We start from the raw sequence: 144179 nt of genomic DNA on the forward strand, positions 1-144179 counted from the left end.
AGTGGGTGGCAATGTTTAACTAATGAGCTACAGCTACCCAATTTCTTTTAATAGGTTGCTGATAAAGTGCAGTAAGTTGCTAAAAGATGGCCTCTGAACTCTGTTCCTTCGCCTGGGCACCATCTCCTGCCTCAATGGTCCTGTGGCCATCATGTATTACTTTGTACTAGTTTTGTATTCTTTATGGTGAATTATTGTTACCTGGAATAATCACAGTGGTGATTTCATCTTGTTCTCAAAACACACCTAAACTTCCCAACTCTCTCAATATTTTGACTCATCATTTAAACTACCCCACTTGGAATGTCATTCACAAAGTTGCCCCGGTATATCTAATGGTCTTTCACTTTAGTCCCACAATGAAGGCCCAGAGTCCAGCTTCTATCTTCTTTCCCTCATATAGAGTCATCCAGCATAGAAACAGGCCCTTTGGCCCAACTCGTCCATGCCGACTGTGCTGTCCAGTGAGCTAGTCTCATCTGCCCATGTTTGGCCCATAGCCCTCTAAATCTCTCCTATCCATGTACTTAGCTAAGATGGCTTTTAAATGTTGCTAATGTGCCCTTTTCAACCACTATTTCTGGCAGCTCATTCCAAATACGCACCAGCCTTTGCCTGAAGAAGCTGGCCCTGATGTCCATTTTAAATCTCTTGCCTCTGATCTTAAACCTATGCCCTCTTGTTTATAGCACCCCCTCCCTGGGAAAAAGACTATGTGGTTTCACCCTGTCTATGCCCCTCATGGTCTCAATCAGGTCACCCCTCAATCTCCTACGTTCCAGGGAATAAAGTCCTTGCTTCCTCGTCAAAGGAACATGAGCTGAGGTGTTTCTGGCCCTCACTTGTCCATCCTCATATTATGATGATATGATAATATCATCTCAATTGTCCACTCAACTGTCCCAGGCTTTACCAACACTCCTAATCCCTTCAGCCTTCCTTTCAGTCTAAGATGCGAAGGGCTGATAGATCTCATTTGATATTAAAAACCTACTACAGACTGTTGGTCTTATCTCTTGGCCGTTCTTTCATTTATGAGATTGCAGCTTTTAACCAAGCGGGCTGCCCCCAGAACACTCTACGCAAAAGATGCATTTCACTGTGTGTTTTGATGTACATGTGACTAATTAAGAAATCTTATTTATCTTAATCTGCACCACACAAAATTTCTTTCCAGGCTGCCATGAGGGTGAAGAAAATTCAGGCTTCTTGTTAACTTATTTTATATTCTTCTCCCATCCTCACGATACGCCATCAAAATATTTACTCAGAAAAAACACCACACCCCAAACCGATGAATATTAGACCAGCTCAATTTTTTCTCTTCATCTTATGTTTGCTAGGTTTATGCCCATCTAATCCTTGCGCTATTTGAATTCTGTTCAACCTTCATGAACAGATGAATAACTTTTGAATTGTGCTTTACAATCTGTATTCAATCCATCACTAAGCAACCTTTTTCCTCTCTTGCAACTGCTGACCTTTGTCACCTACACCCTTAAATAGACTTCTGTCACCTTGAGTCTAAATTACACCAATACTATCTTATTTTCTCCCCTCCATCCAAGAAATGCAGCTGCCTCGCACTAAGTTTCACTCTTCCCTAATCCCTTCTCTCAGCCACACTGCTTGAGAGTTGAAAAGGAGCATGGGAAAAGAGCTTGTGAGTTTGAGAGAGGATGGGAAAGAAAGGCCCCATGAGCTTAAAAGGAGTGCAGTAAACAGAGGACTTGTGAGTTTACAAAGAGTGTGGACAACATAGAACATAGAACAATTACAGCACAATTCAGGCCCTTCGGCCCACGAAGCTGTGCCAAACATGTCCCTACCCTAGAAATTACTAGGCTTACCCATAGCCCTCTATTTTACTCAGCTCCATATACCTATCGAACAGTCTCTTGAAAGACCCTATCGTATCAGCCTCCACCACCGTTTCTGGCAGCTCATTCCACGTATTCACCACTCTCTGAATAAAAAACTTACCCCAACATCTCCTCTATATCTACTCCGCAGCACCTTAAGGCCACCTCTTGAGGCCTGCTCCGCATTCCAGGCAGCATCCTTGTAAATCTCCTCTGCACCCTGTCTATGGCTTCCACATCTTTCCTGTAGTGAGACGACCAGAACTGAGCACAATACTCCAAGTGGGGTCTGACCAGGGACCTATATAGCTGCAACAATACCTCTCGGCTCCGAAATTCAGTTCTCCGATTGATGAAGGACAATACACCATATGCCTTCTTAACCACAGAGTCAACCTGCGCAGCTGCTTTGAGCGTCCTATGGACTCAGACCCCAAGATCCCTCTGATCCTCCACACTGCCAGGAGTCCTACCATTAATACTATATTCTGCCAACATACTTGACCTACCAAAATGAACCACTTCACACTTATCTGGGTTGAACTGCATCTGCCACTTCTCAGCCCAATTCTGCATCCTATCTATGTCCCTCTGTGACCTCTGACAGCTCTCCAAACTATCCACAGCACCCCCAACCTTCGTGTCATCCGCAAACTTACTAACCCACCCTCCACTTCCTCATCCAGGTCATTTATAAAAATCACAAAGAGCAAGGGTCCCAGTACAGATCCCTGAGGTCACCGACCTCTACTCAGAATACGACCCTTCAACAACCACTCTTTGCCTTCTGTGGGCCAGCCAGTTCTGGATCCACACTGCAATGTCCCCTTGGATCCCATGTCTCCTCACCTTCTCCATAAGCCTCGCATGGGGTACCTTATCAAACGCCTTGCTGAAATCCATATACACTACATCTACTGCTCTCCCTTCATTGATGTGCTTAGTCACATCCTCAAAAAATTCAGTCAAGCTCGTAAGGCAGGACCTGCCCTTAACAAAGCCATGCTGACTATTCCTAATCATATTATACCTCTCCAAATGTTCATAAATCCTGCCTCTCAGGGTCTTCTCCATCAGCTTACCAACCACTGAGGTAAGTCTCACCGGTCTATAATTTCCTGGGCTATCCCTACTCCCCTTCTTGAATAAGGGAACAACATCCACAACCCTCCAATCTTCCAGAACCTCTCCTGTCTCCATGGACGACACGAAGATCATCGTCAGAGGCTCCGCAATCTCCTCCCTTGCCTCCCACAGCAGCCTGGGGTACATCTCATCCGGTCCAGGTGACTTATCCAACTTGATGCTTTCCAAAAGTTTCAGCACCACCTCTTTTCTACTATCTACATGCTCAAGCTTTTCAGGCCGCTGCAAATCTCCACTACGATCCCCCAGATCTTTTTCCGTGGTGAATACTAACGTAAAGTATTCATTATGTACCTCTGCTATTTCTTCTGGATCCATACACACCTTCCCACTGCTGCACTTGATAGGCCCTATCCTTTCGCATTTCATCCTCTTACTCTTCACATACTTGTAGAACGCCTTGGGATTTTCCTTAATCCTGCCCGCCAAGGCCTTCTCATGTCCCCTTCTGGCTCTCCTAATCTCTTTCTTAAGTTCCTTCCTTTTAGCCTTGTACTCTTCCAGATCTCTAACATTACCTAGCTCTCTGTACCTTTTGTATGCTTTTCTTTTCCTTTTGACTAGATTTATGCCTTCATACACCACGGTTCCTGTCTCATCGGAACATGCCTATGCAGAACTCCACACAAATATCCCCTAAATATTTGCCACATATCTTCCGTACTTTTCCCAGAGAACATCTGTTCCCAATTTAATCTTCCAATTTCCTGCCTGAGAGCCTCATAATTCCCTTTACTCCAAGTAAACACCTTCCTAGTCTGTCTGTTCCTATCTCTCTCCAGTGCTAACGTAAAGGAGATAGAATTATGATCACTATCACCAAAATGTTCACCCACTGAGAGATCTGACACCTGACCAGGTTCATTTCCCAATATCAAATCAAGCACAGCCTCTCCTCTTGTAGGTCTGTCTACATACTGTGTCAAGAACCCTTCCTGAACACACTGAACAAACTCCACCCCATCTAAACCCCTCACTGTCTGGAGATGCCAATCGATGTTTTGGAAATTAAAATCCCTCATCACAACAACTCTGTTATTCTCACACCTTTCTAGGATCTGCTTCCCTATCTGCTCCTCAATAACCCTGTCACTATTGGGCAGCCTATAAAAAACACCCAGCAAAGTTATCGACCCCTTCCTGTTCCTAACCTCCACCCACAGAGACTCCGTAGACAATCCCTCCACGACATCTACCTTTTCCGCAGCCGTGACACTGACCAACAGTGCCACTCCCCCACCTCTCTTGCCTCCACCCCCTGTCCTTCCTGAAATATCTAAAACCCGGCACTTGAATGAACCATTCCAGCCCTGGAGCCATCCAAGTCTCCGTAATGGCCACCACATCATATCTCCAAGTATCGATCCAAGCTCTCTCATCCGCCTTGTTCACAATACTCCTTGCGTTAAAATAGATGCATCTCAAGCCTGTCTGAACACTCCCCTTCTCTATCACCTGCCTATGGTACTTACTCCTAGCCTCCTCTGTTTGAGAGCCAAACACCTCTTCCCCAGTCTCTCCAGTACAGATCCCACCCCCCAACAATTCTAGTTTAAACTTTCCCCAGTAGCCTTAGCAAACCTCCCCGCCAGTTTGTTGGTCCCCCTGGGATTCAAGTGCAACCCGTCCTCTTTGAACAAGTCATACCTGCCCCAAAAGTGTCCCCAGTGATCCAGAAAACTGAATCCCTGCTCCTTACTCCAATCCCTCAACCACGCATTTAACCTCCTCCTCATTCTGTTCCTATACCCACTGTCACTTAGCACAGGCAGTAATCCGGAAATTACTACCTTTGAGGTCCTGCTTCTCAACTTCCTTCCTAATTCTCTATAGTCTCTTTTCAGGACCTCAGTCCTTTCCCTACCTATGTCGTTGGTACCAATATGTACCACGACTTCTGGCTGTTCTCCCTCCCCCTTCAGGATATCTTGGACGCGATCCAAAACATCCCGGACCCTGGCACCTGGGTGGCAAACTACCTTCCGAGTTTCTTTCCTGCGTCCACAGAATCGCTTGTCTGCCCACCTAACTATAGAGTCCCCAATCACTAGTGCCTCCTCTCTCCCTCCCTACCCATCTGAGCCACAGGACCAGACTCTGCCACACTGCCACTGTTGCTTCCCCCAGATAGGCTGTCTCCCCCAACAGTACTCAAGCAGGAGTACTTATTGTCAAGGGGTATAGTCACAGGGGTACTCTCTAGTACCTGACTCTTCCTCTTCCCCTTCCCCCTCCTGACTGTGACCCAAGTGCCTGATTCCGATTGTCCCGGTGTGACCACCTGCCTATAACTCCTCTCTATCACCTCCTCATTCTCCCTGACCAGATGTAGGTCATCAAGCTGCATCTCCAGTTCCCTAACACGGTCCCTCAGGAGCTGCAGCTCGACACACCGGGCGCAGACGTAGCCTTCCCGGAGGCAGGGAGACTCCGGGAACTTCCACATCTGACACAGAGTACAGGAAACCGCACTCATACTCCTTCCTTAACTCAAGTCACCTACCTTTCCTCGCCCCTTTATGCTGAAGCCCCTTGAGCCAAAGCCCAAAACACTCTGCTCCCTCTCACTCTGCTGCCCACTCCGAAGCTGCCTGCCGGATATGGCGGTTGGCTTTTTAAACTGCCTGCGCTGCGCCTGCGCAGTCCAGCCCCCACTCTACCACTTAAAACTTTTACACCCTTATAAAAACACTAACCCTAATAAATTACAACCCTATTAAAAACTAAGCCTTATACTTAAAACCCTAATAAAAAGATAAAGAAAAACTTATCTGCTCCAAAGTCCTCTGAAGCGAAGCCCACGAAGCCTCTGAAGTTATAATAGGGTTATATTGACCCCAGTAGGGTCAGGGAATTTAAACAATTATTTGACTTAAACAGGAAATTCAGGAAATTCAAAATGTTTGATCTGGAAGCTAAGCAGCAAGTAATTTTAAGGAGTTATACAGCAAGTTCTTCGGCCCAACTTGTCCTTGCCGACCAAGTTGTCTACCTGAATTGTGCCGTGTGGGAGCCCAAGGATAGTTCCTGTGTCCTGGAGAGTAGGTGCAGGAAATGTCACCAGCTGGAGGAACTTGAACTCTGGGTTTGGAGCATTTGATCCATCCAGTGGGCTGAGTGTCTTAGGACAGAATGACCCATGAACACTACCTCGTTATTCCTCTTTTGCACTATTTGTTTATTTTTGTAACTTATAGTAATTTTTATGTCTTCATGTCTTACACTGTACTGCTGCTGTAAAACAACAAATTTCACGACATATGTCAGTGATAAACCTGATTCTGATTCTGGTAAGTAAACACGGGAAGAACTCAGTGGGTCAAGCAGCATCCACAGAGCCAAAAGACTTGTCCACATTTTAGGTCGAGACCCTGTATCAGGATTGAGAGGGAAGAGGAAAGGTCGCTGTTTTATAGCAGGATGAAGGGGGTGGGATAGAGGTTGGCAGGTGATGGGTGGAACCAGATGGGGAGGTTGGCAGATGGAACCATATGGGAAAAGAGAAAAGTGAACTAGGTCGACAGCTGATTGTGTGTGGGGACAGAGCAGTGGGGTAGTGGGTTACCTAAACTGGAAAATTCAGTGTTCATACCACTGGGTTTTAAGCTTCTCAAGAGAAGTATGAGAGGGATTTGGTGACTGACAGACAGACAAAATAAAAAGAACAGGCAGGTATTTCAGAAGAGCCCTGAGAGCATCTTGTTCTGTAACTAGAAACCCAAGTGGCTGCATTATATTCTGGAGGAAGGGGAGGTGAACAGCCAGAGACTGTATTGGTAACCATAACATCGATAGGGAAAGAGATGGGGTCCTGCAGGCAGATTTTAAAGAGTTAGGGAAAAGATTTTAAGAAGCAAGAACTCAAAAAATATTGATCTCTGGATTAATCCCAGTGCCAGGTGCCAGTGAGTCCACATATAGGATTGTACAGTCCTATATGTGGACCCACTGGCACCTGGCACTGCATGCAGGAGGGAGGGCTTCAGATCTCATCAGCAGGCTGGATGTATTGCATCTCAGCAGAGCCAAAAACAATGTCCTCACAGGCAGGTTTGTAAGTCCTGTTGGGGGTGGTTTAAATCAGTTTTATCAGGCTGAGTGAAGATTCAGAAGGAAGAAAAACATATCTGAAAATATAAGACAGAAGAGTAGAGAATGGAAGGCAGAGCAAAGTTGGAAAATAGATGAAAAAGGAGCCTGGCTGTATTTACCGCATTAGGTACCTAGATGCAAGGTGTATAAGGCAGATGAGCTGAAGGCACTGAGAGACGTATTATTGTAGCCATAACGGAGACCTGGCTTAAAGAGGAACAAAATGGCAGATTGATATTCCTGGTTATAGGGTTTACAGGTGAGATAAAGAGGGGAGATAAAACATGAAGGGAGTGGCAGTATTAGTTCAAGAAACAAGCACAGCTTTGGGAAGGGATGATATATTAGAAAGATCATAAAATGACACTGTATAGATTGAGCCAAAAAAAGAAAAAGGGGATATTTATTCCATTAGCTGTGTGGCATACATACTAAATGGAATGAATCAAAACAGTATGAGTAAAATTGAAGAGCAAATTTCTGATGAGTGCAAAAATAAAGTCATAGAGATACAGCAGGAAACTAGGCCCTTCTGCCTCAGAGTCCACGTTTACCATTAATACCCATTTGCACTACTTCTACATTAATTATTCTTTTATTCTCTCCATGTTCTCAACTGCCCCTGGATTCTACACTCACCTACACACTAGTACCAATTTGCATTGGCCAATTAACCTACCAACCCACACCTTTTTGGGATGTGGACGAAACTGGAGTCCCCTGATTCTCAGGGAAGACATGCAAACTCCACAAAGTAAGCACCCGAGGTCAGGATTGAAACCAGGTCTTTGCCGCTCTGAGGCAATGGCTTTACTAGCTGTGTCAATGTGCTGCCCAAAATTAAGGGTATAATAGCCAAATATTAATTTGGATGCAGTCAATATTAAAAAATATGGAGGTGATAGAACTCCTAGCAAGCTATAAGTGGTGGGGTAGTTCTGGATTTAGTTTTTATGACTGAAAGACTGTCACCACAGGGTTCTTCAAGGTTCAGTACTCGGTCCTATTCTTTCCGATGCACCTACTACTGACTTAAATTTAAATGTATGCATGATAAAGTAGTTTGCAGATGATACAAAATTTTGCCTTGTGTTTAATATTTGTGAGGAAAGTTTTTGATTTCAGGTCTGGTCAGTTGGGCAGAAACATGGAAATAGAATTTAATCCAGAGGAGTGTGAGGTGATGCATTTAGGGAAATGCGATAAGCAGGAGGACGCACAATAAATGGCAGGATATTGAGTGATGTGGGCAAAAGACCTGAAAATAGAGTTTGATGTGGGGAAATGTGAGGTAAGCACTTTGGTAAGAGAAATCAATAGACAGATTATTATCTATAAGGAGAAAGACTGCAATGGAGTGAAGTACAGGGGAACTTAGATGTTCTAGTGCATGAATCATAAAATGCCAGCAGGCAGGTCCAACAAATAGTTAAAAAGGCAAGCAGCACTTTGGCCTTTGTTCCAAAGGGGTTGTAGTTTAAAAAGAACGTCATAGAGTCAAACAGCACAAAATCAGGCCCTTTGGCACAACTCATGTGTACCAACCAAAGTGCCTTCCTAAGCAAGTCCCATTTGCCCATGTTTAGACTATATCCCTTAAAACCTTTCCAGTCCATGTTCCTGTCCAAATGTCTTTTAAGCATTGTAATTGTACCGGCCTCTACCGCCTGCTCTGGTAGCTGGTTCCATATACCCACCACCCTATGAGAGTCTGGAAGGTCAGATCACATGGGATCTAGGGTGAGCTGGCCAATTGGATACACAATCGGCTTTGTAAAAGGTCAGGGTGGTAGTGGAGGGTTTTTATTCATATTGGACGCCTGTGACCGGTGGTGTGCCACAGGGATTGGTGTTGTTTGTCATCCATATTAATGATTTGGATGACAGTGTTGTTAACATGGTTAATAAGTTTGCCGATGCCAACAAAATTGATGGTGTAGTGGACAGAGAAGAAGGATATCTAAGATTACAACAGGATCCAGATGTACTGGAGAAGTGGGCCAAAGAATAACACGGACAAGTGCAAGGTGTGCATTTTGGTTAGTTAACCAGGGCAGGACTTGCACAGTAAATGGTAGGATCCTGGAGAGAAACCCAGGGGTACAGGTACAATGTTTCCTAAAAGTGGCCACAGAGGTGGACAGGGTGGTGAAGAAAGCATATGGCAGGCGTGCCTTCATCGGCCAGGGCACTGAGTACAGGAGTTGGGAACATAATGTTACAACTGTACAAGCTGTTGGTGAGATCACACTTGGAGTATTGTGTGCAGTCCTGGTCGTCAAGTTATAGAAAGAACGTCACTAAGCTAGTTTGGGTGCAGAAAAGATTCACAAGGATATTATTGAGACTGGAGGGCTAGAGTTATAAGAAGAGGCTGGATAGGCTGGGACTTTTTTTGCCTGGACCATAGGAGGTTGAGGGTGACCTTATGGAGGTACATAAAATCAAGAGGGGTGTAGATGAGATGGATGGTCACAGTAATTTTCCCAGGATAGGGGAGACTAAAACTAGAGGGCATAGTCTTGAAGTGAGATGGGAAAGATTTAGAAAGAACCTGAGGGGCATCTTCTTCAAACAGAAGGTGGATGGTATATGGATCGAGCTGCCAGAGGAAACTGTAGAGGCAGGTACAATTACAACATTTAAAAGACACTTGTAGAGGTACATGGATAGAAAAGGCCAAGAGGGATATGGGCCAAACGCAACCAAATTGGATTAGCTCAGGTAAACATCTTGGTCAGCATGAATGAGTTGGGCCGAAGGGCCTGCTTCCATGCTGTGCCACTCTATGACTTTATGTGTAGAAAAACTTGCCCCTCTCACCTCAAACTTATGCCCTCTAGCTCTGGACTTCCCTCCCCTAGGAAAATGTTTCTGACTACCTATCTATGCCCCTCATGGTTTTATCAACCTCTATAAGGTCATCCCTAAGCCTTCTTCACTCCAGGGAACCTATCCAGTCTCTCCTGATAACTCAAGGCCTTCAGTCCCAGCAACATCCCTGTGAATATTTCCTGCACTCTCTACCACATAATCCAACGTTGAAGGCCAGCATGCCATGTGCCTTCTTCACCACCCTGTCTACCTGGGCTACCACTTTGAGGGAACTATGCTCTTGTATCCCGAGTGCTCTCTGTTCTACAACACTCCTCAGGGCCCTGAACAAGCATAAGGGTTTGCACAGATTGTAGGTGTTTATCACACCAAATGTCAAATGAACCATTTTCCTGAATTCAAAAGAACTCCACTCCCTCAATGTGCAGCTGGTATCCCTAATGTTTGTGCTTTTCCAGATATAAGTAGATCCTATCCCTAAGAATCTTTGCCAATAATTTCTCTACCACTGATATAGGCTCACCAGCATATAATTTGCTGGATTATCCCGATTGCCCTTCTTAAACAAAAGGACAGCGCTGGCTATTCTCCAGTCCCCTGGGACCATGCTTATGGCTAAAGATGATACAAAGATCTTTGGCAAGGCCCCAGCAACCTCCTCTCCTATCTCCCTCAATAAGCTAGGATGCATCAGGTCCTGCGCACACATCCACTTAGCGTTCTTCAAAAGACATGGCACCACCTCCTTCTTAATATCAACATGCGCTAGAATATCAGTATACCCATCCCTGATCTCACTATCCTTAATGTCCTTCTCCTTGGTGAATACTGATGTGCTCATTTAGTATGTTGTCCTCTGGCTCCAGGCATGAATGTCCTTAAGTGGTCCTATCCTCTTCCTAGTTACCCTTGGGATTTTCCTCAATCCTACTTGCCAAATTTCACAGTCCCTTTTAGCTCTCCTGATTCCCTGCTTCCTTATATTCCTCAAGGGTTCTGTCCGATTTCAGCTCCCTAAACCTTACATTTTTTTTCTTTTACTTTTTGACTAAATTTGCAAGATCTCTTGTCATCCAAGGTTCCCAAACCTCACCATCCTTGTCTGTCTTCCTCATGTCGGTCCTGAATTCTGACCAGCTGGCTTTTAAATGACTCACACATCAATTCTGAACTTACCCAATAACAACTGCTCCCAACTTCTCCCTAGCTCCTGCCTAATACTGTCGTAATTAGCCTTTCCCCGATTTAGTATCTTCCCCTGAAGTCCAATCTGATCCTTATTCAAAACTATCAGAAAACTTATGGAGTTATGATCACTGTTCCCAAAATGCTCTCCCAATGAAACTCTGATCACTTTGCCAGGCTCATTTCCCAATACAAGGTCTAGTATGACCCCTTCCCTGGTTGGAATATCAACATACTCTGTCAGAAAACCCTACTGGAAATAAGACTACCTTAATCTTGTTCTCCATGTTCCTCGGAATAAAGGTCAACATGTCTTTTACTTACCTAATTACACCTGTACTTTGGATGCTTCTGAATGTCAACCTTTATTTTCTATCAACTTAGAAAATATTATGTTATATATTCCAGCTATCAATGTGAATACGCTCACACTTACCTGAAATATTCCATCTACTGCCTTTTTGTCCCATTCAATTAATCAGTTTACATCCTTGTGCATCCTTTTTCCCCATCCTAGACTTTAAACTTGTAGGTCCAGATTTTGCTGCTTTGCAATGTTGAGCCAAGTGAACTGAACCATCTTGGAATAACACTGGCTGTTGTTTGCCGATGGGCATCACTAAATGTGTCCAGGTACAAAAATTATCTGCTGGTCGTATGGTATTCATTGCAGTCTTCAGGGCTTCATTCCAAATGCTATGTTTCAAGTGCCAAATGCTATGTTTCAAGTGAGCGGGCAGCTATTTCTCAGCTTAAGGTACAAAAAAATCAAGGAGTTTGGACTATTTCAGGACAAATATATCCTGGCACCATCAGAGAAACTTGAGCAGACTTATAGAATTATTGAATGGTTGTAAATCAGCTGGATGGAGTGAAGCCTTTGCAATGGATCAATACTCCTGTGTGATGTGGGAACACCTTAGATGCTACTTATCCATCTTTGTTACTTGACACCAGTTTGAAGTTGACCAGCATTGTAAACCCACTTACCCAGGTGGCAACGTTGTGTGTTTTTACAATTGGCAAAGACTCCATTATTACCTATCTTACGTGTGTTCCACAAGCTGCAAAATCCTGCAGCTTACAATGAAAGATCCATTGAACTATTCAGAGACAAACATTGAGAGCTTTGGACTTTCACAGCCTCTGAACAAATATGGCCAGCAGCTCCAGTGATCAGCAGGAGTTGTTCCTGAAGGCTGCAAGTGCTTGTCAGCACATGACATAACATAGTGACTCCTGTCAGCTTATCTTCTGCCTGAATATCCTGTGTTCTGGCTGTGGCTTTCTGCAAGCTGCTAATCCATGCAGACGATCAGCTCTGTGAGTAGTGGAAGTGCTGCAGCTGCTGGCTCTACTGCTGTTGGTATCACCAGCAGTGTTACTGCTGGTGGTGGCGATGTCTCCACTGGTGGTAGTGGTGGTAAAAGTCCTGTCACTGAGGGCGATGCTGCCACGTGTGGGCATTCTGGTGGGAGTGCAGCTGGTGAAGGAGCCACCACCAGTGCCGCTGGCAGTGCTGGTGACTGTGGTGCCGATCCAGGTGGTGATGGTGATGCTGTTCCTGCTGCCTTTATCCGGCAGGAGTGCTGCTCGTCATATTGGTTCTTGTTTGAGTTACAGTCTAGACTGGTGGATACCAACCTGCTAAAGTCAGAGCTCCAAGACGAAGCTGCTGATGAAAATATCACTCCAGAGGGGGCAGAATTTTAAGGTGATTGGTGGAAGGTATAAGGAGGAAGTCAGAGGTAAGATTTTTACACAGAGAGTGGTGGGTGCGTGGAACGCACTGCCGACAGAGGTTGTGGGGCAGATACATTAGGGATATTTAAGAGACTCTTAGATAGACACACAAATGATAGAGAAATGGAAGCTTATGTAGGAGGGGAGGGTTAGATAGATCTTAGAGCGGGATAAACTGTCAGCACAACATAGTGGGCTGAAAGGCCTGTACTGTGCTGTAATGTTCTATGTTCTATTAGTAACTAACCTTCAATTTGACAAAGGGGACAGAAGGCTGTTTCAGATGCTGCTCCTGTTACCTCTGTGTTTTCAGCTTATTCTACCGAGTGTCGGGATGCCAAGGAGCTTCCAGGGATAAATTGCAAGATGTCTGTCATTATAATTCCAGTCAAATGATGACATGTTTAAACAGTGGCTTACTGTGCCCGTATCAAGAAGTCAAAATTTTCGGAGGTAGCTTGAGAGTGGAGGGGCTGCAGAATGGAGACAATGAAGGAAAGAATCTGAATCGATAACGAGGGACTGAGGCAGGAAGGAGGGACAAGCAATAGCAGTATGTAAGGCTATATTTTAATAGGGTCTTGGAGAGATACAACACGGAAGTAGGCCCATTGGCCCAATGAGACCCTGCTGATTTACACTAATCCTACGTTAATCCCATTTATTTTATTCTTCCCACATTCTTTAAGAGGCTGTTTAGGAAGCATTTAGACAGACACATGAACAGGGGGGGATTAGAGGGATAGGGACCATGTGCAGGCAGATGGGGTTAGTTTAACGGCATCACGGGCAGTGCAGACATGGTGGGCTGAAGGGCCTGTTCCTGTGCTGTTCTACGTTCTATTCTGATCAACTCCCGCCAGATTCTACCACTCTCTTACACACTAGAGGGGCAATTGACATTGTCCAGGTCACCTCCCAACCTATACTGGAGCACCTGGAGGAAACCCACACAGTCACAGGGAGAACATGCACACAGACAGGTTCCAAGGTCAGGACTGAACCCAGGTCTCTGGTGCTATGAGACAATGGCTCCACTCAAGAATAACATTTTCTTACACTGATTGAGGGGCTTCAAGGAGATCTAAATGTAGGTCCAGCCTTACATGAGAGGAGCAGAGATTGTGAGCAGTAACTGAGCACACGAGAAAGAAGAGGTTGGAGCTATAGGGATAGTGGACAATGGGGAATGAAGAATGTGTTGGAGAGGAACAGATTAGCATCGACTTGAAAATGAACCAGCTGTTTGGAACCCTTGTCATATTTGAGTCAAAGATGAACTTTGGATCACATACCTGCTTTATCATGGAGGCCACGTATTTCCATAACATTGCTCAAATCCACCCCGGTCCCAACTCATCAGCTGATGAAGTGGTTATCTCTGGTTTTGTAACCTTTCAACATGACTTCAGATTCTGGACCAGCTTTCCCTCATTCCAACCTCTTCCCAAAACTTAAAACACTGCTCCTAATGTCTGATTTGCTCAAAGTCTCAACCACCTGTCACCCATTTAGTTAGTTCAACAATGGTTGGTTCAACAATGCCTCAACTTATTTTCTGATCCCTCCATCCCCTCAACACTGCCTTCCTCTGTGATCTCCTGCAATCCATCACTAGCTGAGATGTCTCAGCTCATCCAATTCTGACGATAGTTTCCAGTTGTAATTGCCCTACAGTTGTGGCCATGCTTCCAGATGTCTGCTGCTCTGACTGGCATCCTAACCATTATCAAGAAGTGTATTAGGCTTGGCAAGCAATCAATTTCTTCTGTGGGTCAGATTTAGGAGAGGAGGTACCCACCCTCAGGAGATGGGTCTGTCTCAGAAAGTTATAAAGACGCTGTACACCTCCGTTTTAACTGCATTTTGTTTTGAATCAATAGAAGCTGGACTTCATGTGGATTTGGGAGTTAAAATGAGGCAACATGCTGGATCCATCAGTTCAGCTAAGATGATTAAAGGCACTGTTTAAGGACATGTATTTTCCTAATCAACAAACTAGCCATTATTGGTCTTGGTATTGGTATGAGTTTATTATTGTTATGTGTACTGAGATACAGTGAAAAACTTAGTTTTGCACGCCATCCATTCAGATCACTTCAAGACATATGTAGTTTGACATAGTACAAGGGAAAAGCAATAACAGAATGCAGAATATTATGTTATAGTTACAGTTACAGAGAAAGTGCAGTGCAGGTAGACAATGAGGTGCAAGGGGCATGACGATGTAGATTGTGAAGACAAGAATTCATCTTTAACGTACAAAAGGTCCGTTCAAGGGTCTTATAACAGCGAGATAGAAGCTACCCTTGCGCCTGATGGTGTGGGTTTTCAAGCTTTTGTATCTTCTGCCCGAAGGGAGGGGGGAAAAGAGAGAATGGCCCAGGTGTGTGGGGTCTTTGATTACGCTGGCTGCTTTACTGAGGCAGTCTAGACAGAGTCCCTGGAGGGGAGGCTGGTTTCCATGATGGACTAGGCTGTGTCCACAACTCTCTGCAATTTCTTGCAGTCTTGGGTAGAGCAGTTGCTGTACCAAGCTGAGGTAGGATGCTTTCTATGGTGCATCTGTAAAAATTGTTGAGGGTCAATGGGGACATGCTGGATTTCCTTAGCTTTCTGATGAAGTAGAGGTGCTGGTGAGCTTTCTTGGCCATAGTGTCTATGTGCTTGGACCAGGACAAGCTATTTGTGATGTTTGCACTGAGAAACTTAAAGCTTTTAATCATCTCCACCTCAGCATCATTGGTACATACAGGGGCAAGTACTCCACCAAACTTCCTGAAGTCAATGACCAGCTCTTTAGTTTTGCTGACATTGAGGGAAAGGTTGCTGTCATGACACCATCCCACTAGGATCTCCATCTCCTTCCTGTACTCTGACTCATCATTATTTGAGATACAGCCCACTACGGTGGTATCATCTGCAAACTGGTAGACAGAGCAGGAGTAGAATCTGGCCACACAGTCATGAGTGTATAGGAAGAAGAATAGAGGGCTGAGGACGCAGTCTTGTGGGACACCAGTGTTGAGAATAATTGTGCCAGAGGTGTTGCTGCCTACCCTCACTGATTGCGGTCTGTTGGTCAGAAAGTCAAGGAACCAGTTGCAGAGGGAGGTGTTGAGTCCCAGGCCTAGCAGTTTGGAGATGAGTTTGTTTGGAATTAGAGTATTGAAGGTAGAGCTGTAGTCATTTAGGTTGTCTGCTGAGTCCTTTAATATGGACCAGTCTACCAACTCAAAGCAATCGCATAGAAGCTCGTCTATTTCCTCAGACCAGCTCTGTATGGCTTTACGTATTGGATCCTCCTGTTTCAGTTTCTGTTTTTACGCAGAGAGAAGGAGCACAGCCCGGTGGTCTGATTTCCCAAAGTGCGGGCGGGGGGTGCACAAATATCTGATGAAGCACCCACCCTCCCTCGCTCCCCAGTTGTCAGCTTGACCACTGTTCTCTACTGCCACCTCTTTCCTATGACCCTTCACTCCCCCACCTCACCTCACTTCTACCCTCACAGCCTGTTCCTGGTAGAATATAGTGCTTTATGTGCCCAAACAATCCTTCGATCATTTGACACTTTCTCCCACTCTCATCTCCCCAGCAACTGCTGCCATCCCCAATTCCATTGGTTTGGCTATCCCCCATCTCTGCCATGCTCTGGCCCCATCCCTATTTCTCCTTACCTTGCCCTGTCCTCCTGTGCCCTCCCCATCCCTTCCTTGCCCTGCCTTCCCTGTCTCTTCCCCACCTTGTCTTGTTCTCCATCACCCCCCTACTCTGCTCTCCACACCCCTCCTCCACCCTGCCCTCCCTGTGTGTCCCCTGCCCTGCCTCACCCTTCCATTTCTTCCCTGCTTTGCTCTCTACCACTTCCATCCTGACCTCCCCAGTACCTCAATTCTCTCAGGCACATGAATAACCTTACACGGCATATGAAAGGTCTTCCAAGCACCTCTTTCATCCAAATGCACAAGTGCCAAAACTTGTTCAACTGAGAATGAATGAAGAGAGGAGGAGAAACTTGGATTAAATTTGAATCCAGCAAGTTTGTGGGGCTGTGAATCTCATTTCAAACTTCCATAAAATTGACTGGATAAAAATTGATATTCTCAAAAACTTTTTCTTTTGCTTTCTCAGAAGTTAACACTCTGAAACTCCAAAAACAGAATGTTTGCAGTACATCTCTTGGCCTTTTATCTTAAAAAACTTCAGGAAGATCAAGTTCGAAAGGTAAGTGAGCCAGGTGAATGGCTCTGTGATGTTCTATTTGTTCTGAGGATAAGGGTGAAAGTGGGGTTGTGTGTTTATAACAGAATTTGCCACCAGAATAGTGTGGGGCACACTGGAGAGCATTACAATATAGAACCGGACTCCTATTATGTAGCACCCTGCCTGAAAGACACTTAGTAGAATCATAGAGTCATACAGCACAACACAGGCGCTCGGCCCACCTCACCATGCCTTCCGTGATCCCTATCTACACTAATCCCACTTGCCTGCACTAGGCCTGTTTCCTGCCATGCCCTTCCTGTCCAACTGCCCTTTAGATGTTTTAATTGCATCTTTCTCTACCACCTCTTTTGGCAGCTTGTTCCAGAAAAGAGGAGACACAAGAGACTGTGGACGCTGGAATCTGGAGCAACACACAAAATGCTGGAGGAACTCAGTGGGTCCGGCAGCATCAACGGAGGGAACTGGACAGTCGACATTTTGGGTTGAACCCATACATCGACTGACCATTTCCCTCCATAGATGCTGCCTGACCCATTCTGTTCCTCCAGCTTTTTGTGTGTCATTCCAGATAAGCACCACCCTCTGTGTGGAAAAACTTACCCCTAAGATCTCCATTAAATTTGTCCCCTCTCACCTGAAACCTGTGCTCTCTAGTGTTAGACTCTCTGCCCTGGGAAAAAAGACTCTATGTACCCTATCTATGCTCTTCAAAATTTAATAAACCTCTAAGGTCACTCCTCAGCCTCCCACATTCCATGAGAATAAACCCAGCCTGTCCAATCTCTCCTTATAACTACAGCCCTCTACCCCATGCAATATTCCGATGAATCTCTTCTGCGCTCTCTCTGTTGTTACCACATCCTTCCTGTAGTGTGGCGAACAGAACTGTACACAATACTCCAAGTGCGATCTAACTAATGTTTTGTACAACTGCAACATGATGCCCCAACTCTTATACTCAATGCCTTGGCCTCTTGAGGCAATCACACCTGATGTCTTCTTCACCACCTTATCCACCTGTATTGCCATTTTCAGGGAGCTACGGACTTGCACCCCATGGTTTCTCTGTACATCAATGCTCCTAAGGTCCCTGCCATTTATTCTCTATGTCCGACCAGAAATTGACACTTGTTTGGATTAAATTCCATCTGCCACTGCTTCACCCAACTGATCTATAGGTCCCACTGTATCCTTAGGCAATTCCCTATCCATGACTCCACCAATTTTTGTGTTGTCTGCAAACTTACTAATCAGACCTCCTACATTCAATTTATGTTACAAACAGTGTGAGTTGTTTCGTTTTAAACATTGAAATGGTCATTTTCTTGTGTTATCCATAAGTTACCAATTTTATTTAATTCAGTTTAGGAAAAATATGAAAGCTTTGAAGAGGGTATTTAAATATTTAACTTGATAAGCAAAATAACTATTTATCTAAAGGTAGATAAATCCCCAGGACTTAATCAAGTGTATCCTGGTACATTGTGGGAAGCTCAGGAAGAAATTACTGGGGCCCTAGCAGAGATACTTGTATCATTGATAGTCATGAGTGAGGTGCTGGAAGACTGGAGGGTGGCTAACGTTGTGCCTTTATTTAAGAGAGGCTGCTAGGAAAAGCCCAGGAGCTACAGGCCACTGAGCCTGACATTAGTGGTGCATAAGTTGTTGGAGAGACAGGATCTACATGCATTGGGAAAGACAAGGACTGATTAGGGATAGTCAGCATGGCTTTGTGTGTGGCAAATCATGTCTGACGAATTTGATTGAGCTTTTTTGAAGGGGCAACCAAGAAAGAAATGAGGTCAGCGCGGTGGTTGTTGTCTACATGGAATTTAGCAAGGCCTTTGACAAGGTTGGCTGGTCCAGAAGGTCAGATCACATGGGATCCAAGGCGACCTGGCAAACTGGATACAAAATTGGCTTCATGGTAGGAGACAGAGGGTAGAGGCAGACTGTTGCTTTTCGGACTGGAGGCCTATGACTAGCTGTGCCGCAGGGATCGGTGCTGGGTCCACTGTGGTTCTTCATTTATATTAACAATTTGGATGAGGATGTAGATGGCATGGTTAATTTGTTTGTGGATGACATTAATGTTGGTGGTATACTGGACACTGAGGAAGGTTATCTAAGATTACAACTTGATCTTTTTCAACTGGGTCAGTGGGCCAAAGAATGGCAAGTAGAGTTTAATTGACATAAATGCGATATGTTGCATTTTGGTAAGACAAACCAGGGCAGGACTTGCACAGTAAATGGTCAAGTCCTGGGGAATGTTAGAACAGAGAGACCTAGCGTTGCAAGTACAAAGTTCCTTGATAGTCGTGACATCGGTAGACAGGGTGGTGAAGAAGGCATTCGGCATGCTGGCCTTCATCGGTCAGAATATTGAGTACAGGAGCTGAGAGGTGGTGTTGCTGCTGTACAGGACATTGTTAAGGCCACATTTGGAGGACTGCATATAGTTCTGTTGCCTTGCTATAGAGAGGATGTCATTAAACAGGAAAGGATGCAAGAAAGATTTACGAGAATGTTACCAGGAATGGAGCATTTGAGTTATAAGGAGAGGCTGGATATGCTAGGACATTTTTGCCTGGGGCGTAGGAGGCTGAGGAGAATTATAGAGGTTTATAAAATCATAAGGGGCATAGGCAGGGTGAATGCACACAGTTTTTTCCCCAGGGTAGGGAAGCCCAAAACTAGAGGGTCTAGGTTTAAGGTGAGAGGGGGAAGATTTAAAAGGGACTTAAGGGGCAACTTTTTCACACAGAGAGTGGTGCATATATGGAACGAGCTTCCAGAAGGAGTGGTCAAGGCGGGTACAACTTTAAAAGACATTTGGACAGGTACATGGATACAAATGGTTTAGAGGGAAATGGACCAAAAGCAGGCATATGGGACTAGCTCAGTTAGGCAACTTGGTCGGCATGGACGAAGGAGCTGTTTTCCGTGCTGTGTAGCTCTAAGACTAGAGCAACCATGGGAACAGACTTTTATATGCCGTGAGTGATTAGGATTTGAAATTCACTGTCTATAGGGTGGAGAAGCCTTCAAAAAGAAATTTAAATAAATACATGAAGGAGAAAAAGATATAGGGATATGGGGAATGTGAGTGTCTAACCAGATTGTTCTCCAAAAGAGTTGGCACAGAATTGCTGGGCCAAATGGCTTCCTTTGCTGAGATTCCTTTTATTCTATTAATTCATCATGGTGGAAGTATAATTCCACAGAACACAGGCATATTTCTCAATCAAATTCATGAGGTACGATTTCCCCCGAGCATATTTCCTTAGTGAGAAATTTGGAAACATTGGGTTTGTGAAGTTCCTGTCAAATTTGATGACAGACCTTAAAGGAATTTTTTTACTTCATTTTTCTGCCTGGCAAGCAGACGGTTTGGAAAAAAAACACAGGAGAAAACACCAGCTGGGGATCAGGGGAATCACTGGAGTGGGGCAGGAGAGACGTTATTGTGGGGGAGGTTCTGAGGGAAGATTGTGGAAGAGGGATCAGAAGTACTGAGGGGTTAAACTCACAGGGAGGTTAGAATGGAGGGATAACTAGAGAAAGAGAATGGGGTAGATTGCTTTCCTTTGAAAGGAAACGCTGTGCCTTTCTCCACTCCTTTCCCATCATGTGCTTTTAGTATGCTTGCTGTGTTTTCCCTCTCTGTGGTTTTTCTCTGCCATTTGTATCCTGCTGATACTGATGTTACTGGTGCTGAATTGTTGATTTCCACACTTCCGAATGTATTGAAGCTTGGTTCACACATTTAGATTCCACTTAGACAAATGCTGCTTTCTCTCTTCGATCAGAGCAATATAAAATAATCTCCTGAGGATTCAAAGTTAGTTTTGCATTAAAAGTCAATGTAGTCAATAAGTATGAATGCATCAGATCATTCAGAACATACCGCAGAGAACACATCATTCAGCCTCATCAGGCTGTGCTGGTATGCGCTGTGCCAGCACTGTGTGGAAATCTGTTGCAGGAGGTAAAGAGTTTTCACCCTGGCACATTTGTGAGTTGCTGCTTTTCACTGTGGTGAAATGTTTCACTGATCTGATCACTTTTTGACTCAGTGGTATGGTTTCCCATTTAAAGGTGGGCAAACCTTTCAACCATGTCTCTGCACTCTTTCTATATGTGCACCTGCTTTCCCTAGATGCAGACTGTGCCAACTTGGGCACAGAAGGAATGCCTGAACATGGGCAGAGAATGGGGAGTTAGGGTTGGGAAGGGGCTTTTGGTGGTGCCCAAGCAGTGGGATGAGAGTGAGGAATAAATGGAGTAATGGTTTTGTTGGATTTACACTCTCCTGGTCTTTTAGGTAGATCGCTTCCTCTACAACATGCATCTCAATTCTGAGCAGCTACAAGACATCATGGCTCAATTTGACAATGAGATGAGGAAGGGACTATCCACCATTGAGACTTCGACTGTTAAAATGCTGCCTACCTTTGTACGGTCAACTCCTGATGGGACAGGTATTGCAGAATGAAATTACTGTCCAAGTCACATGGGTTTGAAGCAGAAAATTGCACCATGTTACCTATCCTGGATGTGGCAGAATCCCTCGCGGTCTGATGTGGACCAGAAGGTTTGCATTTTCCTTCACCGTCTCTGATCTCTGCTGAGTTAGGGCAGGCCTGAGGTGGATACCATAATCTCATTTGACCAGTTGGACCATTAGTGTATGTGACAGAGACCACTTAGAATCATATACACCCCCAATTAGCTGTCTGTTTTCAAAGTCAAAGAACAAATGAAAATTGTTAATACTGAAGCTTCTCAATAATTTCTAATCAAAGTCATGTGACTTGGCTGGAACTTATTAATTCAGGATTTGTCAGGCAATCCTTATGCACCAATGACTGTCATTGTTGTAGCATGTCAGCAGAATATGGATAGTCTTAAGGATATGATTATTTTTGCACAATTAGAAATGTTTGCACGCTTCTAGATAATCCAGATGTGACTCCCAACCAGTTGTAATTTCCATGTCTGTTGCTTCTGCTGTTGCCTAAATCTGTTACTGAAGCTGCTGAGGAAAGTGAATACAGCATTAATGTTTCAGGTTACTGACCTTGCATCGGAATTGACGCTGAGTCATCTGTTAAGGTGCTACCTACATTTCTATGGTCAGGTATTAATAGTTCTGATTGTCAAAGACCTGAAATGTTAATTTTTTCCACTCTCCACAAATACTACCTGACCTTCTCAGTATCTCCAGCACCTTCTGCTTTTATTTCAGATTTCTGGTATTTTTCCCCTCTGCTCCTCTACATCCACAGGCCATCCTCCATTATTTCTCACTCAATCCTATGAGCTTTTTACCAAATCTACAAGTGCACGACCAGGATTTTCTTTGCTCAGCCAAAACTGTTAGTTGATGACGCCGTACAATATCCTGCAGTGGAGGTGTTTCTATGACTATATCAACATTGTAAATGAAGTCAGTACAGAGAGGAGCTGCACTCATTCACCACGGCCCACCCTGCTTGCACAAGGCAGGAGATTAAAAAGGCCAAAAGGTCTGGTTGTGGCCATACGTTGCTGCTGGGTATTCCTGCAGCTTGAAGTACGATTACCCGTCGGCCTCTACTCCTGCTCTCTATTCTAGGAGCTGGTTTGGAATGGTCCTGTTCTGCTCTATGTTGATATTTACCTACTTAGTTGTATTTCTCCCTGAATGTCTGCAAACTTTACATTTTGTCTCAGAAAAGGGAGATTTTTTGGCATTGGATCTAGGAGGCTCCAGATTTGAGGTGCTACGGGTCAAGGTATCAGAAGATGGGCGGCAGGTGATACACACAGAGAGACAGACGTACCCCATGTCAGACGAAATGAAGCAAGGCAACGCCCCAGAGGTAATCCTACTCACTTACAGCTTGTGTCTGAAGGAGAACGCCCCACTAACTACACACTGCTGAACTTCATGCACATGTCCTCTCTCTGCTCTGCAGTTTTTTAATTATGTTGCCGAATGCTTGGGAGATTTCATGGAGAAGCAGGAAATAAAAGGCAAAAAGCTTCCGCTTGGTTTCACCTTTTCCTTTCCCTGCAGACAGACCAGGCTGGATGAGGTGAGTGTCAGCTACAATGAGAAGTTTAGCTTCTTGAGAGTTCCACAAGTAAATATGCCATTTGGTCTTCACCAAGCTACTTGGCCACTGGCAGTGCAATTTGATTTCTGATGTTTGTCCAGTCCTGCTCCATCTTAGACTGATGGTGGTTGGGTGCTCAGGACCCTGGGCTAAAACAGAGGAATACTAGCCTGGGCTCCTAATCCTGATAAATAGCAAATCAATTACATTTCAAAGCGTGTTGGGTAGACAAGATTAAAACTGGCCAGTGTGTCTGCTTTGAATGTTCTCACAATACCCGCTTTGCAATGCCGTTCCCAATGTTGTGTCCTCGGTACTACCCCACAATTCCCACTCACCTGTATTGAACACTACCCTGCAATTTTCATGCTAGCCCACAATTCCTGCGTCCGTGTGCACTAAGTATATGTGTAGGACATCACATCCTGAACACATCCCACACTGCCCACACTGCTGTCTTTGCACACTATCCTACAATTCTTTTTCTCTGGATTTGACAGCTATACATTCTTCTCTTTTTGCCAGCTGTTCCATAACTCTCTTTGTTTTGCTGTTTCCATTCTCTCTCTCGGTATCCGTCCTCACTATTTTGTCCTCTGCACTAATGCACAATTTGTTCTCTTCTTTCTTGCATAAAAGTCCCACCGATTAATCTACCTGTCATTATTCTGCCATTCACCCATAACATACAAACTGCAATAACTTTCCCATTGCTAAAGGTGCTGCTCAGGATCTAATGAGTGATTTGGCACTGTGCAATAGTTCAATGTGTTCCTTGTTCCAGCTGCAGCCACTGTATTCTGATCGATGTATCCCCAAATCAGGTGGGCAAGTTTGAAGAAGGGCTTGTGAAATTGACCTTTGATTCTGATGTTTGGATTTCAGCTGCTGAGGCTTAAAACTTTGTTTATCCTCATTAATCGTTGTGTTGCAGAATATCAGTGACTTCGGATCATAGATTCTGTGAAGAAATTCATAGAACATAGAACATAGAACATTAAACATTACAGCACAGTACAGGCCCTTCAGCCCAGGATGTTGTGCTGATATTTTATGCCACCAGCATGCTGACGCTTCCAGCGCCAACATAGCATGCCCACAACTTCCTAACCCATACGTCTTTGGAATGTGAGAGGGAACTGGAGCACCCGGAGGAAACCCATGCAGACATGGGGAGAACCTACAAACCCCTCACAGAGAGTGGCCAGAATTTAACCCGGGTCACCGGCGCTGTAAAGTGTTACGCTAACCACTACACTACCATGCCTATGAGGGTCATAGATAAGGTACAGCTGGAAACTTCTCCCCATGGATGACGTGTCTAAAACTAGGGGGGTTCAGGGTAGAGGTTAAGAGGTTTGGAGGGGACATAAGAAAGAATTTTTTTACCCAGAGGGTAGACACATTGCCTGAGTGGGTGATGGAGGCAGCCACAACATTTAACAAGTGTCTGGACAAACACCTGAATTGCAAAGGGTAGGACCAGGTGATGGGAAGTAGGATGAGGACAGATGGGTACATGATGCTCAGTACGGGTGTGGTGAGCTGGAGGGTGTGTTTGTGTGCCGTATGACTCCATGGAATAAAGTCACCCAAACTACTTGTTCAACCAGCAGAGGGAAAATGTTAGTTGTGAATGGAATAATTCTCAATGTCATTCTCCTGTGAAAGGCAAACGAGTCTTAATTTGCTGGTGACGGAACTGGGCATTCATACCATTGTGATGGGGAACCGGATATCACGATCCCAGTGACATAATGGAGAGACTGTACCTGAAGCATTGGGCACAGATTTCAAGGATGTTAGTGCATTGGAAGTTCAGGGAAGGATGACAACACTGATACCTGGGAGGAAATGGAAACAGATCAGAATTGAGGAGATTTCCTGAGATTTGACTGTGGAAGGTGGGAATAGTGATGGTCTAGCTATGGAGGACATCTCACCCCTTGCATTTGCGCAAGTTTATTAATGTGGTAAAATGTTCCCAAGGTGCTCCATAGGAGCAATAACAATCCAAGGCCCCTGTCTAACCTGGGAGCATCAGTCACTGACTGTTTCAGTATAGTCGTGCCAATGAGTAAAAGAAACTTGGGGAAACAAATTGTAAACTCTTGAATGTATTTGGAAGATTTTTATTTGCCAAGGATCTCCCAAGGCATATTTGCTGCATGATCTATTTCCTCCTCCGAGAGTTGAGGAGAGCAGGATTATTGATTTTCAGAGCATTCAGAGGTGTCCTGGCTGTAAAGAAAGTGGGTGAAGAATGAAGAAGCTGATTAATCTCCATTCTTAAATGCAGACTGAATGAGAGACTAAGGAGAGGCTTTACATTCTGTGTCAAGTAATTCATAATGTGCTAACTTTTTGTTGCAGGCTTTTCTCATTTCGTGGGGTAAGGGATTCAAGATCAAAGGAACCAAAGGAGCAAATGTGATCTCTCTGTTACGCAAAGGAATTGAACAGCAGGGGGTGAATTTAATTTAACATTGTCCGTTTTACCTTGAATTCTATGACAATCAGTACCATTGGGATTTGGAGAGTGGGTGCACCAGATTATGAGACTTTTAATTAAGGTTCAGACCAGGTTCTCGAGAGCAGGCTTTTGACTTTCTTGAGGGGTCTGTTCATCTGTGTTAAATGGGTGTGGTTAAAATCAGTCCATGTCACAGCAAAATATTATAAAAGGCTTTCACTGAGAAGTTTTAGCCAATGAAAACAGTACCAGGTAAAGATTTCAGTCAGTGGGCATGAGGTAGCCTCTTCAATCACAGTAGAACATACCCACTGTAGAACATTAAAACTGTGGAACTTGTCCACTGATTTCAAATATTCCACTGAGTTCGGACAGTTGAAATGAAAATCAACTGGATGCTTAAGCAGAATTCATTCTGTCTGAAGGGTTACTTGGTGTCCCACCATTAACAGTGACACATACCAGCTCCAATAGGGTCCCTTGTGTGTGCCCTTGTGGAATGAGCACCATGCGAGGTCCTTGATGTTGGACACATCAGTGGGCTGAATCTCAGCACAACATAGTCTTGATGTATTTAAGGAAAATCCCACATTCCAACACTTCCTGTAAAATTCCAGACTTATAAGTTCCTGCTGTAAAGTCCTCACATTTAGCCACCGTTATTCTGAAACTGGCTATAATCAGATGTGACCACATCTGAAAATCTTACTTCCCCTTCAATATCCCCATTGCAGAGTAGACTTGACTTGTTTCAAACTTAACAGGCAGCCCTACACTTAACTAACCAATTGCGCCTTGAGCTGTTTATTACAGAAAGTCGGCAATTCATTCCTTTTCTCTAGTTTCTTGCTAATTTCAATCTCACACCTATCTCCAGGGAGAATCCTGTCCTCTGATCACTCGCTCTGAAAGGGAACTGCAGTAGAAGATTAATCTGTGTTTTAAATTCTGTATTTATTTTTCTAGTTCGGTAGCCTATATACCCATGTGTCATTCCTGGGATCATGGTACCACAGAATTGGCCCAGAATTAAAACAGAAATACTCAGCAGGTCAGGCAGCATCTGTAGAGAGAGAGAGAGAGAGAAACAGAGTTGATGTTTCTGGTTGCTGAAAGTCTTAACTGTCTGATGGCCATAATTAAGCACTGGCAGCGTAACATTTAGGAAGAGTAGGGGGCAAGGAAACGGTGGAGGAATGCCTCTGTCAATTAATGATAGTCTTACTCCAATAGAGAGAGATGTCCTAAGTTCAGGATGTTGACGAGGTCTGGGTGGAGATGTGTAATATTTAGGACAAGGCATCATTTTTGAGGGAGGTAACAATACGCGTGTGGCAGGACGGGGTATAAAGGGAGAAATAATGGGAGCTTGTGAGAACGATATGTTGATAATCACAGAGGATTTTGATCTACTTCTGCACTGGAAAGAACAAATGGGCAAAGACAGATGAGAGGTTCACAGAACATACTTGGGATAGGTCCCCAGAAAGCCATGTTTTGGAGTCAACCAGCAAATAGGTGACATGAAACCTGGTATTATGCAATGAGACAGGATTAATTAATGATCTCATGCTGGAGGCCGCCCTAGGCAGCAGCAATCATGATATGGGTTAATTTTACATTCAGTCTGAGGTAGAGAGTAATGTGTCCAAGACTAACATTAAAACTTAAGTAAGGTTAATGTGAAGGCATGAACGCAGAGCGGGCTGAAGTGAACTGTCAGATTTGGTTACAAGATTGGTCAACGGTAATGCCATGGCAGACGTTTAAGGGAAATGTTCAGAAAACACAGAACAAACCAACGAGAAAGAAAGTTTCCGAGGACCCACTATCAGTCGTTAGCAAAAAACCAGTTGCACAAAGACTGGTGGCAGGCCAGATGCTTAGATAGAGCATAAAAAGCAGCAATGAACACAGAACAGTACAGCACAGGAACAGGCCCTTCGGCCCACAATGTTGTACCAATCTAATTAAATTAGTAATCAAATGCCAAACTAAACGAATCCCTTCTGCCTGCACATGGTCCATATCCCTCCATTCTCTGCATGTGTCATTCCTGGGATCATGGTACCACAGAAGGGTACAACAGAAGTGCCTATCTAAGAGCCTCTTAAACATCTCTATCATATCTGCCTCCACCACCACCCCTGGCAGTGCATTCCAGGCACCCACCACTCTCTGTGTAAAAAAACTTGCCCCATTCATCTCCTTTGAACTTACCCCCCCCCCACCTTAAATTCATGCCCTCTTGTATTAGACATTGCAACCCTGGGAAAAAGATACCAGCTGTTTACTCTATCTATACCCCTCATAATCTTAAAAACCTATCATCTCCCCTCAGCCTCTGCCACTCCAGAGGAAACAACCTCTCCTCATAGCACATGCCCTCTAATCCAGGCAGCATCCTGGAAAACCTCTTTTGCACCCTCTCCAAAGCCTCCACATCCTTCCTATAATGGAGTGACCAGAATTGAATGCAATACTCCAGATGAGGCCGAACCAGAGTTTTATAAAGCTGCAACATAACTCCCTGACTCTTGAACTCGATGCCTCAATGAATAAAGACAAACACGCCATACCCCTTCTTTACCATCCTATCAACCTGTGCAGCCACTTTCAGGGAGCTGTGGACTTGGACCCCAAGGTGCCTCTGTACATCAATGCTGTTAAGGGCCCTGCCATTAACTATGTACTGTCACTTTACATTTGATCTCACACTTTGCCAGATTAAACCCCATCTGTCATTTCTCTGCCCATATCTGCAACTATCTCACTGTATCCTTCTACACTATCCACAACACCAGCAATTTTTGTATCATCTGCAAACTTACTAACCCACCCATCCATGTTTTCATCCAAGTCATTTATACATCACAAACAGCAGAGGTCCCAGTGGGGACTCCAGTGGAACACCTCTAGTCACGGATCTCAAGCCAGAATAAGTCCCATAAGTCCCAATTCTGAATCCAAACGGCCAAGTCACCATGGATCCCATGTATATCAATCTTCTGGATGAGCCTCCCATAAGAGACCTTCTCAAACATCTTACTAAAATCCATGTGGACAATATCCACAGCTCTACCTTCATCAATCACCTGTGTCACCTCCTCGAAAAACTCAATCATTAGATAGACACAACTTGCCCCGCACAAAGCCATGCTGACTATCCCTAATTAGGCCATGATTTTCCAAATGCTCATAAATCCTGTCACTAGGAATCCTCTCCAATAGCTTCCCTAGCACCGACTTGAGACTCACTGGTCTATAGTTTCCAGGATTATCCCTATTTCCCTTCTTGAACTACAGAACAACATTAGCTACTAACCAGTCCTCTGGGACCTCATCTGTGGCTAGAGAAGACACAAAGACCCCAGCAATCTCATCTCTTGCCCCTCTCATTAACCTGGGGTATATCCCATCTGGCCCTGGGAACTTAGCCACTCTTCTGGTCATATCTGGAACTAGTGGTTACTGCTGAAAAATATGATGTTGCCTGTTTAAGACAGAGACATGGTGATAATTTTTCTTCCAGAGGATGAGTCTTTGGAACTCTCTTCCTCAAAGGATGGTGAAAGCACGGTCTTTGAATATTTTTAAGGTTGAGGTAGACAGATTCTTGACGTAGTGAGGGAGTGAAATGTTACCGGGGGTAAGGAGGAATATAGTTTACACCAAATAAACCATGACTTATTGAATGATGGAGCAGACTTGAGAAGCTGAGTGGTACAATCCAATGTGAGTCAGCATAGGACTTCTGGCCTGAAGTGTGGACAAAGCATTCCAGTTGTCTACTGGGGGTATTCTTCACTCAAGAGTATTGTAGAGATAACTTTATTCTATATTAAACCTGCTCTGCAGCCATTTTGAGAGAGTTTGATAGGACAATGGACAGGCAAGGTACAATTGTAACATTTTTAGCACCAACATGTCTGATGACCACCATCCGGGACATGCCCTCTTCATGTTTCTACCGTCAGGGAGGAGGTACAGGAGCCTGAAGACCCGCACTTAATGATTTAGGAACAGCTTCTTTCCCTCCACCATTAGATTTCTGAATGGTCCATGAACCCATGAACACTACCTCATTATTTTTTTTTGCACTATTTATTTATTCTGTAATTTATAGCAATTTTTTTTTTAATTTTTAAAAAAAATTTATTTACAGCATGGTAACAGGTCCTTCCGGCCCAACGAGTCTGCGCCGCCCATTTTAAACCCCAAATTAACCTACCCGTACATCTTTGGAATGTGGGAGGAAACCGGAGCACCTAGAGGAAGCCCATGCAGACACGGGAGAACGTACAAACTCCTTACAGACAGCGACGGGAATCAAACCCCGATCGCTGGCGCTGTAATAGTGTCGCGCTAACCGCTATGCTACCGTGCCGCTCAGACATTTTATGTCTTTGCACTGTACTGCTGCTGCAAAACAACACATTTCACGATATATAAGTCAGTGATAATAAACCCGATTCTGATTCTGAGCATAAAATTGGAAATGGGTAATTTCATAAAAAGGGGAATTAATTGCAGTTCTGTTGATTTATTGCATTTTTATTGCTTTGACTTATTAGGACTTTGATGTGGATGTTCTGGCTTTGGTGAACGACACAGTGGGAACCATGATGTCTGGTGGATTTGATGACCCATACTGTGAAGTTGGTGTTATTGTTGGTAATGAGCAGGCTGCAATCACTTTAGGTTTCTGAATATTCCATTCATTTGCAAACTAGACGTGCTGAACTGCCAATCTGTCATGTCCAGGTACTGGAACTAATGCCTGTTACATGGAGGAACTGAGCCACATAGAATCTGTAGAAGGTGACATAGGACGGATGTGCATTAACACGGAGTGGGGAGCATTTGGCGATGACGGCTCGTTGGAAGACATCAGGACAGAATTTGATCGGGAATTGGACTCTGGCTCCCTCAATCCAGGGAAACAATTGTAAGTTTTCTTTGTGCTTTGTTCTGATAACTCTCTCATTAGAAATATTGTTTTCCACAACTTCAAAATTGGCCTGGTGGAACTGATTTGCAGTCTTCACCTGAAAGCTGCGGGTGACCCCCTGACCTGGGCTAAGCAAGTTCATCTTGTGGGCAATATGGCCATGAAATTGGGCCATGGAGCACTTGTGTTCTTGGCATAACAGTTGACAATTTGCCCACGTATGAATCATAAGTGCAAATTTTCATCGTGACTTGTGCTACTTGCTTTTGCATGATGGTCTTTGCATTATGCCCTCACACCAGAAATACATGGAAAAGGCAGTTGGTAATGTCAATCCTTGTACAATATTGAGGCCAGGGCTCCCAAACTGGGTTCTGATGGTATAGCTGACAAGGTGTTGATTCTTCATGGGGATCTGGAGATCAGCACATGAAGACCCACCCTCTGTGCTAGTTAATGGGATTCTTCAGGTTAATTTTGGATTTATTGGAAGGAGTGTTGGTTGTGCACTTCTGATTGTTGGAGATGATTGGAATTTCAGAAGGTGTGAGGAAGCACTCTGGCAGAGGTTAGAGTGCACACCCGTTCTTTCCTGATCTGGGACTTTACTAGTCATAGCGGTTGGCTGCATGGTGGAGGAGGAGAGGCAGGTGGCCCGGAGAGCTACACAACATGCTGGAGGTCTGCTGGTGGGTGAGCCATAGGTGGTGGGTAGATGTTGGTAGGAAATGGTTGGGAGAAGGAAGAAAAGGAAGGGGAAGGGTGTAGGGGCTGGGGCCTTCTCCAGGAGTCTCTTTGCCCATGGACCCTTTTTCAGGAAATCATTTCTGTGGTGCATCTTTAAAGCAGGGCCAGAACTGCAAACCCAGTCGTGTTCCAAACGAATTTTTATGCTGGAGACGTGTTATGTATACTCCAGTTTCTTGTACATAGCTGCAGAAAGGAACTCAAAGGCACTACACCTGGGATGAGCCAAATTCAGGTCCTCCTCCATGGGATGAGAAAATAAGGCAGAGTGGGTGCAGCATTTTTTTTCTAAAATAATGGGCATCCAAGTGGCTCGAGGAGTTATTGCTCCACAGTGCACTGACAGCGTCATACCATACCCCAAGATGTTCCAAAACATAAAGGTATATCGCCTCATCAACCTTGGTGAATACGCAGTGCCCTGGAACTGCCTTGGTGATTTTGTATTGTGCCTGCTGGTTTTCATTACAGAGTCAGATAAAAGACGCCGAGGGTTACCTGCCCCTCCCTGGCTCTCCTCAGCCATCTGAAGCTTGCACACAAGAGGGAACCAAGGATGTAATGAAAGCCAAGAGAGACGGGGAGGAGCCAGTATTGGGGGTGGGGTAAATCATTCAACTGATAATTGGCATCCTAGAAGGATCGGCAGAGGGTGTGGAGAGCAGGTGTCCAACTTCATCTGTGTCTGTGGCATCCAATAAAAAGCAGGGAATCACGAGGCTTAAGCATTGCCATTAGCAGGAAAGTGCTGGAGGATCAGGAGGAGGCAGCTCTGGCAAGCGCTTTCTGTGTTCCATGTCATAACACAACATATAGGAACAGCAATAGGCCTCCGCCCTCTTGAACTTTTCCTGCCGTTCAATAAGGTCATGGCCAATCTGATTGTTGGCTTCAACTCCACTTTCCTGTCTTATCCAGTAAGTCCCAATATGCTTATAGTCCAAAAGCCTATCTTTGCCTGGAGTTTGCTTCATAATTTCATCCACGATAATATTGTTCTTTGTGAGGAAAAGCCTGAGTGCAATTATAAACTCTGAGTGGTGAGATAGTCCATGCATCCAGGAAAGCATGGACAACGTTCTTGTTGATGTTCATTGAGGGATAACTGAGATTTCAAGAGCACTGTGATGAAGAACTTGCCTCCCAACTCCTTGAAGCAGTCTATGTGGCACACACTGGTGTGCAATGAAATTGTCTGAAAACTTGAGACGACCCAGGACAAAGTAGCCTGCCTTACTGGTATCTCAACCACAAGCCTAAACATTTCCTCCGCCCATGACCAGCACAAGCCTGTACTTCCTGCAGAATTCAGAGCAGCAACTTACCAAGTGTACAATGGTAGTTGGAACGCCTTTGGTCTCTACCACCAAGAAGGAAGATGGTAGCAATGTCATGATCACCTCCAAGGTTCATGCCCTTCTCAGAATATATCTGCACTTTACCTTTGCCATTGAGTTTAAAACAAAATGTAACTCTCAACGTAACAGAACTGTAGGAGTTCCTCACCCAGACAGGGAACCAAGAAAACAGCCGCTCACTAGTTTCTGAAGGATGATCATTATTTGTTGATCAGAAGTTTCTAGATCAAGTAATTAAATTTAAAAATAGTTAAGTTGGTAAATTTTAAATAGGAAAATTGGTAAATTGGTGTATTATTGTCACATGTACTGAGGTACAGCGAGAAACTTTGTTTTGCATGCCATCCATACAGATCAATTCATTACAATAGTGCATTGAGGTAGTACAAGGGAAAACAATAACAAAATGAAGAATAAAGTGCCACAGTTACAGAGATAGTGCAGTGCAGGTAGACAATAAGGTGTATGGCCACGACAGGGTAGATTTTGAGGTCAAGAGTTCATTTTATTGTACTGGGGACTATTCAATAGTCTTATAACGGTGGGAGTAGAAGCTGTTCTTGAGCCGGGTGGTACGTGCTTTCAGGCTTTTGTATCTTCAGCCCAATGGGAGGGGGAGAAGAGAAAATGTCCGGAGTGGGTGGGGACTTTGATTATGTTGGCTGCCTTACTGAGGCAGTGAAAAGCGTAGACAGTGTCCATGCAGGGGAGGCTGGTTTCCGCGATGTGCTGAACTGTGTCCACAACACTCTGCAGTTTCTTGCAGTCCCAGGCAAAGCAGTTGCCATACCAAGCTGTGATGCATCTGGATTGGCTTTCAATGGTGCATCGATAAAGATTTCCTAAGAAGTTTCTCATTTCACCACAGTTCCCATCTGACCTCCCTTCCGCTGCTGACATCTCTGAATCTGATTGATTACAGTTCACGAATAAAAGAGGCAAACTAATCATTCCAAACTCTCTTGTGCTTTCTTTGCTTGTCGTTTTGCTTCCAAGCAGTTCTCCCCGTAATTGAAAAGCAAATAACTGCGGATGCTGGAAATCCGAAATATAAACAGAAAATTTTGGGAAAGTTCTGGGAAATGGTAGGGCCCTGGCAAGTGTTGTAGAACAGAGGGACCTTTACTGTTCAGGTACATGGTTCCCTGAAAGTGGCAGTGCAGATAGACAGGGTGGTGAAGAAGGCTTCTGGCACTCTGGCCTTCATCAGTCAGGGCATTGAGTATAGGAGCTGGGATGTTTTGTTGCAGTTGTACAAGACCTTGGTGAGGCTGCATTTGGAATGTTGTGTTCAGTTTGAGTCACCCTGCTATAGGAAAGATGTCATTAAGCTGGAGAGAGCACAGAGAAGATTTTTGATGTTGTTGCTGGGACTTGAGCAACATCATCGAGTCGAGGGACTGAGTTATGGAGAGAGGTTGAGCATTGGACCATAGGAGAATGAGGGGTGATAGAGGGGTGTATAAAATCATGAGGGGCATAGATGGGGTGAATGCGCACGGTCTTTTCCCCAGGGTTGGAGAATCAAGAACTAGAGGGCATAGGTTTAAGGTGAGAGGGTCAATAGGAACCTGAGAGGCAACCTTTTGATCCAGAGGGTGAAATGGAATGAGCAGCCAGAGGAAGGGGTCGAGGCAGGTACATTAATAACATTCAAAAGGCACTGGGATAAATACGTGGATAGCAAAGATTTAGAGGGATGTGGCCAAACGTGGGCAAATAGGACAAGCTTGGATGGGTATCCTGGTCAGCTTGGCCCAGCTGGGCTGAAGGGCCTGTGTCTGTGCTGTATGACTTTATTTCTCAGCAGGTCAGGGAGCATATTTGAAGGGAGCAACAGAGTTAACATTTCAAGTCGATGAGCCTCGTTATAAAACAAACACCTTTGAAGTTGTGGAGGAGTGAAGACAACACCAGGCAGTGACTGCAATATAATGGAGACCAAGATTGTCCAGGTGACGCAGTTACTTTTGATGCTGACGATGAAAGGGAATAGATCTGTCTCATGAGGCAGGTGTGTGAGGGCATTAGAGAGACAAAGAACATGCTATGGCTGAGATGCTGAACGTAGCAGCTGCTGGAGTTGTGGGGTAAAAGGAAACATTGGAATTGCTTAGCAGATCAGGTGGCATTCGCAGAGGCAGAGAGACTGAGTTCATGTTACAGGTTGATGATATTCTATCAGTACAGGCAGTTTTGTCATCAACAGGAAAGGCAGGTTATCTGAAGTTGTTGAACTGAGTATTGAATCTTGAGGACTGCAATGTGCTTGGATAGAAGATGACTGCTGTTCTTTAAGTTTCCAAAGCAATACAAGTGAATTGTTGCTTCACCTGAAAGGATTGCTTTGGTTCCTGGCTGGTAGGAAGAGATGAGGTAAAGGGCTAGTGTTGTACCTGCTGCAGTTGCCTGGGAAAGTGGTGTGTGTAGATGAACCAGGAGTCACTGAGGGAAGAGCCTCTCTGAAATGTCGAAAGGGGAAGGGAGGGGAAGGGAAGATGAGTCTCGCTCATTAACGGTGGTGAAAATCAGTGGAAGATGAGGAGAAGGAGAATCCTGACCTCACTCTGGCAAGGAGGAGAGGGTGAAAGCAGAAGTGTGGGAAGGAGAGGAGATGTGGTTGAGAATCCTATCAACTGTGGTGGAGGGGAAGCCATGTTTAAATAAAAAGGGAGATGTGTCAGAAACACAGGTGTACAAAGTCTTGTCATCAGAACAGATGCGGCACAGGTGGAGAAGCTGGGAGAGTGGTGGAGTCCTCACAGGAAAGCAGGGTGGAAGGGTGTAATCAAGGTAGCTATGAGAATCTGTGAACTTCCATGTCTGTGGTTGCAAGTTAGTACATAGAACATAGAATGGTACAGCACAGGAACAGGCCCTTCGGCCCATGATGTTCTGCCGAACTAGCAATTAAGAGCCTACTAAACTAGTTCCTTCTGCCTACATGTCCATATTCCTCCATTCTCAGCATAAGTAATGGATAGAGGACATTTTCTAGGATTTAAAACCATGTGAATTGGAAGAAGAATGGTCAAGACAAAGTGAGATGAAGCACTCAACAAGAAATAGAAGCCACGAGACCTCTCAAATCTAATCTGCTATTCAATAAGATGCTGGCTGATTCAGTGCCTCATCCATTTTACTGCCTGAACCCCACATCCTCTGACTCCAATATTGTCCAAAAATCTTATGATATCAGCTGTGAATACACAATGAAGCAACCACTGCCTTGTGAAGTGGAGAATTCTGAAGACCTACTACACCCTTCATGTGAAGAATTAGTCTGGCAATCCTGTGGGAATAATGAACTGGGCTCTGAGACAGGGCAATGAGCACTGCTTTCAAAGCTTTTTGACAAAAATCAAGTTGTGGTTCTCTGGAGAGACACCTGCAGACATTTGGAAGTTACTTTCTTTGGCCTGTTTATATATATTTCAAACAAATGGTTCAATGTGTACAGCGAGTAGATTAATGCAAAGTTAGATGTCACATTTTGTACATTGAGCATTTCAAAGAGTGAATATCTCATTAAATGAAGGAAAAGCAGTACCATTGCAAAGTAGTTAAATAGGCCTTGCTAATGAGATGAGATGCACTTTCAGCTGTTAGTAATTAAACCAAATGTTTGGTTTGTGAAGATGTCTGTTGCTACTGCTGATTTGTTCTGATATGTGCTTAAAGGGCAGACGGGGTTGCACTGGTGCTGTGCAGCAGCACACCTGTGTCCTTCAGCACTTGCTGTGGGCTTTGTAGTCTCCCCAGGGTCCTTGCACCTGCTAGTTCAACGTTGGCAAAGACAAAGCTCCAGAAAAAGTTTGAAAAGAAAATCAAAGTTGGAAAGGTCTAAACTTCAATTGACATACTTATTATTTCGGTATCCATGTAACTTAGAAAGAACGGCCAGAAAAATAAATATTCAATAATTAGTTCCATGATTACTCTTTGCATGCATATTCTTTATTTGCATTAAGCATTGCCTGAACTCAATGTTACTGCTTATTTGGTCAGATGATATGATTATAAATTACTTTGCAAGAATCAATATAGTTTTCTCTTCCAAAACAGAAAAAAATGCCCAGACGGTATTAGAAATGAATATTTTTCTCCTATTCTCATATTTATTATGGCACAGAAGGCCATTCAGCCCATTGAATCCATGCCACTTCTCAGATCATTCCCATCAGTCCCATTTCCCTGTAACCTATTCTCTCGCAACTTATTACAATTCTCCTTCCAACCACCTACACTCTGGTATTTTGCAGTAGCCTTTGGGATGTGGGAGGAAACAGGGGCACCCAAGGGGAACCCATGTGGTCACAGGGTGGACATGCAAACCCTACACAGACAGCACTGAGGGTCAGGATGTAACCTAGGTTGCTGAAGCTGTGAGACAGCAGCACTGCCTGCTTTGTCACTGAGCCAAACCTTCTTATAAAATGTGTTTAATGTCATTTTAATAAAGGCACCTGTTCCATTTTTTTTAAATAAGTTAACTACTTTAATAATTGGAGGAAAGAAGAATTTCAAACCTAAGTTCATTACTAATACTGTGCAATGCTCAAGACTTCTGGTGACCTGCTTTTATGGCAGGGTGATATTCTACTATAGATCTTGCTAAATTTATTGATATTGTGGAATCCACTGAGTCTAATGTAAAAGCTACCTTGTTCAAATATTTAATGTATTTTTATAAATTTGTCCTCAGTATCTCTGCACCAGGCATAGAAAAACTGGTCTGGGATTTACTGCCGATTGCTCTGGTGCAAAGTCCACATGCAGAGGTCAATTCAGCCTCTGAGCGAGTGTTTTGACTACAGTCTAACTGCTGATCAGAATGATCAAAAGTTGATCCCTTGAGATGGAGAAGTCAAAAAAGGGTCAGATATGGACCATGTGAAAGTGAGACCAGGGCTGGAAATTCACACTAAAAGCAGTGAGATTTCTGAGTACCTTATGAGTACAAATTTTGGAGTACTGCATGAGTGCAGGAAAGAGCTATAGTCATTAATGTACTGGAAAAGCAGGTGGGGCAGGGAGGATTAACTGAGGAGGACTGAGACAAGAACTGCTCCAAGCAACCCACAAGGAGACAGGCACGGATTGGGCTTTTGCAAGTTCACATAGAGACACCTTTGATTTGAAGAAAGTGAATGGAGTTAACAGAGTTGTTGGATGTCCTTGCTGACCATCAACACCCGTCTGTACTAATCCCTTTAATCAGCACTTGGTCCATAGCCTTCTATGCCTTGGGACTCAATACTGAATCTAGCTATTTCAGATAACCAGCCTTTCCTGTTTGGGCCTGAATTGTCCATTTCTGATACAAGGTCACCCAGCTGCAACATCAGCTCTGTTGTCCTCTCTCCACAGATGCTGCCTGATCTGCCGAGCATGTCCAGCATTCTCATTTATTTCAGATTCCCAGCATCTGCTGTGTTCTGCATCTCACGGTGCCAACATGTGTTTTTTTTTGCTTCTCTCTACTCGCCTTGTTCATCTGCCTCCAGGCACCTCTCCAGGCAGATCATCTCCCCCTCTTAGATGGGTCAGAAAGCAGTCGTGTCATCTAGACAACTTAGGTAGTTTTTCAGCTCGACCTGCCAATGTCTAGGCATCTTGACCTACACACCCATCAGCCTTCTTCTGCAGGATCTATTGAAATAAAGAACGATAAACTTCCCTTAATTTACCATTTTAATGAAGGTTGGTGGCTCCTTTCAAGTGAATGGGGCTGTGCCAGCTGTGTGAGACATGAAGCTGAAGAATCAGATACAGAGTGTGTCCAACGCCTCACTCAACAGCGAGTCCAGGGGCAGAGCAAGAAGTGAGATGTGCACACATATCACCCACAGCACCTTCCCAACTTAAGTCACAGGTACAAATAATTTGCATCTCTCATGGCTCCAGATCCCTAAGCCTACACACACTGGTTGGCTACTTGCTGGTCTGCTGTTGCCACGCCAACTTCTTTTGCAAAAGCAAAGGAAGTCAATTAGTGAGTGTCTTTCCATGTAGCTGGGCAAAGGTTCTTCACTTTGTTCACCTTGAGTGCACACTCCTCCCTAGGCTGCTGCAGTGTAGACCTAAAGGGCTTCCTGCTCCTGGAGAACCTCTCCTCTTTGTCTTGTCCACCAAGATATGTGGAGTTGTACTTGAACATTATTAGGGTACTCACTTCAGCCACTGCTCTGCTGGGGCTTCTTAAACGTTTATATTAAGTGGCACTAGTGGTGGATAATAAGCAGCCAATGAGCACCTTTGCCCTTGGAGGTAACTGCATGGCTTCATTCAGAACCAGTCACTCAGGAAACTAGATCCCATGAATACCACTTGGCCAATTAACAACATGGTTAGTAGCTGCCTTGCTGAGCTTTGGTGTGCCCTTCACAGGCTCAAACTGCTGTTGTTAATTGTGCACTTCTCAGCACTGCAGTTGGCTGCCCAAGTCCTCAGTCAAGGTGTGTGAGCATATTGGGTGCAAAAAGGCACGTATTTGATTGATCTTTATTGGAGCAATCAGTCCTCATTGCCCCATTTTATGTGTGAAGAATAACTGGTTGCTTCCCATTGGACTCCTGGCACCTATTGCTTTATGTGCATATGTGTATGGCTTATAAACTGACAAGAGGAGGGAAAGATTGTTCAGAAAGATCACTTGGTATGAATCCTTCTTAAAACCTTGTTTTCTTGTGGTTATTCAGGTTTGAGAAAATGATTTCTGCAATGTACCTGGGAGAAATAGTAAGACTCATCCTGGTCAAAATAGCTCAAAACGGTATGCTGTTCAAAGGCAACACTTCATTGAAACTCCTCACTGAGAGATCATTTGGCATTCAACATGTGTCTGCCATCATGAAGTAAGAATTTGACACTGGAGGGCAGAAGTGGGAGAGGGTGGGAGGTGCGGGAGAGGGGGAGTGGAGGTGGGTGGGGATGGGGGGTTGGGAGGGGGTTGCAGATTTCAAGGTCAGAGTTGAACAAAGGTCAGAGTTGTGAAGTTACTGGACCAGTAATCCAGAGGCCTGAACTAACAATCCCAGGACATGAATTCAAATATTAGCAAAGCAGCTGAGACACTTTCAATTAATTAATTAAATAAACTGGAAAATTTGTCAAAAGATATGGTGAACATGAAACGACGGGACTGTTATAACAAACCTGTCAGGTTCCTTTGGGGAGGGGAATCTGCCACCCTTACCCAGCTGCGCCTACTTGTGACCTCAGACACCAAGTGCGATCAACTCTTAACTGCTCTCTAAAATCATGTAGCAAGTCAAAGAGCAATGTTTAAAAAAATACTGATAAGACTTGTGTGGGATTTGAATGCAGAAGGTCACTGTCCAGCCCTGTCAATCTTGTAAAATCATCCTCATGAATGTCTGGAACTAAATGGGGGGAGCTGTCTCACAGACTGGTCAAACAACAACCTAATGTACTCACAGGAAGGTACCTTACAATCTTTGTTCCAGACTCCCACATCACAGTATATAAGGTCATAGAAAGCAGAAGCAGGAGAAGGCCACGGGACCCACGATCCCGCTTCACATTTCACTGAGATAATGCTAATTTTATCCTTCATCAACTTTCCCATTCGTTCCCCCCGGTGCCCAAAAATCTATGATTACACAGCCACTGTGCACATAGGTGTAGAATTCCATAGATTTACAGACCTCTCCGTCTGCTTAAAAATACCTTTAAGTGGCTGAGATTATCAAAGCCTAATTCTGACATTGTGACCACATTTTTAGACTTTTTACAGTAAGACGACAGCCACTTGACATCCATTCTGTCAGCCCCCCCCCCCCACCCCCCACCTTGGAAAATTACAAACCTCGTGAGATCATCTCCCAAACTTTGCAAGTCCTGTGGGTGTAGGTTGCGCTTCCTTAGCCTCTCTTCACGGGAATAAATCTCGTGAATCCACTCTGCGCTGGTCGGAGATTCACAGAGTCATAGAATCGTACGGCATGCAAACGGGCCATTTGGCCCACCTTGTCCATGCCGAACAGTGGGCACCCTTCTGCATTAATCCCTTCTCCCAGCACTTGGCCCGTAGCCTTCGTGCTGAAGTGAATCAAATGTTCATCTGGACACTTTTTAAGTACTCTCAGCAACCCAGCCTCAAGCACTCTCTCAGGCACTGCATTCCAGGTACTTACCACTCTCTGAGTGAAGAAAGACCCCACAAATCCTCTAAATCTCTTACCCTCTTACTCTAAATCTATATCCTCTGGTTTTATCTACCTGTGATGGGGATAAATTTCCTGCAGTCTACCCTTAATATTTTATATACCTCAATCACGCCCTCTTTTAACCTCTTCCACTCTGGAGAACAGAGCTAGCATCTTCAGCCTCCGCTCATAACTGAACGGCTCCATCCCAGGCAACACCCTGGTGGATCTCCTCTGCACCCTCTCCAGCACCATCATGTCTTTCCTATAGTATACAGGTAGGGCTGCAGATGAGGCTGCACCAAGGTTGTAGAAAGTCGGAGTATAACCTCTCTAATTCTGTATTCAATGCCCCTACTAATGAAGGACAGTATCCAGTATGTCTCCCCAACCACTTTACCTACCTGTGCTGCCACCTTCAAGGATCTATGGACTTGGACTCTAAGGTCCCTCTGAAGTCAGAGAGCCCAATTAATCTGTGCTGATCAAGTTGACTAACTGAGCTGGTCCCATTTGCCTGCGCTTGGCCCATCTCACTCTAAACCTCTCTTATCCATGTAACTGTCCAAATGCTTTTTAAATGTCGTAATTGTACCCACCTCTACCATTTCCTCTGGTAGCTTGTTCCATATACCCACCTCCCTCTGAATGAAAAACTTGTCACTCAGGTCCCCTTTAAATCTTTCCTCTCTCACCTTAACCCTATGTCCACTAGTTTTAGACTCCCCTACACTATCTATGCTCCTCATGATTTTTTTAAACAAGGTCACGCCTCAGCCTCCTTTACTCCAGGGAAAACAGTTGCAGCCTATCCAGTCCCTCTTTCTAACTCAAGTCCTACAGTCCCAGCAACATCCTTGTGAATCCTTTCTGCACCCTCTCTAGCTTAATCACATCCTTCCTATAACACAGAGAACTGCAGCTTATAAGTGGTAGAAAATAGGTACCTTCTCACAAACGACCTACCCATCCATTTTGTCAAGCACCTCCCGCCCCACCTGTGGCAGAATTCAGGGTTCCCACATCGGCTTCCTCAAGCAGCTCACAACCCACAGAACAGGAGTGCCAACAAGTCATCCTCGACTCTGAGGCACTGTCTGAGAAGAAGTATACCAGCTGTAAAATGTACTATGGCAACTCAGTAAGGCATCATTACTGCACCTCCTAAACCCATGACCTCTACCAGTGAGAAGAGCAAGATCAGAAGATGCATAATATGTCACCAATTACAGGTTCCCCTGAAGCTCACACATCTTCTTGACTTGGAAATACATCGCCATTCCTTCTCCATCACCCAACCTAATCCTGGAAGTCAACAACACTGAGAAGAACCATGGTGGTTCAAGAATATCAAGGGCTCCCACCTTCATAAGGCCACTTAGGGATGGATAAAAGTTGCTGGCACTTTCAGAAAAGCCTGTGGATGCATAAATAAAGGATGCGGTTGGTTCTGAATTACCCTAGTAAGTCACTCAGCTGTGCAAGCAACCGTTAAGTGTCCATCACCTTGGGGAAAGAGAGAAGGAAAAGCATTGCAGCCTTCCAATGTAACCAATCCCAGGAATATCTAACAACATAGTATGGATGGCTAGGCATATACATAGTGGTCACCTACTGAAACACAGGAAACTGGGTATCTGATCTCTTGACTAAGAACATTGTATATCCTGAAGAGAGACAATGGAACTGAACAGGTGTTGTGGAGCATACAGCAGTAAATCAACATTACCCACATGAAGACTGAGAGGAGGCACTGAATGCTGTAATTTATTTAACAGTGTTTACGGAATAAATTACACCATCGAGGAGCAGGTACAGGAGCCTGAAGACCCATTCTCAATGTTTCAGGAACAGCTTCTTTCCCTCCACCATCAGATTTCTGAACGGTCCATGAACCCATGAACACTACCTCATTATTCCTCTTTTGCACTATTTATTTTTATAACCTATAGCAATTTTTATGTCTTTATGTACTGCTGCCATAAAGCAACAAATTTCACGACATAATGTTAGCGATAATAAACCCGATTCTGATTCTAGCTCTGCTATGTAGATAAGATGCACACTCAATTGCAAACATGGAACATCTACACACTCATCTTTTGGAGCAGTTAGTATTGCTGTCCAACAGTGTGGAAAAATAATTAATCAGCAGTATTTGTTTGTGCATTGAGTTCATGCCCACATCTGTTTTACTTATTTCAACTGTTCCCAAACAACAGGGTTTGGGGAAGTGGAAATGTCATCCGTACAGGTGTGTACTGAACTGGGCAAGTAGGAGTCACTGACTCTTTTGGAGTTTGTTCCATGCATAGATATAGTTCATGCTGTTACAGATAGTGGATGTGACATTTCATATTTTTGTGTCACCTTTTAGCCATAAATCTGGGTTGGAGAATGCCATGCAGATACTGACAGATCTGGATCTTAACCCTTCTGAAGAAGACTGCCTGGCTGTGCAACACATTTGCACGATTGTATTGTCTCGTTCGGTCAGTCTTTGTGCAGCCACACTGGCTACCATTTTGATCCGTTTGAAAAGAAATAAGAAGGTGAAGCGACTCAGAACAACCGTGGGCATTGATGGGACGGTGTACAGAACCGTGCCCCAGTAAGTTTACTTCCGATTCCATGTATCAGTTCCAAGTAAGTTCTCTTTCCCGAACCAATTAACCTTTTGCAGGGTGGTGACTCTTGTTGGCATGTGGTACCTATCCTTTGGGAAAAGCTCCTATTCCTGGTGTATCATTTTTGTCCTGGGTACAGTGTATGGTGCCCTCCCCCTCCAGGGTATGGTTCCACCTCGTTGATCGTTACCTGCAGGTGGTATGGTACCGTTCCACACCCGAATATGGTCCACTCCCCAAAGTGTCCTTAACCTTAGCAATGAAGGGCACTAACTTGGGCCAGTTACTGCTCCAGGACAACCTCCTTCCTCTTCCCCTCACCCCCAATGTGTCTCCCTCCTCTGGGTGCAGTTTTATCACTTTGTACCTGGCTTTTGTCTCCTGCCTGGGATACTGTTACCTTCTCTGTTACTTAGAGTCATAGAGCAAAACAGTACAGATACAGGGCCTTTGGCACAACCAGTCCATGCCCACCCAGCTAGTCCCAATTTCCTGCATTTGGCCCATATTCCTCCAAGCCCCACCCCTCCATGTACCTATCCAAGGGCTTCTTAAATGATACTATTGTACCTGCCTCAACCACTTCCTCTGGCAGCTCATTCCATATACTCACCACCCTCTGTGAAAAAGTTGCCCCTCAGGTGCTTTCTAAATCTTTCCCTTCTCACCCTAAATCTATGCCCCCGAGTTTTGGACTCCCCTACCCTGGGGTAAAGACTATTACCGTCGACCTTATCTATGCCTCTCATAATTTTAAACATTTCTATTAAGGTTGCCCTCATTCTCCTATGCTCCAAGGAATAAAGACCTAGCCTGGCCAACCTCTCCCTATAACTCAGGCCCTCGAGTCCTGGCAACATCCTCGTAAATCTTCCCTGCACTCTTTCCAGTTTAACCCCATCTTTCCTATAACAGGGTGACCAAAACTGTACACAGTACTCCAAGCGCAACCTCACCAACGACTTATACAACTGCAACATAATGTCCCAACTCCTATTGGATATAACGTCCCAACAGATATTTCTGCTGGGAAAGTTTTCCCTCTGTGGGAATCAGTTCCCTTCCCTGCGGTATCCTCTGTCTTGGATTACAATTCCTTCTTTGGCTTACAGTTCTCTCCTTGGAGTACTGCACTCTCCCTAAGTACACTGTTCCATTCTTGAGATAGGTTTACCTTATTGGAGCACTGTTTCATCCCTAGAGTATCATCTCTTCCTCGGGGTATGGTTTCCCGCGATTGACCACACTTGTAGCCGAACAAATGCTGTGACATAACCTGTTGTAGTTTCCTACCTGACTAATGTGTTCATCTCCCAACCATACTGCAAGCAGCAGGTGTCTAGGACAAGATGGATGATATTGTGTCATGTGTAGCTTGGTTTCACTGATTCATTGAGCAATGTATTTGCTTCCTTAAGGTCACTCTGTGGGAAGTAACACTGTGACGTTCTGCAATAGGTACTCAAAAAACCTGCACAGAATGGTTAGACGGTTGGCTCCTGAGTGTGATGTACGTTTCATTCTGGTTGAGACTGGCACAGGGAAGGGTGCTGCCATGGTGACTGCAGTAGCCTACAGGCTAGTGCATCAACGTAAATACCAGGAGAAGACACTGGCACCATTGAAGCTCACCCGGGAACAACTGCTGAAGGTAATGAAAATGATGAGGAGTGAAATGGAACAAGGACTGAAAAAAGAGACCCACAGCACTGCCACAGTTAAAATGCTACCCACCTTCATTCAGAAATTTCCTGATGGGACAGGTAAGTCGCAGGGCTTTTTTTTAATCACAAATTCAATTTTTAACACCCAGGACCACTAGAAGTATCACAAAAAGACTCCAGCTGCAATATGTGCTAGCTAAAGCTTAGATAGGTCTTAACAACTCCTTGCCAAAGATTTAGTCAAAACTCTGCAGTCCTGTTACAATCAGTTGTTAATAAAGGTGCCTAATTAAACAATCACTTGTGCGTGCACAGACCAAGACTGAAGGACTTGCAACCCTCTTCAGCCAGAAGATAGAGTCATAAAGTCATACAGCATGGAAACAGGCCATTCACCCCACCATGTCCATACTGACCCATGTACGTACATGGCCACCCATGTGTATTAATCCCACCTTCCAGCACCTTGCCTGTAGCCTTCTCTGCCTAAGCAGTTCTAGTGCTTGTCTAGACACGTCTTAAATGTTGTCAATGACTCTGCTTCCACCACTCTCTCAGCAGTGCATTCCAGTTTCTCGCTACAGTCTGGGTGATAACAGTCCTCCTCAGATCCTCTCTCAATCTCCTACCCTTGCCCTAAATCTATGTCCTCTACTTTTATTCACCTTTGATAAGAGGAGAAGATTCCTGCCATCTACCCTATCGATAAATTGGAAAATTGGTTTATTATTGTCACGTGTACTGAGCTTTAGTGAAAAAGTTGTTTTGCATGCCATCCATACAGATCATTTCATCACATCAGTGCATTGAGGTAGTATAAGGGAGAACAATAACAATACAGAATGAATTGGAATTGGAATTGGTTTATTATTGTCACTTGTACTGAGGTATAGTGAAAAACATCACACAGATCAAATCATTACACAATGCATTGAGGTAGTACATGATAAAACAATAACAGAATGCAGAATAAAGTGTCACTGCTATAGAGAAAGTGCAGTGCAGGTACACGATAAGGTGCAAGGTCATAACGAGATAGATTGTGAGGTCAAGAGTCCATCTTATACTGGGGATCTGTTCAATAGTCTTACAACAGTGGGATAGAAGCTGTCTTTGAGCCTGGTGGTACATGCTTTCAGGCCTTTGTATCTTCTGCCCGATGGAAGGGGGGAAAAGAGAGAATGACCCGGGTGGGTGGGGTCTTTGATTATGTTGGCTGCTTTTCCAAGGCAGCGAGAAGTGTAGACAGAGTCTATGGAGGGGAGGCTGGTTTCCAGGATGTGCTGAGCTGTGTCCACAACTCTCTGCAGTTTCTTGCAGTCCCAGGCCGAGCTGTTGCCGTACCAAGCCATGATGCATCCAGATAGGATGCTTTCTATGGTGCATCGATAAAAGTTGGTGAGGGTCAAAGGGGACATGCCAAATTTCTTTAGCCTCCTGAGGAAGTAGAGGCGCTGCTAAGCTTTCTGGCCATGGTGTCAATGTGGTTGGACCAGAACAGGTTATTGGTGATGTTCTCCCCTAGGAACTTGAAGCTCTCAACTCTCTCGACCTCAGCACCATTGATGTAGACAGGTGCATGTGCACCACCCCCCTTCCTGACGTCAATGACCAGCTCTTTTGTTTTGCTGACATTGGCGGAAAGGTTGTTGTCATGACACCATGACACTAGGCTCGTCATCCCCTTCCTGTACTCCGACTCATTGTTATTTGAGATTTGGCCCACTATGGTGGTATCATCTGCAAACTTATAGATGGAGTTAGAGCAGAATCTGGCCATGCAGTTGTGAGTGTCTATGGAGTATAGTAGAGGGCTGAGGACACAGCTTTGTGGGGCACCAGTGTTGAGGATAATCACGCTGGAGGTGTTGCTGCCCATCCTTACTGATCGCGGTCTGTTGGTCGGGAAGTCAATAATCCCGTTGCAGAGGGACGTGTTGAGTCCCGGGTCTAGGAGTTTGGAGATGAATTTGCTTGGAAGTATAGCATTGAAGCTGGACCTGTACTCAATAAACAATAGACAATAAACAATATATCCCTCATAATTTTATATACTTCAATCATGTTTCCTCTTAATCTCCTCTGTCCACGTAACACAGACCTAATCTCTCCAGTCTCTCCTCATAGCTAAAACGCTGAATCCCGGGCAACATCCTGATGAATCTCTTCTGCACCCTCTCCAGCACATCTAAATCCTTATCGCGTGGTGACCAGATCTGCAAACAGTACTCCAGCTGAGGTCTGACCGATGTTTTACAAAGTTGGAACATTACCTTTCTGTTCTTGTATTCAATGCCCACATCTGGGGTGTGTCTCCTGTATCTCATATGCCTTCCTAACCATGTTACCTACCTGTGCTGCCTGCTACCTTCAAGGATCCTTGGACTTGCACACCAAGGTTGCTCTGTTCCTCAGCATTCCCAAGGACCTTACCATTCACGGTGTATGTCTTAGCCTCAGTACTACTCGCAAAATGCATCTTCTCACGTTTGTCAGGATTAACCTCTACCTGCTGTTTCTCAGCACATTTCACCAACACATCAACAACCTCGTAGCCTAAAGCTACCCTTCACACTGTCAACAACACCACCATGTTGATCATGCCACCTACATCCACATTCAAACCATTCACTTATGTTATAAACAGCAAGGGTCCCTGCACTGATCCCTATGGAACACCACTAGTCACAGGCATCAAATCACAAAAACAACCCACCACCATCACCCTCTGTCTCCTATCACCAAACCAATTTTGGATCCAATTTGCCAACTTGCCCTGGATCCCTTGGACTCTAACCTTTTGGACCAGACTCCCACCTGGGACCTTGACAAAGCCTTACTAACATCTGTGTAAATTATATTTACTTCACTGTCCTGGCTAATACACTTTGTTACCGCCTCAAAAAATTTATTCAGATTGGTTAGACAAGATCTGCCCTTCACTGATCCATACTGGCTATCTCTGATTAATCTCTGCCTTTCCACGTGCTGATTAATCCTGTCCCTCAGATTTTTTTTTCCAATAACTTCCAGGTTTAAACTTAGTAGTTTACTGTCAACAGTGTGACGGGAACATTGTCCACAATACAGCCAAGTGGTACTCACTCACCAGTAACCGGCACATGGCTTAAGTTTGGGTTCCACCAGGACCATTTGACACACACTTCATTATAATCTTGGCTCAAGTTGGTACCACAGAGCTGAATTCCAGAGATAAGGTGACAGTGGCTGCTCTTTACATTCGAGAACCTCTGATAAAACTGACGCCAATGAGATCAAAGGAAAACAATCCAGTGGTTGGACTCATACTTGCACACAGGTTGTGTTTGTGGTTATTGGAAATCAATCACCTCAGTCCCAGGAAGTGAGGGTGTATGGCTGCACTTTCAATAACTTGGATCACAAAACGGTCGATGTCTGCAGATCTCCAGACCCAGTCAACATTCAGATGTGGACTGGTTGCACCATACAAGTGCTGGCCAATGTTCACTTCCAACTTTTCTGCAGGAGTTAGTCAAAGGCTGTGATGAGTGACTCACCTCCTGACTCTACAGAACCTTTCCATTATCTATAAGGTGCGGGTTATAATGGAACACTCCCCACTGGTCTGGATGAGTGCAGCCCAAACAACACTCAGCTTGACTCAATGTAGTAGCCTTCTTGATTACCTTAATGATTCATGTCCTCCCCCACACTGTAGTACTATCTGCAAGATGCACTGGAGTAAATGGGAAGTATATTATAAAACATAGAACATTACAGCACAGTACAGGCCCTTTGGACAGCCACTTTTGCCCTGGGAAAAAGTCTCTGAATGTCCACTCGATCTATGCCTCTTATCATCTTGTACACCTCCATCACGTCGCCTCTCATCCTCCTTCTCTCCAAAGAGAAAAGCCCGAGCTCGCTCAACCTATCCTCATAAGACATGCTCTCCAATCCAGGCAGCATCCTGGTAAATCTGGTAAAGGTATATTGCCGTTTCTTTATCACGTGGGACCAAAAACCTGATAATATCCCAGCTGTGCTCCAGAATTAGTTGTCCAAATTCCTGTATAATGAGCACACAGAGATCTGTTTGACAATGTGGAAAATTGTCTATGTATAATGTCCTATTCACAGATATCAGCCAAATCTAAACGAACCATTTACCAACCTGACCCAATAACACTGTTGAAGTACTTTCACTGTGTTATAATTGTAGTTCCAGTTCGTGATCACTACTGTCTTCTCAAGGGCAATGAGAAATGGATGCTAAGTATTAGCTTTACTAATGAGAAGCTGAGCCCCTGCCACCATTGTTAACAAAGCTCAGCTGGTAGTTCTTCTCTCAGGGTCAGAACTTTGTAGGTTCAACCCACTTTAGGTTGATACCCCAGTTTAGTATTAAAGAAATATTGCACTGGTGAGAACTAACTTTTGAATAAACTGAAATTCAAGCCCAATCTGACTGGAAAAACAAAACCATAGCACAATTCATACAAGAGCAGAGAAATTCTTCTGGATGATGTGACTAATATTTATCCCCCAATTCACAACACCGATGTTCGAGCCATTTATCTCACTGCTGTTTGTGTAGATAGCTATGAATACACATGGTCAGGCCCCAGGGATTGCTCCAGCTTTTTGTGCTTTAAGACCGTCAGCTCTCCTCTTTTGTAATGTGGATATGTTTCAGGACATCACTATCCTCTTCCCTGAATTTTCCAGCTTCCATGATCTTCTCCATGGTAAATACAGATGGGAAATATTTATTTAAGACCTTTCCCATCTCCCGTGACCTCACACATAGAAGACCTTTAAGGGACCTGTTCTCTCCCTAGTTACCCTGTTGCTCTTAATATACAGAGAATCTCTTAGGATTCTCCTCTCCCTCATCTGCCCAAGCTTTCTCATGTTCACTCTTTGCCCTCCTGATTTCCTTCTTCAGTGTATTCCTACATCCCTTATATTCCTCAAGGGATTCATTTGATACCTGACACATGCCTCCTTCTTCTTCTGACCAGAACCTCAATATCCCTCATCACCCAGGGTTCCCTGATCCTGCCAGCCTTCCCCTTCACTCCAACAGGAACATGCTGGCCCTGAAAACTCCCTATCACACTTTTAAAAGCCTCCCACTTGCTAGACATCCCTTTACCTGCAAACAGTCCCTCCCAATCAATCTTTGCAATTTCCTGTTTGGTGCCATCAAGATCAGCTTTGCCCCAAATTTAGGACTTTAACGTGTGGACCAACCTGATCTTTTTTCATAACTATTTTAAAACTAATAGAATTATGGTCACTGGTCCCAAAGGGCTCTCCCACTGACACTTGCCTCATTTCCCAATAGGAGGTCAAGTGTTGCCTCCTCTCTAGTGAGGCTGTCTATGAGGAAATTTTCCTGAACACGCTTCACAGATTTTGTCCCCCGGCACTATGGCAGTCCCAGTCAATATTAGGGAAGTTAAAATCACCTGCCATTACAACCCTATCATCCTCACAGTTATCTGCAATCTCCCTGCATATTTGCTCCTCTAATTCCCCCTGAACATTTGGAGGCCTATAGTACAATCCCATCAAAGTGATCAACCCCGTCTTATTTCTAAATACTACCCATATAGCTTCACTGGACGATCCCCCAGAAATATCTGCATCTGTGGAGGGAAAGAAGCGGCCGACATTTCAGGTTGAGACCCTGTGTTGGGACTGACAGCATAGAGGGGGGATAGCCAGTGTAAAGGGGAGGGGTGAGGCTGCGTCTGAGTAGACTATAGGGTGGACCTAGGTGGAGCCTGTTCCATCTGCTCCTCATTCCTCCCTTATCTGGTTCAACTCATCACCTTCCTCACTCAACAGAGTACAGTACCTGCACCTCTAGTGCCTCCACTTATCTACTCCACTCCGCTCCCCTCCCCCTCCCCCTCCCCCACCTGGCTCCATCCGCCCATCCTCCCTCACTCCACCTATCACCTGCCAGCCCCTGCCTCACCCCTCCCCCTCTCCCCTTTACACCTGCCATCCCCCCTCTACGCTCTCAGTACTGATGCAGGGTCTCAACAGAAAACATCAACCATTCCTTTCCCTGCACAGATGCTGCCTGACCTGCTGAGTTACTCCAGCAGTTTGTTCCTCACTCTGCATATAAAGAAGCAGGCTTAGAATTTCAGACTGATGATCTTTCATCAGAGAAGTTCTGAGCTCTGAGCAAAGCTCTTTGCTTTGTACGGTTCTCGGTAGTTATGTGACATTTTTATGGGCAGTGTAGCATAGTGTTAGCCCAGCCCTGGAGGCCTGGGCCTTTGAACTAGAGGCAAGAGCTCCATCACCACAGCAGCTGGGAAGTTTGAATTCAAGTAACTAAATACAGTTGGAATAAAATAAAACCAGAATTAGTGACCATTGAACTACAGTATTGTAAAATCCAACTGGTTTCCTCTTGAGAAATCCAATCTTTCCTCTTGAGAAGTAAATCTGCCATCCTTCCTCTGGATCTGGTTATATGCAATTCCAGATGCACCAGTGTGGTTCACTATTACCTGTCTTCTTAGCTGAGGGGCATTTAGGGATGGACTTGCCAGTGACTTTTTGGCAAGTCAATCCCTAAGTGCCCCTGAACTAAGAAGACAGATAATTGTGAACCACATTGGTGAATCTGGAAATCTTAGGAGGCTACTGCTCAGCCTGACTTCTGCTCCAATTGGCCACTCAGCCACATTGCTATTTAAATACTTGGAACAACCTTACAGCGGGTGCTAGCACGATGGTCCTGTTTGTTCTGCTGGATGACTTGAAGCTGCAGGGCAGGTGTTGGAGGTATTGCAGGCAGGAAAGAGACACAGTCTGTGAACGTGAGCACGTCTGTGTCCCCAAACAGGGATTCACATTCCTGACTTGACTTTTGTGAGGGGAGTGTTTTTGGTAGCTAAGGTTCACCAAAAGCAGTTACCAGAGAAGTCTGATCTTCTGTGGATAGGCCTATGGGTGTGCACCACATCTGGACTATTCTGCTTCTCTTGGTCATTTTCAGCTTCCCAGTCTTCAGATTATTCCAGGATGATCTATGCCATGCCTCACAGTTTGCTGATCATTGCACTCTTGCGGATGTCACTGATGTTCCGTGCCTAACCCTAAGGGACTTTGTCTACTTTTCCTCAGGAACTGAAGTTGGGGCTGAGCCAGGGTGGGGATTTGACAGCTTGCAGCTCTCCAAAGTGCAGGCTGCGATAGTGGTCACTCTTCCAGTGGCTTGAGCTCCCCTTCAGAACCCTGAGTCTGGAAATGAAACCATGTAGCTCCCACGTTTTGGGTGCTAGTACTGAAACTTTGATTTTGCCCTGAGTGGTTCTGAGTGAACCAGGCTACAATCTCAAAATAAGGAGTCGAGCATTCAGGACTGAGGTGAGAAGAAATGTCAGTACCCAGAGACTTGGAATCTTTGGAATTCTCCACCCAGAAGGGCTGTGGAGGCTCAATCACCGAGTCTATTCAAGACAGATTGTTACAAATATGTAAACATACATAGTAGGAGTAGGAGTGGGCCACTCGGCTCCTTAAACCTCCTCCATCTTTGTATACCATCTGATTGTAACCTCAAATCCGCATTCCCATTGCAACCATTTAGGTGATGAAGGAGTGTGTCTGTCTCTGCCTCAAATATATTCAATGATGCTGCTTCCACTGCCCTATGAGGAAAAGAGTCCCAAAGACTCCTGATCTTCTGAGAGAGAAAAAAGTTCCCTTCACCTCTGTCTTAAATAGTGACCACAAGTTGCTGTGGTTAATGAATTGTCCTGGTTAACGAGTTACTGCTGTTTATGAGTTGTCCAGGTCAACAAGTTGCTCCGGTTAGTGAATTGTCCTGGATAAGGAGTTGCTCCTGCCACAGGACTTCAGCGGTTGATTTCACGAGCCCATTTCTTGGCCCCCCGGCGGCCCTAGGCAGCCCGTCCGGGTACTGTTCGGACTCCTCTTGGTTGGCAGCCGGCAAACACAGCCCCCGGCACTCCCACAGCCTTTCCAAGTACCAGCAAAATCCCCTGCACCCACCTGCCAGACCGCCACCTCTGCCTCGCAGCAGCCGGCAAACACTGCCCCTTACACTCCTCTAGATTCTCCAACAAGTGGAAACATCCTCTCCACACCCATTCTGTGAGGAGCCCTCACTGTCTTGTGAGTGTCAGTCAAGTCCCCTCTCACTCTTCTGAAGATGGAAGTCCAACCGTCCAGATTAGATAACCAGCCCATTCCAGCTATTAGTTATTGTAAACCTCTCACTGTTTGCAACACACTTACATCCTTATTACTTCAGCTATGAGCTCACCAATGCCCTGAAGCATGTAACAGAAGCGTAACTCCCCTATTTTTGCATTCATTTCCCCTTTAGCAATAAACAATAACCGTCTGTTGGCTTTCCTAGTTACTTGCTGTACAGGCATACAACAGTATTCCACAAATTATGTGCTAGCACACCAAGATCCTGCTACAGTCTCTCACCATCTATATAATGTTTTTTTAATTTTTCTGCCAAAATGGGGAATTTCACATTTTCCAATTTAAGCTCTATTTGCCAGATCTTTGCCCACTCACAACCCATCTCTATCTCTTTACAAAGTCTCCTTATTTTCTCTTTGCAAATTACTTTTCTACCTTTGTGTTGTCAGACAACTTAGCAGCCATACCTTCAGTGCCTTCATCTGAGTCATTCGCATTGTAAAAAGTTGAGTCCCCAGCACCAGTCCCTGTGGCACACCACTTGTTACCTCTTGATAATCAGAAGACCCATTTATGCATACTGTTTCCTGTTAGCCAGCCAGTCTTCTATTTACCCCAATGTTATCTCCTGCGTCATGAGCTTTTATTTTTTTTAAAGATCTTTAAGTAGCACCTCATCAAATGCTTGATAATCTGTATCTCAGTCAGATCACCAGCAGCAGTGTAGTGTGTGTGGCTTAGTGCTGCCTGTTCTTTAAAGGACTTGAAACTTTACACACAGCTGAACAAGCTGCAAGAGCCAGCTGAGTGAAATCAGTTGTCATGTGCCATTGAAAACCGGTGCAACATGAAACAATACAGGGAAATTGTTCAACAGAAGGCTGCTTCAGCAGGAGTGAGCAAACTCCTCCCACCTCCACTCCACAAACCATGCAAGTTCTACTTGTGAGACACAGTGGCGGCAGAGTGGTGGAACTAATAGAACCACTGCCTCACAGCACCAGGGACTCAGGTTCAATCCTCACCTTGGGTGCACATCTCTATTGATCCTGTACATTCTCACTGTGACTGTGTGGAATTCTCCTGGGTGCTCTGATTTCTTCCCAATTCCCAAAGAGCACAGGTTGGTAGAGTAATTGGCCACTGTAAATTGCTCCTAGTATGTAGGTGAGTGGAGGAATCCAGGGAAGTTGATGAGAATGCGGGGAGAATAAAAATGGGATTAATGGAGGATTGGTGGGTGGTTGATGGTTAACGTGGACCCAGCGGGCCAAGGAGCCTGCTTCCGTATTACAGGAATATCTCCCTATATATGGGAAATACTATGTTCCAAGGAAATCAAGTCGAAGAGTAACACAGCATGGAAACAGCCCCTTCAGTCCATGTTGACCAAGGTGTCCACCTAAGCTAGTCCCAATTAGAACCACAGAACCATAGAACACGACAGCACAGAAAACAGGCCATTCGGCCCTTCTAGTCTGTGCCGAAACTTTATTCCGCTAGTCCCATTGACCTGCACCCAGTCCATAACCCTCCAGACCTCTCTCATCCATGTATCTATCCAATTTATTCTTAAAACTTGAGTGAGCCCGCATTTACCACATCAGATGGCAGTTCATTCCACACTCCCACCACTCTCTGAGTGAAGAAGTTCCCCCTAATGTTCCCCCTAAACCTTTCCCCTTTCACCTTAAAGCCATGTCCTCTCATGCTTATCTCTCCTAATCTAGGTGGAAAGAGCCTATTCGCATTAACTCTGTCTATACCCCTCATAATTTTGTAAACCTCTATCAAATCTCCCCTCATTCTTCTGCGCTCCAAAGAATAAAGTCCTAACCTGTTCAATCTTTCCCTCAACTCCTGAAGACCCATAAACATACTAGTAAATCTTTTCTGCACTTTTTCAATCTTACTGATATCCTTCCTATAGTTAGGTGACCAGAACTGCACACAATACTCCAAATTTGGCCTCACCAATGTCTTATGCAACCTCACCATAACATCCCAACTTCTGTACTCAGTACTTTGATTTATGAATGCCAGAATGCCAAAAGCCTTCTTTACAACCCTGTCTACCTGTGACGCCACTTTCAGGGAATTATGTATCTGAACTCCCAGATCCCTTTGTTCCTCCACACTCCTCAGTGCCCTACCATTTACTGTGTATGTCCTACCTTGATTTGTTCTTCCAAAATGCAACACCTCACACTTGTCTGCATTAAATTCTATCTGCCATTTTCTGGCCCATTTTTCCAGTTGGTTCAGATCCCTTTGCAAGTTTGAAAGCCTTCCTCGCTGTCCACTACGCCTCCAATCTTAGTGTCATCAGCAAACTTGCTGATCCAACTTACCACATTTTCATCTAGATCATTGATATAGACAACAAACAACAATGGTCCCAACGTAGATCCCTGAGGCACACCAGTAGTCACAGGCCTCCAGTCTGAGAAACAATCGTCCACTACCTCTCTCTGTCTTCTCCCACATAGCCAATTTCAAATCCATTTTACAACCTCTCCATGGATATCTAGTGACTGAACCTTCTGAACTAACCTCCCATGTGGGACCTTGTCAAAGGCCTCCATGTATACAACATCCACAGCCTTTCCTTCATCTACTTTCTTAGTAACCTCCTTGAAGAACTCTACAAGATTCGTTAAACATGTTCTACAATGCACAAAGCCATGCTGACTATCCTTAATCAGCCCTCTTAAATTTAAAAAAAATAGTTTTTTTTTACTTACAGCGTGGTAACAGGCCCTTCTGGCCCAATGAGTCTGCGCCACCCATTTTAAACCCAAATTAACCTACCTGTACGTCTTTGCAATGTGGGAGGAAACCGGAGCACCTGGAGGAAACCCATGCAGACATGGGAGAACGTACAAACTCCTTACAGACAGTGACGGGAATTGAACCCCGATCGCTGACGCTGTAATAGCGTCGCCTTAACCGCTACGCTACCATGTCGCCCTTGGCTGTCCAAATACTTGTATATCCGATCTCTCAGAACACCCTTCAATAACTTACCTACTACTGATGTCAGGCTCATCGGCCTGCAATTACCTGGTTTACTTTTAGAGCCTTTTTTAAACAATGGAACAACACGAGCTATCCTTCAGTCCTCAGGCACCGCACCCGTGGTTAAGGACATTTTAAATATATGTGCCAGGGCCCCTGCAATTTCTACACTAGTCTCTCTCAAGGTCCGAGGAAATACCATGTCAGGCCCGGGGGATTTATCTGCCTTTATTCGCTGTAAGGCAGCAAGCACCTCCTCCTCTTTAATCTCTATATGTTCCATGACACTACTGCTTGTTTCCCTTCCTTCCATATCCACTATGCCCGTTTCCTGTGTAAATACTGATGCAAGAAAACTGTTTAAGATCTCCCCCATCTCCTGAGGCTCCACACATAGATGACCACTCTGATCTTCTAGGGGACCAATTTTGTCCCTTATTATCCTTTTACTCTTAATATACTTGTAGAAACCCTTTGGGTTTACCTTCACATTATCTGCCAAAGCAACCTCATGTTTTTTTTGCCTTCCTGATTTCCTTCTTTTGTATTTTCTTACATTTTCTATACTCTTCAAGTACCTCATTTGTTCCTAGTTGCCTATACCTGCTATACACCTCTCTCTTTTCCTTAACCAGATCGCCAATATCCCTTGAAAACCAAGGCTCCCTATGCTTGTTAACTTTGCCTTTAATCCTGGCAGGAACATGCAAACTCTGCACTCTCAAAATTTCGCCTTTGAAGGCCTTCCACTTACTGAACACATCCTTGCCAGAAAACAACTTATCCCAATCCATTCTTCCTATATCCTTTCTCATGTCCACAAAATTGGCCTTTCTCCAATTTAGAACCTCAACTCGAGGACCAGACCTATCCTTATCCATAACTAACTTGAAACTAATGACATTATGGTCACTGGACCCAAAATTTTTTGCCTACACATACTTCTGTCACCTGACCTGTCTGGTTCCCTAACAGGAGATCAAGTATTGGATTCTCTCTCGTTGGTACCTCTATATATTGATTTAGAAAACTTTCCTTAACACATTTGACAAACTCCAAGCCATCCAGCCCTTTCACAGTGTGGGAGTACCAGTCAATATGTGGAAAGTTAAAATCCCCTACTATTACAACTTTCTGTTTCTTACATCGGTCTGCTATCTCACTATGGATTTGTTCCTCCAATTCTGTCTGACTATTGGGCAGTCTATAATACAACCCTATTAGTGTGGTCACACCTTTCCTGTTCCTCAGCTCCACCCATATGGCCTCTGCAGACGAGCCCTCCGGACTGTCCTGTCTCCACACAGCTGTGATATTTTCCCTGACTAGTAATGCCACTCCTCCCCCTTTCATCCCTCCCCCTCTATCACGTCTGAAACAATGGAACCGGGGACATTAAGCTGCCAGTCCTGCCCCTCCTGCATCCAAGCCTCACTAATAGCAATAATGTCATAATCCCACGTGTCAATCCACACCCTAAACTCATCTGCCTTACCTACAATACTCCTTGCATTGAAATAGATGCACCTGAGAACATTTCTACCACGTACAAACCTTTGATTTCTGTCTATACCTGCAGTCCTCGCATGACCTTTATCATCCTCCACCTCACTCTCTGCTCTAACACTCCGGTTCCCCTCCCCCTGCAAATCTAGTTTAAACCCCCCCGGAGCAGCACTAGCAAACCTACCCACAAGTATGTTAGTCCCCCTTCAGTTCAGGTGCAAACTGTCCCGTCGGAACAGGTCCCATCTTCCCTGGAACAAAGCCCAATTGTCCAGAAATATGAAGCCCTCCCTCCTGCACCATCTCCTTATTTAGCTGCATTATTTTCCTATTTCCAGCATCACTAGCATGTGGACAAATCCAATTTGCCCACATTTGGCCTATATCCCTCTAAACCTTTCCCGTCCATATACTTTTCCAAATGTCTCTAGAATGTCATTATTGTACCTGCCTTAACTACTCTCTTTGGCAACTCATTCCATATACTCACCACCCTGCATGAAAAAGTGCAACGTAATGTCCAACTCCTGTACTCTCAGTGCCCTGACTGATGAAACATCTCCTCCACCACCCTGTCTACCTGTGACGCCACTTTCAGCGAGCTATGTACCTGTACTCCTAGGTTCCTCTATTCCACAACACTCCCCAGGGCCCTACAGTTCACTGTACAAGTCCTACCCTGGATTGACTTCCAAAACCGCAACACCTTCATACTTATCAGGATTGAATGTCATTTGCCAATCCTCAGCCCACTTACCTAGCTGATCAAAAACCCCTCTAATTTTTGATAACTTTCTTCACTGTCTACAATACCACCTATTTTAGTATCATCCGCAAACTTACTAACCATGTTTTGTACATTCTCATCGAAATAATTTATATAAAAAACAACAAAGGTTCCAGTACTGATCCCTGTGGCACACCATTAGACACAGGCCTCGAGTCAGAGAAACAACGTTACACCATCACCCTCTGGTTGCAACCATCGAGCTAATTATGAATCCATTTAGCTAGCGTTTCCTGGATCCCTTGTGATCTAATCTTCCAGACTAGCCTTCCATGCAGGACCTTGTCAAAGGCCTTGCTGAAGTCCATATAGACAACATCCACTGCCTTGCCCTCATCTGTCCTCTTGGTTACCTCTAGAGATTTGTCAGACATGATTTCCCATGCACGATCCCTAATCAGTCCTTGTCTATCCAAATGCTGGTAGATCCTGTCCCTCACAATCCCCTCCATAACTTACCCACTGCTGATGTCAGTGACCTGTTTTTAAACAACAAAGACTTGTCTTTGCTGGCCCTCTTAAATAATGATACATCAGCCACCCTCCAGTCTTCCGGAACTTCAAATTTGGCTAAAGTTAAAAATATAGAACATGGAACATGCAGCACAGGAACAGGCCCTTCAGTCCACGATGTTGCGCCAAACTCATTGAACTAGTAATTAAATGCTTAATTAAACTAATCCCTTCTGCCTACACAATGTCCATATCCCTCCATTCTCTGCACATTCATGTGCCGATCTAAGAGTCTTTTAAATGCCTCTGTCACATCTGCCTCCACCACCACCCCTGGCAGCACATTCCAGGCACCCACCACTCTCTGTGTAAAAAGCCTTGCCCCACTCATCTCCTTTGAACTTACTCCCCTCACCTTAAATGCATGCCCTCTAGTATTAGACATTTCTACCCTGGGAAAAAGATACCAGCTGTCTACTCTATCCATGCCTCTCATTATCTTATAAACTTCTATAAGCTCTTCCCTCAGCCTCCACCACTCCAGAGAAAACAACCTAAGTTTGTCCAACCTCAAGGCCTCCGCAATTTTTTCCTTAGCTTCCTATGAGGTCCGAGGATGCATTTGGTCAGGCCCTGGGGATTTATCCACCTTAATGTGCTGTAAGTCTGCAAATACCTCCTCCTTGCTAATTCATATGTGGTCACAACTCATTTGCCTCAATTCCCTTGCATCCATGATCTTCTCAACAGAAAAAGCTGCTGAGAAAATGTTCATTAAATATCTCGCCCATCTCCTGTGGCTCCACACGTAGATATCCATGCTGATCTTTAAGGGTACCTATTCTCTCCCTAGCCACCCTTTTAATCTTAATATACCTGTAAAATCTCTTTGGATTTTCCTAAACCTTGCCTGCCAGATCCACTTCATGCCCTCTTTTTGCCCTCTTGATTTCCCTCTTAAGGGTACTCCTACACTTGTACACACTGAGGGAATTCGCTTATTTCCAATTGCCTAAACCCGATGTATGCCTCCTCCTTTTTCCTAACCAGAGTCTCAACATTTCTTGTCAACCAAGGTTCCCTAAATTTGCCAGCCTTGCCCTTCACCCTAACAGGAAGCTGCTGCCCCTGGACTCCTGATATCACACTCTTGGAAGTCTCCCAGTTACCAGTCATCACTTGACTTGCAGATGGTCTCACCTAATTGACGTCTGCAAGATCCCGTGTAACGTCTCCAAAATTGGCCCTGCCTCAACTTGGGACCTTAACCTGTGGACCCATCCTATCTTTCTCCAGAACTATTTAAAACTAATAGAATTATGGTCACTGGCCACAAAGTTCTCCCCCACTTACACTTCAGTCACTTACCCTAACTCGTTCCCTAAGAGGAGGTCTAATGTTGCGCTCCCCCTTGTAGGGCCCTCGATAGAACATAGAATGTAGAAAAACTACAGCACAATTCAGGCCCTTCAGCCCACAAACCTGTGCTGAACATGTCCCTACCCTAGAAATTACTAGGCTTACCCATAGCCCTCTATTTTACTCAGCTCCATGTACCTATCTAACAGTCTCTTGAAAGACCCTATCGTATCTGCCTCCACCACTGTTTCCAGCAGCCCATTCCATGCACTCACCACTCTCTGAGTAAAAAACTTACCCCTGACATCTCCTCTATATCTACTCCCCAGCGCCTTAAACCTATGTCTTCTTGTGGCCACCAATTCAGCCCTGGGGAAAAGCCTCTGACTATCTACCCTATCAATACCTCTCATCATCTTATACACCTCAATCAGGTCCCCCCTCATCCTCCATCTCTCCAAGGAAGAAAGGCCGAGTTCCCTCAACCTGCTTTCATAAGGCATGTTCCGCACTCCAGGCAGCATCCTTATAAATCTCCTCTGCACCCTCTCTATGGCTTCCACATCTTTCCTGTGGTGAGATGACCAGAACACAATACTCCAAATGGGGTCTGACCAGGGACCTATATAGCTGCAACAATACCTCACGGCTCCTAAATTCAATTCCCCGATTGATGAAGGACAATACACCATATGCCTTCTTAACCACAGAGTCAACCTGCGCAGCCGCTTTGAGCGTCCTATGGACTCGGACCCCAAGATCCCTCTGATCCTCCACACTGCCAAGAGTCTTACCATTAATACTATATTCCGCCAACATATTTGACCTACCAAAATGAACCACTTCACACTTACCTGGGTTGAACTGCATCTGCCAATTCTCAGCCCAACTCTGCATCCTATCTATGTCCCTCTGTAACCTCTGACAGCCCTCCAAACTATCCACAACACCCCCAACCTTTGCGTCATCTGCAAACTTACTAACCCACCCCTCCACTTCCTCATCCAGGTCATTTATAAAAATCACAAATAGTAAGGGTCCCAGTACAGATCCCTGAGGTACACCACTGGTCACCGACCTCCACTCAGAATACGACCCTTCAACAACTTCAACAAAATGAAACTTTCTCGGACACATTTAACAAATTCCACCCTATCCAAGCCCTTTGCATTATGGGTGGCCTAGCCCATATTAAGGAAGTTAAAATCTCCCACTAATACTACCCCATTCTTACAACTATCTGCAATCTCCCTGCACATCTGCTCCTCTAATTCCCGCTGACTCTGGGTGACCTATAATACAGTCCCATCAAAGTGAATATCCTCTTCATGCTTCTAAGTTCTACCCACATGGCCTTACTGGACTCAAGAATATCCTCTCTAAGCACTTATGTACTCACTCATCAAAAACACAACTCCCCCTCCTCTCTGTACCTCTGTCATCTGTATCCTGGAACACTGAGATGCCAGTCCTGCCCTTCTCTCAGCCATGTTTCTGTTATAGCTCTAACATCCCAGTCCTCAAAGCCAATCCACGCCCTGAGTTTATCCGTCTTACCTGTTAAGCCTCTTGAATTGAAGAAAATGCATTTTAAGCCAATAGTCTTTCCTCTCTCATTGCCGTGCTCTGACTATCCTGTCCACTAAGCTTGCTCTCATTGACTGCAGTATTTGCCCCCGATTCCCCATCAGCCTCACTACTGCTCAGGGACCCACCACCTGCCAATCAGGGATTCATTTGTGTATGATGTAACTTGTGAAGTACAATATGCTCCTGAAAATTACAGAGCAGTCACTGTGCTACATTCTCCTGTGTGATATGCCATGGCCGTCACCCACTTCATCAAGACCTGCACGGATGAGTGTGTGCCGTCGAGAACATACCGAGTTTTCCCAAACCAGAAGCCCCGGATGAACCAGGAGACTCACAGACTGCTGAGGGCTAGATCTGTGGCATTCAAGACCGATGATCCAGAACCCAGCAGGAAGTCCAGGTACGACCTACGGAAGGCTATCATGAGAGCGAAAAGGCAATTCTGTGTGAAGTTGAAGACACAATCAGACGCACGACAGCTGTGGCAGGGTTTGCATGCCATTACTTCCTATAAGGCGAAACCTAACAGCATAAATGACAGTGAGGCTTCACTCCCTGATGAAAGCACCTTTTATGCACACTTATGATAGGGAGAATAACACTACACCCCTGTGAATCCCCACAGCATCTGGTGACCCTTTGATCTCTGTCTCGGAGGCCGATGTCAGAACATCCTTCAAGAGGGTGAACCCTCGCAAGGCATCAGGCCCCAACGATGTACCGGGCCAGGTACTGAAAACCTGTGCTGACCAACCGGCTGGAGTATTCAAGGATATCTTCAACCTCTCACTGCTGCAGTTGGAGATTCCCACTTGCTTCAAAATCATACCAGTGCCCAGGAAGAGCAGGGTGAGCTGCCTCAACGACTATCACCCAGTAGCACTCACATCTACTGTGAAGATGTGCTTTGAGAAGTTGGTCATGGCTAGAATTAACTCCTGCCTGAGCAAGGATCTGGACCTGCTGCAATTTGCCTACCGCCATAACAGGTCTACAAGCGGACACAATCTCACTGGCTCTCCACTGGGCTTTGGAGCACCTGGACAACAGCAAAACATACATCAGACTTTATCGATTACAGCTCAGCGTTCAACACGGTCATCCCCTCAGTACTAATCAACAAGCTTCAAAACCTGGGCCTCTGTACCTCCCTCTGCAACTGGATCCTCAACTTCCTTATCGGGAGACCACAGTCAGTGCGGATCGATAGTAACATCTCCTCCTCGCTGACAATCAACACAGGCACACCTCAAAGATGCGTGCTTAGCCCACTGCTCTACTTTCTCTACACTCATGACAGTGTGGCTAAGCACAGCTCAAACAGCATCTTTAAATTCACCGAGGACACCGCTATTGTTGGCAGAATCTCAGATGGCAATGAGGAGGTGTACAGGAGTGAGATAGATCTGCTGGTTGAATGGTGTCAACAACAACCTTGCACTCAACATCAGCAAGACCAAGGAATTGATTTTGGACTTTTAGAAGGGGAAGTCGGGAGAACACACACCAGTCCTCATTGAGGTCAGCGGTGGAAAGGGTGAGCAGCTTCAGGTTCCTGATCTTCAACATCTCAAAGGATCTATCCTGGGCCCAATCATGAAGAAGGCACACCGGCGGCTCTACTTCATTAGGAGTTTGAGGAGACCTGGTATGTTACCAAAGGCTCTGACAAATTTCTACAGATGTACAGTGGAGCACATTCTTGGGTTGTAGACTCAGCCAGCTCCATCACGGGCACAACCGTCCCCGCCATCGAGGACATCTTCAAGAGGCGGTGCCTCTAGAAGGCGGCATCCATCATTAAGGACTCTTACCATCTGGGATATGCCCTTTTCATGTTACTACCATCAGGGAGGAGGTACCAGGAGCCTGAAGATCCACACTCAACATTTCAGGAACAGCTTTTTCCCCTCCGCCATCAGATTTCTGAATGGTCCATGAACCCATGAACACTATACCTCATTATTCCTCTTTTGCACTATTTATTTTTGTAACTTACAGTAATTTTTATGTCTTTCACTGTACTGCTGCCAGAAAACAACAAATTTTATGACATATGTCAGTGAAAATAAACCTGATTCTGGTAAGAGGGCACCTTCAATGCATCATCCTCCTGAATAGTATTCTCCAGGCTCTAACTGACTGAGCACTACACTGACACTCTTTGCATCATCATCCTGAACATGAACTGACATGCCCTGTGCATCTCCTTCCTGAATATTACACCGACAACCCGTGAGGCGGGCATATGAGCAACATTTAAAAGCCATCTAGTTAAGTACATGGATAGGAGAGGTTTAGAGGGCTATGGGCTAAACACAGGCAGATGGGACCAGCTTGCTGGGCAACACGGCCGCCATGGATTAGTTGGGCCGAAGGGGCTCTTTCCGTGCTGTATGACACTATGACTCTATAAGTGTAAGTGTTATACGCTTCAATATTTCATTGCCACACTCAGTGAAATATAACATTTTCTGCTTGATATTCCTGAATACTACAGTGACAGTCTATGCACTGACCTCCTGAAACTTACACTGACACACACTGTAGATCCTCCTGAATATTACACAGGCATTGTTTTTGCACCCACTGTGCACCATTCCCCTGCTTTGTACACTGACACCCTTTCTGTTGGTCCTACCGAATATTGCACTGACACTCTTTGTGCTCCATCCTCATTAATAGTGCAATGGCATTCTCTGTTCCATGTTCCTGAGCATTACTATGTGCCTTCCTCCTGAAATTCACACTGATATCCTCGATACTCCTACATATTACAATGACAAGTTCAATGCTCCAATCATGCATCTCTTACTACATTTTTTACCCATCCTCCCAAAATATTTCACTGAGATCCTCTCTGCAGCTTCTTCCGACAATATTTGTTGACTCATTGTGCAACCTTATCTCCACCAATTTGACCTTTCATACTACCCATTCACCACAGCCAAGGCCCCTGATGTCTCCTCTGTCCCTGTATCCCCCAACCATTCCCCAGAACCTCCCAAAATATTTTCTGATGCCATTTCACCTCCAAAGTGCTCATTTGCCTACTACCAAAAGCCCAATGAAAATTCTGACCTCCTGAAGCTGTCCTCAGATTATAATCATGGTTCATACACTTTTGATTCCAAAAGTGTTAGATCCATCAGTCTATTTCTGAACTAAAAGTATGCAATGCCATTGGGTCTTAGGATTCCCACTGCATTCAGCATCTTAAATTTCTAGACCACTATCTTATTACTCCAGGTCTATCTACTTCCTTGAATTTAAGTATTCTAGCTATCATTGTATGATCTGAATTATTGTCTCCAAATCAGTGGTCTGGGCTTCTAGTTTCTAATCCAGTAATTTATCCGCAATGTTACTGCACCCACATAGAGAAGCCTACACATGCCCTCCCCAGGTTATGGACAGCTGGGCTATGGACACCCTGGACATATGAGCGAGTCCCCATAAATATTATTAAACTCAAGCGAGAACCAGTCCGGGGGCAAAAAACTTGTTTACATATGGAGGATGTGGAGGCATTGGAGAGGGTGCAGAGGAGATTTACCAGGATGCTGCCTGGATTGGAAAGTATTGAATATGAGGAAAGGCTTAAGGTGCTAGGGCTTTATTCACTGGAAAGGAGGAGGATGAGAGGAGACATGATAGAGGTATATAAAATATTGAGAGGAATAGATAGAGTAGACAATCAGCGCCTCCTTCCCAGGGCACCAATGCTCAAGATGAGAGGTCATGGCTTTAAGGTTATGGGTGGGAGGTTCAGGGGAGATGTCAGAGGGAGGTTTTTCACCCAGAGAGTGGTTGGTGCATGGAATGCACTGCCTGGGGTGGTGGTGGAGGCAGATACATTGAACAGGTTCAAGAGCTTGTTGGATAGGCATATGGAGGAACGTGAGATAGAAGGATATGCGGGAGGAAGGGGTTAGGTAGTGTGAGGGTGGTCTGATGGACGGCACGACACGGTGGGCCGAAGGGCCTGTTTTGTGCTGTATGGTTCTATGGTTCTTTGTAACCTCCCTGCAGTAATCAGGCACCATTGTCTCTTAAGAACACAGTCTGCCAGTTTCACCACAGGAGGCCACTTCGAAATTGAAAACAATCACTTCTACTGATACCTGAGCAATGATACTCGATTAGACAATGTAACATTCACTGATAGTTCACGCACATCAAAACCAGCCATTGAGCATGAGGCATCCTGATTCTGTACCATTATAACTGGGCAGGGTAAGGCAATAATTGGTCCACATCAACACCATTCTTTACAATGGAGTGAAAAACAAACTGCTGGAGGAACTCAGTGGGTCAGGCAGCATCTGTGGAGGCAAAGGGATTTCAGACTGAGACCCTGCATCAGAGAGAGTAGAGCCAGTGTAAAGAGGAGAGAGGGAGGGGTGCATCAGGGAGTGGCAGGCAATAGGTGGAACCGGGTGAGGAGGGAGATGTTGAGCAGATGGAGTCAGGTGGCGACGAGGAAGGGTGGAGTCTGAGACTGTGGCTGGTGGGGGATTAGGTGGAGACAGATTTATCGATCTCCACCTTATCCTTCACAGTGAACAGTGGTACAATGGATGGGTTCTTTGAATAGCATCTTGTGCCTCTCACAAGCATGAGTCTACAGTGAAACGGAAAGCATTTTGTCTGTCAGTAACAAGCTGATGCACATTTCTGTTGCAGAAAGAGGCAAATTCCTTGCACTTGATTTGGGTGGAACCAACCTCCGTGTCCTGCTTCTTGTGCTGCAGAGAAGGCCAAGGCGATCCACTCAAGTATACCAGAAAAGCTATCGTATTCCTATGGAGATAATGCAGGGAACAGGTGAAGAGGTGAGTGTGTGCCACTGCAGATCCAACATTTTGGGATACGCTGTTTGGGTAATTTAGAACATGGGAAGTGGAGAAACAGTTTCTCCAAGCATGCTATAACCACATGGGAACGATTGTTGTAGCATGCTTGGAGAAACTGTTGACTCTGGCTTTATGGTTCCCAAAGCTTTCCACCACTTGAGCATTCCTTGCCTTATGTCTTTATGTCTGTGACAGAAGGAAACTCAACTGCTTAATTTTGTGGATTTTTTTCCAGGATAGTAGCTGGAATTTGAATGTTTTAGTTTAGCAGTTCTTGTTCCCATACAGACAGTATACCTGTTGAGAGGATTGGGTGATTAGCCATTGGTTTTTTACATTTTGCCCTTTGGTTTCCACCTCGTATTAATTAAAAAAATGAGGGAAACAAACATAGAATAAGGGAAGGCCATTTAGAACTGAGATGAGAAGGAATTTCTTGGCACAGAGGTTGGTGAATCTTGGGAAGTCTTGATTCCAGGTGGCGGGGGAGGCTCAGTCACTGCATTCAATAAAAAAGAAATTGATCGATTTCTGGGTATTGAAGGAATGAAGAAATTTTAGGATGGTGCAAGAAAGGTGAAAGATCAGCCACGATCTCACTGAATGGAGGAACAACTCAAAGAGCCAGAAGTCCCACTCATCCTTCCACTTCTTCTGTTCTCAAAGAAAGGTCAGATTGTAACATGGTGCATGATGTGCTTTGATTCCAGCTGTTTGACTACATTGCGGAGTGCATCGTTGAATTCCTCGACTATATGGGTATGAAGTGTGCTCAGCTACCCTTGGGCTTTACATTCTCCTTCCCTTGTGTTCAGCATCAGTTGGATCAGGCAAGTCCATGCAATGTCATTTTTTTCTTCTATTATAAATGAATAGTGTTTGAAATGATACCAGTCCAGTGTTAGTATCTACTCCCCCTCTCAAAATTAACAACAGAAAAGCCACTTACTGCACCTTAGACCATCGCTCCCTGCAGCACTCACAGCATTTGACTGTGAAAGTCTCCAGGCTTCCTTCCTTTATGATTCTTGTAACAGTTTGAGATCAATCTTAAATGTGACTTTCAATAGCCTGTACCTCAGTCTCAGTAATGTGCTCCAGAACTAGCCCAATGTCTAGCCAAACTATTCCAGTATCACTTTATTACTGGCATCTACCTGATGTTGTAGAAAATTGCCCGTATGACTAAAAGGATAAATCCAACCTGATTAAGTACTGCTTGGTTACACAGAGGCAGACCTATGCCCCTATGCCTATCTCCACTGTATTTTGGTATTATGCAAGATGGGGCAGAATATAGAACGTCCTATCGGAGAAGAGGCAGGACTGGACCTAGTCTTAAGTAGTGAAACCAGGCAAGTAGTTGAAGTGTCTGTGGGAGAGTATTTTGGGGATATTGACCATAACTTTGTAAGTTTCAAGGTTGTTATGGAAAGGGATGAAGGTGATCTGGAAATTGGGAGAAGGCTGATTTCAGTACAAGACAAGATGTGGCAAAAGTCAACTGGGAGCAGCTACTTGCAGATAAATCTAGATCTGCAAATGAGAGTCTATTAAAAGTGAACTAGAATTCAGGGCTAATGTGTTCCTGAAAAGATAAGAGGTGACCAGAACATTAGCTGGGGTGGAATGTTTCAGTTATGACGGAAGACTGGACAGTCTGCATTTGTTTTCCTTGGAGCAAGAAGGCTGAAGGGCGAACTGATAAAGGTGCACAAAATTATGGGTGGCATAGCTAGGGTGAATGTCAAGAAACCTTTCCTCTTAATGGGGACATTAAAATCAGAGGGCATAACACCCTCTATCTCCGATCACTAAGTCACCTTTGGATCTAGTTTGCCAACTTGCATCTAACCCTTTGGACCAAACTTCCATGTTGGACCTTAAGGTGAGGAGTAAGAGAGCGAGAGGGGATGTGAGAAAACATCTTTTTCCACCTAGAGGGTGGTTGCAATCTGGAATGCACTGCGTGGGAAGGTTTTGGAGACAGGCACTCTTGCAACATTTCTTGGCGCATGCGTGGATGGCGCAGCTTCATGTTAAGGAAAATCATGATACGTTTTCACGGAATGCAACCCTTCCCCCATAACACAGGGTCACCCATATCTGAATGAATCAGATTTAGTTCAGTGAGGATGATAGTTTACAGGTGTTATAAAGACTTGTCATGTGGTTAACAGTGAGGAGGATAGCTTTAGACTGCAGAAAGGTTTGAATGGTCTGGTTAGGGAATTGAAACTTAGAAGTGTGAGGTGATATATTTCAGGAGGTGCAACAAGACAGGGAAATACACAATAAATAGGAGGATATTGAATGTTGTAGAGGCATGGGGGAATATCCACAGATTCTTTTAGGTAGGACAAGTTAATAAAGTGAACAAGATGCATTCCTTTATGAGTTAAGGCATAAAATATATGAGGAGGAAGGTATGTATCAACAATAATTAGGCCACACCGTGAATTAAGTGTGCACTTCTGGTCACCACATTATGGGAAAGATATGATTGCACTAGAGAGGGTGCAGAAGAGATTTATGAGGAAGTTGCCAAGACTAAACATTTGTAGCTATGCGGAAAGAATGGATAAATCAGGATTGTTTCCTTTGGGATAGAGAAGGCTGAGGGCAGATTTAACTGAGTCATAGTCATAGAGCAACACAACACGGATACAGGCCCTTCGGCCCAACCAGTCCATTCCAACCACAGTGCCCACCCAGCTAGTCCCAATTTCCTGCGTTCGGCCCATATCTCTCCAAGCCCCGCCCTTAAAATGAAGTATTTGAAATTAGTTAAATGGCCAGTAGGCCATTAGATACATTGTAGCCCACAATCAATTCTGTCTGCAACTCTCTTGGTGTCCATTGCTGTATTCAGTAATGTAACTTTATGTTACTGTACACCAACCGGGGAGGGCCCCAGCTGTGCCCTCCAGCCGCAGGGACAGATGTGTGTGTGTGCGTGCGTGCGTGCGTGCGTGCGTGCGTGTGTGTGTGTGTGTGTGTGTGTGCAGGATGCTGAGAGTGGGGGGAGGGGAGCTCTCGGCCTCCAATGGAATGCAGCGTTATCATGGAGACAGGAGCAGAGGAATTCTTGCCATGCCGAGGTCAGTGCAGCTCCGGAGAATCTGATGGGAGTGCTGGGACCTTTGGCATCCATCATTATACTCTGTAACTTTCCAAAATATCCATCACTACATTCTGCAGTTGTCCTTCACATCTATAACTGCGCTCTATAACTCCCCTTTGTATTACAGTCTGTAACTCTGCTGTAACCAATAACATGCTCTGTCGTCTTGGCTAGACTCTCAGAATCAAGGATGACTTGACTTACTTCCACTCCAGTTCAGTAAAGTAGTTGATGAGGCCAATGTGGAACCTACTGTGTCCACAGGTCATAGAGTCGATGAGTAATACAGCCCTTCAGCTCAACTCCCACTTAACCTAGACCTATTTGCCTGCATTCGGCCCGTATCCCTCTAAACCTTTCCTATCCATGCATGTGTCTTTTAAATGTTGTTGGTGTACCTGCCTTAACTGCTTTCTCTGGCAGCTCGTTCATATATACACCACCCTCTGACTAGTGACCAGTGGTGTTCCCCAGGGGTCGGTGCTGGGCCCATTGCTATTTGTCATCTATATCAATGATTTGGATGAGAATGTACAAAGCACGGTTAGTATGTTTGCAGATGACACTAAAATAGGTGGTGTTATTGACAGTGAAGATGGTTATCAGGATTTACAGAGGGATCTTGATCAGCTGGGTAAGTGGGCCGAGGAATGGCAAATGGAGTTTAATTTGGATAAGGTGTTGCATTTGTGAAGACAAATCAGGGTAAGACTTTCACAGTTAACAGTATGGCCCTGGGGAGTGTTGTAAAATAGAGGAACCTTGGAGTACAAGTACTTGGTTTCCTGAAAGTGGTGCCACAGGTAGACAGGGCAGTGAAGAAGGCTTTTAGCACACTGGCCTTCATCAGTCAGCACTGAGAATAGAAGTTGGGATGTTATGTTGCAGTTGTACAAGATGTCGGTGAGGCTGCATTTGAAATATTGTGCTCAGCTCTGGTTGCCCTGCTATAGAAAAGATACCATTAAACTGGAAAGAATGCTGAGGAGATTTACAAGGATGTTGCTGGGACTTGAGGGACTGAGTTATAGAGAGATGTTGAGCAGGTTGGGACTTTTTTCATTGGAGTGTAGGAGAATGAGGGGTGATCTTATAGAGGTGTATAAAATCATGAGGGGCATAGACAGGGTGAATGCAGTCTTTTTCCCAGGGCTGGGGAATCAAGAACTAGAGGGCATAGGTTTAAGGTGAGAGATTTAATAGGAACCTGAGGGTCAACCTTTTCACCCGGAGGGTGGTCCATATATGGAATGAGCTGCCAGAGGAAGTGGTTGAGGCAGGTACATTAACAACATTTAAAAGGTACTTGGACAGGTACATGGAGAGGAAAGGTTCAGAGGGATACGGGCCAAATGTGTCCAAATGGAACTAGCTTAGATGGGAACCTTGGTCACCATGGACCAGTTGGGCTGAAGGGCCAGTTTATGTGCCGTATGACTCTATGACTCGATGACATGAAAAAAATGCCCCTCAGGTCCCTTTTAAATATTTCCCCTCTCACCCTAAACCTCTGCCCTCCAGCTCTTGGTTCCCCAACCCTGGGAAGAAGCCTGAGTGAAGCAGCCGGTGCTTTGTAGGGTAGGTGGGTAGGTTGATAGTGTTGCAGATGGTGCTCTCCAGCTGCTGGTTATGCTGGGTTTCTTTGTGCTCATAATGCTTGGCCTGAGGTTCTCTTTGTCATCCCGAATATTCCTTCTCCACTTGAGCCAGGAACTTCCATGAGTCAATTGGATGACAGTCTTTCTCAGGGTGGCTTTAAGAACATCCTTGAATCTCTTCCTCTGTCTACCTGATAATACCTCTGAATGGAGTGTCTGTTTTGGGGCTGATGCCATGAATGGAAATGATCTGAGCTACCCTTTGGAGCCAACCGAATGTAATTAGTGCTGGGGATGTTGACGTGTTGCTTTGCTTATCCTGTCAGTGAGTTTGAAGGATTCTGTGGAGACATTGTTGGTGATATCTCTCCAGTGCTTTGAGATGTCTGCTGTAGATGGTCCATATCTCAGAAATACACAGGAAACATCACTCCTGCTCAGTGGACCACGAGCTTTGAGCCAGGTTTGAGGTGTTGAAGACTCTCCAACAACTTAACTCTCCAATAAATCCATTATTACATTCTGTGGTGCTCAGTTTTATCAATTACTGCATTCTGCAGCTGCCCCAGTGTGTCAATTATTACATTATGTGGCCCTATATGTCCAAAATTACACTCTTTAACTCTCCTGTGTACCTAGTATTAAATCCTGTTACTCTCCTGCATGTCCATTACTCTCCATTAAATGCCTTTTTACATTCTGTAACTCTTCAGAATATCCATTCTCTGTAATTCTGCATATCCATCATTAGATTCTGTAACTTCCCAATGTATCCATTATACATTATGTAAGTCTCCTATATATTGATTTTTGTATTCTCTAATACCCTACATATCCATTAGTACATTCTGTAGCTTTCCTGTGTATCCATTATTTAACACTGTATCACTTCTACATATCCATTATCCATTAAAGCCATTTCTGTGCTGTACCACTCTATCACTCTATGACTGTAAATAAACTCTGTAATTCCAGATTATGCATTATTACATTCTATAACTCAGCTGCCCATTCATTATTACTCTCTGTAACTACATATACATCTGTACATACATCAAGAGCAAGAAGGTAACTAGGGAGAGGGTAGGACTACTCAAGGATAAAGGACAGAACATGTGCTTGGAGGCAGAGGATGTGGGCCAGGTCCTAAATGAATACTTTGCCTTGGTATTCACCAAGGAGAAGGACGTGCAGGAGCATGAGATCAGTGTGGAGCGTGCTAATATGCCAGGGCAATTTGAGATAAAGAAAGAGGTGGTGTTGGGTCTCTTGAAGACCATTAAGATGGATGTCCCCAGGACCTGATGGGATATACACTAGGTTATTGAGAGAGGCAAGATATGAGATTGCTGGGGCCTTCACAAAGATCTTTGTGACCTCTCTAGCCACATGCAAGGTCCTGCAGGACTAGCAAGTAGCTAACGTTCCTTTGTTCAATAAGGGAAATAGGGATAATCCTGGAAACTATAGACTGGTGAGTCTCACGTCAGTGGTAGGGAAGCTATTAGAGAGGATTCTTAGGGATAGGATTTATGAACATTTGGAAAACCATGGTCTAATTAGGGACAGTCAGCATGGCCATGTGATGGGCAAGTAGTGTCTTACATTCTAACTTGATTGAGTTTTTCGAGGAGGTGACAAAGGTGATTGATGAAGGTAGAGCTGTGGATTTTAGTAAGGTGTTTGACAAGGCCTGTCTTGCGAGGGTCATCCAGAAGATTAAGATGCATGGGATCCACAGTGACTTGGCTGCTTGGATTCAGAATTAGCTTGCCCATAGAAGACAGAGGGTAGTGGTCAATGGGACTTATTCTGGCTGGAGGGCAAGTATTTAAGGTGAGAGGGGAAAGTTCAAAGAAGATGTTCGAGGCAAGTTTTTTACACAGAGATTGGTGGGTGCCTGGAATGCGCTGCCAGGGGTGGTGGTGGAGGCAGATATGAAAGAGGAGTTTAAAAGGCCCTTAGATAGGCACATGAATGTGCAGAGAATGGAGGGATTAGTTCAATTAGGCATCATTAGCTTAATTAGTTTGGCACAACATCGTGGGCTGAAGGGCCTGTTCTATGTAACTCTCCAGTATCTGGATTGTCACACACTGTATCTAGTATCATACTCTGAAAGTGTCCTGTGTATCCATTATTACATTATTGTTGGGACCAATGCTGTATGGATCCTCAGTTTGAGGGATGTTTTGTTGGTTTAGGACTTTGTTTGGAATCAGTCAAGGCTTTAGAGATTCTAGAAGTGGCCCAGAGCAGCAGCAATGGTGTTGAACAGCTGTCCACATTTTTCAGTTGTGTGTCAGGAATAAAGATGTCAATTGCAGGGCACTGAAATAATATTTGATCTGACTGAGATCAATGGTGAGGCCAAAGAATTAATATGCTCCAGAAAATCTGTCAACAATTACTTGAAGATCATTTGTGGATCATCAAGCTTCAGTTTTCTGCAAAATGTGGACTATAAGTTGTCCTAATGCAGGCAAATGGAATTAGATGGGCAAAGAGGATAGCATGGACGTGGTGGGCCAAAGGGCCTGTTTCTGTGCTGTATGACTCTATGGCTCCATAAGTCTCTGTAAATATAAGTACAGCTCACCCAAAGTTACTTTGTTATCATTCAGCAGCTATCGGAGTCGCCAGGCAACCCCCCAGAGAGCTCTGCTGCAGATTGCAGGAATAAGGTCAAGTGTCATGACCTTATCGAGGTGTATAAAATCATGAGGGGCATGGGTAGGGTGAATGCACACAGTCTTTTCCCCAGGGGAGGGAAACCAGAGGGCCTAGTTTTAAGGTGAAAGATCTAAAAGGGACTTGAGGGGCAACTTCTTCATGCAGAGGGTGGTGTGTCCATGGAACGAGTTGCCGGAGGAAGTAGTTGAGGAAGGTGCAATAACAATATTCAGAAGACGTTTGGATAAGTACATGGATAGGAGGAGTTTAGAGGGATGTGGGCCAAACGCAGGCAAATCATAGAATCATAGAACAATACAGCACAATACAGGCCCTTCGGCCCACAATGTTGTGCCGACCTTTAAACCTTGCCTAAGACTATCTAACCTCTACCTCCCACATATCCCTCTATTTTAAGTTCCTCCATATGCTTATCTAGCAATCTCTTGAATTTGACCGATGTACCTGCCTCCACCACCACCCCAGGCAGCGCATTCCATGCTCCAACCACTCTCTGGATGAAAAACCTCCCTCTGATATCTCCATTGAACTTCCCACCCATTACTTTAAAGCCATGCCCTCTTGTATTGAGCATTGGTGCCCTGGGAAAGAGGCACTGGTTGTCTACACTATCTATTCCTCTTAATATTTTGTACACCTCTCTCATGTCTCCCCTCATCCTCCTTCTCTCCAAAGAGTAAAGCCCTAGCTCCCTTGGTCTCTCCTCATAATCCATACTCTCCAATCCAGGCAGCATCCTGGTAATTCTCCTCTGCACCCTTTCCAACGCTTCCACATCCTTCTTATAATGAGGTGACCAGAAATGGACACAGTACTCTAAGTGTGGTCAAACCAGAGTTTTGTAGAGCTGCATCGTTACCTCGCGGCTCCTAAACTCGATCCCATGACTTATGAATGTTAACACCCCATACACTTTCTTAACTACCCTATCCACCTGTGAGGCAACTTTCAGGGCTCTGCAGATATGAATCCCCAGATCCCTCTGCTCCTCCACACTCCCCAGAATCCTGCCATTAACTTTGCACTCTGCCTTGGAGCTTGTCCTTCCAAAGTGTACCACCTCACACTTCTCCAGATTGAACTCCATCTGCCACTTCTCAGCCCAGCTCTGCATCCTACCAATGTCCCTCTGCAATCTTCAACAATCCTCCACATTATCCACAACACCACCAACCTTTGTGTCGTCTGCAAACTTGCCAAGCCACCCTTCTACCCCCTCATCCAAGTCATTAATAAAAATCATGAAAAGCAGAGGTCCCAGAACCGATCCTTGTGCGACACCGTTAGTCACAGCCGTCCAACCTGAATGCTCTCCCTCCACCACAACCCTCTGCTTTCTACAGGCACAAGATCACAAGGCAAAGGAGCAAAAGTAGGCCATTCAGCCCATCGAGTCTGCTCCGTGAGCTAAGCTAAAACTATTCCTTTCTAGCCCCAATTTCTGGCCTTTTCCCCATATACCTTGATACCTTGACTAATTAGATACCTATCAATCTCCTCCTTAAATGCCCCAATGATCGGGCCTCCACAGCTGTATGTGGCAAAGAATTCCGTAAATTCACTACCCTCTGGTTAAAGAAATTTCTCCTCATTTCTGTTCTAAACAGGTACCCTCTAACTCTAAGACTGTGCCCTCTAGTCCTGGACTCACCCACCAAGGGAAACAGCTTAGCCACATCTTCTCTGTCCAGTCCTTTCAACATTCTAAATGTTTTTATGAGGTCCCCTCTCATTCTTCTGTACTCCAGTGAGTACAGTCCAAGAGCCGACAAAAGCAAGCCAATTCTGAATCCACACGGCCAAGCTCCCCTGGATCCCATGCCCTCTGACCTTCTGAAGAAGCCTACCATTTGGAACCTTGTTAAATGCCCTACTAAAATCCATGTAGACCACATCTACCTCATCAATCTGCCTGGGACTAGCTTGGTGGGCAGCATGGTCAGCATGGACCAGTTGGGCCGAAGGGCCTGTTTCCATGCTGCATTCTCTATGCATGAGCAGCCCTTCAAACAGCGCAACTGCAATGAATGGAGCGCTGTGTAAACTCCACCCCCTCCCCTGAGAGTCCTTCGATTTATCTGACGCATAGAAATGTGACCTAATTTCAGCTGTTTATGCTCCAAAGCAGTGTTTTCAAAACAGCTGATGTCACTCGGTGTGATTCCTCTGCAAAACAACTGCTGTGATCAGAAGGGATGGGTCCCATTTTACAAGCTGCACAGAATTGGCGATGTTTTTACCATTTCCCCTCACAAACAGTGATGTTCACTTGCATTGCACCAAAAAAAACAGAATTTTGGGATTCAGTCTCTAACAGATAGTAAACGGGCTGCTCAGACTTAGTAGAACTCAGATGTGGTCGTTTGACCCACTGGGTCCAGGCTTGGTCCCAGTAGAGCAATCCCATCAGTCCCTTCCCCTCACCTCTCTTTCTTCCCCTTGTAGTTCTAACTCTCTCCAATTTGCTCATTGACTCTCCTTTGATTCTTTGGCCAGTTACCTACACTGGGGATAATTCATAGTGACCGATTGACTTACTCGCACATCTTTGGGATGTGGGAGGGAACCAGAGCACCCGAGGAACATGGACGCGATTGAAGCCAGGTTGCCGCACTAAGTGCTGCGCCACGCTGCTGCCTTTGTGATTTGTGTACAAGGGAGAGACAGAATGTAAAGTGCATTGTGAGGAGGAGAGCAGATTAGCTCCGCATGTACCATCACCCACTATCAATGCAGACTCTCCATTGGATTACCAGATCTGTGCTGGTCTAGCCAATGATCCCTGTTCTCCCATCCGGGTAACATATTGTGCTCGATATTTTGAAGCAGCTGACGATTCCTTTTCCAAGGCGGATGGAAAAACAACTCCAGAGTTAGTGACTTCTGTGGAACAGCTGAATGCATGTGTGTGTCAGTCATGAGGTGTGTGAGCATTATAGCAGTGGTGAGGATGTGAGTGTTATGGTGCTGTCAATGAAAGATGGTATTTGCAACATCAAACCTCCAAATGAATGGACTTTTAGCCTACATCGGGTCAAGGCTGTGGTGGATTCTGAAGAATGGGATGAGAGTGGTGTTTAGTAACGTGCTGATGGAAACTGTCAATAACAACAGATAACAGAGTGTTGGGAATCTTGTTGGAGTAGTATTAAGGCAATAAGAAGTGAATGTCATAGACAAGTTAAATTGTGAGTGAACAAGGCATGGCACAGAATCTACTGCACGATGCCAGTTCAAGGCCACAGCAGCAGGGAATGTTAAGGCATGTTTGCCCCAGTGTTCAGTGATATTATGAAACTGGTTAGTTTACATAGGGAAGTCAATTCAGTTTGGAGGAGCAAGCTGTTTATTTTTTTCAATTTCCGAAATGTATTAAATAAAACCCCACTCAAGAGCCATCCAATTAGTTGTGTCCTTGTGCTCTTTCCCTACAGCCCAGCAACATTCCTTCCATAAGATAATTGTTCTGTTCTCTTTTGAGAGTTTCCTTAGGATGCCTCAGTTTCTTTTGCCAATGATCTTAGATCTGTACATTGGTTTCTGACCCTGATCCTTCTAAGAAATGGAAAATTCTAGCAAACTGATTTTGAGACCTCTATCAAATGCCCCCTAAACCGTTTCCCATCTCTAAACACAACTGGAGTTCCTCATGACTGATACCATGACAGCCAATTTCATCTGCCTCCTTCTAAATGGTGACCCACAGCATCAGTCTTAATAATCTAACTGTGGCCTAACCTGTGACTAGTAAAACTTCAGCACAATTTCATTGTTTTGTGTTTTGCACCTTTATTTATAAAGGTGAGCTTCCAGTATAAGTAAGGTTGTTCTGCCACCTTCAAAGTTTTGTTGACATACTTCCAAAGATCTCTGCGTTGGGGGAACCCATTTAAAATCGCATCCCCTGATTTCTGTTACCTGGTTCCACTAACATAAGTGGCTTCACGCTTTGTGTTAAATTTCTCAGGCACAGTAGTGTAGCGGTTAGCATAACGCTTTACAGTGCCAGCGACCCGGGTTCAGTTCCAGCCACTGTCTGTAAGGAGTTTGTACATTCTCCCCGTGTCTACGTAGGTTTCCTCCGGGTGCTCCGATTTCCTCCCACATTCCAAAAACGTACAGGTTAGGAAGTTGTGGGCATGCTATGTTGGCGCCGGAATCATGGCAACACTTGCGGGCTGCCCCCAGAACACTCTATGCAAAAAATGCATTTCACTGTGTGTTTCGATGTACATGTGACTAATAAAGAAATCTTATCTTATCTTATTACATTGTTCCAGGTCCTCCTGAAGTCTGTTACCGCCCTCTTCAATGTTTTGTGTATCTGTGAACATTGAAATGACATCTTGTACACATTAATCCAGATTTTTTAGCATGCACTGGACCAGGGGCACCACCATATCATGATGAACTAATAATTCACCACTATTCTCTGCTTTCTGTCCCTTAGCTAATTCCATTTTGGCACAGTTACTGCTCCTCTCATCTCACAACCTTGTTTTAGTGCATTTTCATTTTTTTAATGATTTCATTAATCTATAATGTTTTTGATTGTTTCCCTCTGAATGTTTCTTTTTTTTTAATTAGGACAGGACCAAAACATATGTGTCAAAGAAGCCACATTGGTTTACATCTGTCACATATAGGATTTATATGTTGATAAAAATGAGCTAGCTTATCTTTTGGCATATGGGTCCTGTGAACTACCTTAAACACTGAATGTTTCTTGATGTCAAAGAGGTTGATAAATATTCCTGTTTTTGACAGCTGGCTAAGCTTGGGTGCATGGCTTTTCCAGCTGTCAATAACTTTTCAACATTTCTGCGGGCAGGGCTTACTTTCCTCAGCTGCCCATCAGGAAATTCCTGCACTGCACAGGCCCTTTCTGGTGAAGGGTAGAACTGACTTGATTGAGGAAGCGCTCATTTGAAAATCCACTGTTGTCAGTGGAAGATTAGCTGTGAGCATGGGCAGACAGGGACTTTTGGGACATCTTTGTAAAAGTTCTCCCACTGCTGATATTAAGCTGACTTTTCTATACTTGCTCGGTTTATTCATCTCGCCTTTTATGGGCAAGCTGAAACAGTTGTCCTGATTTTTGACACCATTCCCCTATTTAAGAATAAATGACCAGATCCTCCACTCTGACTTTCCTCTGTAATCTAGGACGTAGCACCAATTGTACTGGACCACCCAGACTTTACTGGTGACTCTACTGTATTGAACACTGCCCACTGTGTAAATGCTACAGTGAAATTTAACTCACAGTCCATAATTGTTTGTCTAGCACATTAATTTAGAATACTATAATCCCTATAGTGCAAAAGTGTTATAAGTTATGTTTATCTTATCCTGCCAAGTAGTTTTTAGCTGTATGTGTTCACAGGTTTAAGTTAAATGGACATTTTATGATTTTAGGGTTTTCTTGTTAACTGGACCAAAGGCTTTAAGGCCACTGATGTAGAAGGAAATGATGTTGTTACTCTATTAAAAGAAGCCATTAAAAGACATGGAGTGAGTATGAATGAAAACGTGTTCTAAGAACGTAAGCAAGGGAAGGAGATATGTCCCATCAAGCCTACTTTCCATTCTTTTTCATGGCTATTCCTTCCATCATCCACTTTCCTGCCTGATCATCATATCCCTGAGTGTCAAGAAACCCACTGATCTTATATAGTCTTGAATGTACTCAATGACTGCTCCTGAAGTAGTGAGTTCCAAAGTTTTGTCGTCCTCTGTGGAAAGAATAATCCCCTTATCATGAGGTATACCACCTAGTCCTGGACTCTCCACTAAGGAGAACTGGCATCTTCGCAGCAGAGGGTCAATATTCCTCCAGACTTTCATGTGTCAATAAGATCACCTCTCATTTTTCTAAACGATTAATTTATTTCTGTTGATTAACCAAATCTTGATCCACCCAAACTCACAGACTCTTGTTTTATTTAACAACTTGTTATTTTTGCACTACTTGGAAACTTGCCTACCTAGTCTGTTGGAGAATTTATAGAACGTAGAACAGTACAGCACAGGAACAGGCCCTTTGGCCTACGATGTTGTGCCGAATTAATTAAGCAAATGATGTCTAATTAAACTAATCCCTTCTGCCTGCACAAGGTCCATATCCCTCCATTCTCTGCATATTCATGTGTCTAAGAGCCTCTTAAACACCCCTATCATATCTGCCTCCACTACCACACCTGGCAATGCATTACAGGCACCCACTACTCTCTGTGTAAAAAACTTGCCCCACACATCTCCTTTGAACTTACCCACTCTCACCTTAAATACATTTCCTCTGGTATTAGACATTTTGACACTGGGAAAACAATACCGGTTACCTACTCTGTCTATGCCTCCCATAATTTTATAAATTTCTATCAGGTCTCCCCTCAGCCTCTGCTGATCCAGAGAAAACAACACTAGTTTGTCTAACCTCTCCTCATATCACATGTCTTTTAATCCAGGCAACATCTTGGTAAACCTCTTCTGCACTATCTGCAAAGCCTCCACATCCTTCCTATTTATGGGGCAACCAGAATTGAATGCAATACTCTAGATGTGGCCTAACCAGTGTTTTATAAAGCTGCAACATAACTCCATGACTCTTGAACTCAATGCCTTGACTAATAAAAGTAAGCATGCCCTACACTTTCTTTACCACCCTATTGACCTATGCAGCCACTTTCAGGGAGCGGTGGATTCGGACTGAAAGATCCCGCTGTACATCAGTGCTGTTAAGGGTCCTGCCATTAACTCTGTACTTTCCCTTTACATTTGATCTCCCAAAGTGCAACACCTTACACTTAGAGTCATAGAGTCATACAGCATTACAGCACAGAAACAGGTCCTTCGGGCCATCCAGTCCATGCCGACCTGATCTTCTGCCCAGTCCCATCTGCCTGCACCCAGACCATAGCCCTCCAAACCCCTCCCATCCATGTACCTATCCAAACTTCTCTTAAATGTTACAATTGAACCCACATCTACCACTTCCACTGGCAGCTCATTCCACATTCGCACCACCCTCTGAGGGAAGAAGTTTCCCCTCAGATTCCACTTATATATTTAACCTTTCAACCAAAACCTATGTCCTCTATTTCTAGTCTCACTCAACCTGAGGGGAAAAAGCCTGTATGCATTCACCGTATCTATTCCCCTCATAATTTTGTATACCTCTGTAAGATCTCCCCTCATTCTCCTGCACTCCAGGGAATAAAGTCCTAACTTATTCAACCTTTCCCTATAACTCAGGTTCTCAAGACCTGGCAACATCCTTGTAAATTTTCTCTGCACTCTTTCAAGCTTATTGATATCTTTCCTGTAGGTGGGTGACCAGAACTGTACACAATACTCTAAATGCAGCCTCACAAATGTCTTGAACAACTTTAACATAACATCGCAACTCTTGTACTCTTGTATGAAGGCCAATGTGTCAAAAGCTCTCTTCACAGCCTATCCACCTGCGATGCCACTTTCAAGGAAGAATGGATCTGTATTCCAGGTCCCTCTGTTCTACTGCACACCTCAGAGTCCTACCATTCACTGTGTAAGTCCTACCCTGGTTTGTCCTCCCAAAGTTCAACACCTCACACTTGTCTGCATTAAATTCTATCTGCCATTTTTCAGCCCATTTTCCTAGCTGGTCAAGATCACCCTGCAAGCTTTGATAGCCTTCCTTGCTGTCCACTACACCCCCAAACTTGGTGTCATCTACAAATTTGCTGATCTAGTTTACCACATTATCATCTAAATCATTAATATAGATGATAAACAACAATGGGCCCAGCAATGATCCCTGTGGCACACCACTAGTCACAGGCCTCCAATCAGAGAGACAACCATCTACTACCACTCTCTGGCTTCTCCCGCTAAGCTAATGTTGAATCCAATTGGCTACTTCATCCTGAATGCCAAGCAACTTAAACTTCTGGAGCAGTCTCCCATGTGGGATTTTGTCAAAGGCCTTGCTAAAGTCCATGTAGACAACATCCACTGCCTTTCCCTCTTGGTAACCTCCTCAAAAAACTCTATAGGAGTGGTTAGACATGACCTGCCATGCACAAAGCCATGTTGACTATCCCTAATCAGGCCCTGCCTATCCAAATTATATATCCTGTCCCTCAGAATGCTTTGTAGTGATTTATCCATGACTGATGTCAGGCTCACTGGCCTATAATTTCCCGGCTTATTCTTAGAACCTTTCTTGAACAATGGAACAACATGAGCTATCCTCCAGTGCCCTGGCACCTCATCCATGGCATGACCATGCTGATCTTCAAGAGGACCAATTTTGTCCCTTGCTGCCCTTCTGCTCTTAATATAGCTATAGGAACCCTTGGGATTCTCTTTCAGCCTGTCTGCCAGAACAACCTCATGTCCTCTTTTTGCCCTCCTGAGTTCTCTCTTAAGTGTCCTTTTGTTTTTCTTATATTCCCCAAGCACCTCATTTGATCCTAACTGCCTATACCTGATATGTGCCACCTTTTTCTTCACCAGGGCCTCAATATCCCTCAATAACCAAGGTTCCCAAAACCTGTTAGCCTTGCCTTTTATTCTGACAGATTCTGTAATCTCAGTATTTCACATTTGAAAGCCTCCCACTAACCAAGCATCTCTTTGCCGAAAACAGCCTATTCCAGTCCACATCTGCCAGATTCCTTCTGATGCCATCAAAATTGGCCTTATTCAAATTTAGAATCTGAACCCGAGGACCAGTCCTATCCTCCTCCATAATTATCTTGAAACTAATGGAATTATGATCACTAGATCCAAAGTGTTCCCCTATAAACACTTCTGTCACCTGCCCTATCTCGTTCCCTAAGAGGAGATCCAGTATTGCTCTCTCTCCCGTTGGGACCTCTACATATTGATTGAGGAAACTTGCCTGAACATATTTGACAAACTCTATCCCATCCAACCCTTTACAGTATGGGAGTCCCAGTCAATATGTGGAAAGTTGAAATCACCTACTATCACAACCTTATTTTTCTTGCAACTGTCTGCTATCTCTGTACAAATTTGTTCTTCTAAATCCCACTGACTATTGGGAGGTCTATAATATAGTCCCATTAACGTGGTCATCCCTTTCTTATTCCTCAGTTCCACTGATATGGCCTCAGTAGACGAGCCCTCCAGTATGTCCTCTCTGAGCACTGCCGTGACATTTTCCCTGATGAGTAATGCCACCCCGCCCCCTCTAATACCTCCCCCTCTATCATGTCTCAAACATCAGAACCCTGGAGCATTGAGCTGCCCGTCCTGCCCCTCCTGCAACTAAGTCTCACTAATGGCTACACGTACTGATCCATGCTCTAAATTCATCTGCCTTACCTACGATACTCCTTGCATTGAAATAGACACATCTCAGAACATTAGTCCCACCATGCTCATCAACCTGTCGATGTCTGTCTTTGCTTGTAGGCTTAACATCTGCTTTCCCCACAGTCACTCAGCTTGCTGCCCTGCCACTCTGGTTGCCAACCCCCTCCAACTGCACTTTAAACCCCCACCCCCAAGCAGCACTCGCAAATCTTCCCGCAAGGGTATTGGGTTCCACCTCTAGTTCAGGTGCAAACCATTCCATTTGTACAGGTCCCTACTGCCCTGGAAGAGAGCCCAATGAACCAAAAATCTGGAGCCCTCCTCCTGCACAATGTCCTTAGCCACGTGTTAAACTGCACTACCATCCTATTTCTTGTCTCACCAGCACGTGGCACGGGTAGCAATCCTGAGATCACCACCCTGGAGGTCCTGTCTTTTAACTTGCCCGGATTAAACTCCATCTGCCATTTCTCCACCCATATCTGAAACTGATCGATATCTTGCTGTATCCTTTGGCGACCTTCTGCACTATCCACAATGCTACCAATCTTTCTGTCATCTGTGAACTTACTAACCCACCCATCCACGTTTTCATAGAACCATAGAACACTACAGCACAGAAAACAGGCCATTCGGCCCTTCTAGTCTGTGCTGAAACTTTATTCCGCTAGTCCCGTTAACCTGCACCAAGTCCATATCCATCGAGACCTCTCCCATTCTTGTATCTATCCAATTTATTCTTAAAACTTAAGAGTGAACCCGCATTTACCACGTCAGATGGCAGCTTGTTCCACAATCCCACCACTCTCTGAGTGAAGAAGTTCCCCCTAATGTTCCCCCTAAATCTTTCCCCTTTCACCCTAAAGCCATGTCCTCTCGTACCTATCTCTCCTAATCTAAGCGGAAAGAGCCTGCTCACATTTACTCTGTCTATACCCCTCATAATTTTGTAAACCTCTATCAAATCTCCCCTCATTCTTCTGCGGTCCAAGGAATAAAGTCCTAACCTGTTCAGTCTCTCCCTGTAACTCAACTCCTGAAGACCCGGCAACATTCTAGTAAATCTCCTCTGCACTCTTTCAATATTACTGATATCCTTCTTACAGTTAGGTGACCAGAAATGCACACAATACTCCAAATTTGGCCTCACCAATGTCTTATACAACCTCACCATAACATCCCAACTCCTGTACTCAATACTTTGATTTATGAATGCCAGGATGCCAAAAGCCTTCTTTACAACCCTGTCTACCTGTGATGCCACTTTCAGGGAATTATGTATCTGAACTCCCAGATCCCTTTGTTTCTCCGCACTCCTCAGTGCCCTACCATTTACTGTGTATGTCCTACCTTGATTTGTCCTTCCAAAATGCAACACCTCACGCTTGTCTGCATTAAATTCCATCTGCCATTTTCTGGCCCATTTTTCCAGTTGGTCCAGATCCCTCTGCAAGCTTTGAAAGCCTTCCTCGCTGTCCACAACACCTCCAATCTTAGTGTCATCAGCAGACTTGCTGATCCAATTTACTACATTATCATCTAGATCATTGATATAGACAACAAACAACAATGGCCCCAACACAGATCCCTGAGGCACACCACTAGTCACAGGCCTCCCATTTGAGAAACAATCATCCACTACCACTCTCTGTCTTCTCCCACACAGCCAATTTCGAATCCAGTTTACAACCTCTCCATGGATACCTAGTGTCTGAACCTTCTGAACTAACCTCTCATGTGGGACCTTGTCAAAGGCCTTACTAAAGTCCATGTAGACAACATCCACAGCCTTTCCTTCATCTACTTTCTTGGTAATCTCCTCGAAAAACTCTACAAGATTCGTTAAACACGACCTACCATGTGCAAAGCCATGCTGACTACCCTTAATCAGCCCTTGGCTGTCCAAATACTTGTATACCCTATCTCTCAGAACACCTTCCAATAATTTACCTACTACTGATGTCAGGTTCACCGGCCTGTAATTAACTGGTTTACTTTTAGAGCCTTTTTTAAACAATGGAACAGCATGAGCTTCCCTCCAGTCCTCCGGCACCGCACTCGTTGCAAAGGACATTTTAAATTTATCTGCCAGGGCCCCTGCAATTTCTACACTAGTTTCTCTCGAGGTCCGAGGAAACATCATGTCAGGCCCAGGGGATTTATCTACCTTTATTCACCTCCTCCTCTTTAATCTCTGTATGTTTCCTCAGGGTGCTCCAGTTACCTCCCACATTCCAAAAACAAAGAAGTTGGTAGGTCAGTAGATTGCCCCTAGTAGGTAGATGTTTGGTAGAACCTGGTTTAGAGAGGGTGGGAGTTGGGTTGAGAGTTGAGTGTCTATAATACTCTCCAGGGCAGGGCATACACAGTAAATGGCAGAATGTAGAATTTGTGGAATTTTGTAGAATAGAGAGACCTAGGGGTACAGGTACATAGTTCCTTGAAAGTGGCAACACAGTTAGACAGGGTGGTGAAGAAGGCATTTGCCATGCTTGCCTTCATCGGTCAGGGCATTGAGCACAGGAGCTGGGACATCATCTTACAACTGCACCAGATGCTGGTGAGACCACACTTGGAGCACTATGTGCAGTGAAGGTCGGCACAACATGGTGGGCTGAAGGGCCTGTATTGTGCTGTATTGTTCTATGGTTCTAACTACAGAAAGGCTGTCATTAAGCAGAGAGGGTGAAGAGAAGATTCACAAAGATGGGACTGGGACTGGAGGGCTTGAGTTATGAGGAGAGACTGGATAGGCTGGGACTGTTTTCCCTTGAGCATAGGAGGCTGAGGGGCGACCTCACGGAGGTTTATAAAATCATGAGGGGCAGAGATAAGGTGAATGGTCATAGTTTTTCCCAGTGTACAGGAGTCAAAATCTAGAGGGCATAGGTTTAAGGAGAGAGGGGGAAGATTTAAAGGGGCAACTGAGGGGCAACTTTTTCACCCACAGGGTGGTGAGTATATGGAACGAGCTGCCAGAGGAAGTAGTAGAGGCAGGTACAATTACAATGTTTAGAAGACAGTTAGACAGGTACATAAATAAAGGTTTAGAGGGATATGGACCAAACACAGGCAAATGGGACTAACTCAGGCAGACAACTTGGTCAGCATGTTGGAGTTGGGCTGAAGGGCCTGTTTCCATGCTGTATAAATCTATTACTCCAACTGATGTAACACAAGCCAGTGAGTACTTCCATATTTGGCCTCTCCTTTTCTCTCTCCTTCTCTTATGTCTTAAATAGGAAACATTTAAGTAATAGTGCTCTTTATGTTTTTTGCTATGCCGCTTCCAGGAGTTGGATCTGGAAATTGTGGCGCTTCTGAATGACACAGTCGGCACCATGATGACTTGTGCATATGAGAACCCTAACTGTGAAGTCGGAATGATTGCAGGTACGATTTTGTTGGCTTTGTTCTGTTATAGAGTCATACAGCACAGAAACAATTCCTCCTACCCAACATCCTTTAGAAAGTGAAATACTGACAGTACAGAATCTGTATGTTCCTGTTAGAATAAAAGGCAAGGCTAACAGGTTTAGGGAACCTTGCTTAACGAGGGATATTGAGGCCTTAGGAAAGAAAACAAAGATGGCACATATCAGGAATGGGCAATTAGGATCTAATGAAGCACTTGAGGTGTAATGCAAGAGAACACTTTAGAGAGAAATCAGGAGGCCAAAAAGAGGACATGAGGTTGCTCTGGCAGACAGGCTGAAAGAGAATCCTAAGGGTTTCTATAGCTATATTAAGAGCAAAAGGGTAGCAAGGGACAACATTGGTCCTCCTGAAGATTAGCGTGGGCATCTATGCGTGGAGATGGGGGAGATCTTAAATGAATATTTTGCATCCGTTTTTACTCTGGAGACAGACACAGAGACTATAGAACTGACACAAAAGAGTAGTGAGGTCATGGACCATATCCAGATTATGGAAGAGGAGGTGCTGGCTGGCTTGAGGCGAATGAAGGTGGATAAATCCCCTGGGCCTGACGAGGTGTCGCCTCAGAACTTGTAAGAGGCTAGTGTAGAAATTGCAGTGGCCCTGGCAGAGATATTTAAAATGTCCTTAGCCACAGGTGAGGTGCCAGAAGATGGAGGATAGCTAATGTTGTTCCATTGTTCAAGAAAGGCCCGAAGAATAAGCCGGGAAATTATAGGTCGGTGAGCCTGACATCAGTCGTGGGTAAATTATTGGAAGGTATTCTAAGGGACAGGATATATAAGTATTTGGGTAGACGGGGCCTGATTAGGGATAGTCAACATGGCTTTGCGCGTGGCAGGTCATGTCTAACCAATCTTGTAGAGTTTTTCAAGGAAGTTACAAGAAGGTTGAAAGGTGCTGGTTGTTGTCTACAAGGCCTTTGACAAAGTCCCGCATGGGAGGCTGGTCCAGAAGGTTAAGTCGCTTTGAATTCAGGATGAAATAGCCAATTGTATTCAATATTGGTTTAGTGGGAGAAGCCAGAAAGTGGTAGTAGACGGTTGTCTCTCTGACTGGAGGCCTGTGTCTAGTGGTGTGCCGCAGGGATCAGTGTTGGGTCCGTTGTTGTTTATCATCTATATTAATGATTTAGATGAAAATGTGGTAAACTAGATCAGCAAATTTGTGGATGACACCAAGTATGGGGGCGTAGTGAACAGCAAGGAAGGCTACCAAAGCTTGTAGTATTATCTTGACCAGCTAGGAAAGTGGGCTGAAAAATGGCAGATGGAATTTAATGCAGACAAGTGTGAGGTGTTGCACTTTGGGAGGACAAACCAGGGTAAGACTTACACAGTGAATGGCAGGGCTCTGAGGTGTGTGGTAGAACAAAGGGACCTGGGAATACAGATCCATAATTCATTGAAAGTGATATCACAGGTAGATAGGGTCATTAAGAGAGCTTTTGGCACAGTGGCCTTCATAAATCAGGGTATTGAGCACAGGAGTTCGGATGTTATGTTGAAATTGTACAAGATGTTGGTGAGGGCAAATTTAGAGTATTGTGTGCGGTTCTGGTCACTTACCTACAGGAAAGATATCAATAAGTTTGAAAGAGTGCAGAGAAAATTTACAAGGATGCTGCCGGGACTTGAGAACCTGAGTTATAGGGATAGGTTGAATAGGTTAGGACTTTATTCCCTGCACAGGAGAATGAGGGGTGATCTTACAGAGATATACAAAATTATGAGGAGTATAGATAGGGTAAATGCATGAAGGCTTTTTCCCCTAAGGTTGGGTGAGACTAGAACTAAAGTTTAGGGTGAAAGGTGAAATATTTAAGTGGAATCTGAGGGGAAATTTCTTCACTCAGAGGGTGGTGTGAGTGTGGAATGAGCTGCCAGTGGAAGTGGTAGATGTGGGTTCAGTTGTAACATATAAGAGAAGTTTGGATAGGTACATGGATGGGAGGGGTTTGGAGGGCTAAGGTCTGGGTGCAGGCAGATGGGACTGGGCAGAAGATCAGGTCGGCATGGACTAGGTGGGCCGAAGGGCCTGTTTCTGTGCGATAGTGCTCTATGACTTTCTACCCACGCCAGCCATCAGATATCCACCTAAGCCGTCCCATTCAGCCGTTCTTGGTCCATAGCCTTCTATGCCTTGGTGATTCAAATGCTTGTCTAGTACTTCTTAAATGTGGTGACAGTACCTGCATTCACCTCCCAGTCAGGCAGTACATTCCATATTCAAACCTCTCTCTGGGTGAGAAAATTCCTCCTCAGATCCCATCAAAACCTCTTGCTGCTTACCCTGATTCTATGTCCTATGGTTCTAGGCACCTCTGCTTTGGAGAAAAGATTCCTGTTATCTACCTATCAATTCTCCTCATAATTTTGTCTACCTCTCTCAAGTCCCCTGTCAGCCTCCTCCTGTCCAAGGAAAACAGACGCAGCTTATGGAGTCTCTCCTCGAAACTGAAACACTCCCTGGCAATGTCCTGGCGCATCTCCTCTGCACCCTCTCCAGTGTAATCACGTCCTTCCTATAGATTGGTGGCCAGAAATGCACCCGGTAGTTCTGCTGTGTCCTATCTCATGTTTTATAAAGTTGAGCCATAACCTTGCTTTTATATTTTCTACCCCAGCTAATGTTGGAAGGCAAGTGTGCCTTCTTCATCACATTATCTACCTGTGATGCCACCTTGGCCTTGTACATCAAGGTCTCTCTGTTTCTCAATACTCCACAGGGCCCTACCATTCATTGTGTATATCCCACCTTTATTCGTCCTCCTAAAGTGCATCACCTTGACCTTACCAGGATTAAATTCCATCTGCCTTTGCCCTGCCCATCTTACAAACTGATCAGTATCACCCTGTAGCTTCAGGCTTTCTCCTCATATCAACAACACCATGAACTACCATGTCACTTGCAAACTTACCAATCACATATTCAGATCCAAATCATTCATGTACATAACAAACAGTAAGGCTCCCAGCACTAATCCCAATGATAAACCTCTGGTCACAAGCGCTGCTACAGCTACAGTTTGGAGCGTTTCCCAGCAATGTTATCTATTCCTGCTCCCTTTTTGTTGTGTTATTGCACTCTCCTTGTGTTGCTTTCATGACTAAGTCAGAAATGGGGATGTTTGCCAATGATTGTCCAATAATTCAATCTGCAACCCATCAGAAAATGTGCAGTCTATGTCAGCATGTAGCAAGACCCGACGACCTTCAGGTGGGGGCTGATAAGTGGCAAGTGTCAGGAAATAATAATCTCCAACATGAGAGCATCTAACCACTTTGCTATTCAATGGCATTAACACAATCGAATCCCCACCATTGACATTCCGGGGCTTACCATTGACCAGGATCTCAGCTGGATCAGCACACAAATATTATGGTGACCACAGCAGGTCAGAGGCAGAGTATCCTGCAGTGAGTGCCTCACTTTCTGACTCCCAACCATCTGCAAAGCGCATGTCAGGAATGTGATGGAACACTTGCTGGGATAGTGCAGGTCCAGACAAGTACGTCATCACATTCCTCTGATGGAAGTTTCCAGTAATGGAATGTTGTTGGTTTGCAGCTCCAGCAAAACTCACAAAGCATGACGCCATTCAGGCAAAGTCATCTACTTTATTGGCAACCTAACTACCACCTAAACATTCATTCCCTCCACTTCTGAACCAGTGTGGTATCAGTGTGTACCATCGGCTACACCGACAGCATTGCCCACACCTGGTCCTTCTGCCACTAACAAGGACAAAGGCAACAGTTGCAGTCGAGCACTACCGCCTACAAGGTTTCCTTTCACTTGTCTTGGAAAAATATTGCCATTTTCACAGAGTCTAAATTCTGGAACATGCCCAGCAGAACTGAGGGAGTACCCACACTAGTAGAAATGTAGCAGTTTATGATTTTAAGATGGCATCTACTGACTAAGGCAGTTAATGACAAAAAACACACATTGTCTGCGTCCTGAAGATTTTTTATTTTAGCACTTCCTTTGTTCCAACTTTAATGGGTTTAGAGTGTTTGATTGCTCCTCAACCTCTGCTCAGATGGTAATTTGGTAGCTTTGGCCCCACAACAACGTAGATGGTGTCATGGTAACCAGCTGCACAGGTCTCGGGAAGTCAAGTTGTGTTGAGGATGATGCGGTTGGCCTCATGTTTTGTGATCTCGGAGTCTGTGGTTGAAGGATGACGTGGGCCCTGGGCCATGTGATGAATGCAGTTGGTCTGTGACTGAGTGATTTGTCGGGCCGCCGTCTCTGATCAGGTAATTGAGGGATTTGGTGGGCCTTTGTCTCTGTGGTAGTGGGATAGGGCAGCCTCACGGTTTGTGATTGGATGAGCTTGGAGCCTGCGGATGTAGGATCTAGGAGTGGTGAGACTCAAGTTGTTATGTTGTGGGCAACAAACTGAGTGAGGAAGTGAGTGGGGCTCAGACACAATGGTCAAGGAATGGACCTCGTGTTGTGGGCCTCGGAGACCACAGCTGGGTACTTACAGGGCCTCATATTGTAGCGGTTAGCATAACGCTATTACAGCACCAGTGACCTGGGATCAATTCCAGCCGCTGTCCGTAAGGAGTTTGTACGTTCTCCCCGTGTCTGCGTGGGTTTCTTCCGGGTGCTCCGGTTTCCTCCCACATTGCAAAGACGTCCAGGTTAGGAAGTTGTGGGCATGCTACATTGGCTCCAGAAGCATGGCGACACTTGCGGGCTGCCCCCAGAACACTCTACGTAAAAGATGCATTTCACTGTGTGTTCCAATGTACATGTGACTAATAAAGATATCTTATCTTATCTTAAATTATAGGGGTGAGGTTCTTGAAGTCCTGGGTAGGGCATTTGTGGAATTTCAAACTCTATATACTGGAGATTGGGGCCCCTCAGAGACCATGTGTGAGGAATTGAGCTGACGAACAAAGGCCTCAAGCCTCAGTAAAGGGAATTGATGGATCAGGAGGGCCTTAGTGCCTCTGACCCAGTGTTGATGGAGCTTCCGTTCTGGGGCCATAGAGCAGCCCTTCAGCCCATCTAGTCAATGCCAACCAAGATTCCCATCTAAGCTAGTCCCATTTGCTCACGTTTGGCCCATTAAAAGTTGTTAATGTACCTGCCTCAACCACTTCGTCTGGCAGCTCATTCCCTATACTGACCACCCTCTTGGTGAAAAGGTTGACCCTCAGGTTCCTATTAAATCTTTCCCCTCTCACCTTAAACCAATGCCCTCTAGTTCTGGATTCCCCAACCCTGGGAAAAAGACTGTGTGCATTCGCCCTGTCTATGGCCCTCATGGTATCACCCCTCATTTTCCTGTGCTCCAATGAAAGAAGTCCAAACCTCTCAACTTCTCTCCATAACTCATTCCTTCGAGTCCCAGCAAAATCCTCGTAAATCTCCTCAAACTCAGTTCTGACAAAGGGTCTCCAACCTGATACGTTAATCCTGTTCCTCTTTCTCAGATCGAGCTCAGGTAGACCTGGATAGACCTCAGGGAGCAGGAATAGGCCTGGTCCACAATTCATCGTGATCATGGCTGATCAGTGCTATTTTCCTGAACTATTCCCATATCCTTTCGATTCCATTAATATCTAGATCCCTGCATTAAATGAACTCAACAACTCAACAACTGAGCTGCCATGTCCCCCAAAGACTGCCAGGGTAGAAAATTCCAAAGATTCACCACTTCTGAGTGAAGAAGTCTCTCACAGCCTTAAACAGAATGTGACTCCAAGTTCTAGACTTCACTGCCAGGGGAAACATCCTCCCTGCATCTGGCTTGTCGAGTCTTGTAAGACTTTTGTAAAGGTAGCGTAGCTGTTAGTGTAATGCTATTACAGCACCAGTGACCCAGGTTCAATTCCAGCCGCTGACTGTAAGGCGTTTGTACGTTCTCCGCGTGTTGGCATGGGTTTCCTCCGGGTGCTCCGGTTTCCTCCCACATTCCAAAGACGTATGGGTTAGGATGTTGTGGGCATGCTATGTTGGCGCAGGAAGCGTGGCAACACTTGCGGACTGCCCCCAAACACTCTACGCAAAAAGCTGTATTTCACTGTGTGTTTCAATGTAAATGTGACTAATAAAGAAATCTTGTCTTGTCTTTTCTTATCTTATTTTAACTTATCTTATCTAAGTTCCAGTAATATCAACAAGGTTTAAAAGTGGGAGGGGAATTTTAGCCCAACAGAAAGGAGTTCAGCACCCAAGGAACCCAACCAAAGGGGGCTCCAACATTTACTAAGCAATGTTGTCTTGGTTCGCTGGAAGAAAATCCAACAGTAATCAAATGGGTTGCTGATCTTTATACTTGAGCACAAGGGATAGGAGTGTAATTGTAGCTGGGCCAAAGCTTAGTGTGACCACACCAGGAAAATTGTGAAGTTACAAGCACCACATCTCATAAAGAATATATGGAGGGATTGCAGTGCATATTTACCAAAATTACTCCTTTTTCTCAGGGTTAAATCATGAGGCAAGAGGATACAAATTAGGCCCCTACTCCCTGGAGTGAAAGAGTAACTATTTGCACAGGTCAGGGAATCTGACGAGCCAGGCCTTTCGGGAATGAAGATAGGAAACTCTTTTACATTTTGGAGATTAATAGACACTCGTTAACAGAAGTTACTGAGAGATATTGGCAAATGGATGTTTCAGGAGTGATCTCATTGAATGGCAGAGCAGGCTTTGGCCTAAATCATGTTACTTCTGGGAGGCTCTGTTTTATGGCTCCTAGACTCCTTTCTGCTGATGCACAGTCCCAATGGTGCTGGGCTCCCGTCCTTATGTCACTGTGTGTGATGCATCTCCTGCAGGGAAAACTGGATGGAGAAGTGACACAGTGAGCGCAGAAGAACATTTTCAATCTGTGTTTTTGACTGCTTCTGTTTACTTGCTGCACAACAGGAACAGGTTCCAATGCCTGCTACATGGAAGAAATGAAGAACATAGAAATAGTGGAAGGAGATGAAGGCAGGATGTGCATCAACACAGAGTGGGGAGCATTTGGTGACAATGGGTGCTTGGACGATATCCGCACAACCTTTGACAGACTTGTGGATATCAATTCATTAAATCCTGGAAAACAGAAGTAAGTTAATATTTAATATAACAAATGCCACATTTTTGGGCAGTATAATTTGCAGTGATTATGCTCATATTAATTTCCTGTTGAGAAGGTAACCAAGTTTTCGTGCCTGCTTTCTGGTCTCCTCTCCCAAAGGCTTTCTGAATTGTGGCGCCAATCATGGCAGGTCCACTTTGAACCCTGTTTGCTGGAGGATGTGTCGTCATGCTATTTTACAGTGTGAGAATACAGATGGAGCTCAATCGTGCCAGACACTAACAGCATGCACTTAGAGCCACATAGCCCAACAATTGAAATTCAGAATCATAGGTTCTTATAGTGCAAGTTCTTGTCTGTGTTGGCTCTTTGTAAGAACTGTCTATCTTTCCAAATCATTCTGCGTTTTTGATTCCTTCAGGAATTTATCAAATTCGCTTTTGAAAGTTAATGCCCTTTGTACTACCTCAATGCACTGTTGTAATGAACTGATCTGTACGAACGGTATGCAAGACGAGTTTTTCACTGTACCTCGGTACAAGTGACAATAATAAACAAATTCCAATACCCTCCTTTGTGGCAACTGGCTCTTCTGCTGGTGGGAATTGTTTCTCCCTGTCTAAGTCAAAGCAGTTCATAATTTAAGACTCCTCTCTTAATTCTCTGCTTGGCCTCACTGGCTCAACACCACATGGTCCCCCGACTTTGGTACATCTCCTCTGCAGCCTCTCAAGCCTGTGACATCCTTCCCAGTGTGGACCCCGGCAGAGGCCTAACCAATCTCTGATGATCTGGATTTGGAAATAAATCTTGTTGTAACAAAATAGGTCCCGCATTAACCTCCCTCTCTTTCACCAGATATGAAAAAATGATCAGTGGAATGTATTTGGGGGAAATTGTGCGCAACATATTGATAAACTTCACAAAGCATGGGCTTTTATTTAGAGGCCTCGTCTCACCTGTACTAAAGACTGTTGGCATTTTTGAAACCAGCTATATATCCCAGATAGAGAGGTATGTAAACAAAACAAGAAGCAACCTGTCTTATGCTCTTTGGTGTTTCCACAGCATGCTTAAGTACTCTTTATTCAATAAAGTAAATTAGATACAGCATGAACTTAAAGCCTTTTGTATCCTCAGACATCTCCAAATGATTCATTTAATGAGTATGCTTGGACTATGATTACTGTTATTAAGCAGGCAATAACTTTTCTTAAATAATCTGAACACAGTGACCGCCTGGCCCTGCTCCAGGTTCGCACAATCCTTCAGAATCTTGGCCTCGACAGCACTTGTGATGACAGTATCATCGTTAAGGAGGTGTGTGGTGTTGTTTCCGAAAGAGCCGCCCAGCTCTGTGGTGCAGGAATGGCCGCTGTTGTTGACAAAATAAGGGAGAACCGGGGCTTGGACCACCTGGAGATCACCGTTGCTGTTGATGGAACTCTCTACAAGCTACACCCACAGTAAGTGCCTTGGCCAGTTCCATTGCTACAAATCAGATCAGGTAAAATCAAGAAAATATTTAGGGCAGCAGTGTGTAATGCTGCATCAAAGAACTCATGTAGAAAACAGTTTGGTTTAAAATTGCAGGAAAATATGGAGGGCCAGAAATGTGTCTTTGGGTGGAGTATAACCAGGTGAAGTTCATCAGCTGTCCATTCTGCACTTCCACCAGTGTTTGGCTCCTCTGCATCAGTACTGGGGCTCACCCCACTTACTGGCATTTATCATTGGAAGAAAGACAAACTGGCACAGGTGTCCATTTGCTCATCTCCCATTTGACCTCTTGTTTATTTAGAAGAACCTCTGCTGTGACACTGAGCTTCCCGCAGGGCATCACACTTGGGCAGTTGGAATGGGGGGAAGCACCCTTGTTGTCCAGAAGGAATGCACACAACCTGCAATATCCAGCCTTGTGTTATGAACAACGAATAGAGCAAGCGTGAGGTGCATTTATTTGTGTACAGAGTCAAAGAAGGACAGGGCACAGAAACAAGTATCCATGCCAACCATCAGGTACTTAATCCCATTTGCTAGCACTTGGTCCACAGCCTTGAGTGCCCTGGCAGTTCAAGTGCATATCCAGATACTTCTTAAATATTCTGAGAGTATCTGCTTCCAGCACAGTGCGTTCCAGATTGCAACCACCCTCTGGGTGAAAAATATGTTCCTCAGATCTTCCCTAACCCTCTTAAACCTATGTCCTCTGGTTTTGGACGTCTGCGTGATGGGGAAAAGTTGCTAATAATTCTATATGCCTGTATCAGGTCCCGTCTCAGCCTCCTCTAATCTTTCCTCCTACCTGAAACGTTCTACCCCAAGGAACATCCTGGTAAAGCTTCTCTCTACCCTCTCCAGTGCAATCCCATCCTTCTTGGTGTCCCATCCGTGTTAACGCTCCACATAAATTCTGACAAAGTCAATAAATATTCTACCCATGACTTCTACATCTGTCTGAAGTAGCACTGTATTCATTGCTTCCCAATTCTTGAAGTTTCTCTTGACTACTAATATTTACCTCCAGTCTTCCTGCACCTGCACTTGAAAACATGAGCCTTGCCTTGCATGGCTACTTATATTTAAGTTTTCTCTGAATGACGTCTTGATCATCTTCCAAACTATTTGTTCTGTTTCCCAGCCTCCATTTTATTTCCATCATCCCATTTTCAAACTCCTTATTGCTTCATCTCCCATTTCCAGATGACCACACATTATTTATCATTCATCAAGCTAAGAAGCGCAATATTGCACACATATTCCAATAGGTCAGGGGTTCTTGCAACTCATTGCAACTCAGATCCATTGAGACCAAGAAAGGAAACTGATATGACACTTACCAATAGATCAGATCGGGCTAAATTTGCTGCTGTTCCAGACATGCCTCTGAGCATCGTTGAGCGCTTAAGCATCTGAAAGAGGATTGTTGGTGCCAGACACTTAGCCACTTGCTGGATAAGGATATGCATAAAGAGGCAGGGAGTCAAAGCTATATTTCCTAAAGGAAGCTATTGCAAACTGGAACCAATTTTGCAAACAGACTGGGAAATCATTTCATTAGCAGCGATATCTGAAAGAGGAGGTAAGTGATTCAAACTTTAATGCTGTGGGGTCCATTCAGTCAGCTGCGAGGATGCTTGTAACTGCAGTGATCAACTACATAGTCCAGGTCATGGATTCTTTGCTTGATAATCCTGTCAGTTCTTGGAAAACATGCAAGAGCACTGAAGTACCATAAGTCCTTGAGGGATGGACTTCAAGCACTTGTTGGAAAAGATGGAGGGGGGACCTAGCCGGCAGGATGCTCTTGGAATAATTGCTATTGGAATGTTATTGGGATGAACGACTTCCGAGTGAAAAGGCGCTGCTCTTGTGCGGGACCTTGCTCATGCAGGACCTGCTGTAACCAGCTTCCTCAAAGCTCCAGCAACTGGCATTCAATCCTGACCTTGGGTGCTGTCTGTGTGAAGTTTGTACCTTCCCCCTGTGACCACGTGGATTTCCTTCGGGTGCTCCGATTTCCTCCCACATCACAAAGGTTAATTAGCGTCTGTAAATCGCCTCTAACATATGTGTGACTGGTACAATCCATGGTGTTTGGTGGGAATATGGGGAGAATAAAATGGGATTAGTGTAAATGGGTGTTTACTGGTCGGTGTGGTTTTGTTGGGCTGAGGGGCTGTATGTCTATGACTCTATGACTTAGACAGATCTGTCCCAGTATGAGGAGAAGACAGTACATCAGGTGACCAGTGCTCATCTTACATTTGTTTAGTACTGCTGAGCCAAGAAGTAGTTCTACTCCACAGCTGCAAAGCCATTTGCTCTTTCAAGAGTAACCCTTTCATATATAATTTATCTTAATTTCATCTTCCAAAACTAAATCAGTTTTCAAATGCCACATGAAATCAAAATGATCTCTCAAAGTGTTTTGTTTTAGAATGGAACTACCCAAAGATCCATGTAGAATAGTATTGAAATGTAGCTGCCTGACACAAACATCTTTCGGCACTGTGTGCCAGGTTGATTCTGAAATTGTTTACGAGCGTGCATTTTCAATGCATTTTGCATTACTTAGTAAATTGGATCATACATGGTATGACACAGCAGAAATAGATTGTTGGTGAGCACATCTAATCTGGGGCAATGCTGATTTGATACCACCGATGCCAAATTGGTCATCAGCAGTCCAATTCATGCCAAATGTTAAATGTACACACAAGAAACCAGGAGAAGGAAGATGGGGAGGAGGAGAAAGGAGAAAGGAAACTGCTAAGTTGTAGTTAACACTTGTGACACAGAAATCTGAGGCAGTGTTGGAGAAAAGGTCACTGGAGTCGAAACTTTGTCAAAGGCTTGTCAAAGATTTTGCTCAAAGCCATGTATCATCAACCCTCCTTGAATCTACTCCAGAAATATCTTCAGATTAATGATACACAACCTTCCCTTAACAAATCTATGCTGACTGGCTTTGATTGACTGGTGCTGCACTTTGATGCTAATTTATACTGTTGGACATAATTTTTCCAATAATTAGCAAGCTGCTGACATAGGACCACTTTGTTGATTACACCATCGTCCTTTTCTTTCTTGGACAACAGTAACGCATTAGCCGTCTTCCCCTCCTCCAGCACCACATCAGGTATATTATGCTTCCCTATGAGTTTGAAGGCCATTTGGCTCATTGAGCTTATGCCAGTTTTCAGAGCAATCCCATCAATCCCGTTCCCCACTTATTTCCCTGTAACCCTTTCTCCCACACATGGCCACTACTATCCCACACCCCTTCGGCTTCTCCTACCAGCCAGGGGGCAGTTTACCGTGGCCAATTCACCTAGCAACCAATAGATATTATAGACGCTGCCTGACCTGTTGAGTTCCTCCAGCGCTTTGTGCATTGCTCCAGATTCCAGCATCTGCAATCTCTTGTGTCACCTAGCAACCAATGTGTCTTTGGAGAATGGGAGAAAATGGAGCACATGGGAGAAACTAACACAGTCGTTAGGAAAATGTGCAAACTCCACACAGATACACTGGAGGTCAGAATTGAACCAAGGTTGCTGGAGCTGATTTTTGCTGTGCCATACAGGTTATTTTTTTGGTTTCTGATATGCCTCTTTTGTTATTTTCTTTCTGTTTTTATAAAACACCTTTAGGTTTTCTTTGATTTGGTCTGCTGATATTTTTATAACTCTCTTTGCCTTCCTAATTTCCTTTCTTTATTTCATCCCGATACTAGCCCAGGTTAACTGCACTGTTGTCCATAGACTCGTGCTGTTGCAAGACCAGCTGACAAACACTGGCATCATTTGGGGATTTACAGGAAGATAGAACAGGACTAAATTGCTGAAATTTACAGTAAAAAATCCAGCTGCTCTCTCAGACTTTAAGGTCTGGCAATTCACTGGAAAGTTTCCAAGTGGGAACAAAACCAGAGTGGAGCAAGGAAAGAAAGCAAGATGGGAAGATGAGTAAAATTACATCGCATTTGTACATCTCTTACTGTCTGATTCAGACTGTCCTTGTGAGCAGTGGAAAATAATAGGTCTCTTTGGACACCTCTAGAAGAGAGTAGATCTTGGAAGGTCAAGAGAAAGCCAACTTAAGTTTAAGTTCTCATTTTGTATACCTTGAGACCAAAATATTTTGCAACAATGATGGTATTTCCTGTGAAAGTATCCTGTGATCAGACTAGTAGTCTATGAAAGCTTGAAGACAACTAAAATTAAACAAAAATAAATAAAATAAAATGCTTATAAACAAATAACCAAACTCGAATAATTGAAAAAGTATAAGGATTATTAAGTGCTATTAAAACTGTTATTAACCCATAAATTTTTCAATTCTGATTTTTTTTCACTCCTGAACAATGCTAAATCTAACTGAATTTTGATCATCATCTCCAGAAGGTTTTCCCACTTATTGCTGCTTGTTTTTGCATAAGTTCATTTCCTAGAACTGAGTCTAGGAAGGTGCCATAATTAAGGAGTAATACACATGCATTGAAGCCAGTGCAGAGAAGGTTCACTGGGTTGACTTCAGAGAAGAGGACATTGACATATGAAGAAAAGTTGAGTAGATTGAGCCTATATTAACTGCAGTCTAGAAGCATAAAGAGGCAACCTTATTGAAACATATAAGAATCTGACAGGGATTGAAATGGTGGATACTGAGAATATGTTTCCCCTCACAGGGATATCTAGAACTGGGGCACACTGTTTCAGAATAAGGGGCTGCACATTTAAATGAAGAGGATTTTTTCTTCTCTCAGGAACTCATGAATCTTTGGAATTCTGTAGCCCAGACAGTTATGGAGACAGAATCATTGAATTCAGGGCAGTGATTGATAGATATTTGAACTACAAGGGTATCGGGAGGTGTGGGAAAGTGGTGTTGAGGCCAGGATTATATCAGCCATGATCTTATTTAATAGTGAAGCATTAAAGGGCCAATTGGCAGCTTCTTTTTCTTCAGTTCTTAGGACACAAAAGCTGTTGGTGTCATCTGAGAGAAGATGTTGAACATCTGTTATCACATCAGTTCTCTCTGGAGGGTTATGAATTGAGGGAGATGAACAGGGCCTCAGAGGGAGCAGAGCGCAGAAGTTGCTGTAAATGAATGCTAGAATAGTGCATCAGATCAGGCAGAAACTGTGGAGAGGGGAAGACTGAGCTATAGTCACAAGTGGAAAATCTTATATCAGAACTGGCCTGCTCTGACACAAACAACAAAGGTTGGTTATCTGGAAATTAATGAATACATTATTAATTCCCAAGCCAGAAGATGAGGAGCTGTTCCTCGAGCTAACATTGAGATTCCTTGGGACAGAAGGCCAAAGAAAGGGAGATCACGGTGGGAGTAGGATGGAGGAATAAAGTGACAGGGAAGTGGAAGCTCAGAGCTACCCTGATGAACTGAGGGGAGGTGTACGCGAAAACAATCACCAGATTCGATTTTTGTTTCTCCAATGAAGAGCAGACAACATTATAAGTACCAAAGAAGTGCAAGTGTATTTCTGCTTTACCTGAAAGGTTCGTTTAGGTCCCTGGGTGGCGGGAAGGGAAGAAATAAAAGGGCTAGTATTGCAGCTTCTTTTCCACATGTTCAACTACTGCATTGTGGACTGAAGTAATTTCCTGACAACAGGTGAGCTAACAAACATATGATTTCCAGACTTCACTCTCTCATCTTCCATAAATATTGGACTAACATGAAGTTTTCCCAATCTAAAAGAGTAGTTATGGAACAAAGAACATAGAACATTACAGCACAGTACAGGCCCTTCGGCTCACGATGTTGTACCAACATTTTATCCTGCTCTAATATCTATCTAACCCTTCTCTCCCACATAGCCCTCCATTTCTTTATCACTCATGTGTCTATCTAAGAGTCTCTTAAATGTCCCTAATGTATCTGCCCCAAAGAGAACTCTGCAAAATTATAATAGGGACATCTGTATCCTTTCTTACTTTCTTTAAAACCCTGGGTTATAAACCATCTAGTCCTGGGGATTATCACTCTTTAGTGTCATTATTTTCTTTATCATTGTTACTTTGTTATTGGTTTAGCAAGACGGTGTTTCTGATTCAATATTTTTCTCAGGATGTTAGTGTTTTCTTCTACTATAGATGCTGAAACAAGGTATTCATTGAACATATCTTCCATTTTCTCATTTTCACCTACAACATCACCATTGTTTCTTTGCACTGCCTATGTTGCTCCTGGCCATTCTATTTTCCCTAACATAATGATTTAAAAAAACTGTTTTGATTTTCTCTCCCTTCCAAGTACTTTACATTTGTGGCTTGTAAGGGATGTAGCCAGCAGAAAGTCAATTTTTGAATCAGTATGGATTGAGTTAAAAATGGATCCAAACAGTGGGATGTTATAGTTCACCAAATACTGAAAGGGGACTGGAGGAAGAAAAATGTTGGCAAATCCATGGGCCCTGCTGCACGTACGTTTGTATGCTGCCGTTTAACCCTGAGGCCTGATTGCTGACACTGTCTCTTAGCTGCCTAAGCTGTGGGTTGTGTGCAGCAGTGAAACCTCAGGCAATAACTGCTAAGGCCCTGCCCTCAGAACCATCTAATGGCAACTCATTGCTGTCAAAGGCCTTTGAAACATTTAAAAGCAGTCCAAATAGATTTAATAACTAGGTAAAATAAAAATCATTAAAACATTTAAAAGGTTAAAAAATAATAAATTTACTTAAAAAGAGTTAAACTAATATAAAATCATTCAGAACATAAAGACGAAATAAAGAAAAATATAAACAAACCACCTTTCTGCACTTGACATCTAAATCAAAACCAGCAATCCCATTCAGATGAATGGGACCATGGTATCTATACGTTGCCATTCCTGCTGTAAAGCTGAGGGGCCAGATGCACTTCACATCCGGCCCCTCAGGTGTACTTCTGTGTCCCACCGCTCTCAGTTCTGAGCCAGCAGCAGAGAGAGATAAGTTAGGTGCACTAGGATCTGACCTCCAGTTTGTCTCTGACTCCCATGTTGCACTGCACATACATGACTCAACTGATTTACAATGGGATATAAGCAGTGGTTCTCTGTGGAACTGCAGCCAAGTTTCAACAGGCATAAAGTAGTTATTGGAGATTTCCTTCCTTATGCCAGCTCCCAACAGAGCAAACCCATCAATTCTATTTCCTACAAATGATATCCTTTCACATGCCCATCAACTCCCCTTTGATTCATTTTCCATGTAGCTCCGTCAAGGAATAATTGAGAATAGCCAATAACCTACTAGATAAGATAAGATAGTTATAAGATATTTATTCATTAGTCACACATACATCGAAACACACAGTGAAATACATCTTTTCACGTTACTGAGAATGTGCTGGGGGCAGCCCGCAAGTGTCGCCACTTTTCCGGCGCCGATATGGCATGCCCACAACTTCCTAACCCGTACGCCTTTGGAATGTGGGAGGAAACCGGAGCACCCGGAGGAAACCCACGCAGACACGGGGAGGACGTACAAACTCCTTACAGACAGTGGCTGGAATTGAACCGGAGTTGCTGGCGCTGTAATAGTGTTACGCTAACCCCTATGCTACCATGCCGCCTAGCACGTCTTTGGGATGTGGGAGGAAACCCCGGCACCAAATGTAAATCCCAGAGTCATGGGGTGAAAGTGCAAACTCCACACAAACTGCACCCAAGGTTGGGAATGAACCTGAGTCCCAGGAACTGTGAAGCAGCAGCATGACCTGCCACCCAAATGTTCCCCAACCAAATTAACAAGAAGTCGTGAAAGAAAAGAAAGGAAATGAACATTTACAGTCTTTTCTAAATTGGCACAAAAGGAATTCAAGAATCTTCTAAAGGGATAATGAATCCAAATAAATATTTGAAGTATAAGACAGCATCGTAGCAGTAGCAATCTCAAAACAGTATGAATGAAACAAAAACTGAAAGTGCTGGAAACACCATGCAGGTTGGGCAGCATCTGTGGAAAGAGAAGCAGAGTCAATGTTTTAGTTGAAGATTTTTGTCAAAACTGGCAAAGAGAAAAACAAGTTAGTTTTAAGTTGCAGAGAAGGTGGGTGGCGGGATGGATAGGACAAAGAGAATAACTGTGATAGGGTGAGACCAGGCAAATGAGTTAACAGGAGTCCAACACAGGCTTAAGGAACAACACTTGGTCTTTCATCTGGACATGTTGCAGCCTTCTGAACTCACTATCAAATTCTGAAACTTTCAGTAACTTGCTTTCTCTACATGTATCAGAACTAACTAACTCTGCTATAAGTCATCCATCTGTGATATTGGCTCAGTTTTTCTCCCTTCATTAGTACAGACTGTCCTGCTTGGCGTGTCCCACAGCCCTGCTATCAGCAACATATAACATAGACAAAGGAGCATAATCAATTTCTAACAGCCCTAATAACCCGTCTGACGTTAGTAGATAGCAAAGGGAGATAAAACCTTGAAAAATAAACTGATGACTATAAACTCACAACCAATGACATAGGAATGAGACAATCATTGAACTACAACTTTATATCAGTTTTGTTGATATGCAAACTGTACATTATTATTGGAATAATTAGGGTTTAATTTGATTTATTTGATTACAGGGAAAAAGTTCAATGCATTTTAAACTCAAGGAAGTGTTTTACTGGGGGGTCTTGAAGAACGCCTTAGAAAAGGGATGACTTTATCCATTGTAATAGTCAACTTGATTTTACCAAAATTTGAAATGTTTGATTACAGAAAATGTGATTATTGATTTGTTACAGTAGAAAAACAAGCATTGGTTTGTACTAAACAAGAAATTTCTCTGCTGAGCGAGTAAATCAGAGAAAAGATCCATTATTAGCAGTATTTTTTATTCGCTTTAGTGTAGCACAGAAAGGTGTAGCTGGGAAAGTCTCTGGTATCATGTAAAGTAATTAAGATTTAGTTCTATTTTTTGAAAGTTGTTAATCCTGACTACATTAAAATAGCTCATCTAGAATTTCAATACCCTCCACCTCTTAACCCTGTCGATGCTTGCCTGAGAGAAAGTTTGTTATGCTTTACTTACAATAATTTAATTATCTTTCAGTTTTGCCACAATCTTGAAGGAGACAGTAAAGGATCTGGCTCCAAATTGTGATGTGACTTTCATGCTTTCTGAAGATGGCAGTGGAAAAGGTGCAGCTCTTGTTACAGCAGCAGTTAAAAGACCCGATTAAACCTGTCACCAACAAAGCAACAGGCAGGGCTGCAAAAATTACTTATTGCAAATCATCCCTGGTTGTGACATTGTTATCAGTTAATCAATTTTCCTGATATAAATTTATTCCTCAAAATGGAATTTTTAAGGTACAAAGCTGATTAAATTATAATTTCACCGATCTCTTCAATGTCCCTGCTTATTTAAATTTGTAACAATATGACCATTGTGGGGAAATTCCATGAGAGACTGCCCCTTATGTTATGATAATCGATTTTAGTTTAAAGCTTAGTTATCAAAAGTACTGATCAATAAAAGCCATGTGTGCACAAAAATATGAACAAGTGAATACTTCTGTAACAGACCACTGACTCATTGTTATTTCTCGTTAAAATATGTCACACCAGCCAAAGCAGAATGGTCAAAGGCAAAATGGGAATTGCTTTTTACATTCAGTGAAGTGTTTACACAAGGAGCAGTGTGAGACCTACCTGAATGCCGTTCACCCTGAGTGCAAAATCTGAAGTTTCTGCAACCTTCGCTGTTATTGGCTGCTTTGAACAAAGAGGCAAACAGGATAGTGTGTAATGTGGAGGGGAACCCAGAGGCAGTGGTGTTCCTAAGTGCCTCTGTACTTGACTGTGCGAGAGGACGTGGGTTTGGGAACAACTGCTGCAGTAGTCCGGGCAAGTAACTGCAGTGCATTTTGTGAGTGGTATGCACCACTGCCACAACATGCCAGTCTGCTTGGGGTGCTGACTGGGGAGCCAATCAAGTGAACTGTTTTGTCCTGGATGGTATTAACCTTCTAAAGTATTGTTGAAATTGCACTTACCCAGGCAAGTTTCTGTCAGTGCTTCCAAAGATCCTTCCATTCATTGTGTGTATCTCAGACATATTAGCTCACCCAAAGTGCATCGCTTCTCATTTTTTAGGATCAAATTCCATCTCTTACTACGCTGCCCAGCTTACCAAGTTATCATTATCATTCTGTAGACAACACTGTCAATTTCTGTGTTATCAGAGAACATACCAACCTCATAACTCCTACCTTTACATCAGAGTCATTAATATACATAACAAACAGTAAGGGTCTCAACGCTAATCCCTGTGGTACACCAATGGTTATAGACTTCCAATTGCAAAACAGCCCTCAACCATCACCCTCTGCCTCCTACCACCAAGCCAATTTCAGATCTAATTTGCCAAATTGCCCTGTATCCCTTGGAAGATTGGGACCCATGGACCAGTCTCCCGTGTCAAAGTCATAGTCAAAGTCAGGTTTATTGTTATATGCACGTACATGTGTGCACAGGTACAATGAAAAACTTACTTGCAGCAGCATCACAGGCACATAGCATAATATAAGCAGCATTCACAAGAAAAACATAAATTAAACCACCTTTTTACAAGAAAGAACACAATTAGAACAAAAAGAACAAAGTCCACTTTAGTACAAAGTGATCAAAGTGGTCATAATGTTGCTAAACTCTAGTGATTTGGTTCAAGAAAGTTGGTTCAAGAACTGAATAGTTGAAGGGAAGTAGCTGTTTTTGAACCTGATGGTGTGGGACTTCAGGCTTCTGTACCTCCTGCCTGATAGTAACTGTGAAAAGATGCATGACCCAGAAGGTGGGGATCTTCAGAACATAGAAGATAGAATATTACAGCACAGTACAAGCCCTTCGGCCCGTGATGTTGTGTGATACTTTGATGATGGATGTTACCTTCTTGAGGCAGCGCCTCCTGTAGATACTACTGATGGTGGGGAGGGATGTGCCCACGGTGTATTGGGCAGAGTCCACCACTCTCTGCAACTTCCGACATTCCTGCGCATTTGAATTGCTGTACCAGACCATGATGCAACTTTCAACAGTACACCTGTAGAAGTTTGTTAGAGTGTTCGGTGACAAGCTGAACCTCCTTAACCTCCTAAGAAAGTAAAGATGCTGACGCGCTTTCCTTATGATTGCATCATTGTTCTGGGCCCAGGACAGGTCATCTGATATGTTAACGCACAGGAATTTAAAGCTGCTGATTCTCTCTATTGCCGATTCCCTAATGTAGACTGGCGCATGTTCACCCTCTTTCCCCTTCCTGAAGTCAACAATCAGCTCTTTAGTTTTGCTGACGTTGAGTGAGAGGTTGTTGTTGCAGCACCACTCAACCAGGTGTCCTATCTCGCTCCGGCAAGCTGACTCATCGCCACCTGTGAGTCGTCCAACAACAGTAGTGTCGTTGGCGAATTTGAAGACGGCATTGGAGCTGTGCTTAGCCACACAGTCGTGTGTGTACAGAGAGTAAAGCAGGGGCTAAGTACACAGCCTTGGGTGCACCTGTGTCGATGGTCAGTGAGGAGGAGATGTTGTTACCAAAACTCATTGATTGAGGTCTGCCACTGAGGAAGTTGCAGAGGGAGGTACAGAGGCCCAGGTCTTAAAGCTTGATGATGATTTGGATGGGATGATTGTGTTGAACGTCGAGCTGTAGTCGATGAACAGCAGCCTGATGCGTGAGTTCCTGTTGACCAAATGGTCCGGAGCAGAGTGAAGAGACAGAGAAATCATTTCTGCTGTTGACCTGCTATGGCAGTGGGCAAATTGGAGCGGATCCAGGTCATCTCTGAGGCAGGAGTTGATTTGCACCATAACCAACCTATCGAAGAACTTCATTACAGTTGATGTAGGCGTTACCGGACTGTGGGACCTTGTCAAAGACCTTACTGAAGTCCTTGTAGACTACAGAAATGATGCAGCCCTCGTCACCAACTCAATACTCCTCCAGGCTTTTTGCTGCATGAAACTTGGTGTTTGGCATAAGCTTCCTCTACTGCCTTATTTTAACTCTAAGTATCTTGTCATCCAGGGCTACAGATTTGGTTAACCTTTCCCTTTTCTTTGTGGAAACATGTTTACCCTGAATTTCTTAAACCTTATTTTAAATGACCCCCATTAATTTGAGACCTTCAAGTGGGTGTGATGTGGAACAGAGGGACCTTGGAGTACAAATACATGGTTCACTGAAAGTGGCGTCACAGGTAGACCGAGTGGTGAAGAAAGTGTTTGGCACACTGGCCTTCATCAGTCAGGACATTGTTCAGGAGTTGGGATGTTATGTTGCAGTTGTAAAAGACGTTGGTGAGGCCACACTTGGAGTACTGTGTACAGTTTTGGTCACCCTGTTATAGGAAGGACATCGTTAAACTAGAAAGAGTGCAGAGAAGATTTACGAGGACGTTGCTAGGACTCGAGGGCCTGAATTACAGGGAGGGGTTGGCCGGGTTAGGACTTTATTCCTTGGGATGTAGGAGATTGAGGGGTGACCTTACAGAGGTATGTAAGATCATGAGGGGCATAGATAGGGTGAATGCGCACAGTCTTTTTCCCAGGGAAGGGGAACTAAAAACTAGAAGGCATAGGTTTAAGGTGAGAGGTGAAAGATTTAAAAGGGTCCTGAGGGGCAACTTCTTCAGAGAGGATGGCACGTATATGGCATGAGCTGCCAGAGGAAGTGGTTGAGGCAGGTACAATAATGACATTCAAACAACATTTGGATGGGTACATGGATAAGAGGGGTTTAGAGGGATATGGGCCAAATGCAGGCAAACAGGACTAGCTTGTTGGGCAGCATGGACAGCATGGACAAGTTGGGACGAAGGGCCTGTTTCTGTGCTGTACTCCTTTATGACTCTGCTCTATGACTCCAGTTGTTCTCAGTCCACTTTTGCTAAATCATTTCTTTCTCAACTGAAATGTAAAACTTTTACTCCCATTACATTTTTCTCCTTGTCTGTAACTATGCTAAATCTAACTGACTTATGATGACAACTACATAGACGTTAGTCCCTCCACTTGCCCAACTTCATTCCCTGAAACAAAATCCAGAGTTGTCCCAACACTTGTTGAGCTTGCTACGAGAAGTTCTCCTGAATGTCATTTAGGAATTCTGTGCCCTTTATACCCTTCATTCTCACTGCTTCCCTGTTAACATTGGGGCAATCAAGAGGGTTGAGAGCTTCAAGTTGCTAGGAGTGAACGTCACCAATAGCCTGTCCTGGTCCAACCACGTAGACGCCATGGCCAAGAAAGCTCACCAGCACCTCTGCTTCCTCAAGAGGCTAAAGAAATTTGGCATGTCCTCTTTGACACTCACCAATGTTTATCGATGCACCATAGAAAGTATCCTATCCGGATGCATCACGGCTTGGTACAGCAACTGCTCTGCACAGGACCACAAGAAACTGCAAAGGGTTGTGGACACAGCCCAGGACATCATGGAAACCAGCCTCCCCTCCATGGACTCTGTCTATACCTCACGCTGCATTGGTGAAGCAGCCAGCATAATCAAAGACCCCACCCACCCGGGTCATTCTCTCTTCTCTCCTCTCGCATCAAGCAGAAGATACAGGATCCTGAGGGTACATACCACCAGGTTCAATGACAGCTTCTATCCCACTGTGATAAGACTATTGAACGGTTCCCTTATACGATGAGGTGGACTCTGACCTCACAATCTATCTTGTTGTGACCTTGCACCTTAGTGTCTATCTGCAATGCACTTCCCTGTAGCTGTGACAATTTACTCTGTATTCTGTTATTGTTTTTTACCTGTACTACATCAATGCATTGTGTACTAACTTAATGTATCTGCACTGTGTAATGAATTGATCTTTACAAATGGTATGCAAGACAAGTTTTCTGCTGTACCTCGGTACAAGTGACAATAATAAACCAATACCAATACCCTTGTTAGTACTGCCCTTTTGGACATCAGAAATTTGTCTACATGGTCAGGCTGTTTAGAGATTTATAGCATATTCCTAGTGGTGTTTGCCCTATTTTGTTTTTTATTTCAATCCATAGTGCCAAAGCTGATGATCTTCCAACACATTACCCCTTCTGGCAGCTTTAGTTATTTCTTTAAAAAATATTGCTACCCCTTTTTTATGTCCTGATCCATGTCATCTGAAAACTCTGTAACCCAGAATGTTTAGCTTCCACATTTGCATCTCTTTAAGTCGAATTTCAGTAATAGATAAAATATCATACTTCCACATGTCTGTGTCCTCAAATCTGTCTTATTCTGTAGGTTTGCATTTTGCGATTAACATTAGAGAAAGTCAAACTGCATATATTTGTCTATTTTCTGATATTTTCTCCGTCTTCTCACTAATTTTCTGGTCTGGAGATGAAGGACTTCGACCCGAAACATCAACTGTCCATTTCCCACCACAGATGCTGTCTGACCTGCTGAGTTCCTCCAGAATTTTGTTTGTTGATTGAGAATAGACAGATTGGCTGACAATTTGGCAGTTTGGATTTGTCCTGCTTTCTGTGGACGGACCTTGCCTGAACAGCTGGACAGGTAGATGCCAGTGTTGTAACTGCGTGGATAAACTTGGCCAGTGGTTCCGTTCATTCCAGAGCCAAATTTTCTGTACTACAGCTGAGACGTTGTCGAGGGTCACTGACTTTGCTATATCCAGTGCTCTCAGCTGTGTCCTGGTATCATAGAGAGTGAAATCAAATTGGCTGAAAATTGGCTTCTATGATAGCAGAATCCTTTGAGGAGTAATGGATCATCCACTTAGTTCTTAGTTCTTATGGTTGAAGAAATTGCAAATGCTTTAGCCTTATCTTAGACATTTGCATGCTGGCCTCAGTCACAATTGAGAATGGAAATATTCATGTAGTGTCTTCCTCCTATTAGCTGTTGTTTAATTGCCCACCACCATTTACAATTGGATGTGGCAGGACTGTAAAGCTTGGAACTGATTCGTTGGTTTGGGAATCAGTTAGCTGTGTCTCTGAATGCTGTTTCCACTCTTTACCTTGCATGTTGTCCTGAGCTGTAGCCTCACCAGACTGATTCCTCATTTCTGGGTGTGCCTGGTGCTGCTCCCAGCATGTATCTTTGTACCCACCGAACTAGAATTGATCATTGATCCCCTGGCTTGCTGGTAACAATAGAGTGAGGAACATGCTGAGCCATGAGTTAACACATCATCATGTTCTATTGCTGCTGCCCGTGGCTATTTAATGTTCATGAGTCCATCCCATTTAGCACCATTGTAGAACTACACAGATGATGGAGGGTGCCTTCAGTGTAAAGCTGAGGTCTTGTCTCCACAAGGACTCTGTGATGGTTCCCCTTCCCTGGGAAAAATACTGAGTGCATTCACCCTATCAATACCCCTCATGATTTCATTAATTTCTATAAGATCACCCCTCAATTTCCTTTGTACCAAGGAATAAAGTCCTAGCCTGCACAACCGTTCCCTATAATTCAGGCTGATAAAATGGGTGGAGCAATGGCAGATTGGATTTAATCCTAATAAGGATGAGGTGATACATTTTGGAAGAACATACACACTAGGTATTGGTATTGATATTGGCATAGGTTTATTATTGTCACTTGTACCAAGGTACAGTGAAAAACTTGTCTTGCATACTGATCGTACAGGTGAATTCATTACACAGTGCAATAACATTGAGTTAGTATAGAGTGCATTGAGGTAGTACAGGTAAAAACAATAACAGTACAAAGTGTCACAGCTACAGAGAAAGTGCAGTGCAATAAAGCGCAAGGTCACAACAAGGTAGATCGTGAGGTCAGAGTCCATCTTATCGTATAAGGGAACCGTTATCACCACGGGGTAGAAGCTGTCCTTGAGCTTGGCGGTATGTTCCATCTACCTGATGGAAGACGGGAGAAGAGAGAATGACCCGGGTGGGCGGGGTCTTTGATTATGCTGACTGCTACACCAAGGCAGTGAGAGGTAAAGACAAAGTCCAAGGAGGGGAGGCCGGTTTCCGTGATGGACTGGGCTGTGTCCACAACTCTCTGAGGAATGGAGGGACCTTGGTGTACATGTCCAAGGATTCCTGAAGGTGGCAACACAGGTAGGTAAGATGGTGAAGAAGGCATATGGGATACTAGCCTTCAGTAGCCAGGGCAAAGGATATAAGAGCAGGAGGTTATAGTACAACTTTATAAAACACCTAGGCCATAGATGGAGTACTGTGTGCAGTGCTGGTCCCCAACCTCTAGGAAGGACGTGATTGCATTGGAGAGGGTTCAAAGAAGATTGGGCAGGACGTGGCCTGGGATGGAGTGTTACAGTTATGAGAGGAGATTGCGCTGTTTTCCAAGCAGTGGAGGAGGCTGAGGCTGAACCTGATTAGGGTACACAAAACTATGAGAGGCATAGGAAACATTTGCCATAGCAGTGGTGTCAAAAGCTAGAGAACATAGGTTTAGATGGGACCTGAGCAAGGATATTTTCACCCAGAGGTTGGTTGGAATCTGGGAAACGCTGCCTGAGTGGGTAGCGGAGGAAAGCACATTGAACATAGAACATAGAACACTACAGCACAGTACAGGCCCTTCAGCCCACAATGTTGTGCCAACATTTTATCCTGCTCTAAGATCTATCTAATCCTTCCCTCCCACATAGCCCCCTATTCTTCTATCATTCATGTGTCTATCTAAGAGTTTCTTAAATGTCCCTAATGTATCTGCCCCCACAACCTCTGTTGACAGTGTGTTCCACGCACCCACCACTCTCTGTGTAAAAAACATACTCCTGACATCCCCTTATACCTTCCTCCAATCACCTTAAAATTATGTCCCCTTGTGTTAGCCATTGTCGCACTGGGAAGAAGTCTCTGGCTGTCCACTTGATCAATGCCTCTTATCATCCTGTACACCTCTATCAAGTCACCTGTCATCCTCCTTCTCTCCAAAGAGAAAAGCCTGAGCTCGCTCAACCTATCCTCATAAGACATGCTCTCCAATCCAGGCAACATCCTGGTAAATGTCCTCTGCACCCTCTCTAAAGCTTCCACATCCTTCCTATAATGAGGCAACCAGAACTGAACACAATACTCCAAGTGTGGTCTAACCAGAGTTCTATAGAGCTGCAACATCACCTCACAGCTCTTGAACTCAATACCCCGACTAATGAAGGCCAACACATCATACACCTTCTTAACAACCTTATCAACCTGCATGGCAACCTTGAGGGATCTATGGATGTGGACCCCAAGATCCCTCTGTTCCTCCACACTGCTAAGAGTCGTGCCATTAACCTTGTATTCTGCCTTCGAATACAATCTCCCAAAGTGTATCACTTCACACTTTTCTGGGTTGAACTCCATCTGCCACTTCTCAGCCCAGCTCTGCATTCTATCAATATCCTGTTGCAATCTACAGCAACCTTCTACACTATCCACAACACCACCAACCTTTGTATCACCAGCAAACTTACTAACCACCCTTCCACATCCTCATCCAAGTCATTTATAAATACTCTCACATGTTTAAGAAACATCTAGATGAGCACTTGAATTGCCAAAGCACAGAAGGTTATGGACCAAGTCCAGATAAATGAGATTAGTGTAAATGGGTACTTGACGATCTCCATGGACAATGTGAGCCAAGGGTCCTGTTTCTGCACTCTTATGTACTGGAACCTACTTCTGAAAGAGCTTTGAAGGTAGGAAAAAAAGCCAAAGAGCTGGGATTCTGTTGGGAAGTTGATCATGTGTGGAATGCAGTCTGGCATTGTGCAATCTGAATGTTGGAAAGTACCCTGGTTTTATCTCAGCACCTGGTCATGGTTTCGCTTGAGCCGGTGATCTCTATGGCTTCCCCTCTAGGCTGCAGGTGGTAAGGTCCAAACCACAACTGGGTCTCGGGCAGTGAGGTTCAAACCACACCTGGGTCTTGGGCAGTGAAGTCCAAACCACAACTGGTCCTCGGGCAGTGAAGTCCAAACCACGCCCGGGCCTCTGGCAGTGAAGTCCAAACCACAACTGGTCCTTGAGCAGTGAAGTGCAAACCACACCTGGGCCTCGGGCAGTGAGGTCCAAACCACACCTGGGCCTCGGGCAGTGAAGTCCAAACCACAACCGGTCCTCGAACAGTGAGGTCCAAACCACACCTGGGCCACAGGCAGTGAGGTCCAAACCACAAATGGCCCCATGTAGCATCATTTCGAAGCACTGTCCCCAGAACAAGTTGATGGGCTTTGACAGGCAGTGAAGAAAGAGGTGGAGCTTTGCCTCCAGTGATAAACTTGAAGCGGTTTAAACTACCTCCAAAAATCAAATCCATTTAAAAATCTTAACATTGATCCAATTAATTAAAAAAGCACTAAAATTGTTTAAAAAGATTTTAATAAGTTCATTTGAAACACAAACATTTTAAACATCAAAGAACAATACAAAATTCAAATGCACCGTTCCTATTACACACACAAGAAGGCCCGTTGAAATAAACCAATCCTAAACCAGGTGGGATAGGATTGAAGAGGGAATTCTTGTGTAGTATCCAAAGGTCTATCACATTGTTATCTAGTAGGGCAAGGTTTGATCTTCTAACCCAATGTGTTTTATTACTGGTTAATAATACCCAACTATCAGAAATGGTTGATTCAGCAAGAATTAAAAGTCATACCAGATGGTACACCCAAATCTTAATGATATACGTATACCTAATACACCTCACCCAGCATAATGCTGGGAAATCCTCAATCTGCCCTGTTACTTTCAATGAACATACACTCCCAGATGTCTCTGTTCTTGCACCCCTATTAGAATCATGCCCTCTGGATTATATTGCCTCTCCTCAGTCTTCCTACCAAAATGCAAAACTTCACGTTTTTCAGCATTAAATTCCATCTGCCACCCATCTTCCTATTCACCAGCCTGTCCACGTCTTCTTGAAGTCTCTTATTAGTCTCCTCGCATTTCACTGAGCCTCCTCGTTGTGGGTCATTCTGCAGCTTTGGAAATTGTGCCCTTTGCTCCCAAGTTCAAGTTGTTATTCATGAAAACAGGTGTCCCCGAGGGACTGCGCTGTTCACTCCCCTCCAGTCTGAAAGCCAGCCTCTCACTACTAATCTCAGTTTTCTGTTATTTGGTCAATTTCTATCCATGGCACTCTCGTCCACTTTATTCTGCGGCTTTTAATATTGATGACAAGGCTATTATGTGGCATCTTATCAAATACCTTTTGAAAATGAATATAAACCACACCAACAGTATTTCCATCATTGATACTCATTGTTATTTCATTGAAAAAAATAGGCAAAATTTACCTTTAACAAATATGCTACTTTTCTCTAATTAATCTGCACACCCAAGTGTAGATCTCTTGGGTGACCTAAATCTATCCTTTATTATTGTTTCTGGAACTTTCCCCATCAGAGCATGGGTATGACACTTGCGATTTTCCAGTCCCCACATTACATCTCTGAACCGATAGCTGTTTACTCCCTTTCTTCCATCAGCATCCAACAGTGAACCCCATCTGGACCAGCTAGCTTCTCTTCAACATCCTCTTTAGTAATTTTTAGCCAATCCAGAATCTCAACCACATCTTCCTTCAATGAGACTCCAGCAGCACCTACTTCCTTGGTAATGTACTCATTTAATATCTCAGCCAACATGAGTAGATTTCCTTTCTGGTTTTGATCAGTCACACCCTCCACCATCAGACACATCTTCCCCTCCCCTCCCCTCCCCTCCCCTCCTCATTTGTGACTGCCTGCGCAGCTCCACCCTCTCCATTCCCCTTCTCAGGGCATGTTCCCACGCAACACTTTTATGTTTTTTTACATCTTCCCTTCCCATCATCCAGGGATTCAAATATCCCTTTCTGATGAGCTTAACACATTCTACGTGCGCTTTGAGCAGAAGGGGAGTGGATTGTCACCACCCACTCTGACAGCCTCCAATGCACCTGAACCTGTGGTCACCGTCGAGGACGTAAGATCACAAGATCACAAGACAAGGGAGCAGAAGCAGGCCATTCGGCCCATCGAGTCTGCTCCAAGGAAAAGGGAAAAAGAAATGGGGTGGGGAAAAAAAACTATTCTAATCCCATTTTCCAGCCTTATCCCCATATCCCTTGATACCCTGACTATTTAGATATCTGTCTATCTCCTCCTTGAACACCCCCACTGATCTGGCCTCCACTGCTGTGCGTGGCAAGGAGTTCCACAATTTCACCACCCTCTGGCTAAAGAAATTTCTCCTCATCTCTGTCTTGAAACTGTACCCTCTAATTCTAAGATTGTGCCCTCTGGTCCTGGACTCGCCCACCAAGGGAAACAGCCTAGCCACATCTACTCTATCCTTTCCTGTCAACATTTTAAATGTCGCTACGAGGTCCCCTCTCATCCTTCTGTACTCCAGTGAGTACAGTCCAAGAGCCGACAAACGCTCATCATACGTAAGCCCTTTCATTCCCGGAATCATTCTCGTAAATCTCCTCTGAACCCTCTCCAACGTCAGCACATCCTTCCTAAGATGTGGGGCCCAAAACTGCACACAATATTCTAAATGAGGCCTCACTAGTGCCCCGTAGAGCCTCATCAACACTTCCTTACTTTTATACACTATACCTCTCGATATGAATGCCAACATAGCATTCGCTTTCTTAACCACCGATCCAACCTGGTGGTTAACTTTTAAGGTATCTTGTACGAGTACCCCCAAGTCCCTTTGTACTACCGTACTTTCAATCTTCTCTCCTTCTAGATAATAATCTACCCGCTTATTTCTGCTTCCAAAGTGTACAACTGCACATTTCTCAACATTGAATCTCATCTGCCATTTCCTTGCCCATTCTCCTAAACTGTCTAGGTCCCTCTGCATCCTTTCTATTTCCTCTATGCTCCCTACTCCTCCACTTATCTTGGTGTCATCCGCAAACTTAGCCACACAACCATTTATTCCATCATCCAAATCATTGATGTACAAGGTAAAAAGGAGAGGCCCCAACACCGACCCCTGCAGCACACCACTAGTAACCGGTAACCAACCAGAACGAGATCCTTTTATTTCCACCCTTTGCTTCCTGCCAACCAGCCACTGCTCCACCCATTCTGCTATCCTACCCATAATTCCATGACCTCTCATCTTATTAATCAGTCACTTGTGAGGCACCTTATCGAAGGCCTTTTGAGAGTCTAAATACACAATGTCTACCGCCTCTCCCTTATCCACCCTACCTGTGATTTCTTCAAAAAACTCCAATAGGTTGGTCAGACAGGACCTCCCCTTCACAAAACCATGTTGACTAGGTCCAATCTTGCCTTGCGCCTCTAGGTATTCGGTAACCTCCTCCTTGAGGATAGATTCCAATAATTTTCCCACCACTGACGTCAGACTAATAGGTCTGTAATTGCCTTTGTGCTGCCTCCCACCTTTCTTATACAACGGAACTACATTCGCTACCCTCCAGTCCTCCGGAACCATGCCAGAATCTATCGATTCCTGGAAAATAATCGCCAATGCCTCCGCTATCTCTACAGCCACCTCCTTCAGAACCCGGGGATGCACCTCATCCGGTCCGGGAGACTTATCAGTCTTAAGCCCCTTTAGTTTTCCTAGCACCTTCTCCCTATTAATCTCAACTGAACTCAGTTCCAATTCGTAAGACCCCTGACTAACGGGCACATTGCTTATGTCCTCCACGGTGAAGACCGATGCAAAATATTCATTCAATTCCCTTGCCATCTCACTATCGTCCATTATAATACCTCCTGCACCGTTATCAATTGGTCCTATGTCAACCCGTGTCTCTCTTTTATTCCTTATGTATTTAAAAAAACTCTTAGAATCCTTCCAAATGTCGTCCGCCAGCTTCCTTTCATAACTCATCTTTGCTTTCCTAATGACCTTCTTAGTTTCTCTCTGCAGATTTTTAAAAACTTTCCAATCTTCGGTTTTCCCACTAATTTTTGCTACTTTGTACGCCGCCCCTTTTGCTTTTATTTTATCCTTCACCTCCCTCGTTATCCACATCTGTGCCTTTTTTCCATTCAAAACCTTCTTTTTTCTTGGAATATATCTGTCCTGCATTGTCCTTATTTCCTGTAGAAATTTCTTCCATTTCTCCTCTGCCGTCCCTCCAGCTAACTTACTCCTCCAATCAATTTGGGCCAACTCATCTCTCATACCTTTGTAATTTCCCTTATTCCACTGAAATATCGATACACCAGTTATCAGCTTCTCCTTCTCAAACTTGAAACTAAACTCAATCATATTGTGATCACTTGTTCCCAGTGGTTCCTTTACCTTTAGTTCCCTAATCACCTCGGGTTCACTACATAGCACCCAATCCAAAACAGCCGATCCCCTGGTGGGCTCCTCAATAAGTTGCTCCAGAAAAACATCCCTTAGACATTCCACAAACTCACTCTCCTGAGTACTACTGTCTTGCTGGATTTCCCAGTCCACCTTCATGTTAAAATCCCCCATAATTATCTTCACATTGTCACTCTGGCATGCTTTTTCTATCTCAATCTGCAACTTATGGTCCACTTCCTGACTGCTGTTCAGGGGCCTATATATGACTGCTACTATTGTCCTTTTACCCTTGCTATTTCTTAGCTCCACCCATAAGGATTCCACCTCCTCTGACCCAATGTCCTTCCTTTCTATTGATTTTATATCACTACTAACCATCATGGCCACACCTCCCCCTCTGCCTACCTGCCTATCCTTCCTATACACTGTATACCCCTTGACATTCAGTTCCCAATCACATCCATCATGAAGCCACGACTCAGTGATTGCAACGATGTCATATTTATTAACCTGTAGTTGTGCCACTAGGTCATCTACTTTATTCCTGATGCTACGTGCATTTAAATATAGTACGTTTAGACTGGTATCTGCTATTGATTTTATTGTACTTCTATTGTTCAGCAGATTATCCTGACTTTCTACCTGTCCATCTTTCTTACTATCTTCGCTACCTACTATCTTAGACATGTTCGTGTAGACCTCATCCCCTATCCTAACATTCGGTATCCTAACATCCTCATCCCCGATCCTAACATTCTGTATCCTAAAATCCTGATTTGTTGTACTTCTATTATTCAGTAAATTATCCTGACTTATCACCTGCCTGTCATTCTTGCCATCCTCAATGGATTCGTTTCTATACACTTCCTCCCTCACCTTAGCATCTTGTAACCTAGCATCCTGGTTACCATCCCCCTGCCAGATCAGTTTAAACCCTCCCCTACAACTAAATTAAACATTCCCGCCAGGATATTGGACACTTTGGAGTTTAGGTGCAACCCATCCTTAGCAAATAGGTCTTGCCTCCCCCAAAAAAGGTCCCAGGTATCCAAGAATCTGAAGCCCTGCCCCTTGCACCAGTCACTCAGCCACGCATTTAACTGCCAGAGCTTTCTATTCTTCCTGTCACTGACACGCGGCATGGGTAGTAGTCCTGAGATTACTACCCTTGAGGTCCTACTTCTCAACCTTCTCCCTAATGCCTTGTATTCCTCCTTCAGGACCTCTTCTCTTTTTCTACCTACATCATTGGTACCTACATGTACCAAGACTTCTGGCTGCTCACCCTTCCCTCTCAGGATATTCTCGACACGGTCTGTGATATCCCGTACCCTGGCACCAGGGAGGCAACACACCATCCGAGACTCATTGTCGGTATCGCAGAATCTGCTATCCGTACCCCTTACTATCGAATCCCCAATAACCACTGCATGTCGCTTCCTCTGCTGGACCACAGTACCAGACACGGTGCCAAGGTCCTGGCTGCTGAGGTCTTCCTCTATGAAGTCATCCTCTCCAACCGAATCTAAAATGAGATATCGGTTTTTGAAGGGGACCGCCACTGAGGTGCTGTCTACATATTCTTTATAACTCCTGTCTATCTCCTGCTCGCTCTCCCTAACCAACCGAAGGTCATCCAGCTGCTGCTCCAGACTCTCAATCCGTTCCTTGAGGAGCCGCATCTCGGTGCACTTTGCGCAGATGTAGTTATCAGGGAGTCTGGTCGTCTCCCAGGGGCCCCACATCTGACACTCCAAACACAACACTAATCCCAGATGCATACTGCTGAATATCACTGAGCTCAACAACTAAACTAAACTAAACTAAACTAATAACTTACCCCCTCTCTATAATCTCGCCTCTTTCCCGCTCTCGCCGAAGCCCGTTGAGCCAAAGCCGAACCCACTCTGCTCCCTCTCACTCAGCTGCCCGCTCCGACGCTGCCCGCTGGATATGCTTGTCTGCTTTTTAAATCGCCCGCGCGCTTCCGGGTGACGTCACGCGCCTGCGCAGTCACTCGCCGCTGTCCCGAACGCTAGAAAGAGAGAAAAAAAAACCTCGCTCATTATTTTCAGTCTTCCAGAGAGTGAACCCGAGGAAAGCATCTGGCCCAGATGATGTCCCTGGCCGTGTGCTCAGATCTTGTGCTGATCAGCTGGTGGGGTTATTTGCAGACATATTTAACCTCTCCCTGCTTCAATCCGAGGTTCCCAACTGTTTTAAGAAGACCATTATCATCCTAAGGAAAACAAGGTAACGTGCCTTAATGCCTACCGACTGGTGGTTCTGACATCCACCATCATGAAGTGCTTCGAGAGGCTGGTCATGGTACGTATTAGCTCCAGCCTCCCAGAAAACCTCGACCCACTGCAATTCGCCTATCGCCGAAACAGGTCTACAGAGGACACCATCTCCCTGACCCTACACTCAGCCCTGGAGTATCTGGACAGTAAAGGCACCTACGTTAGCCTATTGTTTATTGATGACAGCTCTGCCTTCAATATGATAATTCCAAACAAACTCATCACCAAACTCCGAGACCTGTGACTCAACACCTCCCTCTGCAACTGGATCCTTGACTTTCTGACCAACAGGCCGCAATCAGTGAGGACAGGCAGCAACACCTCCAGCACGATTATTCTCAACACTGGTGCCCCACAAGGCTGCATCCTCAGCTCTCTACCCTACTCCCTATATACTCATGACTGCGTGGGCATGGCCAGATTCTGCTCTAACTCCATCTACAAGTTTGCCAATGAAACCACCGTAGTGGGCTGTATCTCAAATAATGATGAGTCGGAGTACAGGAAGGAGATAGAGAGCTTCGTGACATGGTGTCATCACAACAACCTTTCCCTCAATGTCGGCAAAACAAAAGAACCGGTCATTGAGGGAGCGGTGTACATGCACCTGTCTACATCAATGGTGCTGAGGTCGAGAGAGTTGAGAACTTCAAGTTCCTAGGAGTGAATATCACCAATAGCTCGTCCTGGTTCAACTATGTAAATGCCATGGCCAAGAAAGCACGCCAGTGCCTCTACTTCCTCAGGAGGCTCAAGAAATTTGGCATATCCCCTTCGACACTCACTGACTTTTATCAATGCACCAAAGAAAACATCTTATCCAGATGCATCACGGCTTGGTATGGCAACTGCTCTGCCTGGGACCTCAAGAAACTGCAGAGGGTTGTGAATACGCCCAGCACATCACGGAAACCAGCTCCCCTCCATGGACTCTGTCTATACCTCTCGCTGCCTTGGTGAAGCAGCCAGCATTATCAAAGACCTCATCCACCTGGGTCATTCTCTCTTCTCCCCTCTCCCATCAGGCAGAAGATACAGGAGCCTGAGGGCACATACCACCAGGCTCAAGGACAGCTTCTATCCCACTGTGATAAGACTATTGAACAGTTCCCTCATACGATGAGGTGGACTCTTGACCTCACAATCTACTTTGTTATGACCTTGCACCTTATTATCTACCTGCAATGCACTTCCCTGTATCTGTGACACTTTTCTCTGTATTTTGCTGTTGTTTTTACCCTGTACTACCTCAATGCACTGTGTAATGAATTGATCTGTACGAACGGTATGCAAGACAAGTTTTTCACTGTACCTCAGTACAAGTGACAATAATAAACCAATACCAATACCAGTACCCTCCAGATGGAGTAGCAATTCACTTGGACCTCTTCCAATCTGGTCCACTGCATTCAATGTTCTCTGCACTGGAGAAACCCAGCGCAGACAGGGTGACTGCTTTGTGGAGCACCTGTGTTCAGCCTGCAGGGACAATCCTGAGCTTCCTGCTGCCTGCCACTTAAATTGTCCATCCCATTGCCACTCTGACCTATCAGTCCATGGCCTTCTGCATTGTCATAATGAGACTCAGCATAAGCTTGAGGAACAGCCTCAAGCCTCAAGATTCAACATCAAAGTTTACAACTTCAGGTTCCTCTGCTTATATCAGAACTCTTCGTATTTCTTGTAGGTCGTCCATTTGTAAAGTTGGTTCAGTTTTTCTCTCTTCTAGCGTGGCTGGGCACTTCCTACACCTCTGCATTTCAAAGTTTTTCATGTCCTTTTGTTTGTGTTTTCCCTCTCTCTCTCTAACCTTCCTCATTTGATAGCTTTTATATTTCTTTGTTCATAGGAGTCAAGAAGTTATGATCATCTCTATAGAACTCTGGTTAGGCCGCATTTAGAGTATTGCATGCAATTCTGGTCACCTCACTATAGGAAGGATGTCGAGGCTTTAGAAAGGGTGCAGAGAAGGTTTACTAGGATGCTGGCTGGATTAGAGGGTATGTGCTATCAGGAGAGGCTGGACAAACTTGGTCTCTTTTCTCTGAAGCAGTGGAGGTTGAGGGATGATCTGTTGGATGTGTATAAAATTATGAGGGGCATAGATAGGGTGGAGAAGCAATATCTTTTTCCCATTACTGAGAGGCATGCATTTAAGGTGAGAGGGGGTAGGTTCAGAAGAGATGTGAGGGGTATGTTTTTTACTCAGAGAACGGTGGATGCCTGGAATGTGTTCCCTGATTGGGTGGTGGAGGCAAATTCATCAGGGGCTTTTAAGAGGGGCTTAGGTGGGCACATGAATGAGAGGAAATGGAGGGATATGGCCATTCTGTAGGTAGGAGGGATTAGCTATGTTGACACAACATTGTGGGCTGAAGGGCCTGTTCTGTGCTGTCTGTTCTATGTTCTACGTTCTCTCAAAGCTCATCTTTCCTCATTAACCTATCAACCGAATGACTTCATCTTCAGCTTATCCCCACTCCGATTTAGGCCCCGTCCTTTCAGAGATATCCTGTTTGTTCCACCCATCTCTCTACAATTTAAAATTGACTTGTTCTCTCTCTTTGGCCAGCAGTGGTAATCCTGTTTCTCTTCCACAGATACTGCCTGGTCCGCAGGGCGTGTCCGACTTCTTCAGATTTTGTTTCAGCTTTCCAGCATCTGCAGTTTTTTTCTGATTTTCATGCAGCTGAAACATGTGCATGGTTTAACTATAGTTCTGCCTGCCGAACTTTGATTCTAGTTTACCTGAGCCAGAGCTGTTCTCAGCCCATGTCAAAGTTAAAGTCAAAGTTGAGTTTATTGTCATGTGCACAAGTAAATGTTGCAAAGATGCAATAAAAAACTTATTTGCACAGGCACACAGCATCAGATAAGAAGCAATCACAAGAAAAATGTAAATTAAACATAAATTATGCACAATTTTTACAAGCAAGAACACAATTAGAGCAAAGCCCATTGAAACTGATTCTTGTCCAGTTGACTGTTATTACCTTGGAGTGATTAATATCCTTTTCCAAAGCTGCTCTAAACACATTGACATTATGATCAGTTTTTAGGTGTCACTCCCTGGACTCTTTCACCACAAGGCCTGGCTCCTTTCCCAGAACTAAGTACAGCAATGCTGTCTTCCTTGTAACACCAGCAACTTTCTGATCAGGAAAGTTCTCCTGAACATACTCTTTCCTCTCTTGCCCCTTATGAAAATTATTATATTTGTTTCTTGGAAACCCCTGCTAACACTGTTATGTCTCCACGTCTCTGCAATATCCCTACAAGTTTGCTCCTCAATATTCTTCCCACTGCTTTAGCAGTATATCGAAGGCTCCCAGTAGTGCAATATTCTTCCCACTGCTTTAGCAGTGTATAGAAGGCTCCCAGTAGTGCAATCACACCTATTGTTTCTGATTTCTAAACAGCCAAATTGTTCCAGGGCATACCTTCTGTCCAGCACTTCAAAGAAAGGTTGTAACTGATGTAACTACGTGACAAAAGAAAGGTCATTGTCTGCTGAAATATAAGAGGATGGAAAACAAGATAAACAGGCAAACTTGGAGCCTCCTGGTGAATATTTCCTCTCTTGTTATTGAGAGTTTGGTTGTAAACTAGTAATTGTTTTGGCAGGACTCATAAACCCTGCTTTATAGTGTGAGGGTGAGCGTTCAAAGGAAACTTCAGGTGGAGTGTGCAGGTCACCAATCACCAAGGGAAGAGCCTCAGGGCATGGTCACATTTAATTTCCATCAGACACCTGGGAATAATGAGATAACACAACTCTTATTTATAGTCTGAAAACACTGCTCAGATACTGAAATGTTTCAAATTTTACACGCTGAATAGCGTATGCTCTGTATCACCAATATGAATCAATCTAAATATCTTAGAATCCGCACCAATTCAATAAAGTGGCTTCAAACCAGACTGTCATCACAGTTTTACAAAACAAAGCAACTGTCATTATTAATTGAAGAGCTGCTAAATCCTCTAATGAAAAAGAATTTGAACAATTTCCACCACATGCCCTGAGGGGGAGAGGATGGTTATTTTTCTCTCCTCCCTTGTGAGGCATTTTGTAGATAATTACCGACAGCAGATCATTTGAAATAAAATCATATTACAAATCAATGTTCCTGGCTTCTCTCTCCAATCTAACAGAATATCGTAAATTGAAAATATTTTACTTCCTTTTATATCTTACTTACTTTACTTTACAGTCAACACAGAAAGTGCTGGAGGAACTCAGTGGGTCAGGCAGCATCCGTGGAGGGAAGTAGACAGTCAACGGGTCGGCTTGAGACCCTTCATTAGGACTGAAAGAAAGATGAGAGATGGCCAGTATAAAAGGTGGGGGTGTAGCGGCTAGCTACACACTACGAAATGAAGACACAGAGTCACTGGTTCCAAATCAGAAGTCGAATGAACGACAGGGGCGCAGTGCGCCTTTAATATCTGAAAACTTCCCGCACTACAGTCCCCGTGCTGTTGTCACGCGCAGGTCACCTGACCTTCCCGTGCGCGGGCTTTCCTAGCCCGACGATGGGGAAGAAGGAGGGCCCTGCGCCATCTTGGATCAGGGTCCAATGACGTTCACGATGTCGGGAGCAGGTTTGATGCCGGTGCGGTGAGTCGCTACATAGCACCGCCCCCCAGAACCGGCAATACCGTCGGGAAAGCCAGAATTACATAAACTATGACTTGGGTGGCCTGCCCCTGCGTCGTGCCTGCTGGACCACCACGGGTTGGTCCAAGTCTAAATGAGCCGGCTTCAGCCGGTCAATCCTAGACACCTTCTCACGCCCCCCAATGTCCAGCACGAACGTAGACCCATTGTTCCTGACGACTCGGAATGGCCCTTCGTTACGCCGTTGCAGCGGTGATCAGTGCGTGCCCCTCTTGATGAAGACAGTCTTGGAGGGAAGTCGGCGTATGGGTTGGGGCCTGTCCGTGTCGCGAGGTGGGAATCGGGGCCAGGTTTCCAAGCCGCTCGTGCAGCCGGTTGAGCGCCGCAGCAGGTTCTTCCTCTGGCCCCTGAGGGGCTGGTAGGAACTCGCCCGGGACGACTAAGGGCGTTCCGTAGACCATCTCCGCAGACGAGGCATGCAGGTCCTCTTTTGGCACGGTGCATATCCCCAGCAGGACCCAGGGGAGTTCATCTACCCAGTTGGGCCCCTTAAGGGGGGCCATGAGTACCGACTTCAGGTGTCAAAGGAACCTCTCCACCAGCCCATTGGATTGTGGGTGATAGGCGGTGGTGTGGTGGGTCCGGGAACCCCACAAGTCGGCGGCGGCAGACCACAGGCCGGAGGTGAATTGAGCTCCCCTGCCTGAGGTGATATGTGCCAGGACACTGAAACGGGCCACTCAAGTTGACAAAAGGGCCCATGCGCAGGACTGGGTGGAGGTGTCTGTGAGGGGAATGGCTTCAGGCCAGCAGGTAAAATGGTCGACAATCATGAGGAGGTACCGCGCTCCTCGGGAGACAGGGAGGGTGCCGACCAGGTCGACATGGATATGGTCGAACCTCCGGCGGGTAGGTTGAAAATCCTGCAGGGGGGCCTTGACGTGCTGCTGTACTTTTGAGGTCTGGCAGTGTGTGCAGGACTGGGCCCATTCGGAAACCTGTTTACGCAGGCCATGTCAGACGAACTTGTCGAACACCATCCGGACTATTGTCCAGATGGATGGGTGTGCAAGGCCATGGATGGCATCAAACACCCGTCGGCGCCAGGCAGCTGGGACGATGGGGCAGGGTCTACCTGCGGAGATATCGCAGAGCAGGTTGCGCTCACCGGGGTCTACCAGTAGGTCTTGCAGTTGCAGGCCCGAGACTGCGGTGCGATAGCTGGGCATCTCCATGTCTGTTCGCTGTGCCTCCGCCAAGTTGCCGAAATCCACCCCGTGGGACAAAACTTGGATGATGGGCCGTGACAGTGCATCCACAACCACGTTCTCTTTCCCAGACAGATGGCAGACGTCAGCGGTGAACTCTGAGATATACGACAAGTGCAGCTGCTGCCGTGCTGACCAGGGATCTGAGACCTTGTTGAAAGCGAAGGTCAACGGCTTGTGGTCGGTGAAAGCTGTAAAAGGCCTGCCCTCCAAGAAGTATCAGAAGTGTCTGATGGCCAGGTACAACGCCAACAGCTTGCGGTCGAAGGCGCTATATTTGAGCTCTGGTGGTCGAAGGTGCCTGCTGAAGAACGCCAGTGGTTGCCAACGCCCTTCGATAAGCTGTTCTAGAACGCCTCCGACCGCTGTGCTGGAGGTGTCGACCTTGAGGGCAGTCGGGACGTCTGTGCAAGGATGAGCCAACATGACCGCACCCGCCAAGGCCTGCTTGGTTTCGACAAACGCGGTGTGAGCCTCTTCCAACCAAACAATGTCCTTGCTTCCACCTGACAGGAGAGCAAACAACGGGCGCGTGATGCGGGCTGCGGATGGTATGAACCGGTGATAAAAGTTTACCATACCTGCAGGCCCTTGATGGAGGTGGGTCTGGCGAAATGGCGGATGGCGTCGACCTTTGCAGGCAGGGGCGTAGCGCCGTGTTTGTCGATCCGATGGCCCAGGAAATCGATTGTCTCAAGCCTGAATTGGCATTTGGCTGGGTTGATGGTCAGGCCAAAATCCCTCAGGCGAGAAAAGAGTTGGCGGAGGTGCGTGAAATGTTCCTGGCGGCTGTTGCTGGCGATCAAGATGTTGTCGAGGTATATGAAGGCGAAGTCAAGGTCACGCCCGACCGCGTCCCTCAGTCGTTGGAAGCACTGAGCAGCATTCTTGAGACCAAAGGGCTTCCGGACGAATTCAAAGAGGCCGAAAGGTGTGATCAGCGCCGTCTTCAGAATGTCGTCCGGATGCACCGGGATCTGGTGATACCCGCGGACAGGGTTGACCTTGGAAAAAATGGACCACCCGTGCAGGTTGGCAGCGAAGTCCTGAATATGCGGCACGGTCCGGGGTAGTAATGTCGTTGAGGCATCGGTAATCGCCACAGGGTCACCAGCCTCCGGCTGTCTTGAGGACCATGTGTAGCGAAGAGGCCCATCCGATGATGATCTGCAGATGATCCCCAACTCCTCCATTTTTTTGAATTCCTCTTTCGCGAGGTGGAGCTTGTCCGGGGGTAGCTGCCGGGCGCGGGCATGCAGGAGAGGGCCCTGGTTGGGGATGTGATGCTGGACGCCATGCTTGGGCAAGGTGGTGGAGAACTGGGGCATTAGTACGGAGGGGAACTCTACCAGGACCCTGGCGAACTCGTTGGTCGACGTGGTGACGGAGTTGACGTGTGGGGCCAGTAGCTTGGCCTCACCCAACGAGAACGTTTGGAAGGTCCTGGCATGTACCAAACGCTTACCCTGCAGGTCAACCAGCAGACTGTTGGTGCGAAGGATGTCTGCCCCGAGGAGTGTTTGCGTGACGGTGGCCCGGATGAACTTCCAAGTAAAGTTGCACAACTGCAGGTGCTGAACTGGAGGTGTACCAAACGGGTGCCAAAGGTCCAAATGGCGCTGCCGTTGGCGGCTCTGAGGGCGGGTCCTGGTGTGCAGTTGTGAGTCTCATGGCTGTTGGGAGGCATGATGCTGACTTCGGCTCTGGTGTCCACTAGGAACCGACGTCCAGAACGGCTGTCCCACACATGCAAGAGGCTATCCGGGTGTCCAGCCGCTGTAGCCATCAGCGGCGGCTGGCTCTGGCATTTCCCAGAAACCTGCATGGTGGCCAGCATCCGCAGGCGTCAGCGCCCCACCGCTGGTGGTAGAAACACCATTGGTCAGTCGGTGTCTCAGACCTGGTGGCGGGTGGGGTGCATTCAATTGCCGGCTCTGGCCTGCTGGGCCACTGGGTACATGGCGTGGCAACGCGCTTGACGGATGTCCCGCTCTCCTTTTTCGCCCGCCAAAGGACATCCGCAGGGGCGGCCACCTTCTGGGGGTCGCTGAAATCCGCATCCACCAGGAGCAGGTGGATGTCATTAGGTAACTGCTCCAGGAAGGCCTGTTCAAACAGCAGGCAGGGTTTGTGCCCATCTGCCAGGGCCAACATCTCATTCATGAGCGCAGAGGGGGATCTGTCGCCCAACCCATCGAGGTGGAGGAGGTGGGAGGCCTGTTCGCATCGGGAAAGGCCAAAAGTCTTGAGAAGGAGGGTCTTGAACTTATCGTACTTCTCCTCCTCCGGGGGGCACCTGGATGAAGTCCTCGACCTGGGCTGCGGTGTCTTGGTCGAGGGCGCTCACCACATAATAGTACTTGGTGTCGTCCCTGGTGATCTGGCAAATCTGGAACTGGGCCTTGGCCTGGTCGAACTGGACACAGGGCCTGAGGGTCCAAAAGGTGGGCAGTTTAAAAGTTACTGCCTGTACCTCTTGCTGTGCAGACATCGTGGCTCCAAAAACGTTTGGGCCCATCGGGGTCACCAATGTAGCAGCTAGCTACACACTACGAAATGAAGACACAGAGTCGCTGGTTCGAAATCAGAAGTCGAATGAACACCTTTAATATCCGAAAACTTCCCGCGCTACAGTTCCCGTGCTGATGTCACGCACGGGTGACCTGACCTTCCCGCGTGCGGACTTTCCCAGCCCAATATTGGGGAAGAAGGAAGGCCCCGCGCCATCTTGGATTGGGGTCTCCGCCGACGTTTGCGATGTCGGGAGCCAGTTCGATGCCGGTGCGGTGAGTCGCTACAGGGGGAAGGGGTGGAGTGATAGGTGGGTGATAGGTGGATCCAGGTTGTTGGGAGGGGATGGTAGGCAGGTAAGGGAGGGGGGAGAGTGGGAATGATGTCAGAAGCTGGGAAGTGATTGGTGGAAGTGATATAGTTTCTGTACACTACTGTATTAAAGAGCTGATAAGGTAAACTATAGCTTTGTTTTGATTTTCAATGATTTTAAATAAATTTTTTGAAAAGATCTGAAATGAATTTTTTTAAAAGCAAATCCCACTTGGATTGGAAACCATAACAACTTATATTTATGTAGCACCTTTAACCACATGAAACATCCCAGGTGTATCATTAGGAGTGTTTTAATTCAACATTTCAGATCAAGACATGAAAGAAGATATTGAGGTAAACCTTTTAAAGAGTAATGGGGAAGAGCCAGGCCAAAGGTTCAGCTGCAAGAGCTTGCGGCCTTGGAATCAGAAGGCAAGGCAGCTGGAAGTTGAGAGGCAGGGGGAGAGAATAAATTCCAGGATGATCGAGAGACCAGAATTGGAGAAGCTTCCCAAAGGTTCAGTGATAATCCACTGATCTTGTGTGGAGCCACAATCAAAAGCAAGGCAAATTTGCCTATCACATTAATTCTCGAACATGGGCTTCACATTGTGAGATTAGGGTCAAGGAATTTCCCCTGAGCAATGAAGTAAATCAAATGAGTCCTGATGAAAGGTCTCGACCCAAAATGGTGAACGTTTATTTCCCTCCATAGATGCTGCCCGACCTGCTGAACTCCTCCAGCATTCTGTGTGTGTTGCTCCAGGTTCCAGCATCTACAGAATCGCTTGTGTCTGAGTAAATCAGGACACTTTGATAGGTATCACAAAGTTTGGGTTAGTTGATTGGAGGAGAAGGAGAAGAAGATTAGTCACAGATTTCCACAGTTTTCGGGTACCGCGTGTTTTGATTTCAGCTGGGAGTGGCTCGGGTCCTCAGAGCTTCCAGTCTAAATGAGCAGGAACCAAATGGGGCTTCTGACTGATTCTGGTCAAAACTGTGTTTGTACAATTGTGGTGTTCTTTAGATTTTACTTTGTTTAAAATCCATTCCTGGGAAGCTGAGTGGTTTAAATATGTTTGTAAATATGGTAAGCTGGTGAAGCCAAGTAAGCGTTAAAAAATGCTCTGAAATAAGAAGTGATTTTTATAAGATGAGATAAGATAGCTTTATTAGTCATAGGTACATTGAAACACACAATGAAATGCATCGTTTTTACGTAGAGTGTTCTGGGGGCAGCCCTCAAGTGTCGCCACGCTTCCGGTGCCAACATAGCATGCCCACAACTTCCTAACCCATATGTCTTTGGAATGTGGGAGGAAACCGGAGCACCTGGAGGAAACCCATGCAGACATGGGGAGAACGTACAAACTTCCTTACAGACAGCAGCCGGAATTGAACCCGGGTCACTGGCGCTGTAAAGCATTACGCTAACCGTTACCCTACTGTGCTTGCCCATTGTGAGTCCTTACTAAACTGACATATTAGTCTGTCAGAAAATCAACAGTACTTTATTACTAGGGAGACATTTTAATAATGCATTTACATTAAACTTCTCAGTTGACTTTTTCTCCTCAATGGAAGTGAAATATTTATTTTTGACACCTTGTGGAAGAGGAGTTGGCTCGTGTAACCGGCACTGCTGTATGTGTTAAATGAAGATAGTAATAAATCAGCTGTCACCGGGTGGGAATGTAATCTTGACATTTGTGTACCTGCAATATCTCCCATACTATCTGCATTAACTGAGGCCCCAATTACTCTTCAGAATTAACTCTGAAATTTCATAAATATCCTGTGACCTGATTCAATTCAGTTTGGGCCCTAACTGAAAGTCCACAATTGTATAAAACATAGCACTTATGTAAAGATATTCTTACCCATTATTCAGGGTCATTTTAATGGATAATGTCTTCAGTGTGAACAAGCATGTGAAATGGAGACTTTCAGGATTTTGTACTGAAAGTTCTGATGGTTGGAAGTTTAAAATAATGGTTCCCCGAGCAGCTTGTCAAAACTATTCAGCAGAATGCCTCATCACCAAGCCTCACCAACTGGCACCAAGGCCTTGCTTGGCAGGCAGCAAGAGGGGGCCTCCCCATCAGGTGATCGGAGCCTCACTCCCCATGCATGCTGCCCTTGGGATGGCTGTGTTGAGGATAAGATGATCTCCCACCTCCTTGTGGACTGTTCGTTCGCTAAGAAGGTCTGGAAGAGGATGCAAGGGTCCTCGTCAGAGTCCATCCTGTGCAGCTGTGTAACAGAGGTCTCTCTGATCCATGAGCTGTTCCCAGGGATACATACCGAGAGAAACACCAAGTATTGCTGGAAAATCAACTCAGTGAAAGACACCTTCTGGTCTGCCTGAAACTTGTTGGACTTCCAGTACAGCAAGATGTGTGTAAAGGAATGATACTGACTGGCACATTCCAGGTTGCAGGAGTACATGCTAAGGGACACATTGAAGCTTGGTAAGGCCAATGTAAAGGCTTTGTGGGGAAGGACTGCAGCCTAAGGTCCTTCTGTCACTTGACATTGAAAGCCTAAGCCCTGTTTAGAAGCCTCTCACACACTTTAAGTTTGCATTGTCCCAGGAGGTCACAAGCGGCAATGGTGCTCTGTACTCAGAATATGCTAACACTACCAATGTATAGAACCAATAACACTATAGACTGAATAACAGTATGAAAGTAAAGAAAGCCATGTTCAGCTTTTTGTATTTATTGTATATATTTTTATGAATAAAATTTATTTTTGAAATAAAAGAACTCTTAAAACTGTATCCTGAAAGTTGAGTTGCAATCTGTCACTTGTTGAAGCTCAGCTGATAAAATGCATGCCAAGACTTTAGGACACTTCCAAGAATGCAAGATTTAATTTTGATTGGTTTAAAATGTTACATTTTAAAATGTTAGGTTTCACATTCAGACAGACAGCTATTACAGACTGTTCACAAAGGTAAGTGAAGGTTTTATTTGCATGAATGTGTCAGATGAAGTGACCATAAGCAGTCCAATGTGGTGACATTATAACAACTTGTGCACATTCCCAGGAGTGCATGTGCTGGGAATAACCTCAGTAAGATAAGATAAGATATTTCTATTAGTCACATGTACGTTAAAACACACAGTGAAATGCATCTTTTGCATAGAGTGTTCTGGGGGGCAGCCCTCAAGTGTCGCCACACTTCCGGCACCAACATAGCATGCCCACAACTTCCTAACCCGTACGTCTTTGGAATGTGGGAGGAAACCGGAGCACCGGGAGGAAACACACGCAGTCACGGGGAGAACGTACAAACTCTTTACAGATAGCGGCCGGAATTGAACCTGGGTCGCTGGCGCTGTAAAGCGTTACGCTAACTGTTACACTACTGTGCCTGATTTGCATGATTCCAGAAACCACACCAAAGGTAGTTCCAAGCCATGCAAGCCTTTTCACAGACCCACTGTGTGAGACTTACAATTATTTTATACCAACAACCTTGAGGGTTATCAGAAATCTGAGACTAAGAAACTGGCGAGTAACTCACCCAGCATTCTTACCTATTATTACACACTTATTCTTCCAATAAGTAAGACTCCTTTATATTCTTCAGTTTATCTTTTGCTCAGATTATCTATTGCTACAAAAGTCTTTTCCTAGTATTGTTTAGGCAGGAAAATAGAGGTTGGACAAACTGGAGTTGTTTTCTTTGGAGCGGGAGAGGCTGAGGGGAGAGCTGATAGAAGTTTATAAAACTATGAGAGGGGTAGATAGGGTGGACAGCCAGAATCTTTATCCCAGGGTAGAACTAGATGATGTGCATTTAAGGTGAGAGGGGGAAATTTAAAGGAGATGTACGGGATCACGTTTTTTACACAGAGATTGGTGGGTGCCTGGAACAGGCTGCCAGGGAGAGCGGTGGAAGCAGATTTGATAGTGGCGTTTAAGAGGCTGTTGGATAGACAGCACCTTAACGTAGATATGGATCATGGGTAGATATGGATCGTGTACAGGGAGAAGAGAACTAGCTTAATCCGGCATCGTGTTCGGGACAGACATTGTGGACTGAGGGGCCTGTTCCTGTGCTGTGTTCTGTGCATCTCTTCCGTTAGTTGTGAGTTTCTGTACTTCTGGCACATTGTGCACATCAGCACCATTCTCGCTACATTCTGTGGGTGTCATTCCAGTCTGCAGCGGATCAAGCTCTCAGCTCGCACATCATCAGGACCTCATGGCCTTTTATGCATCTTCTGACCTTGCATTTCTCTGCCTATGATAATCCTGGATCCAGCTAGTAGAATGCCGTCTTCCATGGACATGGCATCTGTGATCACCCAGTAATGTGTGTGCTGTATAGTTGGCTGAGTACGTTGGCCGAGTGTGTCCAATCAATTTCCACCGTCCCTGGATCACTTGTTGAAAGAACATCCAATATTCCTCAGCTTTGTAACTTCCTTCCCCTCTTTGTTGGTTTCATTTTAGTAGGTTCAGTTTTTCACATTTTCCTTACCACAGAGAAGGAGGCCATCTGGCCCATCAACCCTCTGCCAGCTCTCAGACCAATCCAATCAATCACCTGCCTCACCCACTTCCCCATAACCTGTTCTCTTGCTGTCTGTGGAAAAACCCTGATCCTCCTGCCACCCACCTACACTAAGGGCAACTTTACAGTAGTCTTGGCAGGGTTTGCATGCCGTTACTTTCTATAAGGTGAAACCTAACAGCATAATTGGCAGCGACGTTTCACTCCCTGATGAGCTCAATGCCTTTTATGCATGCTTTGAAAGGGAGAATAACACTACACCTGTGTGAATCCCCACAGCATCTGGCAACCCTGTGTTTCAGAGGCCGATGTCAGAACATCCTTCAGGGTGTTCTGACAAGGCATCAGGACCTGACGGTGTACCTGGCTGGGTACTGAAAATCTGTGCTGACCAACTGGATGGAGTATTCAAGGACATCTTCAATCTCTCACTGCTGCAGTCGGAGGTTCCAACCTGCTTCAAAAGGACATCAATCATACCAGTGCCCAAGAAGAGCAGGGTGAGCTGCTCAATGACTATCGCCCGGGAGCACTCACATCTACTGTGATGAAGTGCTTTTTGAGGTTGGTCATGCCTGAGCAAGGACCTGGACCCGCTGCAATTTGCCTACCGCCACAACACGTCTACAGAGGACACAATCTCACTGGCTCTCCACTCGGCTTTGGAGCTCCTAGACAACAGCAAAACGTGTCAGGCTGCTGTTTATTAAGTACAGCTCGGCGTTCAACACCATCATCCCCTCAGTACTAATCAACAAGCTTCAAACCTGGGCCTATAAATTCACCGATGACACCACTGTTGCTGGCAGAATCTCAGATGGCGACGAGGAGGTGTACAGGAGTGAAATAGATCGGCTGGTTCAGTGGTGTCAACAACAACCTCGCACTCAACGTCAGCAAGACCAAGGAATTGATTGTGGACTTCAGGAAGAGGACGTTGGGAGAACATGCACAATTCCTCATTGAGGGGTCAGCGTTGGAAAGGGTGAGCAGCTTCAAGTTTTTGGGCGTTAACATCTCAAAGGATCTATCCTGGGCCCAACATATTGATGCAATCATGAAGAAGGCACGCCAGTGGCTCTACTTCATTAGGGAGTTTGAAGAGATTTGGTTCACCACCAAAGACTCTTGCAAATTTCTACAGATGTACGGTGGAGAGCATTCTGACTGGCTGCATCACCGCCTGGTATGGAGGCTCCAATGTGCAGATCGAAAGAGGCTGCAGAGGATTGTAAACTCAACCAGCTCCATCACAGGCACAACCCTCCTCACCATCAATGACATCTTCAAGAGGCGGTGCCTCAAGATGGCAGCAACCGTCACTAAGGACCCTCACAACCCGGGACATGCCCTCTTCACGTTACTACCATTGGGGAGGAGGTACAGGAGCCTGAAGACCCACACTCAATGTTTCAGGAACAGCTTCTTTCCCTCCGCCATCAGATTTCTGAATGGTCCATGAACCCATGGACACTACCTCGTTATTCCTCTTTTGCGCTATTCATTTATCTTTGTAATTTATAGCAATGTTTATGTCTTTATATCTTGCACTGTACTGCTGCCGCAAAACAACAAATTTCATGACATAAGTCAGTGATAATAAACCTGATTCTGATTCTGATTGGTAATTAACCCATCAACCTGCATGTCCTTGGGATGTGGGAGGAAACTGGAACCCCCCGGCGGATACCCACTTGGTCACAGGGAGAATGTGCAAACTCCACGTATACACAGCATCAGGGGTCAGGATTGAACCTGTGTTGCTGAAGCTCTGAGACAGCTGCACTAGCTGCCCCACCACGCCAACCTGTATGGCTCTGTGTCTCCCGGATCTCACATCTCATGTGCCTCTTGTAGTAACATCTGAGATACTGCATTTCTTTTCCTGGTTTATGTAGCAGAGTTAAGACACAACTCTTAAGTTCAAAGGTAACCTTTGTGGTGTTGACTTACATTGCTTGATCTTATAGTTTGCTCTAGAGGTCAGTTGACCAGTTCTACTCCAGATGTCCTGCCCCAGAGAAAGGTGTGGAATTTGTTACATTCATACACTTTCATTCCGGATCCAGCTAGTAGACCAGCATCTTCCACAGATGTGCCATCTCTGATCATCCACAGTATTGGCTGTAGTCTCTCACCATTTAGATAATATGCTTCTGTCTTCTACTAACATGAACGCTTGCCATCCTCAAATTGTCATGGGGTCATACAGCAGAGAAACAGGCCCTTTTTCCCACCATGTCCATGCCGACCATCAAGTACCTATCTCTGCAAATCCCATTTCCCAGCACTTGGTCCAAAGCCTTGACAAATCATGGAGGTACTTTTTAAATGTTACGAGAGTACCTGCCTCCAGCACCCATTCGAGAAGTGCATTCCAGATTCCAACCTTTCTCAGATCCCCTCTAAACCTCTTATCTTTTACCCTAAACCTTTGCCCTCTAGTTTCAGACAGCTCTGTTCTGGGAAAAAGTTCCTATCATCTACTCTATCCATGCCCCTCATATGTTGACTACCTCTGTCCTCTGAGTATCCTCCACTTCAAGAGCTACTCCCATGCCTTTAATAGAGGCAGAAAACTGTGAAATGAGAGGTTTTTTTCCTGTTCTCTATGACTGGAAATTCTTTGACACCATTTCCGTTACTTTTTTGAAACTCCATTAAAAAAACCTTTTAAGATATGATATCTTTATTGGTCACATGTACATGGAAACACACAGTGAAATGCATCTTTTGCGCAGAGTGTTCTGGGGGCAGCCCGCAAGTGTCACCACACTTCTGGCGCCAACATAGCATGCCCACAACTTCCTAACCCGTACATCTTTGGAATGTGGGAGGAAACCAGAGCACCCGGAGGAAACCCACGCAGACACGGGGAGAACGTACAAACTCCTTACAGACAGCGGCAGGAATTGAACTTGGGTCGCTGGCTCTGTAACAGCGTCACGCTAACCGCTACACTAGCATGCCTGTCCTTTGTCTTCCTTGTCCTTTGCTGCTTCTATCTTGGCGACAGTGGTGACAGCTGGGTTTGGCTTCGCTCTGTCTGGTGAGCAAACCATCCCGAAAAGCTGGCGTTCTTCCTCCTTTATGATGCATTTTTCTCCATTCAGTGTGAGGCCAGTCTTCTGGTTCTTTCTATCACCTTGTTAAGAGGGTGGCTATGGGCGTTGTCAACTGCTCCATACATCTGCATGTCATCTGTTATGCCTGCTGCTCCTTTGCATCTTCTGCAGATTTTACCTATTTCCTGCATGAACAAAAAGATATATGTTAAAACTATCATGAAAGTGATTAATAAACCAACTACCAACTACCAAATTGTGTGTTAAATAATATAATCAAAACTTACATTCCAGTTTTGCTGAAAATCCTTGTCAGTGTTGGTGTGAATTCTTCCAGCGTTTGAGCTGGATGGTGGTCCCCCTTCATTGCTTGATTCATGCCCTTGGAGTCAGGGCTCATCCTTAGCTGTTCATTACCTTTGCCCCTGACCACAAGGGAGTTCACTCAGTATGCTGGCTTGGTGAGTGGGGATGTTACAGGGAGGTGTATGACTTGGGGAGAAATACATGATAGTGAAAATCTTCAAAATAAAATCTGATTGCCTCATCTAAACATTCAGCAGACATTTGAAATCAGTCTCTTTTGCTTCTTTTTGGACAGTACTCCTGAGTCAGCAGGTCATTTCAATTTTGCCTCTTCCATCTCGTGGTTTACTAAATCAGTTGTAGCTCTTTGCAACTTCTCAGGCCCAGGTAGCAGGCCCTTCCTGGAATGTGGCATAGAACATGTAACTAACTTCTTTCCATTTTAACTTCCATTCCTCTGATTTGGGTTATTCCAAGTCATTGAATTTCATTTCCCCGTCATTCCGAGATTGGTTCTTTTTGATGCTAATCTTCCATTCGGCTTTCAGCAAGAATCTTTTAACCAAGTGGCCTGGCATTACTTTGCTCCCTTGCTTCCAGTGTTAGAATTAGATTTAAGTTTGTGGGTTTGTTATTTCTTTCTGATAACTGCCACATCCAATTATTCCATGCAGATATATGGCTCCAGGAATCTTTTGTGGAACCATATATTTGCATGGAATAATTGGACGTGGCAGTGCCCTGGAGACATATATTTTAAAAACAACATTCAAAATTTGTATGAGTGCCCGGACAGGAAGGGTTTAGAGGGACATGGGCCAAAGATGGTCAAATGGGAGTAGCTTGGTGGGCACCATGGTTGGCATGGGCGAGTTGGGACCAAGGGCCTGTTTCCGTGCTGTATGACTCTACGATTCTATAACTCTTTGACTTTCCATCATCTTTATTTGGTTTCAGTATTTTTGTATCAGTGTTCAACAGCATTGACTATAAGCCTGCTGATTCACAGTTGCCTTGGCAACATGTTTCCCTGGAGGAATTCTATTCTGTTCTCCCAGATTTATTTGCTTTGACAATGTCACCCTTGATACTGGTGCCTCTGATACTCCAGAGGTGAATGTTAGTGGTAGCATGGTTGGTTAAGTTTTGGTCTAGAGGTCTGGACTATTGAGCTGGAGAGACAAGTTCAAATTACACCACGGGTGTGGTGGAATTCAAAATTCAAGTAATCAAATGCTTCTGGAAAGGGAAAAGCTTGTAGCAGTGAAACGATGGGATTGTTGCAAAAACCCAACTGTTCACTCATCTTATGTGGTCTGGCCTGTGGGTGACTCTTAACAGCCTGTTGAAATGGATGTTAAACCACTCAGTGTGGAGGCAATAGGGAAGGGAAACAAATGCTGGTCAGTTTAGTGATGTCCACATCCCGTGTGGTTGATAGAAGAATAGGGGACTATGTGGGAGGCAAGGGTTAGATAGATCTTAGAGCAGGACAAAATGTCGGCACAACATTGTGGGCTGGAGTGTTCTATGTTCTATGTCATACCCCTGGAAGCTTCATTAGAAGATCTCCTGCCTACAACTTCTTGTTAATAGATAAAAAAAAACACTCCAAGTAAACAAAAACAACATCCAATGTATGATTCTTTCATGGGTTTGCATTCAGCAGGGTGCTGGAGATGAATCTTTAATCTTTGGAGAGTCTGGAACAGTCTTGGAGGTAAAGCCACCCAAAAACTGTTTTTTCCTTGCTAAATCACAGTTTTTAACATCCACATTATCTCCATCTTTGATTACAAAACGTTAAAAATAATTGTTCTGATGACTCATGATCAGCATGGAACACAGAGCATACAACACAGGAACAGGGAATGTTGTGCTGAACTAATTAAACTAGTAAAACCTACTAAACTTGTCCCTTCTGCCTACAAAAGTCCATATCCCTCCATTCTCTGCATATTCATGTGCCTATCTGAGAGCTTCTTAAACGCCTCTATCGTATTTGCCTCCAGCACCACCCTTGGCAGTGCATTCCAGGCAGCCACCACTCTCTCAGTTAACCATCAATCTCTTCATCAATCACCTTCGTCATCTCAAAATAGTCAATTAAGTTAGTAAGACACGACCTGCCCCACACAAAGCCATGCTGACTTGTCCCTAATTAGGCCATGGTTTTCTAAATGCTCATAAATCCTATCCCTAAGAATCCTCTCCAATTGGTTCCCTACCACTGACGTGAGACTCACTGGTCTATCGTTACCAGGATTACCCCATTACACTTCTTAAACAACATAACATTAGCCACTCGCAAGTCCTCTGGGACCTGGCCTGTGGTTAGAGAAGATACAAAGACCTTGGTCAAGGCCCCAGTAATCTCATCACTTGCCTCTCTCAATAACCTGGGGTATATCCCATCAGGCCCTGGGGACTTACCTACCTTCAAGAGACCTAACACTACCTCTTCCTTAATCTCAAAATGCCCTAGTACGTTATCATGCTCCACACTGATCTCACTATCTACCACTTGCTTCTCCTTGGCATTTAGGACCTCGCCCACATCCTCCACCTCCAAGCACATGTTCCCTCCTTTATCCTTGAGTGGTCCTACTCCATCCGTAGTTATCCTCTTGCTTTTAATGTAGGTGCAAGATATCTTGGGATTCTCTTTAATCCTACTTGCCATGGACTTTTCATGACCCCTCCTGGCTCTCCTAATCCCTTTAGAACATAGAACAGTACAGCACAGAACAGGCCCTTTGGCCCACAATGTTGTGCCAACATAGCTATTCTCTCCTACCTACAAAATGCCTATATCCCTCTATTTTCCTCTCATTCATGTGCCTATCCAAGACCCTCTTAAAAGGCCCCAATGAGTTTGCCTCCACCGCCCTATCAGGCAACACATTCCAGGCATCCACCACTCTCTCAGTAAAAAGCATACCCCTCACATCTGTTCTGAACCTACCCCCTCTCACCTTAAATGCATGCCCTCTGGTATTGGATCTCTCAATAATGGGAAAAAGATATTGCTTCTCCCCCCCCTCATATGCCCCTCATAATTTTATACACTTCCAACAGATCACCCCTCAACTTCCGCTGCTTCAGAGAAAAGAGCCCAAGTTTGTCCAGCCTCTCCTGATAGCACATACCCTCTAATTCAAGCAGCATCCTAGTAAACCTTCTCTGCACCCTCTCTAAAGCCTTGACATCCTTCCTATAATGAGGTGACCAGAATTGCAAGCAATACTCTAAATGCAGCCTAAACAGAGTTCTATAGAGATGCTTCATAACTTCTTGAGTTCTTTTCTGGCTTCTTTATAACCCTCAAGGGCTCTGTTTGATTTTAGCTTCTGAAACCTGACATTAGCTTCCTTTTCCTTCTTGATGAAATTCACAACCTCTCTCGTAATCCAAGCATCCCTTAGTTTGCCATCCTTGTCCTCCTTCTTACCGGAACGTACTTGTCCTTACTCTGTGCAGTTGGTCTTTAAACACCCTCCACATGTCAGACGTGGACTTGCCCAAAAACAGTTGTTCCCAATTAACTCTCCCAAGTTCCTGCCTAATACTCTTATAATTTGCCTTGCTCAAATTTAATACTCTCCCACAAGGTCCATACTTATCCTTATCTATAGTTATCTTAAAACTTAAAGAGTTGTGACCACTGTTTCCTAACTGTTGTCCCACTGTAATGTTGGTCACCTGGCCAGGCTCATTTCCCAACACAAGGTCCAGTGTGGCCCCTCATCTTGTTGGACTATCTACATACTGATTTGAGAAACCCTCTTGGATGCATCTGATGCATCAAATTCTGCTCTGTCTAAACCTCTTGCACTAAGGAGGTCCCAGTGTATATTAGGGAAGTTGAAGTCACCCACAGCAACAACCCTGTTGGTTTTACATCTTTCCCTAATCTGCCTGCATATCTGTTCCTCAATGTCCCGATGACTACTGGGGGGGTGGGGGAGGGGGGTCTGTGGTATAATCCCATCGGTGTGATTGCACCTTTCTTGATTTTGAATTCTACCCGTGTAGACTCAGTGGACGAGCCCTCCATTATGTCCCCTCTGAGTGCAGCTGTGATATTCATTAACAGTGCAACTTCTCTCCCCCCCTCCCCCAGCTTTACCTCCCTCTCTATCTTTTCTAAAACATCATAACCCTGGAACATTAAGCACCCAGTCCTGTCCCTCTCTCAACCAAGTCTCTGTAATGACCACAACATCATAGTTCCATGTACTGATCCATGCTCTAAGTTCATCTCCCTTACTCTTAATACTCCTACTATTAAAATAAAGACACTTCAACCCGTCTGTCCCATCCTGTCTATGAACTTGCTCCTGCCCATCCTTCCTTACAGACTTATGATCATGACATTTGCCTTCCTCTCAGTCCCTCCACGTACTGACCTGGTGCTCTGGTCCCCACCCCACCGCCAGACTAATTTAAACCCTCCTGAGTAGTCCTGGGAAATCATTTTGAAAATCCTAGCTCTTTAGGAGTAGAGGTAAAAAGAACATGTGAGTGTGTGTGTGTGTGTGTGTGTGTGTGTGTGTGGGGTGCGTGTGTATGGTACATGTGTGTAGTATGTGTGTGTGTGGTGTGTGTGTGTCTGTGCGTGGTATGTGTGGTGTGTGTGTGTGGTGTGTGTGAATGTGTGTATATGAGTGTGTGTGGTGCATGGGTGTGGTATGTGTGTATGCAGTGTGTGTGAATGTGTGTGGTGTGTGAGGTGTAAGTTTGTGTGTGGTGTGTGAGTGTGTATGTGAATGTGTGTGTGTGGTGTGTGTCGTGTGAGTGTGTGTGGTGTGTGTGTGGTGTGTGCATGTGGTGTGTGTGTAGTGTGTGCATGTGGTGTGTGTGTGTGGTGCGTGTGTGGTGTGTGCATGCGGTGTGTGTGTGTGGTGTGTGTGTGTGTACGTGGTGTGTGTGATGCATGTGAGTGTGTGTATATGAGTGTGTGAATGTGGTGTGTGTGTGTGTGGTGTGTGCGAGTGTATGTGTGGTGTGTGAGGTGTGAGTGTGTGTGTGTACGTAGTGTGTGTGGCATGTGTGTAAGAGTGTGTGTGGGGGTGTGTATGTGGTGTGCGTGGTGTGTGTGTGTGGGGGTGTGTGTATGTGGTGTGTGTGTGTGAGGGGTGTGTATGTGGTGTGTGTGTGGGGGGTGTGTATGTGGTGTGTGTGTGGGGGGGGGTGTATGTGGTGTGTGTGTGTGGGGGGGTGTATGTGGTGTGTGTGTGGGGGGGGTGTATGTGGTGTGTGTGTGTGGGGGGGGGTGTGGGGGGGTGTGTATGTGGTGTGTGTGTGTGGTGTGTGTGTGTGTTCCACAGGGTGATGTACCAAGTACATGAAAGACAGGATTCCTTTTATCCTTTGACCAGTGTTTGTGAACTGATTGGATGGGGGTTGCAATGGCAGTTTGTCTGCAGTCATTGTGTTGTGGGGAGGCATGAATGGTTAACTTCCAGACCTAATGATCATTTGTGAGGCAGAGGGAGAAATAGGCAGGAGTTTCAGGGAGATAGTCACCCCTGAAAGTCAGGAAACGGGTAACTGGGTGACTGTCAGGAAAGGGAAGGGGTATAGACAGACAGGTCAGAGCACCCCTGTGGCCGTTCCCATCAACAATAAGTATACTGTTTTGGATACTGCTGGTGGGGACAACCTACCAGGGATGAGTGGCAGTGGTCCCGTCTCTGGCACTGAGACGGGACCCTCAGCTCAGAAAGGAAGGAGGCAAAAGAGGAGAGCGGTAGTGATAGGGGATTCGATGGTTAGGGGGACAGATAGGAGGTTCCGTGGGAGAGATCGAGGATCCCGGATGGTCTGTTGCCTCCCTGGTGCCAGGGTCCATGATATCTCGGATCGAGTTCTCAATAATCTCAGGAGGGAGGGTGAGCAGCCAGATGTTGTGGTCCACGTAGGGACCAATGACGTGGATAGGAAAAGGGAGGAGGTCCTGCAAAGAGAGTTTAGAGAATTAGGTGCAAAGTTGAAGGACAGGACCTCCAAGGTTGCAATCTCAGGATTGCTACCTGTGCCACGAGTTAGTGAGGCTAGAAATAGGAGGATTATGCAGCTAAATACGTGGCTAAGGAAATGGTGCAGGAGGGAGGGCTTCATGTTTCTAGACAATTGGGCTTTGTTCCAGGGAAGGTGGGAGCTGTTCCGATGGGACGGTTTGCACCTGAACTGAAGGGGGAGAAACATACTTGCGGGTAGGTTTGCTAGTGCTGCTCCAGGGGGTTTGAGCTAGATTTGCAGGGGGAGGGGAACCAGAGAGTTAGAACAGATAGTGAGGTGGAGGAGGAAAAAGGTCAGGTGAGGACTGCAGGTATAAACAGAAATCAAAGGTTTGTACGTGATAGAAATGTTCTCAGGTGCATCTATTTCGATGCAAGGAGTATTGTAGGTAAGGCAGATGAGTTTAGGGTGTGGATTGACACATGGGATTATGACATTATTGCTATTAGTGAGACTTGGTTGCAGGAGGGTCAGGACTGGCAGCTTAATGTTCCAGGGTTCCGTTGTTTCAGACGTGATAGAGGGGGAGGGATGAAAGGGGGAGGAGTGGCATTACTGGTCAGGGAAAGTATCACAGCTGTGTGGAGACAGGACAGCCCAGAGGGCTCGTCTGCAGAGGCCATATGGGTGGAGCTGAGGAACAGGAAAGGTGTGTCCACACTAATAGGGTTGTATTATAGACCACCCAATAGTCAGAGAGAATTGGAGGAACAAATCTGTAGTGAGCAGACCGATGTAAGAAACAGAAAGTTGTAATAGTAGGGCAATTTAACTTTCCACATATTGACTGGGACTCCCACACTGTGAAAGGGCTGGATGGCTTGGAATTTGTCAAATGTGTTCAGGAAAGTTTTCTAAATCAATATATAGAGGTACCAATGAGAGAGGATGCAATACTTGATCTCCTATTAGGGAACCAGACAGGTCAGGTGACAGAAGTATGTGTAGGCAAAAAATTTTGGGTCCAGTGACCATAATGTCATTAGTTTCAAGTTAGTTATGGATAAGGATAGGTCTGGTCCTCGAGTTGAGGTTCTAAATTGGAGAAAGGCCAATTTTGTGGAAATGAGAAAGGATCTAGGAAGAGTGGATTGGGATGAGTTGTTTTCTGGCAAGGATGTGCTCAGTAAGTGGAAGGCCTTCAAAGGCGAAATTTTGAGAGTACAGAGTTTGCATGTTCCTGCCAGGATTAAAGGCAAAGTTAAGGAGCATAGGGAACCTTGGTTTTCAAGGGATATTGGCGATCTGGTTAAGGAAAAGAGAGAGGTGTAT

General features: G+C 44.9%; 1 protein-coding gene across 2 annotated transcripts; it reads left to right on the plus strand.

Annotated features, from left to right (window-relative positions):
- Window positions 1-17024: 17024 nt before the first annotated feature.
- Window positions 17025-105102, plus strand: LOC127576821 (hexokinase HKDC1-like). 2 transcript variants are annotated; one of them, XM_052027600.1, is made up of 18 exons: window positions 17025-17087; window positions 21418-21574; window positions 22809-22957; window positions 23054-23173; window positions 25568-25663; window positions 30242-30341; window positions 30432-30615; window positions 39425-39580; window positions 43272-43505; window positions 44980-45284; window positions 66781-66929; window positions 67661-67780; window positions 79785-79880; window positions 86984-87083; window positions 94026-94209; window positions 95041-95196; window positions 95415-95648; window positions 104756-105102. In XM_052027600.1, the coding sequence occupies exons 1-18, from the start codon at window positions 17025-17027 to the stop codon at window positions 104883-104885; spliced, it is 2733 nt and encodes a 910-aa protein (XP_051883560.1). In that variant the 3' UTR covers window positions 104886-105102. The 2 variants fall into 2 exon arrangements, with proteins under 2 accessions (XP_051883560.1, XP_051883561.1); XM_052027601.1 differs by lacking the exon at window positions 25568-25663.
- The last annotated feature ends 39077 nt before the right edge of the window (window positions 105103-144179 follow it).

Source organism: Pristis pectinata, chromosome 12 (assembly GCF_009764475.1).
Source record: "Pristis pectinata isolate sPriPec2 chromosome 12, sPriPec2.1.pri, whole genome shotgun sequence".
Taxonomy (NCBI): domain Eukaryota; kingdom Metazoa; phylum Chordata; class Chondrichthyes; order Rhinopristiformes; family Pristidae; genus Pristis; species Pristis pectinata.

Coding starts and splice junctions, on each gene's coding strand:
- LOC127576821 (XM_052027600.1), top strand. CDS start 17,025: ATGTTTGCAGTACATCTCTTGGCCTTTTATCTTAAAAAACTTCAGGAA. Junction 22,958..23,053: donor AGCAAGGCAACGCCCCAGAG/GTAATCCTACTC, acceptor TCTGCTCTGCAG/TTTTTTAATTATGTTGCCGA. Junction 45,285..66,780: donor GAAATTTCCTGATGGGACAG/GTAAGTCGCAGG, acceptor TTTCTGTTGCAG/AAAGAGGCAAATTCCTTGCA.